Source organism: Hyperolius riggenbachi, chromosome 1 (genome assembly GCF_040937935.1).
Source record: "Hyperolius riggenbachi isolate aHypRig1 chromosome 1, aHypRig1.pri, whole genome shotgun sequence".
Taxonomy (NCBI): Eukaryota; Metazoa; Chordata; class Amphibia; order Anura; family Hyperoliidae; genus Hyperolius; species Hyperolius riggenbachi.
The window spans coordinates 629,081,432-629,225,610 of NC_090646.1; the positions used below are offsets into that span (position 1 = coordinate 629,081,432).

The 144,179-nt window shown below is 46.1% G+C and overlaps 2 protein-coding genes across 4 annotated transcripts in view; one reads left to right on the forward strand and one right to left on the reverse strand.

Moving 5' to 3' along the window:
• Positions 1-9,933: 9,933 nt before the first annotated feature.
• GPBP1 (GC-rich promoter binding protein 1) lies at positions 9,934-65,609 on the reverse strand. Its single transcript, XM_068271830.1, has 10 exons — positions 65,436-65,609; positions 57,469-57,584; positions 48,577-48,682; positions 43,014-43,210; positions 40,900-40,966; positions 35,961-36,136; positions 35,427-35,546; positions 33,544-33,713; positions 27,715-27,817; positions 9,934-10,701 (listed from the first exon to the last, which is right to left on the reverse strand). Exons 2-10 carry the CDS (start codon positions 57,529-57,531, stop codon positions 10,546-10,548), a joined length of 1,158 nt encoding a protein of 385 aa, XP_068127931.1. The 5' UTR covers positions 57,532-57,584; positions 65,436-65,609; the 3' UTR covers positions 9,934-10,545.
• Positions 65,610-110,679: 45,070 nt separating this feature from the next.
• MIER3 (MIER family member 3) overlaps positions 110,680-144,179 on the forward strand; it is a 37,170-nt gene continuing 3,670 nt past the window's right edge. Inside the window, exons 1-12 of one of the 3 annotated variants that reach the window (XM_068251230.1) lie at positions 110,680-110,743; positions 114,744-114,955; positions 129,448-129,507; positions 134,361-134,506; positions 135,061-135,195; positions 137,151-137,271; positions 137,397-137,482; positions 139,484-139,556; positions 139,694-139,860; positions 140,626-140,704; positions 141,726-141,820; positions 143,360-143,487. In XM_068251230.1, the coding sequence (XP_068107331.1) occupies positions 134,408-134,506; positions 135,061-135,195; positions 137,151-137,271; positions 137,397-137,482; positions 139,484-139,556; positions 139,694-139,860; positions 140,626-140,704; positions 141,726-141,820; positions 143,360-143,487 (983 nt within the window). In that variant the 5' untranslated portion in view covers positions 110,680-110,743; positions 114,744-114,955; positions 129,448-129,507; positions 134,361-134,407. The remainder of the gene's footprint in view (positions 110,744-114,743; positions 114,956-129,447; positions 129,508-134,360; positions 134,507-135,060; positions 135,196-137,150; positions 137,272-137,396; positions 137,483-139,483; positions 139,557-139,693; positions 139,861-140,625; positions 140,705-141,725; positions 141,821-143,359; positions 143,488-144,179) is intronic. The other 2 variants (XM_068251231.1, XM_068251228.1) reach the window with 2 other exon arrangements.

A 144,179-nucleotide genomic window follows, 5' to 3' on the forward strand; every position in this document is an offset into this window, starting at 1 on the left:
CTGATAGATTTGTAAAGTTCTGATTTGCTGGTCCTGGTCATGTGCTGAACCAGGAAGTAATCACAGCAAATCATGACCTTACAAATCCATCAGCTGATTAAACTGATCACATGATTCTCCAGGAATTATCCTAATCAGGGCCATCCCTATACCTGGGACCCGCAAGAAAATCTTTGATGGGGCCCAGAGGCGGCACTAGGGTTGGTGTCACCCAGTGCAGAAACTCATGGTGTCACCCCGTCTTACTCCATGAGCCTCCAACCTCACCAGGTAGTAATGTTGCTTGCTATAGGGGGATGTTAAGATGATCACCATGTGGCCCTGGTGGCCTCTGAACTCCGTTATTAGCTCAACGCGGAGCTCTCTCAGCCTGGGAGCTTGGTGTCACCCAGTGGCGTAGCTTAGGAGCTGTGGGCCCCGATGCAAGTTTTTCAATGGGCCCCCCAAGCACTCTATACATAGCAGTTGATACGGCGCACCAAAACCTGCCAATGGCAACTACAGTGTCAGAGGTGCAAGGAGGGGATGGAGAACAGTTTTTTAATGATTCCCACTATTCAAAGTATCTATAGAAGTGATTATTATGAGCACAGGACCAATAGAGAGCTAATACTGCATATGAGGGAGGGCCCCTCTAGCCTAAGGGCCCCAATGTGGTCGCAACCCCTATTGCTACGCCCCTGGTGTCACCCCCTCTGCTGGTGATCCCTGATGCAGTCCACACCTAGCCCCCCCCCCCCCCCCAATTTTCACTCCCCTTCCTTTGCCTCCTTTTGGTGCCCTTCATGGCCTTGGGGTCCATCTCAAAAAGGTAAAAAAAAAAAAAAAAGTGTGGCTAACATGATATTCACACCCATAACAAGTGTAGGCACAAAAATAACTGATCTGAAGTACAGACCCTTGTATCCATAGAAGGGAAGGTTCGTAGCTCTGCCCCCATGCGATTGCAGGTGCTGCTCCCCACTGGTCACTCCTCTGCTCTGACATTTTCTTGTTTGTCCTTTTTTTCGTGTGTGTAAAAATCTTCATGATTTGGCAGCAATTTGGGTGCACCGCTCATATAAAGGATTGGTTAGGAGATTTTTGTCCATTAGTGGTTCCACGTGATCATTTGCAATTGTTCATACGAAGAATCGTTCGTAAACGATCGTTCGGCAAACTGTCATATTAGTGGCCACCTTTAGACGTATAGGCAGAGCCTATTGCAAAAGACTGGAATATCACATTAAAAAAGGTTTTGTGTGTCATCTGCTTATTAACGAACATTGTCATCACATTTTGATGTATCATTGTGTGCAACACTTATTTTTAGCAATAAAAGTCGTACTTTGACTCAGTTAGTGACTCCTGACTTCCGTTTTTCTTTTACCGTCGGCCATTGGAAAGTTCTCAGCATCCCAGCAGGCTGCAGCGAGGTATACGCTGTTTAGGTTAGACGGCCCTTGTTGTCTTGCGGCTTGGCGAAATTCTCTGGAATGTGATTGTGTGACGCAGATGGATCTTCACAGTGTGACACATTTATTTCACTTATTGCTGTCTGTTATGATGATTACTCACCTATTAACTTTAAACAAACTCGTGGGACTGCAATAAAAGGACTTTTAAAGGGACAAAGTCAGACATATCCAGAATCTATATAAAAAAAAATTACAGTATTTTCTATATAATTCGTAGCATAGTTTTTCCATGGTTTCAGCATCAGTTTTAACCCTTTCCCGCTCCACTGTCGTCGTCCCCAGGTCCTGATGTTGGACTATGTCCAACAAGGAGCATTAGGGCTGCCACTAGCCACGCCTCCATCTGATCTAATCTGACACAGCCTTGGGTCCAACCGTATAAAGTGTCAGACTTAAGCCTGGTACACACCTTCAATTTTGATTGGCCAACCACTGACCGATTTTACCACCTCCATGTAGTATGAGGGTTTACCTATACAATCTGCTCATAGTATTCAATTTCTGTTGATCCTCATAAAACATGGAGGAGGTAGAATTGGTCAGTGATTGGCCAGTCATAATTGAAAGTGTGTACCAGTCCAACACTTTGACTTTCCTTGGCACCATGTAATATAAATATTAAGTGGGTGCATTTGGGCTCTTCCCTGCCTGCCAAATCTATTCCAACACAGTGTCAGGCCCTTCTGATCATAGTGTCAGACCAAGTCCAACACTTTAATTTCTCCTAAGACACAATTAAAGTGAACCTCCAGACTAAAAATCTACTCCGCAGCACTGAAAAGGCTTGGTGTTCTGTTAAAGAGAGTCTGAAGCGAGAATAGATCTCGCTTCAGACCTCATAGCTAGCAGGGGCATGCGTGCCCCTGCTAAAACGCCGCTATAGCGCGGCTTAACGGGGGTCCCTGTCCCCCCAAACCCCCTCCGAGCAGCGGGGGAGCGCTTCCTGGTTGGGGCAGGGCTAACCGCCGCAGCCCTGCCCCATGCGCGTCTGTCAGACGCGTACCTCCGCCTCTCCCCCGCCCCTCTCAGTCTTCCTTCACTGAGAGGGGCGGGGGAGAGGCGGCGATGCGCGTCTGATAGACGCGACTGGAGGCAGGGCTGCAGCCGTTAGCCCTGCCTCCAGGAAGATCAGCTCCAGCGACCTTTTTCCGACCCAGGTTTGCGGGGGGTGGGTTGGGGGTGAAGGGACCCCCGTTAAGCCGCGGGATAGCGGCGTTTTAGCAGGGGCACACGTGCCCCTGCTATATATAAGACCTGAAGCGAGATTTAGTCTCGCTTCAGTGTCTCTTTAAGTTTCACAGCATCAGAACTTTGTTTTTCTTACCCAAGCCTCATTTTTAGCTGCACAGAAGAAAACTGCCCAGGCATTTTCCCCTGAGGCTGTGCAAAGCATGATGTGATTTCTGATGTTGTAGTTCTCCTTCTGCTGTTTTGGCGCATATTTGTTTGTTTTTTAATTTTGAAATTGAGATTTGAAGCCTAGCGCACACAGCTGGGAGGGGTGATCAGGACACAGGGCGGTTGGAATGGTCAGTCTCATGCTCCCTGTCACCTCCTTTCAACCGAAAAAGATGGCTGCCCCCATGAAAAATATGGCTGTCCCCATAAAATCATAAACATTTGCCTGTTCTTACCCACAGGGTGGGTAAGAGATTTTATTACCGATCTATTTTAATTAACATCACTAATGTAACTTAATGACAGTATGTTTGTTTAGGCTGAAGTTCCCCTTTAAGTATTACATAGGGTGGAGTTAAAGCATGCGAACTGGCACTGGCCCCGCCCCCTCTGAGTGATGGGTCACCACCTCGTACTGGACAAAGCATTGGAAAGTTAATACAAATACCTGATAATACAAATGTTCTTTGAACTTTAACAGGCAATTTTACTCAACCGTATTGATAATTTTTAATGGGGAATGGTGCGAAAGTGCAAAAAGACAGTAAGGGAGCCCCCAATATCTACTTATTAAGATAGGTGTTGGTTGTTTCAGACAAAATAAAAACTGAACTATTATCCTTTTACTTAGTGCTGACATTTTACAGACCACATAGAATAACTCATAATTATCTGTCCTTTAAAGTGAACCTTAAGTCTATTAAAAAAATGAGATTTACTCACCTGGGGCTTCCCTCAGCCCCCCTGCAGCTGATCGGTGCCCTCGCAGCCCCGCTCCAATGCTCCAGGACACGCCGGCGAACACTTCCGGTTTGCCCGTCACCGGCCGACAGGCATGTGAACGCAAGTGATTCTTCGCGTTCCCAGCCATAATATCGCCCCTATGCTGCTATTGCGGCCTCCGATCAGCTGCAGGGGGCTGAGGGAAGCCCCAGGTGAGTAAATCTCATTTTTTTTAATAGACTTAAGGTTCACTTTAAAGCCATTGGGAATTGTAAAATAAAAAACAGATACTTACCTAAGGAGAGGGAAGGCTCTGGGCCCTATAGAGCCGTCCCTCTCCTCTCCCGGTGCACTTGTTACAGCGGCAACTCCTCTGATTGAATTCCCCACCGCGGGGGATCTCGGAAGTCTTCGGGAGCCAAGTCCTCCCGAAGACAGAAGGGTCGATGCAGTGCACACACACAAGTGCAAGAGAATGGGCACTTGCGCATGCGCAGTTCGGAGCAGCTACGGGGGAGCCAGCGCTGGAACGGGCACCGGGAGAGGAGAGGGAAGGCTTTATAGGACCCAGAGCCTTCCCTCTCCATATAGCTTATTTTAAAAAAAAGATCCCAATCACTTTAAAAGGTCTCACAGTCTAATGATGCTACAACATTTTACGGCCACTTTTAATGGGTAACGGAAGTGGCATGTGACATATGAGAATGCATGTGTAAAGTCCCAATCTTACTTAGAACTAGGCTACATTTGTGTTTTCTCTCACTGTTAAGGAAAAGAATCCAGGACTCTATATAACACTTTATCTGCAATGGGACTGGAGTGTAACTCACTGATAACTACTTAGAGCTTATAAAACTCCTGTAAGGCAGAAAAACACTACCCAAGTCTGAAGGAGAAAGAATGTGAGCGACATGGAAGGGGGGAGTGAGCCGCATTGGCTATAGGTGGTGACATACGTTAACATCCCCGCCCCCCCCTCCAACGCCATGGCCAGTAAGTCCTAAGCGTAATTCCGATTATGAGAAGTGGAGCTGCCCGTAGCTCATCTCTAGTCGCAGGTCCTGCTAGAGATTTCTTGGCATTTCACCTATTGTGGTCCCCACAGTTGTGAGACCCTCAATACTCCGACTATCATAATCTACACTGCAACTAGATTTCCCAGTTAAATATGTATGGAATTATATTAATCGGGTCCTTCATGTCTCATGGGATTACGAATTTGTACCTACAGAGTCAGTCTTTCCTGTTTCAACATTTTAAGTTCACAGAAGCTGCTGTCTGTGTTCTGAGCAATAATTATCTAGGAAACGTTTGAGTGCCCCCTTGTGGTGAAGAAAAATAATCTTAGAAAGTAGAACATGGTAATATGCACAAATCTTCTCTTTTCCTTTTTCTCATCTTATCAGTAAAATAACTTTTAATGCAAATAGTTAATTACTCGAACATGTGTAGTACAGGGAAGAAAGTCATGGCCTACAACAGGTGGCTAAAAAAAAAGATGACCAATAGGTGCTGTTCTTCTTTAAAGGACAACTGAAGTGAGAGCGATATGGAAGCTGACATTTATTTCCTTTTAAGCAATACCAGTTGCCTGGCTGTCCAGCTTATTCTCTGCCTCTAATAGTTTTATTTACAGACCCTGAACAATCATGCAGCAGATCAGGTGATTCTGACATTTTCAGATCTGACAAGATTAGCTGCATGCTTATTTCTGGTGTGATTCAAACCAGAGCAGTTTCTAGGATAAATTGCACCCAGGGCGAGGGTGTAAAAATTGCACCCCCCCCCCCCCCCCATTGTGACCTCGCAAATGTAATTTGCGATGTGGTATTTACACCCCCAGTATAGCTAGCCAGGCATAGGAGCCCCAGTATAGGCTAGCCAGGCATAGGTGCCCCCAGGTATAGGCTAGCCAGGCATAGGTGCCCCCAGGTATAGGCTAGCCAGGCTTAGGTGCCCCCAGGTATAGGCTAGCCAGGTATAGGTGTTCCCAGTATAGGCTAGCCAGGCATAGGTGCCCCCAGTATAGGCTAGCCAGGCATAGGTGCCCCCACAGTATAGGCTAGCCAGGCACAGTTGCCCCCAGTATAGGTAGCCAGGAATAGGTGCCTCCAGTATAGGTGATGGAGGGGGAAGCCACTGCCGCATTGGGACTCTGCCATGGGGAGGGGAGCCCTGACTTCTCCCTCCCTCTCCCCGAGGCCCCCTCCTTGCAAATTGAAAAAAATGCACCTTTATTTCCAAATAAAATATCGGCGCCATACATTGTGATAGGGACATAATTTAAATGGTGTAATAAGCGGGACAAATGGGCAAATAAAATACATGGGTTTTAATTATGGTAGCATGTATTAATTTCAAACTATAATGGACAAAAGCTGAGAAATAATGATTTTTTTTCATTTTTTTTCTTAATATTCCTGTTAAAATGGATTTAGAATAAATTCTCAGCAAAATGTATCACCCAAAGAAAGCCTACTTGGTGGCGGAAAAAACAAGATATAGACCAATTAATTGTGATAAGTAGTGATAAAGTTATTGGCAAATGAATGGGAGGTGAAAGTTGCTCAGATGCAAAAAATAAACAACCCTTCAGGCTTAAAGGAGTCATCAGGGGAAATATGCTAAAATAAGTGGTACTTACCGGGGGACTTCCTCCAGCTCCAAGCTGTAGTACTGCGCCTGTGCAGTCCGCTTCGGCACACGTGGCGGTGATTGACAGCGCCGCTTGCGCAGGCGCAGTACAGAGCGACCTAGAGGTCGCTCTGATGTCATCGCCGGGGACCGGGACGGACCTGCGGCAAACGGCTGCGGGCAGAGCTGCGACGAGGGACGTCCTGGGAGCTTGGAGCTGGAGGAAGCCCCCGGTAAGTACCACTCATTTTACTATATTTCCCCTGATGACTCTTTTAAGTGGTTAATATGCAGGACGTAGATTCTACATCCTAAAACCTTCAGCAACACGAATTAGGACGAAAAATATACGTCCTGGAACCAGAAGCAATTAATGAGAGCCATGGCACCATATTCCTCATTACAGTAATAACAGGTCCACTTTACCCAAGATATAGTTTGTGTTAAAGACTCAATAAGGAAATTATTAAAATGATCACTTGAATTTTTTTATTCTGCTTAATGAGCTACTGTCCTTTTTCAGTTCAGTGTGTTTAGCATCTCTACAAAAAATAAACTATTGTAAAAGGCGGTGGGGAAAAAAAACAAACTACAGGAAAAAGGAAAATCTTTTATAGTAGCCCAAAAAAAGAGATGTAGCAGCAGTGCCCTCTGGTGTACATTCTGATTATTTCATTCAACAAAATGAACTTGGAGTATCATACTGCAAAATGACAGAGATGAGGGTATATCAGAGCGCTATTCAGTGTATGGCAGGAATTGTGCCCGTGAAACGCGTTGCTGTTATTGTTCGCGGAGTATGTAAATAAATTGCCTTTTTGTTACTTACGACAGTATCAAGTCTGTTTCTGAGTGGTCGGTCCACCGCCACCACCTGAATATTTTAAACATTTTATCGAGTTTTATCCTTTTGGCGCCTCTGTACCTTCACTCGTCAAGAATTCCACCCTCGGTGGAAGGGTGATAAACCCCTTTTCTTCTTCTTCAGAGAGCGACATCTTAATCCTGAGTGGGTACAGGTCTAATCTCCCCACCTGCCTATACAGTGGTTACCTTGGTGGTAACCCACGTTTGTGAGTATACTTGTCAATCTTTCACCCTTGATCCAATACTGGGCTCTCGGTATCTCTGCTTTATTCAACAAATGAAGGCATGCAACACGTATATTATTAGGCCAGTTCATGTTTGGATGAAAAACTGATCCGCATAACTCGGGCTTCCAAAGATGGATGGCTCTGTACTGCGCACACGCGATTGCGTGAGAGAGGATGCTCGCGTGTGTGGAGCCCAAGTGCTTCCGAAGACTGCTGAAGACAACCCAATCCGGAAGAGAGCACTCTACGACCCATGGGTTGTACTGCTAACGGGGGAGACTGCGGGTGAACACAGGGACCGGGAGTAGAACAGAAAGGCTCTATAGGACCCAGCGCCTTCCCTCTCCTTAGGTAAGGATCTTTTTTATTTTAAAATTTCCCTTCAGACTCTCTTTAACCACTTAAAGGGAAGGTTCAGGGACTATTAAAAAAAAAAAAAAATAGAAAAATCCAAATCCACTTACCTGGGGCTTCCTCCAGCCCGTGGCAGGCAGGAGGTGCCCTCGGCGCCGCTCCGCAGGCTCCCGGTGGTCTCCGGTAGCGAGCCCGACCTGGCCAGGCCGGGCTTCTTCTGCGCTCCAAAGTGCGTGTCACTCGTGCGCCCTGACGTCATCGGATGTCCTCCGGGCTGTACTGCACAGGCTCAGAACTACTGAGCCTGCGCAGTACATCCCGGAGGACGTCCGATGACATCAGCGCGCACGAGTGACACGCACTTTGGAGCGCAGAAGAAGCCCGACTTGGCAGCCAGCCTGGTCAGGTCGGGCTCGCCACCGGGAGCCTGCGGAGCGGCGCCGAGGGCACCTCCTGCCTGCCACGGGCTGGAGGAAGCCCCAGGTCAGTGGATTTGGATTTTTTTTTTTAATACAGTCCCTGAACCTTCCCTTTAAAGGACCACAGTATTTATGCACCCCCCCCCCCCCCCCCAGACCAGGCCATTTTTTGTAAAATAGGCCACTGCAGCTTTAAGGCCAAGCTGCAGGGCTGCACAACAGCACACAAGTGATTAACCCCCATCCCCCCCCCCCCCCCCCCCCCCCACACACACACACACACACACACACACACACTTTTCTCCCCACCAACAGAGCTTCCTGTTGGTTGGGGTCTGATCACCCAGCGCGTGTATTTTTTAGTATTACATTTCTTTATGTCTTTCTTTATTTTTCTTCACTAACTCCCCTCCCTCCAGCCAATCACGGTGATCGGCTGTTATAGGCTTCAGCCACATGGCTGTTCCCAGTACTGCGCTGCTGTAGATCGCAGCGCTATACATGCTAATTAGACGATGGTTTCGCCACCTAACAGTCTCCTTCCAAGAAAGAGATGCCCGCGCAGCGTGCACGCAATCTCCTGCAAAACGAAGGCCCAGGACTTTTCGCCGATCGGCGTTAGACGGTCCTAAAGCAGCAAGAAGTTAAAAAGGCATCAGTTTTCCAACGGTGACCTTCCATTCTGTTAGCATGTGGTCAATGCGAGGGACGTGTCGATTGGGAAAAATTGCCGCAGACCCAAACTTGCAGTCCAGTTCTAACAGAGCAATGTGAATGGGTCATATAAACATGGGATCCATTCACCTCCATTAGGATCCAATGTGAACTGGGCCTTATTGTGTATTTATATAGCACAACATCTTTCGCAGTGTATATAGTTATGTCGCAGACTGCCCCTTAAAGGAGTTCACAATGTAATCCCCACCACAGTCAGCAATTGTCTTATGTTCTTGTCGTAGACTAAGGACAATTTTGGGGGGAGACCAATCAACCTTTCTGTATATTTTTGGGAAGTGGGAAGACTCCAGAGGTAAAAATAAAACTGATGAGATAAACAATTGTGTCCGCCCAACTTCTAAAATTTACCGTACGAGTATAAGCCGAACCCCCAACTTTTACCAAAAAAAAAAATGTTTGACCAGAGTATAAGCCAGGGCTGGCAAAAGCCACAACCACAGCACCACTCACAGCCATGGCCAGTCACAACCATATATTAGAAAGGCAGCATAAATTCAGCAGACTGCAATAATAAGCCAGAACATAGGCCTACAATGGAGATGGACATGCAAAGAACTCCTGTTGTATAGTTTAATCTGGCATAAAGATAAAGCAAGGAATGCAGAGCCACATAGTCATGTATCTAAAACTTGATATAGGAATGCAAGGATTCTCACCACTCAGTAGACACTGCCTCTGTATGCCTTCAAAGGCTACAACTCGAGATGAAGTTAGCCGGGACCTTCAATGGAAATTTCAAGTGTGTGGTCTCCCTCAGATGATGCACCACTGTGCATATAGTGGGGGCACTGTGGGGGTTACTCAAAGAGTAGTGACTCGAGTATAAGCCGAGACCCCCACCTTTTTCCCCAGAAGCTAAAATATCTGACCTACAGACCTTTTTATCCATCCCCTGCTCTTTCCTTATCAGTGAGTTATGCTATATTCCGACTAGTCCAAGCTTCAGAGAAACTGTCCTTTCCATACCTAAATGATTAACCCTTTCAGGCAGAAAAAGAAGAAAAGGAACACAGCCTGTTATTTGTATGCCTAGCACTGTACATACCCATGTCTATCTTCACATGTCACCCCTGGTATCCTTTCATAATCATAATTCAGAAACTGGGCAAGAAGATGTACTGTTTATATCAAAATAGGTTTATTTTGAACTTTGTATTGTTCATGTCACTTCACCAACGCCAGGCTTTCACAGAAACCCAAATAAAATCTTGACAGTGAAGCAATGAAAGGAAAACAAATCATAAACTGTGCAACAGAGCAGGGGGGAAGGAAAAACAAAACAAACAAAAAAAACCAGGTATGTTTCAAGGCCTCTAGAACAGAATATTCTTAAACATGCTACATTTTTTTGTATGAGAATGGAAGAAAAATTCTCATTAAAGTGCTTTTTTTTTTTTCATTTTGCTTTGATAACAGAAACCTTGGCAAAATACTACGGAACAGGCTTACGTTGTGAAAGGAGACAGGTCCCCTTTTGCTACACTGCCAGGAAGTGAAAGGCTGCAAAAAGGAAGAGAAAGGAATCAACGCTGAGCCAAATCAAAGTCTCCAAAAGTCCATCGCGCCCATCATCAAAATGTGCAGAGAGAGAGGCGGAGCCAGCAAAAGTGTCCAATAGAAGCACTGTGATAGGAAAGGGCAGAGCAACAGGAAATTTGACTTCTCTTTTCACAATGATCCTCACGGAAGAAAAAGGGTCCGTCACACACACGCTGGGTAGCCAGCTCCTCAGAAGTCATCGTCGGATGTGTCACTGCTACTCGTCTCTGTGTCATTGTTGTCACCTGTCTTGGAGAAGGTGCTGTATTTCCATATATCAAATTTAAATTCGTAGGAAAGGCCATTCCTCAGTAGCCCGCTCTTCCTCAGCCCATTCTTCTGCAGCTGTGAAAAGAGAAATAGAACGCTTTTCAGACAAGCAATTCCATTACGTCTTCTAAATGGCTGAGATATATGAAGGCCAACAGTAATGAGGGCTCCTTGCAAAGACAACAGTATTGCGAGACCCCATTTACAACATTCATTTCTTGAAGGATTCGTTTTCATTGAGAGTCTGAAGCCCTCCCCCCCTCCCCCCAAAAAGGACGGATACTCACCTAAGGAGAGGGAAGGCTCTGGGTCCCAATAAACCTTCCCATTCCTCTCCTGGTCCCCACGTTCCAGCGCTGGCTCCCAGTGTTCTCCGACTGATTCTTCTGATATTCTGAGGTTTCAGTTGGGGAGCCAGTGCTGGAACGCAGGGACCGTGAGAGGAACGGGAAGGCTCATTATAACCCAGAGCCTTCAGTATCTTTTTTTTTTGGGGGGGGGGGGGGGGGGGGAGCTTCAAGGGAACCTTAAGGCCCGGTTCACTCTTGCGTTTTTTTTTCCGGACCGGATCCAGAACGTATACTATACAAACAGAATGGACGAGATTGGATCCAATGATAACATATGGGTCCATACACATCCGTCCATCCCATCGGATCAGTTTCCTTCCGGATTTTACGTTACGGCGGCCGGCCCGTAAAAATGCTGCAGATCCCATTTTTCCGGAACGTTGTGCCCTGCGGAACTGATCCAGAAGGTTTTGCAGCTCAATAGGAACGAATGGAAAACGGAAGTTGACGACACACTGCCTATAAAAACGTTTCTAGCCCTCTCCCTGTATGCTTTCTATGGTACAGCGGCCATCTTTGTTTGCAGGTACAGCAGCCATCCCAGCAGGGTTTGACTGGGATTCCTCCCAGTTCGTGCTCGATTATTTGGAGAAGATGGCAGAGATCAAACCATACAGCATAGAGGACCTGATTGTCCAAGTGCAGGCTCAACCTGCCCTTTGGGATAAGGGGCACCCAGACCACAGTAACCTCTGGAAGTACAGGAAGTTGTGGGAGGAAATCACCAAAACCTACAGGTCCTTCTAAAAAAAAAAAAATTAGCATATTGTAATAAAGTTCATTATTTTCTGTAATGTACTGATAAACATTAGACTTTCATATATTTTAGATTCATTACACACAACTGAAGTAGTTCAAGCCTTCTATTGTTTTAATATTGATGATTTTGGCATACAGTTCATGAAAACCCAAAATTCCTATCTCAAAACATATTTCATCCGACCAATAAAAGAAAAGTGTTTTTAAAACAAAAAAAGTCAACCTTCAAATAATGTTCAGTTATGCACTCAATACTTGGTCGGGAATGGTTTTGCTGAAATGACTGCTTCAATGTCGCGTGGCATGGAGGCAATCAGCCTGTGGCACTGCTCAAATGTTATGGAGGTCCAGGATGCTTCGATAGCGGCCTTAAGCTCATCCAGAGTGTTGGGTCTTGCGTCTCTCAACTTTCTCTTCACAATATCCCACAGATTCTCTATGGGGTTCAGGTCAGGAGAGTTGGCAGGCCAATTGAGCACAGTAAAGTCAGTAAACCATTCACCAATGGTTTTGGCACTGAGAGCAGGTGCCAGGTCGTGCTGAAAAATGAAATCATCTCCATAAAGCTTTTCAGCAGATGGAAGCATGAAGTGGTCCAAAATCTCCTGATAGCTAGCTGCATTGACCCTGCCCTTGATAAAACACAGTGGACCAACACCAGCAGCTGACATGGCACCCCAGACCATCACTGACTGTGGGTACTTGAAACTGGACTTCAGGCATTTCCTTCTCCCCAGTCTTCCTCCAGACTCTGGCACCTTGATTTCTGAATGACATGCAAAAATTGCTTTCATCCGAAAAAAGTACTTTGGACCACTGAGCAACAGTCCAGTGCTGCTTCTCTGGTCAAGCGCTTCTGCCGCTGTTTCTGGTTTAAAAGTGGCTTGACCTGGGGAATGCGGCACCTGTATCCCATTTGCTGCACATCCCTGTACACGGTGGCTCTGGATGTTTCTACTCCAGACTCGGCCCACTGCTTCCGCAGGTCCCCCAAGGTCTGGAATCGGTCCTTCTCCACAATCTTCCTCAAGGTCCGGTCACCTCTTCTCGTTGTGAGGCGTTTTCTGCCACACTTTTTTCTTCCCACTGAGGTGCCTTGATACAGCACTCTGGAAACAGCCTATTCGTTCAGAAATTTCTTTCTGTGTCTAACCCTCTGCCTTGAGGGTGTCAATGATGGCCTTCTGGACAGCAGTCAGGTCGGCAGTCTTACCCATGATTGAGGTTTTGAGTAATGAACCAGGCTGGGAGTTTTTAAAAGCCTCAGGAATCTTTTGCAGGTGTTTAGAGTTAATTAGTTGATTCAGATGATTAGGTTAATAGCTCGTTTAGAGAACCTTTCCATGATATGCTAATTTTTTGAGATAGGAATTTGGGGTTTTCTTGAGCTGTATGCCAAAATCAATATTAAAACAATAAAAGGCTTGAACTACTTCAGCTGTGTGTAATGAATCTAAAATATATGATGTCTAATGTTTATCAGTACATTACAGAAAATAATGAACTTTATCACAATATGCTATTTTTTTTTAGACGGACCTGTATGTGGAGGGATTCGATGAACTGAATCGGAAGTGCAAAACTGCGCAAGGTATGTTTACAACAATTGATTTGGAGGGCTTGTGGTGGTGCATCTGTGTTTTGTTGTTTGTGGTTGGTTGCATATTGAATATGTCGCACGCTGGCCTTGCCCACCCACGTGTCTGGGACGCAGGCTTATAGGCCTGTGGCCCAGACATGCACGCTCTGTGTGTACCCGTGCCCTACCCACGTACAGTGCCACCTGTGTCCCACCCACGTGTGTATGTGCCGCAAGCGCAAGCCTGCGACGGCCTGCGGCCCAGACACATACGCTCTGTGTGTACCCGTGTCCCACCCACTCACGTTCAGTGGCACCTGTGTCCCACCCATATGTGTCTGTGCCACCTGCGTCCCACCCATGTGTGTCTGGGCCGAAGGCCCAAGGCCTACAGACCTGCGGCCCAGACACGCATGCTCTGTTCACACACAACCGACAGGATGTCCATTCAAAATGTAGAACCAATAATTTATTAAAAACCAATAGAAAAATATTAAAAATACAAAAAAAAAATAACAGGTCAACTAAACAAATGTATATGAACAAAAAAAGTTTTTATTGTTGTCCAGCAGAAGACATGAAATAGTCTCCCCTGTTTCGGAGGCAGTCTATTCTGGGCCTTGTAGCAAACCTCCGAAATTGGCTGAAGTGGAAGTACAGTTGGAGGTTCAGGAACGTCCACTTCCTCCTGGCGCACAAAATTGTGGAGAATGCGTGCTACCTTGACAACGTGGACAGCGTTGTCCGGTTTCAGCAGCAAAGGTGTGTGGAACATCCTCCATTTTGACGCCAGAATTCCAAATGTTCACTCCACCATTCGCCGAGCACAGCTGAGCCGAGCATTGAAATGCGTCTGCTTCTCACTGAGGCCCCTGTCCGGATATGGCCGCATCACGTGGGTAGACAAGGTAAAAGCCTCGTCTCCAACAAACACAAAGGGGGTATGGGCGGGTGTCCTCGTCCCAGGCCACAGTTTGTCACGGCGTAGCTGTAGTTGGTCTTGCTCCAGCCGCTGGTACAGGATCGTACGCTGGAAAATGCCGGAGTCATTGGCACTCCCGTATGACCCCACATCTACGTAAACAAACTTGTAGTCCACATCCGCCACAGCCATTAGCACAATGCTAAAGTACTTTTTAGAATTGAAGTAATGGCTGCCACTCCTCAATGGTTTCTGAATCCTAATGTGCCCTCCATCGATCACACCAACACAATTAGGAAACTTGCACTGGGTCCAGAATAGGTCTGTGATCTCCTCCCATTTTTTGGGTGTCCGGAACAGGCATATATATGGGCCTCAGCCTTCTCCAGAGGATACTGGAGGTCCTCACAACGATGCCTGCCACCGTGCTCTTCCCTATCCTGAATGTCACGTGTAGTGATGCATACGTTTGTCCAGTTGCGATGAACCTAGGAGAGAAATAATCAAATTAATTTTTTTTGTCTTTGCAGTTGAAAAATTCAAAACCAGATGGCGAAGTGTTCGTGACTCCTACGTAAAGGATCTGAGGATCTCAGGTAAAGAACAGCGGAGTGAAAGTGGCTCCTCAAAAAGGACACCCTACTGCTACGCGAGACTGCTGGCTTTCCTAAAATCTTCTGTGGACCCTAGAAAGTTCAACTACTTTGACCATTCACCTACATCACATGGTATATGATAACATTTTCCTTTGTATTATCTACAGGACTGAAGATAGTTTTATGGAGGATGTGGACTTGGACAGAAATGAGGTCTATCTACAGGACAGTGTGGAAGATTTTGAGGATGACATCCTTGATGACCCCATCTTGGACAAAGACTACACTCCACCAGCAAGACGAGACTCGTCTGACTCCAGGAGGTGTAGTGAGGACTTGGTATTCCCTGATACTCCAGCCTAGGGCTGCACGGTTTTTTCGGTTTTAAACCGAAACCGCGGTTCGTGTGAAGACTATCTGGTGATCGCCAGTATCCTCGGTTTTCAGAGTGCCCGCTGCCTGTACACTTGTCTTGTATGCTTGGCCCGCCTACCGCTGCGCCGATTGGCCAGAAGCAGTGAATATTTATTATTGTTAATGAGCCGTGCAGCGGGGGGCGGATCCACTCGAGTGAGTGGCACACAGCTTCACAATCGCTGGATAGCGATGGAATGACTGCAGCGGTAGGCGGAGCTATACAGAGCGTACAGCTCTGCCTACCGCTGCCGTCATTCCATCGCTATCCAGCGATTAGTGAAGCTGTGTGCCACTCGCTCGAGTGGATCCGCCCCCCGCTGCTCGGCTCATTAACAATAATAAAAATATTCACTGCTTCTAGCCAATCGGCGCAGCGGTAGGCGGGCCAAGCGTACAAGACAAGCGTACAGACAGCGGGCACTCTGAAAACTGCAGAAACTGACGATCACCAGATAGTCTTCACATGCAAAATCAAAGTGCTGACTTTATGCGACACCAATCCCACCCAGCCTACCACACCCTCACGTCCCTTCTTCCTTTTGTGGACAAAGTCCCAAGTGTCAGCATGCTTGCATGCCAGTACAGTTTATTAGAGGCCGTCAAATGTCACATGGACCCACAATTTCAGACCCAACAGCCCATGTACAGAGCACCTCCACCTGTCAAATTCCCAAAGCTACCAAGGGTATAGAGGGAGTGCTTTTGAGGAAAAAAAGGTACTTAGGAACAAGTTCAAGCACTTCCACGGTTAAAACCCCTGACACTCCTGACCTTGCAAGTTCACCAAACCTTTATCATGGAACTGGTGCAGAACCCAAATTATAAAGGAAGTGGTTAGTCTTGGCCTCCTCTTGGACATGGCGTTCAGAACCTTTGACACAGGAAACATAACATGGCTTGGCCACTTGGCCTTGTCATGTCATGTTGACATCCCTGTATCCCAGGTTTAGAAGGACATGTCCAAGGGGCTCTGTACCCACCTTGTACACTTTATGATCCAGGGACTAGTGTCCCTTCTTTGCACTACCGTAGTAGTGTTGGGCTTTGTGGCCCATTGTACCCGCACCCGAGGACAATTGTGTCCATTTGTTGTACCATTTATCTACAATTTGTTAAATGTTGTTTGATCTCTTCCATGTTGGAAGAATGTGGTTTACTTCCATGTCGGAAGTGTTGAAATTGTTTCTACTAACCTCAGAGTAATCAATAGTTGTTCTTGTGGTGTGATAGCTCTCCCTTATCCTGGTATCCTTCTTCCTGAGGTCATCCTTCACCATGTCCAGGAGGGTATCAAACCTATGACAGGAGATGGAAAGGAAGAATAGAGTTTGCTGTGGGACAAGGTGTTGTGGGGAGGGTGGGGTGTTTAGCCTATGTATACAGGGGTATAGGTGTTGTGGGTGTGTGTAGTTTAGGTATGGATGAAGGGGTTGTGGGGGTGGGATGTTTAGGTATGGATACTTACAGGGATAGGGACGTCTGGCAGTAGCTGTAGAACTTTTCTGTGTGTCGGCTAAGGTCCCGGTACAGCGTCTGGAACTGTCCCTTCCTCTGTCTTTCCATTAGTAGAGGGTGCACCCACCATCTCCTGCGAGTAGCACGCTTACGTCCCACATAGTAGTAGGTAAATATCAGGAACGATGCTATTCCAAGCCAGAAGGTGTATCAATACACTGGATCCATGGTCCACACAGCAGGCTCTGTCTCCAACGATGACGTCCACACAGCCGGCTCTCTCCAACAATGACCGCAGTGCATTTCCACACCTTCAAGACCCCAGGTATATATACAGTATCTTATCTTTTTAAAAAAACGGAAACTGATCTAAAACGTGTGCAGAACGTATGAAAAACCGGATACAAACGAAACGGAGACTGAACGGAACCGGAAGGGAGCCGGACTTCAACAGATCCGTTTCAACTGACAGTTTGGGCTGCAAACGCAAGTGTGAACCAGGCCTAACTGTGATGAAAAAAATTTTTCACTTACCCAGAGCTTCCCCAAGCAGCCGTCCTGTGCCCTCGCTGTTCCTCGACTATCCTCCGGTCCCCCGCCGCGGGTTAGCTTCATATTTGGCCGACTAAGAGTCAGCCCATGGCCATGCGCATCTTTGTATGCGTTCCTATCGTAAAGCGCGCCTGCACAGGCACAGTAACAGTTTTTACTTACGCTTACAACCCGCAGCGGGGGACCGGAGGATAGTCGAGGACCAGCGAGGGCACAGGACGGCTGCAGGGGGGCTTGGAGAAGCCCCAGGTAAATGAAACTTTTTCTTTCAAATCATAGTTAAGGTTCCCTTTCAGATTCTCAATAAAAAGCATACCATTATATTCATTATGTTCTCCTGGGCCCCTCTGTGCTGTTTCTGCCACTCCCTGCTGCAATCCTGGCTTGTAATTGCCAGTTTTAGGCAGTGTTTACAAACAAAAGACATGGCTGCTAACCAGCATGTGATAGGCTGAGAGGAGCTCAGTCTGTGACTCACACAGAGCCTGCAGGGGCGTGGAGAGGGTGTGTATAGCTTCTATCCTATCACAAGCAGAGCAGCACATTCCTGCCTGAGTGCCTGAGCCCGACAAAGCCACCAGAGGAAAGAAGGATTATATAACAGAGATAATACAGCCACTGTGCAACTAAGAAAGGCTGCAGTAAGACAGACCACATTAGAACAGGTATAGGAACTTATAGGATAGAAGAAATCAGGCTGAACATTTTGTTAGAGTCTCTTTAAATCAATAATCCTAATGAGTTAACTTTCAAACATTTACAAAAATAACATTTTTTTTATTTTGCACTGTAGTGTCTTGTTCCAAGGATCTGCTTTTTACCTTGCAAAACAGTCATCCGAATGTCTAGACCATAGGCCCCCTGAGTGTTTAAAGTAAACATGAAATGAACGGGAGAAAAGGATTTTTACCTACCTGGGGCTTCCTCTGGCCCCCTGTAGTCTGTCAGCTCCCTCTGTATCCTTCTGGGCCAATCAGTTCTGCTCCTGTAAAGTCTGCAATCCAGCTGCGTTGTGGGCCACTGCACATGCTCTTTTCCAGGCTGTACGCCTCCTCTACTATACTCCTCTCGTCGGGAGCGTTCTTCATAAGTGCAGTTAGTTTTAACAAACTGCACAAGCTCAGAACACTCCCAGCAACAGGAGCGTGACCAGCTGGGTGCGCACAGTCGGAACCATGCAGTAGTCCGCGGCTGAGCAGAGCATCGGGGAGCTGATAAGACTGCAGGTGCTGGAAGAAGCCCTAGGTAAGTAAAAAAAAAAAAAAATAAATAAAATAAAAAAAAAACCAGTTCATCTCAGGTACACTTTTTTTTTTTTTTTGAACCAATGGTCATTGGGAACCCAAGGTGAGAGGGGTATGTCTGTTACTTTAAGCCATAGACACTGAGCAAGTATGCAGATCAGATGTCTAGGATAAATCTGACAAGATTAGCTGCATGCTTGTTTCAGGTGTGTAATTTAGACCCTAGTGACCAAAAAGATCAGCAGGTCTGCCAGGAAACTGGTGTTTAAAAAGAAATAAATATGGCAGCTTCCATATGTCTCCCACCTGGGGTTTCTTTTAATACATAAACCTTTGGCTCAGCACATCCCCCGTGTTCTTTCCTAGAGAAAAGAAGAGAAGAGATCTACTGCCCTGAGGGTACATAGGAACTAGTCAAAAAAAAATCCCACTGGGGGCGTGGCTGGCGCGCTAGAGAGATGGCCGCTTTCTAGCTTCGCTCAGCGTGGCCGACTGCTATAGCTAACTGCCCCAGCTTACTGAGTACCAACCCTCACCCCTTTCTGCCCTCTACGACACCCCAAGATACCGGAGCAGCGATGGGCCGTACCTCAGAGAGATCCAGAGAGGGATCACCCCACTCTCAGCCAACCTCTTCACGGCGTCACAAAGGCCCAAGAAGCATGGCGTCCTCGGCCTCCTCCTCACATTCAGATATGACAATAGCCTCCAGACCTCACACCAGAGCCAGGAGATCGGAGTACTCCTCCTCAGACCCAGCTTTAGATTGGACCCCGAAGGACGCCCTTCTTCTGGACAAGTTCAAGACTCTCCTCCATACAGAGCTGAATGCAGTAGCCACTAAACTAGCTCAACAACTTAAAAAAGAAGTCAGAGACCTCACCTCCCATATGGCGGAATTCGAGGAGCGCTATGAAAAAACTGCAACGGTGGTCGATGCTCACGACAAGGAGCTAACGGAGGTTAAATCCGAGCTAGCTGACACCAAATTACGCCTAGAAGATTCAGAAAATCGATCCCGTCGCGGAAACCTTAGAATACGCAGGCTGCCGGAGACCATCTTGGATCTGAATTCCACCGCTACTGCAATGTTTCAGGAGCTTACTCCGAATATTCCCATCGACCGCCTAGAGTTTGACAGGATCCACCGAGCGTTGGGGCCCAAAAGACCGGATGGCTCCCCTCGGGATGTAATCATCAAATTTACGTTTTATCGTACTAAGGAAATGATCCTGCAAGCTGCGAGAGAGAAGGAACCGTTACACTTCCAAGACCGCCCGTACCAAATCTTTGCAGACCTGGCTCCTATTACCATTCAGAAGCGCAGACTAATGAAGACCTACACTACAGCACTGCGGGCCCAAAGCATCAAGTACAAGTGGGGATTCCCGTTTAAACTAATCTTTCTGCTGTCGGGAAAATCACATACCGTCTCTTCACCCGATGAGGCGCAGCAGCTGTTTGAGCGCCTTCATCTAACCCTACCATCGGATACTACCGCGCACGCTGCCGGCACTTCACCCCGGCGCCCACCGGCCTCACAGAATACTTGGCAGCGCGACTCTCCCTCCAGGAAATCGTCTCAATCTGCCCCGGCTGCTCGGAATGCTTCCCCCACATGAAGATGTGCCGTCCCCGCTTCTTTATCTACCTTGTGCGGACTTTCCTCGTTTGGGAATATCCTCCAGCTAGCATGCACTGCACTCAAGATTTCCAAGCTTTCGCATTTTAGATTGCCTGTAGGCCCACTGTTATACCCTGTTGGTGTTTTGCCCAGGCCTACGGTTCTGCTTGGATCACCTATTCCGCCTCTGCATTTCCGTACTCCGCGGACAGACTTTGCCATCTGAACACAGATCTTACGATGGATTTTTTTTTTTTTTTTTTTTTGCCATACGGTTGGGTAAGATTCAATATTCTTTTTGTACATTTCGGGCACAGTTTGTCACCGCTCCTCCCTGGGCTCTGATATGACCCCACAATGGCTGCTAGTCGGCCTTGGAATTTCTCGGAGGACGGACTCTAAGTTAACACTGTTATACTTTTCAGTTTTTATTTTTATCTTAAATGCTCTGATCTGTTTTTTCAGAACTTTATTGCTACCTGTTTTGTCTGAACGTTTTCCAGATTGTAGCGCAACTGAACACTTTTCATATAAGTGCCTAGCCTCTGTTCATTTGCTTAGCAAAATGTGTAATATCCTCACCTCCCCTCCCCCGACCCCTTCCCCACACCCACCCCTTCCCCACCGACTGTCTTTACAGTTGAGCAACCCTCCGCATCCCTCCTCCTCTCCCCCCCCCTCCCCCCCCCTCCTTCCCTAACCCACTCAACCTACGGATTTATATGATACCTCTGCCGAACTTTTCTGAGGTGTGCTATTGACAGGCAGCTATATAAGGCACTTAATTTTCAATTTATCACCTGTCATGATCCAATGTTTTTTGTCAGTTGTTATACGCTACTAAGCTAATGTTTGCAGCTAATTAACAATGTTAACATTAATGCCTGCAGCGAGTTTTCCTGTACCCCCTTCCCTTGTTCTCCTCACCCCCCCCCCCCCCCCTCCCAGTTCCCTGGGTGTCCACCTGATTGCTTCAGAGGATCACCCCCCCCCCCGTCACCTTCCTCCCAAGCCCCCCTACCTACCTCCCCCCCCCCTATTCCATCCTACCCCTCCACCCCCCCCCCCCCTTGCCTTCCCTACTACCTAAGAACTGTTGCTCATGGGATTTGATTTGTAGTTTACCTGTGATTGTCTTGTATCAAACCAGGCCTGACCATTACCAAACGACCCCCTCCATAGACACTAATCGTTATATTTATTCTTTAGCCCCTAACACACTGCGTATTAAACGGCCCTCCCCACCATGAGAAACCATGGAATGCCCAGGTTCTGCCTCCCCAGCCCTGGCAAATACCCCCCACCAGAGAGCGTTATCCCCTTACGCAACATCTATCATCTTTGCCCACAAGACCCAGCCGAATGCACCTGGTACCTTGCACACCAAATTAGACCTGCTCCTAACAATAACAATAACTCCTGACGCACCGCATTGTGGGTACAACCCCCGCTTACTATCTCAACCTGACGCAATAGATCATCCCCCCTCCTTCACCCTACCACCCTCCCCCCCCCCCCCCCTTGCACAGAGCCTAACATTACTTGGTGTCAATGGTCAGATGACGGCTATCATTCTGATTTCTTCCCCATAAAAGTTACACTATGTCCCACACTCCTATTTATAACGTAATATGAGCCTACGTTTTATCTTTAATAATACCCCCCCCCCCCCCCTTCTCATGACAAATTTGCTTCTTCATTGCTGGGGCCTTAACCTAAGATGGTCCAATACCCTTAAGCCAGCAGAGCAGTCGGCCAACACATACCCCCTAATGACCCGGCCGGAGTCACTACCTAGGTGGGACTCCTCCTTTCCCGAGGTCCTCTTGCTCTTGACCCCTGCGCGGTCAAGCTTTTCTTTCAGCCCAGTTCCCGGATTACCACGGAACTGTGTGCGTGTTTCTCTTTTACTCTCTTTCACCCTCACTCCTTCTTCTTCTTTCTCTTTGCTGCTCCTCCTCTCTTTCCAGGGTCTCCACCTTGCAGCTCTCTACACCGCATCAAGCTTTGAAATCAACCCTCCATGACTTCTCCCTTTTTTAAAATCTTTTCTCATAACGTCCAGGGATTCGGTTCCCCACATAAACGTTCTAAAGCGTTTACCTATTATAAAGCTTGCCAAGCAGATGTTGTTTGTTTACAAGAGACTAGACTAGACCAACCCACCTGCCCTAAATACCTGAATCGTCACTATCCCACAGCCTTTTTTGCCTGTGCCCGCACGAAAGTACGTGGAGTCTTAATCGCCTTTAAGAAGAACTTCCCATTCAATTACACAAAACATATAGCTGACCCCACTGGCAGATACCTTATCTTACTCGGTACAATATATGACAGAGAGGTCACTTTTGCTACATATTACGCTCCCAATGCACATCAATCCAACTTCTACTCCCACTTTCTACAAGTCCTTTCTCAGCATGGCTTAGGTCAAATCATAATCACAGGCGATACCAACGCCACACTTAACCCCAAGATAGACAGGCAAAGACCTCATAGCTCTAACTCCACTGCAGAACTTAAAGATCCACACGGAGCCAAAATTAAAGAACTCCTAGACCACTATGGCTATGTAGACATCTGGCGGGAACTCAACCCCTCTACCAAAGACTTCACCTTTTACTCCAATGCTCACGACAGCTTCAGCAGGATCGACCACATCTTCGTGCAGCAGACTTGCCTCCACCTAGTGCCAGCAGCCAAAATACATACAACTCCTTGGTCAGATCACTCCCCGGTTTCCATTTGTTGTTCCGCTACGCTTCCGATCAATCGATCATTTAAATGGCGTTTAAATGACTCTCTGCTCTCCAGAGCAGATATTACCGACCAATTGAAGGAGAAGGTCGAGGAATACTTTGCCGATAATGCGGGCTCTGTATCCTCACCTTTCACCCTATGGGAGGCTCACAAAGCTACTATACGTGGAATATTAATAGGAATCGCTAGCGGCCTTAAAAAACGCCGCAACCAAAAAATAGAGGAACTTACTGCAAAGCTGGGCCGAGCGGAACAGGAATGGAAACAAACACCGACACGTATCAATAAGATCATCAAAGACCGCATTGGCATAGAATTAGACTTACTACTAACGGATAAGGTAGAACAACAACTTAGATGGCGAAGACAATTTTATTATTACAACGCCAATAAGCCATTGTCTCTCCTAGCCAAATGTCTTAAAAATAGGCCCCCTCATTTCACTATGCTTAAAATCCGCAACTCCTCAGGACAGATCACTGCTAACCCTCGTAAGATTGTTGACTGCTTTGAGAAATTCTTGTCGGACCTATACGCTAACACCCCCAATGTTTCTGATACAGCCATCCGGGACTTTTTAGACCAAATTACACTCCCAAAACTAAGCCAAGACTCCATTACCAGTTTGAGTGCCCCTATATCGGCAGCTGAAGTTCAATCAGCTATCAAAACGTTGAAGCCCAATAAGACTCCTGGCCCGGACGGGTTCTCAGCTCTTTATTATAAAAAACTATCAGACTCACTGGCCCCAGAACTAGCGAAGTGCTACAACGAAATCCGGGAAGGCGGATCCCCCCCTAGATCCATGCTAATGGCTTACATTTCCATGGTTCCTAAGATAGAACAGGAACACCATGCAGTCCATCAATTTCGCCCTATCTCCCTTATTAACATAGATTTCAAAATATTAGGCAAAATCCTAGCGCTAAGACTGAATAAAATCCTCCCATCCCTAATCCACAGAGACCAGATTGGCTTCGTCCCAGGCAGGCAGGCCGAAGACGGCACTAGAAGGGCTATCCTCCTAACCCACTACCTTCAAACAAATAAAATCCCTGGGGTGGCCTTATCCTTAGACATATTTAAGGCCTTTGACACTCTCTCGTGGTCCTATTTGAAACTCGCCCTCCAGAAATGGGGCTTAGATGCTACCTTTTTGAACTGGATCCAAGGAATGTACGCTGGCCCTACAGCCTCGGTAAGATTTTTTGGCCACTCCTCTCAAACTTTTGATATCAATCGGGGGACCAGACAAGGCTGCCCGTTGTCCCCCTTGCTTTTTATCCTTGCCCTGGAGCCTTTTGCTTGCTATCTACGCGACAAAACGGCTATCCAAGGAATAGAATACGCAGGCCTATCCCATAAACTTCTCATGTTCGCAGATGATACTCTGCTTATGTTAACACAACCCCACACATCCATCCCAGAAGCCCTCCAAGCCTTTACTTACTTTGCCCAGGTCTCAGGCCTGCAAATAAACATAGAGAAATCTAAAGCTATGGGAATATCCCTATCCCCCACAGACCTTGACCAGCTGAGGAGCTCTTGCCCCCTTCAATGGGTTCAGTCCCTGCCCTACCTGGGTGTCACCCTTACCACCCACTATGCCTCACTTTTCTCTGCCAACTACCCCCCGCTATTAAAAACACTTTCTGCCCTGACCGATAGGTGGTCTCATTCCCCCCTATCATGGCTAGGTAGGATCAATGCGATCAAAATGTCCTACCTGCCAAAGCTTCTCTATTTCTTCCGCACTCTCCCGGTCCAAGTGCCAAGCCACTATTTAGGTATCTTCCAAAAGAAAATCATGGACTTTGTGTGGGGTCGCAAAGGTCCCAGAGTCTGCAGGGCGACTCTGTTTGCCCATAAATTAGATGGGGGCCTGGGGGTTCCTAAGCTTTCCTCTTACTACCAGGCAGCAACCATAGCCCAACTCACCCGCCTATTCCAGACACAAGATACTCCTCTCTGGGTATTCATAGAGATACCCTGGTGTGCCCCCCCACTACCCAGCACTTTACTATGGCTCCCTCCAAAAATGAGACCACCCTCATTAAGCCCCCCTCTGGCTCACGGCCTTAGAGTGTGGGACTCAGTCCGTTATTCGGCTAACCTTCAGTCTCCTTTCCTCCCTTTGCTGCCACTGATCAACAACCCTTTATTCCCTCCGGGCCTAAACGACCCAAAGGCATTTTCCTGGTGGAGCACGAACGGTCTCACCAATGTCACACACCTCCTCACGCCTAGAGGTTTTCTTTCCTGGCCTGGTTTACAGGAAAGATTTTGTGCTCCCCCCGGGGAATTCTTTCGATATTTACAATTGAGACATTGGATCACACCTCTCATTCGAGATAAAGACCCCCCTTACACTGCTACACCTTACGAAAACATTTGTATGCATAGTCCTAATACTAAAGGCCTGATCTCCAGATTATATGGCTTTTTGACACGCCCGTCTTCCCCGACAACACACCCCTACGCCTCTAGATGGGAAACAGATCTCGCTAGCCCTAAGGATAGAGAAGACTGGCTGGACATCTGGAGCAGAGTCTCCAGCTGCTCCAGCAACCTACATATAGTCGAGTCTGCCTATAAGGTAATGACACGATGGTATCTCGTCCCGACCCGTATAGCCAAAGTATTCCCCTCCGCCAATCCCTTTTGCTTTCGGGGCTGCAGGCTGCCCGGCGACATGCTTCACATTTGGTGGACTTGTCCACGGCTCAACCGCTTCTGGTGCCAAATATATAAACTACTTTCTTCCCTCTTTCATCAGCCAATCCATAGAGATCCTTGGCAAGCTTTATTACACGCAAAGATTAGCTCCTTAACCTCCACACAGAATAAATTAGCCTCTGTCGTACTCTCAGCAGCTACTATGACAATAGCCCGGAACTGGAGGAAACCTTCAGTCACCATTAACGAAGTGAAATCGAGAATAAACTCAATAATGGTAAATGAGCGCCTCATTAGCATCCTTAGGGACACCCAAACGAAATTTGAAAAAATTTGGGACCCCTGGATCCGTTTAGAGCATCCAAGTCTGGAGACAACTTCCATTACAAGACTGTAAGGTGGACCCCTGTCTCTGTCCCCTCCTCTTTTTCTCTTTCCCCCTCCTTAGCTTCTCTCTTTGCTACTTCTCTCTCCCTTTTCTTTCGGTTTCCTTTTTCTCCATCTCTTACCCACGGACGCTTATGACCACAATCCTTCCTGTCCTGCCTGTCCATTGCTGAATGGGGGGTGGCCGGGAAGGTATCCATACAATTTTGCCCTGATGGGGCTCCCTCCTCCCCTAAACCCCTGATTCCTCATCAGCAAGCCCCAGATAGCTGGACTTAGTCCTCTGTGGGCTCACAACAATTTCCAACCTGACAGTAGTATATACACTTCAAACTACTCTAATGTTTGCTATATCAACCTGCTGGTTATCCTGCCTGTCCCTTCCTATTAGATCCAGCTATAAGATAAAGATATTTGTACAAGCTCTCCCTACTTCCTTGCCTTGTTATATATATCTTGATGTACAATTTGAGTTGTTAAAAATTTAAAAATTTCAATAAAAACTTTGAAAACAAAAAAAAATCCCACTAAGCGAATTGCTGATCCCCCAGGTAGGGTTAGAACTAGACAGATAGTAACATGATACAGACATACAATCATTGCTGAATTGCCTGACCTGACTGTAAACCATCAAGTGATAAGCTGTAGACAAATGCTTGTCAACCAGATCAGGCAATAAATCGTAAGCATATAGTATTACCTTCAAGCGATGATGCTTAGGACTACACCACAGTTGTCAAACACAAGGCCCACGGGTCAAATGCAGCCCTCCTTGCCATTTTATGTGGTTCTCGAGAGTTTGAGGCCAGTTTTAAATTTGTGGAAAGTTTAGAGGCTTGAAGCTCCGCCCCCTCATTGCCCAAAAAATTGATTCATATTACCCTGTGGCGCACAGTGCACCAACAGGGTCATATGCATAGCACCACCTAACCCCCCCCCTTCAACACCCCACACCCAGTAATGTACATCACTGGGATTCCCGGCTTCCTCTTTGGAATAGAGTCCTTCCACACATATGCACCGAATAAATTGAAAACTTTACGTGTCGCCCATCGACTTCCATTCATTTCGCTGGAAGTCGAAAGGTGACGCACTGTTGATTTTGTGCTCGGTTGGCAGCAACGCGATGTGGGTAGTGTACTAGGCCATATACATTACCCTGCATGCAGAAAGGGTAATGCAATGCAAAAAAGTGCCCAAGTATAAAAAGGGGCCTCAAATGTGCATCATTGTAAGCAGTAAAGCAACGAGCACACTGCCCTCCCAACCAGATGAGCACACAGATGAGTTTCTGGTTGTAACATGGTCAGTTTGAGGTGGGGTGCAGCAAAAACCCATGGGCCCACTCAGCAAAATTACCATGGGGCCCCCTCTTGGCATCCAAACCCTTCATAGTGCGAGCATCTTGCCTTGGGCCACATTTCCTCTTGAAGATTTTCTGAGGGAGAAGCTGGCTCCCCATGTTCGCTATATAGTTATGCCACTTAGCTTAAGACTGTTCAATAAATGTTAAATCTTAATAAACAATTTGGCCCGCAATTTAGACTAAGTTTTAGATTTTGGCCCCTTATGTGATTGAGCTCGACACCCCTGGACTAGACAAATGGTAACATTGCTCTGGTATGCAAACATTGCCTGATCTGACTAGTTGGTCAATGCTTGATGGTTTAAAAAAGTCTGCGGAATAACAAACAGTTGGAGTGGCCGCTGTCCAGTCTCAAATGATCAAGGACAAATGTCTAGAAAGTCATTGTGTAGCACATTTACCTGCTCACTAATGGCCTGAAACTCCCTCATCTCATCTTCCGTCAATGGTGCATAGGTCTCATCGTCTTCACTGGCCTCCTGCCAGCCCATTTCCTTCAGCAACCTGGAAGTGATGCAGAGATTGTAGGTTTTCCTTCGTTCTGTACCATGCACCGTGTGTCTTCGTGTAAATCTAAGCTAGATACGACTTTTGTAAAGCATAGTAGAGCTGATGTGACACTCAACACTCAAAAATAATGTATGAACAATGTCTCCATTTGGGATAGCTAAAAACATCAGAAACTAAAGTTGCATAGTTATTTGGGTTGAAAAAAAGACATACGTCCATCGAGTTCAACCAGAAAAAGTATAACACCAGCCTGCTCCCTCACATATCCCTGATGATCCAGAGGAAGGCGAAAAACCCCTATAAGGCATGGTCCAATTAGCCCCAAAAGGAAAAAAATTCCTTCCCGACTCCACACCACCACCGGCATTACCTAGTAATTGTAGCCAATTGTCTCATCACAAGGAAAGCATCTAAGCCTCCTTTAAATGCAGATATAGAATTTGCCATAACTACTTCCGGTGGCAATGCATTCCACATCTTAAAGGGACTCCGAGCAGTGCAGAAACTATGGAAAGATGCATACCATTTTGAAGCTCTCTTTCTAACGATATATAAACCGCCGCCCTATGCCTTTTAGTTTTCGCTATTTTCGCAATCGAAATCGCGGCAAATTGCAATGGAGCTGCCGACTTTGGGGAAAAGTCGTCCTGTGTAATACAAGCAACTATGGAAAGACGCATACCATTTTGAAGCACTCTTTCTACTCTTTCCAAAGACACATAAAGCGCCGCCCTACGCCTTTTAGTTTTCGTTATTTTCGCAATTGAAATTGCATTTGCCGCGATTTCGATCGTGAAAATAGGGAAGACTAAAAGGCATAGGGCGGCGGTTTATATATTCTTGGAAAGAGGAGAAAGAGAGCTTCAAAATGTTATGCATCTTTCCATAGTTACTGCACTGCTCGTAGTCCCTTTAAAGGGAACCAGAGATAAACGATTCACACAAAATAAACATATCAGTTGATAGCTTGTAAAGAATAAATGCTCTACCTGATAATTTCGCCACTCTGGTGTGCCATTTTGAGTGTTTTTTAATCCATTATTGCTCCAGGAAATATACAATATGGCCGCCGGCTCATACCTGTTCTGCTTCCGGGTTATGAGTTGTTCTGGATGTGCTGTCTAGCCTCTATGAGACTATAGACAAGCAGGGCTGCTGCAGCCTTTCATCTTTCTGCTTTCAACTATTATTCTGGTATGCTGTGTGGCTGCCTGTAGGAAGTGTCTCTCATAGAAATGAAACTGCATACAGTAGATAATGACTGGCTGCATAGTGCACACAGATACACTTGTCTGTTTCAGAGCTTCTTTCTCGGCAGCAGCAGCCCCTCCCATGTCAACAGCTCTGAGTAGGAAATCTGAGCCAGGAGGGGGCAGGCTTGGGCTTGAAAAGACTCCACAGAAGAGTAACTCAGCTATAATGATTCCAGGTCAAACCTAGACTGAATCAGTCGGTGGATTCTTATCACAGTTGATAACAGATAGATTAGACTGAGAAGAATAAAACTAAAAGCAGGGTAGGCGTTTACTGTCATGTTCCCACTGATAAATGTATTAAAATATATGAGGGTGCTTCGTCTCTGGTTCTCTTTAACTACTCTTACTATAAAAAAACCTTTCCTAAATAAATGGCTAAAACATTTTTCCTCCATGCGCAGATCATGTCCTCTAGTCCTTTGTGAAGGCCTAGGGATGAAAAGCTCATCCGCCAAGCTTTTATATTGCCCTCTGATGTATTTATACATGTTAATTAGATCCCCTCTAAGGCGTCTTTGTCTAGACTAAATAAACCCAGTTTATCTAACCATTCTTGGTGAGACCTTCCATCCCTCGTATCAATTGTGTTGCTCGTCTCTGCACCTGCTCTAAAACTGTAATATCTTTCCTGTAATGTGGTGCCCAGAACTGAATTCCATATTCCAGATGTGGTCCTACTAGAGAGTTAAACAGGGGCAATATTATGTTAGCATCTCAAGTTTTTATTTCCCTTTTAATGCATCTCAAAATTGTATTAGCTTTAGCTACAGCAGCTTGGCATTGAATAAGATTATTTAACTTGTCAATGAGTACTCCTAAAGGCTCATACACACATCAGACCATAATCTTTGGAAAATGAAAGATCACAGACCAATTTTACCCCCTTTCATGTAGTATGAGAGCCATAACTACACAGTCTATTCTATGGAGCTGAACTCCCCATCAGACAGAAATATTTGCAAGATGCTGCACACAAAGATGCTGTAGACATTCAAAAGATCAGTATCTGCAAAAGATCCGTTCCTGCAAAATGCATTCATAGTCTATGAGATCTGCAGATCATTATACACACCTTGTTTAACAGACATTCATCTGCAGATCAGATCCACCAGGATTGATTTTCAGAGCTGCATATGACTGTCTGATCTGTAGATGAATGTCAGTTAAACAAGGTGTGTATGAGGATCTGCAGATCTCATAGACTATGAATGCAATTTGCAGGAACTGATCTTTGGCAGGAACAGATCTTTTGCAGATACTGATCTTTTGTGACTGTACAGCATCTGTGTGTGCAGCATCTTGCAAAGATTTTTTTCTGATGGGGAGTTCAGCTCCATAGAAAAGACTGTGTAGGTATGGCTCTCATACTACATGAAGGGTGGTAAGATTGGTCTGTGATCTTTCATTTTCCAAAGACAATAGTCTGATGTGTGTATGAGCCTTTAGGCCTTCTCCAAGTTTGATGTCCCGATCTGTATCCCATTTATTTTGTATGGTGCTAGACCATTGGTACGACCAAAATGCATGACTTTACATTTTTCAACATTGAATTTCATCTGCCATTTATGTGCCCATATAGCCAGCCATTCAAACATATGAAGTGATTTTTAATTACAAAATTAAATACTTACCTCAGTAGTAGGAAGCTCCTGGATAAACCAGAGGCTTGCTAGATCCTGCTGGAGCTCACCATTCTGGTGCTGGGCCCCTCTGAACATATTTGACAAGAGCTTGTAGAGTATGCTCTCATGGCCGGGTTCCTGTCAGTGTACGAGTGCATCTCGTAATGTGCATCTGGGAATGTGCAACGTTGATTTGTGCATGCCCAGTAGAATAAATCTGCCCATGCATGGTTCTTTCCTCCAAGCGGCTTCATTCTACTGGACACACGTAGACTGTATTCGAGGATGCCCAGTACGGAGAAGTGTGTACACTACACGGAGGGGCACACATCTACGAAAAAGATGAGGATTGTGGGCAGTAGCTGTGGGCTCCAGGAGTCGTACGTATTAGTAAGTTGTCGAGTCAAATGAGCGGCTCACCCTGCTGCCACTCAAATCCGATGGCATATAATATTATTAGCCCTCCAAGACATTGCAACTCAGATGGAGAAGTAATTTGGGCGGATCATCGAATCACCCTTGCACAGGGTGCACACTATAGCATTATAGGTATAGCAGCGCCCAGCTCAGGCAATCAGTGTCGAAACCACCTGCTTCATACTGAAGGCTCTGAGAAATCTCTGGACCATGCAGAAGCATCCAACTACTGTCTTAAAGCTAATGGGAACCCTTATTTAAATAATAAAAATAAAAAAAAAAAAGTCAGATACTCACCTAAGGAGAGGGAAGGCTCGGTCCTATTGAGCCATCCCTCTCCTCTCCCGGTGCTGCGCTGGCTCCTCCGTTTACATCCCCCGCCGAGGGGACTTCAGAAGTCTTTGGGAGCCGAGTCCTCCCGAAGACAGGCAGCGCACACGCGAGCGCGTCATAAAGGGCGCGCACATTCGCAGTGTAGAGCGGCCCGTCTTCTGGAGCACTCGGGCTCCCGAAGCATCCCTTCGGCCGGGAGACAGCGGTATTTGACCGAAACGGTAGAATACCGCTACGGGGGAGGCAGGACAACAGCGGGTACCGGGAGAGGAGAGGGAATGCTCTATGGGACCCAGAGCCTCCCTCTCCTTAGGTGAGTATCTGACTTTTTTTTTTCACTTTAAAAGGAAAACTTAAGTGTCCTAAAAAAAAATGACTTGTACTCCCCTGGGGCTCCCCTCAGCCCCCTGCAGCTGAACGGTGCCCTCGCCATGTCTCTCCGATGCAGCTGGACTCGTCGGCGGCCACTTCCGGCTTGGCCGTCACCGGCCGACAGGCTGGGAACGCGGCTAATTAGCCGCGTTCCCGGCCGCAATAGCATTAAATAAGCTAGCCGCGTTCCCAGCCTGTCGACCGGTGACGGCGAAACCGGAAGTGGCCGCCGGCGAGTCCAGCTGCATCGGAGAGACACGGCGAGGGCACTGTTCAGCTGCAGGGGGCTGAGGGGAGCCCCGGGTGAGTACAAGTCAATTTTTTTAGGACACTTAAGTATTCCTTTAAGTAAATAAACTTTTAAACTTTACTTCCTCACAGGTTTGCTTAACCACTTAATGACCACAGGACATGTATATACTGACAGTGCATTTGTGGAGAGTGCACCACCAGTTTGTTACTAAATGAGGCATATGTGATATTTTAACCGCGACAAGTTGCAGAATACATTTTGTTTTGACAAAGCTTGGGCATACGTCACATAAAAAATAGGTAAGGATAAACTCAATGAACATAAAAAAGTCATTTCAAAAATGATGATCAAACTTGGGAAAGTTTTAGGAAAACTACAAGAGACATATGTGATAACATTTTAACCATGACAAGTAGTAGAATAGAGTTTAGAGAGTTTTAGGGTTGAGGCTCATTGTCTTGTGTATTATTGTTACCTTAGGAATATATACTTATAGATAGATAGATAGATAGATAGATAGATAGATAGATAGATAGATAGATAGACAGACAGACAGACAGACGCACAGTAGCAAGGAAAAGGTATATGAACCCTTTGGAATTCTATGGATTTCTGCACAAATTGGTCATAAAATGTGATCTGATCTTCATCCAAGTCATTACTTAATACGGAGGATAGCTCTGGCTACCTAATACTGGGAGCAGTTACCTATGATTGGCAAGCAGGGCCGGCCCGCTCATGAGGCGGGGTGAAACTTTTGCCTCAGGCGGCAAATTTCCAGGGGCGGCACCCGCCCGTCCGTGGGTGCGGGGAGCCGGACCGCCGAGCTGGAGGGGTAGCTAGCAGGACGGGGGTATTGGGCCAGCGGCGGGGAGGGATGCTGCAGGAAGTGATGTCAGTGGAGCGCATGCTGGGAAGAGGTGAGTGTCTCCCCGCCCGTGCCTCTTACATATACGGCTGCGTCTATTTAGGCTGGAGGGGAGCGGAGGACGGGGGACCCAGGCGAGGGAGGGGGGGGTCCGACCCCCCTCCCCGCCGCTGGCCCAATACCCCCGTCCTGCCAGCTACCCCTCCAGCTCGGCGGCCCCCCAGAGCGCCCCCCCCCCCCCCGAGGGGGGGCGGGGGGAGGGGCGGCGGTGGCAATTTTTTTAAAAAAATTTGCCTCAGGCGGCAAAAAGTCTAGGGCCGGCCCTGTTGGCAAGTGAACTAAAGGAGAAGTGACAGCTTGGCCAGCCAGTGCAATTGTAGGTTCATGGAGTCTAGGGTGCCAGGACATCTGTGCTTATAAGCTCCTGTGATGTAAATCCAGGCCTGATACCAGTCATGCAAAACATAAGATAGTTGGTTTTCTAACACACGATACCTACATTTTAAATGTCAAACTTGTGTCTTTGAAAGCTATAAGTCATGTACCTTCAAAAGAACATTTTATTGGTTACTATGAGGGCGTGGCCACATTCGCCTTACCTGTGCTCTGCTTCTAATGAGCTGGACAGGACAGCCTCATGAGGGAAAGTCGAAGAACGCGTGATTTCACAGGAAGTGACTGGATTTATGTTCCTCTTTTCAAAGTTCAAGTTAACATCATGCCCAGGACAACTGCTTATTCCATTAGAAAAACTGGAAGAATTGCAATCCTGCAAGAACACAATCAAATCTTTAGGATTTTTGTCTTCCCTTGCCTCTTTTAAAACAAACTGGTGCAGCGGAATACTCCTTTGTTTACTACTGAAGGTAGCCATAACTGCTGAGGTTATAGGCCAACCTACAAACTGGAAAACAAAAATTGCCTCCAACGGTGCCGGTTATACCCATCAGGAAGAAGGTAGTACCGTATATACTGGCGTATAAGACGACTTTTTAACCCTGAAAAAACATCTGAAAAGTCGGGGGTCGTCTTATACGCCGAGTGTCAGAATGTCAGGTCTGGTCAGGGTGCCGTGTGTCAGGCAGAACTGTAATTACCTTATGCTGCAGTCATCCGGCAATAAGAAATATAGATCGCATTCTCCGTTTAAAAAAATAACTTGTTGTAACAGCTTCTTGCGAGCAGCCGCTCGCACGGGTAGCAGTGCAGCTTCCTGCATCACCTGACTTGTGACGTGTGCGCTCCACAATACATCCCGGCAATCTCTTCCGGCGTGAGCCTCATCAGTGGAGCGCACACGTCACCAGTCAAGGGACGCAGGAAGCTGCACTGCTACCCATGCGAGCGGCTGCTCGCAAGAAGCTGTTACAACAAGTTATTTTTTAAACTGAGAACGCGATCTATCTTTCTTATTACCGGATGACTGCAGCATAAGGTAATTACAGCTCTGCCTGATACCCGGCACCCTGACACTCCTACTATGGGGTAGTCTTATACGGCGAGGATACCCCAACCTCTACATTTTAACTGGCAAAGTTGGGGGGTCGTCTTATACGCCCAGTCGCCTAATACGCCAGCATATACGGTACATAGGTTGGACACCACACATCTTGTGGCGTAAAAGCCTATCTGTATGCCTACCTGGTCTGTGTGCCTGTGCTGAACTGTGCCAAACTGTGCATTGCCAAACGGATTGTGTGAAGATTTTTTTTTTTTTTACTGCAGTAACAAGCTCATCTCAAAATACAAACAGAAACTCCCATTTTAGATAAGAGAAGGACACTATGACCAGTAGGTAATTGAATCCCCCTCCCTTTGAATAGTTTATACAGTGATGCAAGCCTTTTATCTAGGGGACATTTGCTGTGGGAGGGACAGTAATCTGTACAATAAGCAGTAAATTAACACTGAGCTGGGTTAAAAAAAAGAGAAAACAAAAAAAAACCGGCAGAAGTGATGTCACTTTTGGCACCACAGATAAAAACACTAAGGATGGAAACCAGCAGAAATATTATTATCTTATTTCAGAACACATTTGTCTTAAATCCAACAGTGAACGCTAAAATCAATAGGATACATAAGCTATATAAATATTTACTTATTGGATGATTTATTAAAATGTTTATGGAGTGTCACACCACTTTAAAGGTGCTAGCATACAAGTGCAAACAACATAAATATCGGTCACAAATTATAGCCTTTCGGCTAAGAGATCCATCTAGTCCAGGCATGGGCAAACTCGGCCCTCCAGCTGTAACGGAACTACAAGTCCCACAATGCATTTGCCTTTATGAGTCATGACTGTGGCTGTGCAATGCATTGTGGGACTTGTAGTTCCTTAACAGCTGGAGAGGCAAGTTTGCCCATGCCTGATCTAGTCAATTTGTATCCCAAATTTGAGATTAGTTAAAGTAATTTTTTGATGAAATTAACACCTTTCAAACTAGCATAATAATGTATTTTTTTATATCACAACATTTACCTCCTGGGCTGGAGCTTGAGATGCATCTAATAAGTCCATATGAATTCTTTTATTTGGCCTAAAGGGCTCATTAGAAGAACTTTCAATCTTGTTCCCTTCCATCAGAACATTACCGAGTTCCTATAAAGCAAAAACAAACCAATGCATATAATACATACAACTTCAGGTAAAAGTGCTTCTTTTTAAATTTGTGTGTTTAATTTTGTTATGCTTTTGTTCCATTTCTCCTAAAGTCTTGCTTCTCAGTGACCATGTCGTTACAACAGGACGTGTGGAGAGTCTTCGGTAGGAAAACACAAAGAGCAACAAAAAAAAAAAAAAAAAAGTGATGCCCAAAAACTTTTCTATTGTATTTAAGGTAAGGAAAATACTTTTTGAAAAAAATCCACAAAGTATTAAATGAAAACATTCCAGTTATCCCAATTTAAATTTCATAACACCTCCCTAATGGATCACATCATATGCTTTCTCTGCCCCTAAACCGTTAGCGTGTGACCAGGGGGAGGGGGACTTGAATAAATCTGCTCATACTACCTTTTTAGGACTAGCTTCCTGTGGTGGAAGATCCTTTGAGAGGTCCGTCCCATTCTTCACTGCCGGAATGAACGCACTTGTTGCTACTGGATAACCAGACAGCGAGAAGTCATCTTTCATCCCTTTTCGAATGACGAGCATCCGAGAACTTCTAGATTTGGAATTCAAAGGGTATTCTGAGGAAAAAGTAAAATGCCATATTATATACATACCGGTAAGTGAAAATAGAATGATGTAAATTCTGCTGAAAATGGCATCCTCGCCAGCTGTACCCCGCAGAGACATCCTGCAAACAAGACATGCTGCCAGCCAAAAAGCAGGTTTGTCGACGTCAATGAAGTGATTTTATTAGAAGTGTTTAATAAAAATTTGTAAACGTCAAAGTTCTTTTATTAGGAGAGCTTTTAAGGCTGAACAAAATATGGGGGCTGCCAGGGGAGTAACTACAAATCATGGGTGGCCCAGAAAACCTTTGATGGGGCCCCTTAATGTTCACACCCCTTCCCTTACCTCCCCCTTGGTGACCCTCACAGCCTGGAGGCCCATCTTATAAAGGGTAATCAAACAAGTGTGGACATCATGATCTTCGAACCCATAACGTGCAGCCCCCAAAACACCTGACCTAGAGTATTGGAGAAAGGGAAGGCGAGTAGTTGGGCCCCTCCCACACCTCCAGCCCCCCTGCAGTCGCAAGGGCTGCTCCCCTTTAGTTACGCCCCTGGAGGCTGCCATTTTTGTTTAAAAAAAAAAAAAATATGCCAGTTGTCTGGCTGTCATGGTGATGTCTGTTTCAGTAGTTTTATGTCTCACACTAGCATACATTCAGAATTCCTCTGATTGCAATCCTGCTGCATGCCACATTTTCCCAGCGATTGCATTGAGATTCTCATTCATTGGGATAAAAATCGCAATAGCCACAAAATCGATGATCAAGTAAAAACAATAGGCGTTTGTGATTGCATTCTTGCATTGCAGAGTGTGAATGGGGCCTAAACTTTTAGAGACCCCACCCATTACATCCGGTGAGAAAACGCAGCCATGTAAAATAGGTGCAGGGAGCGGTCATAGTTACCTGTCCAGATGGCTGGATCTGCTTTCCCATTCTCTTCCTCCACCTGCGGCACTACACGGCCAACATCCTCTTGGGAGTCCCGATCACATGATATGCCGTGTGATCAGAACCCAGAGGCCGACCCACAGTGCAGAGCGGTGGTGGAAGAGAACTTTATGGACAAATTTTTTTTCAACCAAACTGACTATGTAACTATGTAAGAAATCAGGGTTTGCACTATGCACAGAGCTACGGAAGATGTTGACGCTATAAATACCAGTATATAAAAAAAAAATAATAATAATGTAAATTCTAAGTTATTGTATATCAGACCAGCCACATGGAAATAAAATACTCTTTTACTGTGACTGGTGTTACACTTTAACCCTCTGGGCGATACAATTGCATCGCCCAGGAGGGGGCGCATCACTTTTTAAAAAAAAAATTATTTTTTAAATCATGTAGCGAGCCCTGGGCTCACTACATGATAGCCGCTGCGCAGCAGCATCCCTGCACCCACTCCGATCGCCTTCGGTGATCAGAGTAAGCAGGAAATCCCGTTCAGAACGGCATTTCCTGCTGGGCTTCCCCGGTCGCCACGGCGACGGGGCGGGATGACGTCACCGACGTCATGACGTCAGAGGGAGTCACGATCCACCCCTCAGCGCTGCCTGGCCCTGATTGGCCAGGCTGCGCAAGGGGTCTGGGGGGGGACTGCGCGGCACGGCGGGTAGCGGCGGATCGGCGGCGATCGGAAGTTACACGCAGCTAGCAAAGTGCTAGCTGCGTGTAACAAAAAAAAAAAATTATGCAAATCGGCCCACCAGGGCCCGAGAAATCCTCCTGCGCGATATACCCCGAGCTCAGCTCGGAATTATCGCTCAGGAGGTTAAATGCCTGTTGGAAGAAAGCACCACGTTTGTTGACCACTTAAATACAAGCGTTCTTGATGTCATCCACTTTAAACGACAAAAAAATAAATAAAAATATTCAAGACATTCCACTTACTGCTTTATCAGCAGTCACTATGCTGGCTTTCAGTATTTCATGTCTATGAATCAATGACATGAACAATAACATGTGGGCTCAGAATGAAGCCTCTTCCCCCTCTGCACACCATTGTCAGACTTGCGCATCCATAGATACCAGCGCCTGTCACACCATAAAGGATACCTGGCAACATTTCAGCCTGTCACAGAAGCCCTTCCATTGTTGGCCGCTGCAGAGGAGTACTCATTTGGCGGTATAGAAGGAAAAAAAAACAAAACAAAACAAAAAAAAACAACAAAACAGTCTGACGTAAACATCAGCAGTGAAACAAGGGCAAGGCTTCTACTGACGTCAAAAAACCTTGGACACATTGTGCGCCACACAGAAGATGCATGCTGCAGGAGTCATCCATACAAACAAGACCACAAAACGCATTCAAGATTATTGCTTCTTTACAAGCACTGACTGAGGCAAACCTGAAGTGCAAATAAACTTGTGAGAGCAAGCCGGCATTTACATCACAGGAGCCTATAGGCACAGATGTCCTGGCACCCTTGACTTCGCCATCCATAAACCTACAAACCCCCGAACCACTCCGTAAGTGTGCTGGCTGGCCCAGCTTTCACTTCTTCCCTTGCCTGTCATAGCTAGCCACAGGTGTCTCTTAGTATTAGGTAACCAGAGGTACCCTCAATATTTAGTAGCTAGATGTGCCGCCAAGTATTAGGCAGCAAGAGGTACCCTCAGTTTTAAGTAGCTAGTGGTACCCCTGACTGAAGGGAGATCTCATCAGCGGAATGCCAAGAGCTGGGTGAGTAACCTCATTAACGCTCTGCTTGGGACTCTGCATAGGGAAGGAAGGGAGGAGGCACCAGGGGAGGGGAGTGAGGTGCCTTTCCGTCATCAGGCGCCTGTAGACATGTGACTACAGTGCCTTATGGTAAATCTGGCTCTGTGTGAGAAAAATAACGGTATCTGAAGGACTTATCCAGGAGTCCCATATACTGATTTTAGGTTTAAGGGTTGAAAATCTTAGTTTGAGGTCTGAGCCATGTTTTGCATCCTAACTGCATTCCTACTGTACATTTAGCTCCCACACAAAGAAATGGCGACTTATTGAACTTTTTAGCACTATCCTATCATGTGTGTTTTCAAAGCCCCCCCTCTCTAAAAGGAAAATAAAAAAAATGTTATGGTTTCTAATTATTTTTCAGGAGAGTAAAGCTGCAGTCCAACTTCAACTGCACAAATAAAGCACTGGTTCACTAACCCTTCACAGCTTCCGGACCAGCCTAATTGAAATCTGCGTCATTTGGGGCCAGTTTTCCTTGAATGTAGATTTCAATTCGTGCGTCGCACGGACCAGCCGCTACCACCAACTGTGACGCTGCAGGCCACCCGTTCTGCCATCGCTATGACAGCAGAGCTCAGTGAGCCGGTCAGGAGCCGATTTTTTAGCACTCATCAGCCAGGAAGCGGAGGATGGGACATACCTGGCCATTTCCAACATGACAAAAATCCAAAACAGAAGGCCAAGTCGACTGGTCATTGGCAACAGCAACAGAATCTGAAGGTTCTGGACTGGCCATCTCAGTCGCCTGACCTCAGTATCTAAGCCACTCTGGGGAGACCTCAAATGTGCTACTCATGCAAGATAGCCCAAGAATGTATGGGGACTAGAGGCTTTTTTTTCCAGGAAAAATGGGACGCTTTACTGTTTGAGAAGATAAAGAGGATCATTCACAACTACCACGAAATACTTCAACCTGTCATTGATGTTAAAGGGAATGTCCAAGCAAAATAAAAAAAAATGAGTTTCACTGACCTGGGGCTTCTACTAGCCCCATGCAGCCATCCTGTGCCCTCGTAGTCACTCACTGCTGCTCCAGTCCCCCGCTGGCAGCTTGCCGACCTCGGAGGTCGGCGGGACGCATTGCGTACATTTTTACGCATTCCCGCTAGTGCAGGAACATTAACACATACATTTTTACGCATTACTGGTTCAATGCGTAAAAATTTAAGCATTGAACCAAAAATGTATGTGTTAATGTTCCTGCACTAGCGGGAATGCATAAAAATGTACGCAATGCGGCCCGCCGACCCCCGAGGTCGGCATGCTGCCAGCGGGGGACTGGAGCAGCAGTGACTACGAGGGCACAGGATGGCTGCATGGGGCTGGTAGAAGTCCCAGGTAAGTGAAACTCATTTTTTTATTTTGCTTGAACCTTCCCTTTAAAGAAGGAATGTCAGCCACAGAATCAAATTCCATTTACCCTCTGCTCTGTTTATTATGCAGCCTGCAGCCTCACCCTGCATTGCAAGCACTCCAATGTATTCAGAAAGGTTTCTGCTATAATAAATCATATTGCTGTCAGCCTGGCTCTATGTGGTACAGTGCCGCCGAGAAGGAAGCTTGTCATCACCCCTCCCACATTGCTGCTCCTCACTGATTGGCCGAGGGAGTTAAAGAGAAAACGATTCCTGGCATTTTCCATCCTATTTACTGTATACAATCCCCTGAAATGAAAATGTGGACAATACAATACATCTGTTATATAAGTAGAAAAGGTTGTTATCTACTTATATATTTAGTTGTTCCTTTTCCTGGGATAGTAGGGCTGGCCCTGCTACTTTAAAGGGGGCCAATACACAGTATCAAGAACTGGGGTATGTAAACTTTTAATTAGGGGTATCGGGTAGTGATTATGATCTAAAAAGAGTTAACAGTAGTTGGACAATAAATGGCTTTGGCCAAACACTAAACATGAGTGAAAGGAAAGTTTTTGTGTTACTGATATTCAATGAAAAATGGTTAAGAAATCATAAATTCTACCAGGGTATGTAAACTTATGATCACAACTGAACACTTGCTTATTTGTATGTATGAGCAAGACTCACCCCAGACTCCCGCAGAGAGAGACTTATTTTGGTTCTCTTCTTTGTCATGTTCAGGATTCAGAGAAGGCTGTAAAAGGTATAACAACACAAAGGTGGCCATTAAATACACTGCACACATCAAAGCAATATTATATACATAGCGCAAAAACAAAGAAAGCCATTTTACAAATGAGAACTCCCAGCCTTTTGCACGGAATAGCAGTTTGAAATCTCAATACAATACAAGCAAACACTGCAGATAGAGGGACATGAAATAAAAATTCCAGTTGCTGCCAGTGATCCTGCACAGCTTCACTATGGCAGCCAAGCACGGGTGCCAAGTAGGGATGAGGATTTAAAAACCACATTCGGAACAAAACTTGAATTAGAACTTTTGTGGACCCCAGCAGGTGGGTTAACTTACACTTGTTGCTTGAAAGGTGCTCAGAACTATTTGGCTTTAGAAAATTGGCCTGAGGAAGAGTGCTTGCACCCACGAAACACATAGCCTGTCCAAATGAAAACTACTTTTAGTGCTGAGACATAAGTTAATACAAAACTGAAGGTGCCCGAAATTCGTGGTTTACTCTCAGCACTTGTAGGTCCCCATTATGTGCGTGACATGGGGAAGAGGGGCAGTGTTAGCTGCTCCATTTATCCCCATGCACCCAGCCTGCTCTCACCCAGCTGTTGAACACACCCAGTTTGTCCTATTTGAGGCACTTTTAATATAGTATATAGAATAAAATGTCTGCAAAACATTTGGAGCTCTGCATTGCCGCATTTGTTTCTTTTGTTTGGAGATTTACATTAGTTTTGCCTTAATACTAAGCTTCCCTTTGCATCATACTGTGGCTGACACTGCTTCTCTCTTCACCTTTGACAGGCTGGCTCAGTGGTACACATAGAAGCAGAGTCCATCTCGGGCCACACTACGAGGCTCCTCCCATCCACGGATGACAATATCTTAGCAGTCTTTGGAAAGGCAGAACACTGCCATGGCAAACTTTCAGAAAGGGGGTGTCAACCAACGAAACCTGGAATTTATGGCACAAGTGGTCACTTTTTAGGCATTGTTTTCCTGCTACTCTGATATAACGTCTGCTGTATGTGCTAAAAGCGTGGGTTTTATTTTAAAGCCCTAATGGTTGTTTTATACAAGTTGTTTTATAGCATAAAGTAAGGAAGAAAATGACACCAGGATTGGCTTCAGTTAGAGCATACATGTCAAACTCCGGCCCACGGGCCAAATCTGGCCCTCAGAGTCATTCAATTTAGCCCTCAAGTGGTTTCCCCACTTTGCATTATGTTTGGCCCATTCTAGACCTCCAAGGAAGCTACAGTGGAGGTGAAGCCCTAGAACACCAGAGAAGCCATATGGGGAGGTAGGGGGGAAAAGCACTAAACACCAGGGAACTGTATAGAGGAGGGTGGGGACCTCTAGACACCAGGGAACTGTATTTGGGCTGGAGGGGCCCATTAGACACCAGGAAACTTTATAAGGGAGGAAGGTGGCCAGTAGACATTGAGGTTGGCCTGCGACTAGGCCCCAGTGTACAATTTCGGTCCACTTTGTATTTGTGTTTGACACCCGAGTTAGAAGAAATCATGATGGTAAATGGCAGGAACATAATTCTCTTTATTTACTTTATAAAATCTGCATAAATCGAAACATATACAGTACGATACAACTGTTATGTAAGCAGAATAAGTAGTTATCTTCTTATATATGTGGGTTTTTTTCCCTGGGATATTATGGCTGATCCTGCTGCTTTAAAGAGACTCAGAGGAGTCTTCCTGTTTTTTTTTTTTTAAACTTACCCAGGGCTTCCTCCAGCCCCATAAGTATGCCTGTGTCCCTCGACATCCTCCTACGATGTCCTGTTCAGCCGCGGTAAGCGACTCAGTGACGTCAGTGGCAGACCTTCTGCGCCCCAGCTGGCGCCACTCAGTCACTGAGCCGCGTACCGGGAGTTGGCGGCGGCTGAACGGACGATCGCAGGACGATGGTGAGGGACACATACATGCTTATGGGACTGGAGGTAGACCCCGGGTAAGTAAAAAAAGGCAGGAAGACTCATCTCCGAGTCTCTTCAAGAACAGTTGTGTGAAGATGAAATCCATCCTATACTCACGAACTCTTCAGCTTCAAACTGCTTGCGTCTTCCACGCTCATCTCTTCGTGTTTTGTTCTCTAAAGATCTGCCTTCGTGGTGCCCATGGCTTCTACCCCCGTGGAATGTGCTACTTCGAGAACGAGACCCTGTACCGTTCTCAGATCCATTCCTACCCTGTGAGGGCCAGCCAGTCTTCTCTTTTCTTCCAGAATTACCTTCACAAAAAACAGGAGGCCAGTTATTGCTTGGCAGGAGGACAATTCAGTCATCGTTATAATACTCTGCAGCCGACTCCAGACCTCACACCACTCCGGGAGGCCTCACAGTGCCAGAAACTGGTCACCTATAAATTATAGGACAACTGAAGTGAGAAGAATATGGAGGCTGCCATATTTATTTCCTTTAACAATACCAGCTGCCTGGCAGCCCTGCTGGTCTATTTAGCAGCAGTTGTGTCTGAACAACACCAGAAACAAGCATGCAGCTAATCTTGTCAGATCTGACAATATCAGAAAAACCTGACCTCCTGCATGCTTGTTAAGGGTTTATGGCTTAAAGTATTATGCTAGGTACACATGAAGCATTTTTTCGGTTGATTTTCTATTCAACTGATTTGATTCGTTTATCTTTTCTTATCAATTTCCATTCACGTCTATAAGAAATAGCCCAGAAAAACGATCGGAATTAAATATCGGACAGGACGGAAATTATCTATCAAACCATCTATCGAACACAAAATTGTATGGTGTGTTCCTAGCATTAGAGGCAGAAGATCAGCAGGACAGCCAGGCAACTGGTATTGCTTCAAAACAAACAAATTTGGCAGTCTCCATATCCCTCTCACTTCAGTTGTCCTTTAAGTATCAATCGTAAAAGCAAAAGCTAAAAGCAAACCTGAAGTGAAACAAATTGTTGAGAAACACAACTGCCTATTGTCCTAATATTAAATAGGACAGTCCTGAAATCCCATAGTGTTATTTTGGTTTAAACTGTTCCCTCAAGTAAATAATAATGTTTCCAGTCCTTTTTTTGGCCATGCAGGAATTTATGACCTGTAAGTATTTATCAGTGAAGGTAAATTCTTACTACAGTCAGGCTGCAGAGAAATTGACATTCGGAGCCCTGATTCTTAGCCATTAAAGTGAACCAGAGATGAAGCACTCATGTATTTTACTATATCTATCTCTCTCTCTCTCTCCCTCCCTCCCTCTATCTATCTCTCTCTATATCTCTCTATCGCTCTATATATATATATATATATATATATCTATATCTATCAGTGGGAACATTGGAGAAAACACCTACCCTGCTCTGTTTCATCCTTCACTGCTCTGTTCAGTCTGCTTGTTATCAGCCCTGATAAAATCCCTGACTGAGCATTCAGTCTGGCTTTGCTCAGGAATCATAGCTCAGTCTGTCTTCTCTGATGTCTTTTCAAGCCCAAGCCTGCCCCCTTCTGCTTTCCTATTCTGTATACTCACAGCATCACAGAGAGCTGTGATGAGATGGGAGGAGCTGCTGGTACTGAGGAAGGAGCTATGCCTGTATCTGCTAATGTAAGGGCATATTGAAAACAAAAAATAAAAACATTGTAATAATCTATATTGGTTAGTCATAAGGGTTTTTTTTTAGAAATGGGGATTTCATTTTGCAAACAGCCCACAAAATAATATGCTTCTTTGAGGAACTGTGTTTTGCTTTGAGTTTTAGTAAAGCAAAAAAAAAAAAAAAAAAAAAAAAAAAGTGGTGAAAATACCAGGTATAGCATTTAAAAATACCAGAAAATACCAGGTATAGCATTTAAAAATAGCCAGAAAATACCAGGTGGCGCAACAAACGCGATGAAACCCCCGGCGCTGTTCCCGCAGTGTATAGATGTGCATGTCTGTGTGCATTTATACATTACCTGTCCTGAGTCACGGTGCCCATCCGTCTTCTGAAACCACATCTCTTCCATATGTGTATACAGCTAGTGGAAGAGTGGCGTATTCAGAAGACGGACGGGCAATGCAACACAGGACAGGTAATGTATGGGGTGGGCCATTTATGTGGATACACCTTAATAAAATGGGAATAGTTGGTGATATTAAGTTCCTGTTTGTGGCACATTAGCATATGTGGGGGGGGGGGGGGACTTTTCAAGATGAATGGGGACCATGGTGGCCACTTTGAAGTCGGCCATTTCGAATCCAACTTTTGTTTTCTCAATAGAAAGAGGGTCATGTGACATCAAACTTATTGGGAATTTCACAAAAAAACAATGGTGTGCTTGGTTTTAACATAACTTTATTCTTTCATGAGTTATTTACAAGTTTCTGACCACTTATAAAATATGTGCAATGTGCTGCCCGTTGTGTTGGACTGTCAATGCAACCCTCTTCTCACACTCTTCACACACTGATAGCACCACCGCAGGAGAAATGTTAGCACAGGCTTCCATTATCTGTAGTTTCAGGTTCTGCACATCTCGTATCTTCACAGCATAGACCACTGCCTTCAGATAACCCCAAAGATAAAAGTCTAAGGGGGTCAGATCATGAACAAACAAGAACAAAGTAGTTTCCTTTATATATAAATTAATACATGATCACTACATTTTCATCATTAGAAAAGGATCTTTATTTACCAACAATTCATATAATACAGTGTATCGATCCAATCAATTGTCCGTAACACCTGCATTTTGCATCATAAATAATATATTGGTATAATGATTGTTGGTGTGGCGCTGGACCAAGAACACACTGCTCCCTGTTCAGTATTATATTACTATTCTTCCATAAAAATGCATTAGCATGGAAAATTATGTGCAAAACATTCCTAAAGTGCTAGTGCATATATAGTGTGAAAAGGTCCAAGTACAAGGGCTCTAAAGTGCGTAAATCAACCTAAACTTTCAAAAAAACACTACAAATATGGGTATACAGTAATTCTAACAAGAATTCACCCGTACAAATAAAATACGGATCAATAGACCTCAAGGTGGAATATAGAAGAAAAGCCCGCTGTGAAAAAAAGAGTCTATAATAAGATCCATCCAAAGGCAATTGTCATGGTGAATAACCGTGAATATACAGAGTAATAAAGAGAGCAGTATAGATCAGGAGAGCTGCGAGGAGCTTACCGCAGTATACGTCTGTACGAGGACCCGGGCGGCCAAACAATCCTACTAGTTGCGCCGAAGCTACATCAGGGATGTAGCTTCGGCGCAACTGGTAGGATTGTCTTTTTTCACAGCGGGCTAGTCTTCTTTATTTCACTTTGACATCTACTGATCCGTATTTTATTTGCACGGGTGAATTCTTCTTAGCAATACTGTATACCCATATTTGTAGTGATTTCTGAAAGTTTAGGTTGATTTACGCACTTTAGGGCCCTTGTACTTGGACCTTTTTACACTATATACTTCGTTCTTGTTTGTTCATGATTTAGTGTTTGGGTCGATGACCCCAGTTCCCTATTTATTGTTTATCCTACAATATAGGTTAGCTTCCAGTGGACATGACTGGTTGTATTTTAGGCTGATGTTTGAGTTTAAAATAAGGGGTTCAGATCGGGAGACCTTGGGGGCCATTCAACTGGCCCACGATGACCAATCCACTTTCCAGGAAACTGTTCATCTAAGAATGCTCGGACCTGACACCCATAATGTGGTGGTGCACCATCTTGCTGGAAAAACTCAGGGAACGTGCCAGCTTCAGTGCATAAAGAGGGAAACACATCATCATGTAGCAGTTTTGCATATCCAGTGGCCTTGAGGTTTCCATTGATGAAGAATGGCCTCACTATCTTTGTACCCCATATACCACACCGTCATCTGAAGGCAATGGTCTATGCTGTGAAGATAAGAGATGTGCAGCACCTGAAACTATGGATACTGGAAGGCTGTGCTAACATTTCTCCTGCGGTGTTGCTATCAGTGTGTGAAGAGTGGGAGAAGAGGGTTGCATTGACAATCCAACACAATGGGTAGCACACTGAACGCATGTTATAAGTGGTCAGAAACGTGTAAATAACTCATGAAAGAATACAGTTGTGTTAAAACCAAGCACACCATTGTTTTTCCTGTAAAATTCCCAATAAGACCCTCTTCCTATTGAAAAAACAAAAGTTGGATTCAAAATTGCTGACTTCAAAATGGCCGCCATGGTCACCACCCATCTTGAAAAGTTTACCCCCCCCTCACATATACTATTGTGCCACAAACAGGAAGTTAATATCACCAACCATTCCCATTTTATTAAGGTGTATCCATATAAATGGCCCACCCTGTACATATACACACAGACATGCACATTTATACATTAGGGCAGGGGTCGGCAACCCACGGCTCCGGAGCCGCATGCGGCTCTTTTCCACCTTCGCCGCGGCTCCTAGGCGGCTCCGGTGTCAGTGGCTGACTGGCTACGGCGCGCGTGACGCGTGAGCTGTCGCTGGCCGGCAGCCTATCAGAGAGGCCGCTGGACCAGTGCAGTGCAGGGCTTCGGGCGGCCGTTTTCCCGTAGCCCTGCAGTGTAATGCAGGCAGGCAGGACGTGACGTAGGAGGAGGATCGTGGGAGTTGCGCATCACAAGGTCGGGACAGGAGGACATCGTGACAGGAGGTCTTCTGACTAGGTGAGTAAATTTTTTTTTTCAGATCTGCTAATGAGCTGTGCATACGGGGGTCATATCTGCTAATGAGCTGTGCATATGGGGGTCATATCTGCTAACGAGCTGTGCATATGGGGGTCATATCTGCTGAAGGATTTGTGCATACGGGGGTCATATCTGCTAACGATTTGTGCATATAGTTTTGCGGCTCCCAGTTTTTTCTCTCTTTTCGGAAACGGGTCCAAGTGGCTCCTTATGTCTTAAAGGTTGCAGACCCCTGCATTAGGGGAACAGCTGTAAGGTGGCAGATACGGCGCACAAGGCCGATTCAGGATCGATTTCAGCACAAAATGTATTACGAATCGGCCTGCGGTGTATCAGCAGCCCACCGATCTCTCTCTAATCAGATTCGATCAAAGAAAGAGCTGTCTCTTGGTCGAATCTGCCCATCATTGCCTGCCTTTAAAGATTTCTACCCAATGTTCCAAAACAATCGATTCCTTACTGAAAAGAATCGATTCAGAAGGAATCTATTCCTTCTATACACTGCACATCAATTTCCAATATTTTCCATCAGCGAATCGATTGAAAATCGATCGAACTGCAGAGTTGCACTGTTCCGTGCAGTGCAAAGCTATATAGGCCATCCATCTGCCAGCGCTCTTGTCCTATCCGCGATGGTTTTAAAATTTCCATCCTGTCCGATCAATAATTTTGATCACTTTGTCAAAATCGATCAAAAACTGATCTCTAATTTTCTGAAATCTATTCCCAGCAAATGAATCGAATCTGCAAGATATCAAATGGGAAATCGATGAGTGTGTGGCCACCTTAAATTGTCTACAAATTAAAAAAAAAAAAAAAATTCCTGTGGCCTCTTGTACAATTCACTAATCTGTCACCCACCCCTGATTAATCTGTGACCCGTCAGATTATTTCCCTGTGTCTGTTTTGCTGGACCGGCAGACAAATCAGAACGACAGATATACCTCCGTTTGAACGTCCAAGAGCAGCGTCAAACGCGTCAGAAGAATTGTGACGTCTTCGGATCACGCTGTAGCGGCTTTCTGAAGGCTTGTCACTGTTCAAAGAGGTCTGCAGCAGGAAACAAGTATTTCTAAGCAGAGTTACACACAGAGAGATGCAAAAAAAAAAAAAAAAAAAACAACCTCAAATGTCAGTCCTGTAATGATCAGTGCAAGAAGAAAGTTTTGGTTCACTGAAACTTAGTAGACTTATACTAAAGGGTGCGCACTTAGATACTGCAAAACAAGTGTCTATCTTTCTCATGCAAGACAGTCCTACACGACAGATAGTGTGAAGTTCTTCCTAAATGACCTCCGGGTTGCAGTGACCAATTCTTGCGGTAAATCACCTCCATCACACCCCACGCAGTGGGAACTCACCGCATACAAATGACCCTCTATTAGATGGGTCTCCAGCGCCTATGCGGTCATCTGGCCGCCCCCTGCCATTCAAGGATTCTCCTCCACAAAGAGCGCTGCAATACACCTCAAGAAAACATAACCAGAGCTCCCATAGCGTAAAATCACTTTAATTTTAAACAAATGCACACTTACAAACGTGTCCGTTGTTCAAGGCACAGAGTTTTCTGTGCCTTAAACACCGTTCCCCTCCCCATACCCCTAACCCGGAATGGCTGGCTCTCATACTCTCTCCACCAATGGAACTCCTTCCGGCCAGGTGTCTCCTTGGCTACGCTGTTTTTTCATCGTGCAGCGCTAGTCCCGCTACGTCATCCTGACGAGACTCGAGTGTCGCGTAAACACTCGAATCTGGACCTGTTGCCATCTAGTGTTTATTTCTCTAACTGCATCACTCGATGCGTACATTCCTCTTTTAATGCGGCCTTCTGGCCGCATTATCTGGTGATGTCTCCATCTATGCCCCCTAGTGGCTGCTCCTCCTACATCTTCTATTGAGAATTTGGCCTAATAACTAGGCTTTTTCCCTTTACACAGCTCTTTCCAACATTTCCTTTCTCACACTGTGCAAAAATGTCATACTACAAAAGTGATAAAATAAAATAAAATATGATAATAATAGTGACCCCCCCCCCCCCCCCCTTCCTCCGATATTCATTAGCCCCATTCTAACTTTAAGTGACAGTATTGTGTGTTTTCAGAATTGGCTTCTACTCACTTTTAGGTTTCTCAGTCATTACGGTACTTAAAAAGCAAATTAAATCAATATCGGTGTTTAACCTTTTCGGTTTCAGTGTATCCAACATATAGATCCATCTGGTCTCTCTTTGATGGATGGATGGACCTACAGTATATGTTGGATACACGGAAACCGAAAGGGTTAACCACCGATATTGATTTAATTTGCTGTTTTAGTAATGACTGAGAAACCTAAAAGTGAGTAGAAGCCAATTCTGAAAACCCACAATACTGTCACTTAAAGTTAGAATGGAGCTAATATTGGAGGAAAGGGGGGGGGGGGGGGGTCACTATTATTATTATCTCTATATATATTTCTTGCACTTGTTAATTAAAAGTGGCTCTTTGGAAAAGGGCGACACTCACTTTTGTAGTTTAAAATTTTTGCACAGTGTGAGAAAGGAAATGTTGGAAAGATAAGTTTGGCACAAGCGGGTTTTTCGAATTGAGCAAAAAAAAAAAAAAAAAAAAAAAAGATAATTTTGAGCAAAAATAGTATGGAATACCTTTAGGGAAAAACAAATGTGAAAAATGTTGTATGTATTAATTTGTTGTTATGAAAATGAATGATATGCATCATAATGCTGTTAGGGCAAAATCCCACTGGCCCCCAGAGAAGCAGACTGTGCAAAGGGAAAAAGCCTAGTTATTAGGCCAAATTCTCAATAGAAGATGTAGGAGGAGCAGCCACTAGGGGGCATAGATGGAGACATCACCAGATAATGCGGCCAGAAGGCCGCATTAAAATAGGAATGTAAGCATTGAGTGATGCAGTTAGAGAAATAAAAACACTAGATGGCAACAGGTCCAGATTCGAGTGTTTACGCGACACTCGAGTCTCGTCAGGATGACGTAGCGGAACTAGTGCTGCACGCTGAAAAAAACAGCGTAACCAAGGAGACGCCTGGCCAGAAGGAGTTCCGGGTAGGCGCTCCTCCATTGGTGGAGAGAGTATGAGAGCCAGCCATTCCGGGTTAGGGGTATGGGGAGGGGAACGAGAAGGGGGGGGGGGGGGCGACTTATTAGGTATAAAAGGTAGCTTTCACACTGCCGCGCATGCTTCTGATGAGTCGCTACAGGCGACGAAACCGGTAAAGCGCACGCGGCCAGCAGACGTGGAGACAACACAGGGGGGAAGACGTGAGGAGTCAGAGGGAGGCCAAACTAACCAGCGCAGCCAAGCCGACCGGGCGGCCCACGATTGGGGTGGAGCCCACAAAAACTCTGTGCCTTAAACACCGGACACGTTTGTAAGTGTGCATTTCTTTTAAAATTAAAGTGATTTTACAATTTTACGCTATGGGAGCTCTGGTTATGTTTTCTTGAGGTGTATTGATACTGCAGCAGAGTGATCTTTGTGGAGGAGAATTCTTGAATGGCAGGAGGCGGCCAGATGACCGCATAGGCGCTGGAGACCCATCTAATAGAGGGTCATTTGTATGCGGTGAGTTCCCACTGCGTGGGGTGTGGTGGAGGCGATTTACCGCAAGAATTGGTCACTGCAACCCGGAGGTCATTTAGGAAGAACTTCACACTATCTGCCGTGTAGGACGAGATGAGAACGAGATACACTTGTTTTGCAGTATCTAAGTGCGCAGCTATTGGTTGAACATTGAGATTTATGTGTATGTAGAGCAGCGCACCACCAGTGAAACCCCGTATTTTATTATCAGCGCAGTTTTTCAAGCAATTGTATACGAAAGGGTATTTACACTGTGCCCTGTTAACCATATAAAATTACTTGCAACAATGATTTTACTCCATTTTAAAATACTGACATTGCAGTATAAATGTTGTAAGTTATTTTGTATTTGCATTGATAGTAAACTTGCTGCGGTAAAATAATCTGCATGTAACAGGTCTACTTCCTTCTCTCTTGCAAACTATTTCTCTACACGGTTTTGTTTTGTGTGTTTATTTGTGTTGGTTTTGTTTGTTTTTTGCGGACATTAACCGCTTCTGGACCATGGTAATTGAAATCTACTCCCTCTTTGGGACCTGCTGTCCCTGCCAGGGTGTAGATTTCAATTACCGTGTCGCACCCTCCCGCTGATCTCACCACTCTCCAGTTGCCGCAGCCCACTTGCTCTGCTGTCGGCATAACAGCAGAGCTCCATGAGCCGGTCAGGAGCTGATTTCATTGGCTCCTGACCCTGTGTCACGGTGATTAGGTCCGTGTGGCGTGACACCGTTAAGCCATGTTTTTTTTTTTTATCAGAAAGTCCCAGAGACTTGGTACCTAAAGGACTTAAGTCTAAATAAAAATTGAGTTAACTTACCCGGGGCTTCTTGCAGCCTCCTCCCTGAAGTCGTCCTGTGCCCACGATGTCAGTCTGAGTCCCTATAGCCAGCAGCAGTGACTCCTGCAAATCTGGGGAGGTCGCCACCAGGGGCGCTCTGCGCATGCACACGGCTGCAGGAGCACGGCGAAGAGGCGCATGGCTGGCCAGCTTTGCAGGGGTCGACGCTGATGTCGTGGGCACAGGACGACTCCAGAGGGCTGAAACAAGCCCCAGATAAGTAAAAAACTCATTTTTTAATTAGACTTAAGATTTCCTTTAAGTGGTTAAAAGCATTTCAGCACACACCAAGTAGGAATGCATAGCTGTACGTGCATCCACGTACTACACCTCCCAGCATGCATTGCAGCGCATGCAAGACACTCCCGGGAACTACAAAATTTGGCAGATGCTGCCGGTCTGTGGAGAAGACAGCGCATCCCTTACGGGCCACAGGCCAAAAGAGCAACATCCCGTAGGTAAGTAGTGAGGTTCACGCCAGTGGCACACACTTATGAACCTCCCATATGGGGATGTTAAATTTAAAAAATGCTGGTGCTGAGGTCTCTTTAAAAGACACCTGAACAGAGGTATATGGAGGCTTTTACTTCCTTTTAAACAATGAGGCCCAGTGCACACCAAAAACCTCTAGCACAGTGTTTCTCTACTTTTTCGAGCCAAGTACCCCTATCGCAATTCAGTTTGAGCCAAGTACCCCCTACCAAGTGCCGCGCACGTGTGTGGTGTGTGTGGTGTGTGTGTGGTGTGTGTGGTGTGTGTGTGTGTACACCCCCCAGGTATTGGTGCCCCCAGTATAGATAGCGAGGTATAGGTGCCTGCTCCAGTATAGGTGCCCTCAGTATAGCTAGGTATAGGTGGCCCCAATATAGCTAGTTATAGGTGCCCCCAGTATAGCCAGGTATAGGTGTCCTCAGTATAGCTAGGCATGGGTGCCCCCAGTATAGCCAGGCATGGGTGCCCCAGTACATCTAGGTATGGGTGCCCCCAGTATAGCCAGCCATGGGTGCCCCCAGTATAGCTAGGTATGGGTGCCTCCAGTATAGCCAGGCATGTGTGCCTCCAGTATAGCTAGGTATAGGTGCCCCCAGTATAGATAGGTATAAGTGCCCCCCAGGATAGGTGGCCCCAGTATAGCTAGGAATAGGTGCCCTCAGTATAGTAAGGTATAGGTGCCCTCAGTATAGCAAGGTATAGGTGGCCCCAGTATAGCTAGGTATAGGTTCCCCCAGGTATAGGTGCCTTCAGTATAGCTAAGTATAGGTGGCCCAAGTATAGCTAGGTATAGGTGCCCCCAGTTCAGCTAGGTATGGGTGCCCCTAGTATAGCCAGGCATGGGTGCCTCCAGTATAGATATGTATAGGTGCCCCCAAGTACAGCTAGGTGTGGGTGCCCCCCAGTATAGCCAGGCATGGGTGCCCCAAGTATAGCCAGGAGGGGGACGCAGCGCATGAGGGGAGCGATGCCCACACATAGCGGCGGGGAGGGGGGTCCACTCCCTCCCTCACCTGGGCTCCCCCATCAGCGCTTTCCCCCCTCCGACACATTACAGCGGCATGGTGAAAGGAACACAAACTTCTGCGTTCCACGCTGGAGGTCCGATCTTCTTTGAGCCTGACGCAACTTCCTGATAAACAGGAAGCAGCGTCATCGCTAACAGAGAAGAATCTCCGGCGTGGAACGCGGAAGTAGGTCCACGTTCCTTTTACCATGCCGCCGGTGTTAATGTGTCGGAGGGGGAAAGCGCTGACGGGGGAGCCCAGGTGAAGGAGGGGGGGATGGGACCCCCTCCCCGCCGCTATGTGTGGGCATGCTCCCCCGTTTTGCACTGAGTCCCCCTCCTGGCTGCGTACCCCCGGCTGGGGTCTTGCGTACCCCCTGGGGTCCGCGAACCACGTGTTGAGAAACACTGCTCTAGCAGATCCGCAAAACGTTAGCGGGTTTTTGAAGCAGATTTTTAGAGCGATTCTAGGCATGTTAAGGCTCCCTGCACACTGCAAGTCCGTTTTTCGATTCTGATTCCGTTTCAGATTTTCAATTCCGATTTTCCCTGAATACATTCAACAGAAAAACGGATCAAAAAATGCAGCATGCAGTAAAGATTAAAAATCGGAATCGGATGTAAAAAACGATTAAAAAGCGGAATCGAAATCGCATGCAGTGTGCAGGGAGCCTTCAGAGAGGTTTTCTAAACATGCCTAGCGGTTTTTGTGTAGCAGATTACAAATATTGTTACAGTAAAGCTGTTACTGAACAGCTACTGTAACAAAAACGCCTGGAAAACCTCTCTGATCTGGCGTTTTTCAGAGCGGTTTTCCACTTTTCCTATACTTCAACACTGAGGCAGAAACGCCTCAGAGATCTAAAAAAAATGCTGCAGCCCCCGAGTTTGCGTTTGTGGAAGAAAAAAAAAAAACGCTCTAGTGTGCACCAGCCCATTGCAAAACATTACCCAGGCGGCTTTCAAACCGCTAGCATTTTCAAAAATGCTCACGAACCGCTCTGGTGTGCACCAGCCCTACCAGTTGCCTGGCAGTTCTGCTGACGTTTAGGCGCAGTAGTGTCTAAATCACTCACCTGAAACATGCAGGCGCTGTCACTCCTAATGTAAAAGGAGTCCTCCTGTGTCCCGTACACTATACGTTACCAGTCGGCGTCCCCTGCAGGCTCCGTCTCTGTACTGCCTCACATACACAGGCCTCACGTGGTTACCAGCGTATATGTGGGCCCGCGTGCCGTCACACACATGCCCACGTTGCACCAGCGACCACGTAGGGCTCGTGTATGGGTGCAGTGCGGAGATGGAGCCGGCAGGGGACATCGACAGGTAATATACTGCACATGGCACACTTCACATTAAGGGGCACAGTGAGGCAGTGGATGCAGTGTCACAAGGCCGATTCCCGAGATTCCATGCTGAAATCGATCAGGGAGCAGCCTGTGGTGTATGGGCAGCCGACAGATCTCTCTCTGATGAGAGAGAGAGAGAGAGAGAGAGAGAGAGAGAGAGAGAGAGAGAGAGAGACACTGATCGAATCTGCTGTTAAATTGATAACGTAAACGCTAACAGATTGATCCCGATCTGTCCCGGCGGGAAATTTCTCTAGATCGCCGGCAGGTCGGGAGCGTGTTGATAGCGGCGTTCAATTGCCTGACAAAGCAATACATTAACTTTCCGCCAGCGCAAATCTCCGCTGTCCCTTCTCTGGACGGCCATCTTCTCTTCACTTCCTGTCCCGTACTGTCAGGGGAAGTTCAAACAGTAGAGCGCCCTCTACTGTTTGAACTTCCGCTGGTCACAGGACGTGACAGGAAGTAAAGAGATGATGCCCAGCGCGGACAGAGGGAACAGCGGGGACTCGTGCCGGCGGAGAAGTAATGTATTGCTGGGAGCAGTAGGCAGCGGCAACTCCACAGATTGAGAATAGATTTCATGCTGAAATCAATTAAAAATCTGTGTGCATTGTATGGGCAGCCAATAGATCCCTCTGTGATCAGATTAGACCAGAGACGGATCTATCTGTTGGTCGATCTGGTGGCAATCGACCAGTGTATGGCTGCCTTTAGTTGATCTGCCCATATATCGTCTGATTTATGGGCACCTTTATAAGGTAAACGTTAAACATTCCCTTTAGGCTGGTTTCACAGTGGGACGTTAAAGTCCCACGTTACAGCAGCCAGTAACGCAGCCTAACTCACAGCACTGTAAAATCAATGTGCTGTTCACAGTGCCCACGTTGCGTTACATAGTAACGCAGCACGTTTAAACAAAGTACTGAATGCTGTACGTTATACTGGGCTAAGGAGCGTTAGACTGTTTGCACATGCTCAGTAATGATGGAGGAGGAGGTTTCCCCTCCTCCTCAGCGGCCAGCCACATGGCTAATTAATATTCACTGCACTGTGGTGACTCATGGTGGGACTGTAGTGTTGTCCGGATCATGAACGAATCGTTAATTTGATCCAGGTCTTTTTTGTGAGTCTAATCATCCGGATCATCACAATGAAAGATTCGGTTCACAGTGGATGTCTGTCTGGAAGAAACAGGAACATACAGAATGTACAGTGCAGGGAAAGTCGTGTCCTGCTAGTCATTTCACCCCCAGTCTGCTCCCCTAGTAAAATGATTCAAATGATTTGGTTCAAAGATACGGATTTCTTCAATGATCCAATTCAAATGATCCGAATCCTTAAAAAGATCTGGACTTCCTATCACTAACCTGGAGCTGCTGCTTTGAGAGCTGCATAACGCAGCTCAATCTGACGTTAGGGGCACGTTATGCGACCATAACGTCCCCTAAAACGCAACGTCTTGGTGGGAAAGTAGCCTTAAAGAGAACCAGAGATGAAGCACCCTCATGTATTTTATTACATTTATCAGTGGGAACATGACAGTAAACACCTACCCTGCTTTTAGTTTCATTGTTATCTGCTTAATTAGTCTATTAGCAACTGTGATAAGAATGCACCGACTATTCAGTCGAGGTTTGACCTGGAATCATTATAGCTGAGTCACTCTTCTGTGTAGTCTTTTCAAGCCCAAGCCTTCCCCTCTCCTGGCTTAGATTTCCTGCTTTGCATACTGAGAGCTGTGATGACATGGGAGAGGCTGCTGCTCCTGAGAGAGAAGCTCTGTGGCTGTAATATGATCCCTGTGTGCTCTGTGTGCACTAGATACTGATAATAACGGCAGTTTCATTCCTATGAGAGACACTTCCTACAGGCAGATATCATACCAAAATGAAAGCACATAGATGAAAGGCTGCATTTAGCCTAGATAGCAGCATAGTCTCATATAGCCTAGACCAGTGTTTCTCAACATTTTATTGGTATGTACCCCTTTTAAAACCCTGTACTACCCAAGTACCCCCTAGTAAGTACCCCTTAACAAATATATATTAAATCGTAGTACATGATAATTGGTTTTAAACAATTTCCAAGCATTTACTATTGCTTTTAATTAGTTCAAACACTAGTTTGGTGTTGTTTAAATAAGACTTATTTTCTAAAACTCCAAAATTTGTTATTCTTGGTTAAGTGCATCAAGCCTGAGTACCCCCTGGAACCATGAAAAGTACCCCCTGGGGTACGCGTACCACACGTTGAGAACCTAGGGCCTAGACAGCACATCCAGAACAACTCATATAACCCGGAAGAAGAAGGGATATGAGCCGGCGGCCATATTTGATTTTTCCTGGAGCAATAATGGATAAAAAACACCCAAAAAGGCACACCAGAGCGGCAAAATTATCAGGTAGAGCATTTATTCTTTACAAGCTATCAACTGATATGTTTATTTTGTGTGAAACGTTCATCTCTGGTTCCCTTTAAGCAAAAGCTGGTGCACTCGACTAAATTACATGCAACATACCAGAGAATGTGAACACAAAAAGGTGGTTACCTTTGTGGAGGGCGGTGGTGTGGGGAAATTAAGCCAGGCTGGAGCAAAGTCATGCTGCGCCATTTAGGTCAAGTCACTTGGCAAAGGCGAAACAGGGTTTTAACACCTCATTGCCCCTATTAAAAAAAAAAAAAAAATCATAAAAAGTCAAATAAACAGCATCTTTACTCAAAGGACTTCTGAGGTGAAAATAAACCGATGAGATTCACAATTGTATCTATCCTCCTCCTCCAAATGACTTTTTTTTTTTTTTTTTTTAGATATCCCACAGTTTAATTTTATATTTGACACATGCATTGAAGTATGCCAGAGTTCAAATCTATGAACTATTGACCGTTTTTTTCTCTTTCCTGCACTCAGAAGCCATTTACTAGCAGGAAACTGTTTTATGGCTGCAATTCCCTATCAGTGAGGGTTATACTACAGTTTGACTCAGTCCCGACCCAGACAAACGGTCTCTTGCATACCTGATGTTTAACTCGTTCAGGCAGAGAAAGAGAAAAAATAAAAAAATAAAAAAGGAACACAGCATAGTCATTTGTGTGCTAGGCACTGTACATACACGTCTATTTCATTATGTCACTTCGGTTTTCCTTTAAAGAGTACCCGAAGTGACAGAACAATACAAATGTGTTGGTGTAGTCCTAATCCTGCTTAAAACTAGCCTGTGTTCCTTTTCACTCACTCTAGGGGTTAATAATCCAAGGAATCTGAATAACAGTTCTTCAGCAGTGAAACTTCAGCGCAACTTTAAGTGATATCCAATTAGGAGGTCATAAAACTCATGACTGGCAGAGAAACACTTAAAGTGAACCAGAGACGAAGCACCCTCATGTATTTTACCATATATATCAGTGGGAACATAATGCTGGGAATACACGAGTCGCCCGGCGGCTCAATTAGTCGAGCTCGACTCCCACCGCGTCCCCGCGGGCGCCTGGATCAATTCCCGCTTGTCCCCGCGGGCGCCCGGATCGATTCCAGCTTGTCCCCGGCGGGGTATCAGACCTGCCGGAAATGATCAATCGAGCCATTAGCGGCTCGACTGATAAGAACAATCCATCCGTGTATGCCCAGCATTAGAGAAAACATCTACCCTGCTCTTGGTTTCATTATTTACTGTTCAGATTGCTTCTTACCACCCCCGATAAAATCCCCGACTGAGCATTCAGTCTGGCTTTGCTCAGGAATCTTTATAGCCGAGTCTGTCTTCTGTGCTGTGTTTTCAAGCCCAATCCTGCCCCCTGCTGGCTATGCTCAGGAATCATTATAGCTGAGTCATTATAGCAATGCCAGACTGAATGCTCAGTCAGGGATTTTATCTCGGCTGATAAGAAGCAATCTTAACAGTAAATAATGAAACAGAGAGCAGGGTAGGTGTTTTCTCTAATGTTCCCACTGATATATATGGTAAAATACATGAGGGTGCTTTGTCTCTGGTTAACTTTAAAGGATACCCGAGGTGACATGATGAGATAAGACATGTGTATGTACAGTGCAAAGCACACAAATAACTAGGCGGTGTTCCTTTTTTCTTTCTCTGCCTGAAAAAGTTAAACATCCGGTATGCGAGTGACAGTTTCTGCCCAGGACGGGACTGGGTCAGATTATAGCATAACCCTCATTGATAATTATAGCCATAAAACACTTTCCTGTCAGTAAATGGCTTCTTAGAGCAGGAAAAAGATAAAAAAGGTCAATAATTCATAGATTTGAGCTCTGATATACTTCAATAAAAGTGTTATTAAGCAGAGAAAATGAAACAGTACAATTTTAAAAACTAGATTTAAATATAAAATAAAACTGGGACACAAAAAAAAAAAAAAAAAAAAAAAAAAAAAAAAGAGAATGAAAGGAGAATGAGGATAGATACAATTGTTTTTCTCGTCAGTTTATTTTCACCTCGGATGTCCTTTAAGTGTAAGGAACAGATTCAGTTCAGCAGTTCAAGATTTGTCTGTATGGGAAATGCATAAGCATTACCAGAACCAGGGCTGTGGAGTCGGTACAAAAATCTTCCGACTCCAACTCCGGGTACCCAAAATGACTCAGACTCCTCGACTCCGACTCCTTAGTCTAATACTTTACAGGGCTGTGGATTTTGTACAAAAATCATCCGACTCCTCAGTTTATGAAATCAACGACTGACGCCAACTCAGACTCCGGGTGCCCAAAATTGCCCCGACTTCGACTCCACAGCCCTGACAAGAACTGCCATAATGTACCTGAGCCAAAACTTGAAATAACAATATGGGATTCCAGGAAGGTCCTATTTAGGAGTAGGTCAATAGAGCAGTCGAAAGGATCAATCAGGCATGCGGGAAAAACTGCAGTCAAATCGCAAGAACCCAATGGTGTGCGGCGGTAACGGCCTTTGAATTCCCGATGACCAACCCCTCCCACACACACACGTATGTGTACTTCTGTTATCTCAACTCTGCCAACTGTAATACCAATATCAACTAGAAAGTTTGGAAAGGAGAAAAGCTGTACTGAGCCCTCCCCTACAGTGTGAAGGAAAATCTTAACGGTTTACTGGAAGACTGACTGAAATATCCCATCCGTAAAACATATCTGGGGCACAAATAGGAAAAGAATACAAAAGCCCTGGCAAATGGTAGAATTCTGCACACGCATGTCATGCAGCCTGCCATATGCACTGCTAAAACTCCAACCACAGAACAAATACAAAAACCGTGACACAAACGATGGATAAAAATGACCTTCCTCGGCAAAGCGTCTCAAAGAGCGCAATGACCGCACTGTGACGGGCACACCCATGCACTGTGCAGCATGGCGTTCTAACGTCACACTACTGCATGTATTGCTATGCGCAACGCAGCCTTGTCCCTTTCAGTGCAGTTGAGTGGAGTCAACACACACAATGAGCAGCCTAGGTGCAATGCTTTTCTGTAACACGCCCCCTGTGCTGCAGAACAATGTGGCAGTGTGTCCAGGCTCTCTGTGTGTAGTAAGAACACTTTGGTTTGTCTATACTAGTTGGGTACTGTTATATGTGGTGAATATAAATTGAGGAGGTAAACTGAATCTACAATATTAATCCTTTTTTTCCCCTCAATAGATTTTTATTGAAAATTTTAACAAACTTACAGTAATAACTGATCATATAAGAACAGTATCAAAATAGCAATAACAGGTATTAGAACATTACAGGAGGAGAAGATGACACTCACCTCCTTTAGAATACGGAGAGTGTAGACATATTCCAACAAATAGTAACGTTTGGAAAAATAGCATGTAATCATACCTTTAACAAGGGAAAGTAAATCATTGACATATCTAGTCTCTAGAAAAATATAAACGCTGAAACTAAAACATTGTCTGGGGATACTAAAGATAGCCATACACTGGTCGATTTGCCATTAGATCGACCAACTGACAGATCCCTATTTGATCGAATCTGATCAGAGAGGGATCGTATGGCTGCCTTTAATGCAAACAGATTGTGAATCGATTTCAGCCTGAAACCGATTACAATCTGCTGAGCTGCTCCTGCCGCCTGTCCCCCCCCCCCCCCCCCCCCCCCCGTATACATTACCTGAAGCTGGCTCCCGGGCGTCTTCTCCGCGCTGCACCGCATCCGAGCATCCCGCACCGCATCCCAGCGTACACTGTGTCACTCCGTGACCAGGAAGTTCAGATAGAGCGCCCTCTAGTTTAACTTCCTGGTCACTGGAGTGACACAGGAAGTTAATGTACGCTGGGATGGAAGCAGGAACAGAGCGGTGCAGCACGGAGAAGATGCCCGGGAGCCAGCACAAGTAATGTATAACTGTATCGGATCGGCCGCCGCTAGCGACGCGCTCCCTACCCGCGGGCGATCGACGGTAATTTCCCGCACGGCGCGATCGATGGACCGATCCGATTTCGGGAGGAAAATCGGATCGGCGGGTACGTTTAGCGCGAACGATTGGCAGCAGATTCGATCCCAGTGATCGAATCTGCTGTCGAAACGGCGCCAAATCGGGCCAGTGTATGGCCAGCTTAAGGAGAATTATCAACTGGAAAATAAACTACTCTAAAGCTGGGCATACACTGGCCCGATTTGCCGCCGTTTCGACAGCAGATTCGATCACTGGGATCGAATCTGCTGCCAATCGTTCGCGCTAAATGCACCCGCCGATCCGATTTTCTCCCGAAATCGGATCGGTCCGTCGATCGCGCCGCGCAGGAAATTACCGTCGATCGCCCGCGGGTAGGGAGCACGTCGCTAGCGGCGGCCGATCCGATACAGTTATACATTACCTGTGCTGGCTCCCAGGCATTTTCTCCGTGCTGCACCGCTCTGTTCCTGCTTCCATCCCAGCGTACATTAACGTCCTGCGTCACTCCAGTGACCAGGAAGTTCAACTAGAGGGCGCTCTATCTGAACTTCCTGGTCACAGAGTGACACAGTGTACGCTGGGATGCGGTGCGGGATGCTCGGATGCGGTGCAGCGCGGAGAAGAGGACCCGGAGCCAGCTTCAGGTAATGTATACGGGGGGTTTACAGGCAGCAGGAGCAGCTCAACAGATTGTGATCGGTTTCAGGCTGAAATCACAATCTGTTTGCAGATTCGATCAGATAGGGATCTGTCAGTTGCTCGATCTAATGACAAATCGACCAGTGTATGGCTACCTTAACCACCCTGGCGTTCTGATTAAATCGCCAGGGTGGCTGCGGGAGGGTTTTTTTTAAATAAAAAAAAAACTATTTCATGCAGCCAACTGAAAGTTGGCTGCATGAAAGCCCACTAGAGGGCGCTCCGGAGGCGATCTTCCGATCGCCTCCGGCGCCCAGAATAAACAAGGAAGGCCGCAATGAGCGGCCTTCCTTGTTTTGCTTATATCGTCGCCATAGCGACGAGCGGAGTGACGTCAGCCGACGTCCTGACGTCAGCCGCCTCCGATCCAGCCCTTAGCGCTGGCCGGAACTTTTTGTTCCGGCTGCGCAGGGCTCAGGCGGCTAGGGGGGCCCTCTTTCGCCGCTGCTCGCGGCGAATCGCCGCAGAGCGGCGGCGATCAGGCAGCACACGCGGCTGGCAAAGTGCCGGCTGCGTGTGCTGCACTTTATTTGATAAAAATCGGCCCAGCAGGGCCTGAGCGGCAGCCTCCGGCGGTGATGGACGAGCTGAGCTCGTCCAGACCGCTCAGGAGGTTAAGCCCTTGTCCTAGCCTAGTTTATTGGTACATACACACGGGTTACAAATGTTGCCGCAACCACGTGGCACACGCGTGTTGCAGCGACAGGTCCCCCGTGTGTACAACGAACACGCCACAAACCGTCGCTAGTAGAAGCTGTCACCAGGCGATTGGCGCGGCCAATCGCATGCAACAGCTGTCGCCGCAACTGTCGCTAGTCCGCCACGCGTACCGCGTGTGTATGCGGACTAGCGACAGCAACCCATAGCCGGAGCTTCCGGCAGGGGGGGGGAACCTACGGCGACAGCTTCCGCCGCATCTCTGTCCCTCTGTGCGCCGTGTGTACGGCTGCTGCACAGAGGGACCTGGCGATGAGCTGTCGCGCACACGTGCCCGGTGTGCCAGCGACCAGCTACAACGGTCCCCCATGTGTACTTCGCTTAAGGCTGACTTGGGGAAGGTAGTGACTGAGGCCTGCCAGCCAGAGGGTAGGGAGGGAGAAGGGGGTTATACAACTTGAGCTCTATTTAGCCATAATACCAAAAGTTTAACGATCAATAGTCAATAAAGGGGTCAGATAGTCCCAAGAACAATTGAGAGAGTATGGGTAAGGTTAGTCACTCAGTGTATTTTTTGAGTGAAATGAGGACCAATCTATGGAGAAGAGATCTATTAAGTTCCCTGGATTTAGTCTAATATATAAAAGGTGTTCCATTCCTAAGGTGAAATAAATATAAGATTTTAGTTGGGAAAAGGAAGGTACAGATGTGTGCAGTTCACACACACAGCAATTGATCCTGAACGATCCCATTATCTATCATTTCCAGAAATGGTTGTTCCACTTGGTGTATTTTTCATAGATGTGATAACTAGTAGAGATATGATCACAAATTGGATCCTATAGTGGTGTGGCTAGATTAAATACAATATTTTCTTTCAATCTGAATGATTTTATTGAAATTACAATCATTGGCTTAAAATTATACTATCAAAGCGGCTCAGATCCAAGTTGCATGCTACTTGTGCACAACTTTAGAATTCTGCTACACACCATGCAATTTTTCACTTCGGATCAAAATAATGATCAGTTTGGAGAAAAATATAAAAAAAATACATCCTACTGATTTCCAGCAACCGATCCCAAGCTTAAAACCGCTCTCTTTCTCTATCAGGAGCAGATCAGACATGCTCTAAAATATAGATCTGCATGCTGCCTAACATTCCAAGTATATATCTTTTTGATTAGTATGAATTTTGAAAAATGCTGGGAAATCTAATCAGAATAATATATAAAAAAAAAAAAATCCTGCACGATAGCCCTCTTACATATCCAATTAAGGTTTCATCTATATATCTAAGTGGCATCAGCGCCACTAAATTGATGCTTCAATAATACTGTAATAACCTGTTTACTCACTCAAATAGGTGCAGGGCCCGTTTCCACTATCGCGAATCCGCATGCGTTGCCCGCATGCAGATTCGCACAGCCAATACAAGTGGATGGGCCTGTCTCCACTTGTCAGTTTTGCTGTGAGTTTTTCTGTGCAGGATTTTTCTGCATGGCACAGCCCTCAGAATTCGCCTGCGTGTGGAATGCAGGCGAATCGCACGCAATGTATTTAATAGGGAAATCTCATGAGGGTACTTATCCGTTAGCCGGGTGCATCCGGCAGGTGGCGACAAAACTCCACCAGAGTTACAGCTTTCCCTACTATCCATGTCGGCCTGGAGGGGGAATAGTAATTAGCGCCACCTGCCGGATGCGCCCGGCTAACGTTTAAGTACCCTCATGAGTTTTCCCCATGGGTTTTTTGCCGCGAATTTGCATGCGATTTCGCATAGGTACCCATGTTAATTCACACAGGCAGTGACATGGTTAAAATCGCATCACCCTAACCTATGCGGAATCGCATGCAAAATTGCACCCGCATGCAATTTGCCTGCGGTGATTCGCCGGCGATTCCGCAACGCAATAGTGGAAACGGGCCCTTAGAAGTGAAAAAAAAAAAAAAAACCGCACGGTGTGCACAAGGCCAGCTTTACTGATCAACTTAGTGTCAAATGAATGAAAGTTTGCACACTTGACACGTCCAGAAAGACAAAAGTGGTGATAAGCTATGAATTTTTTTACAGAGCAGCAGAAGAGATAAAACTTTTTGCAGAGCTGTATATTGTAGGGAAACATATGAAACACTAAAAAAATCAAGTCTGCTGTTTGTGAGACATGCTGGCCCTTATTCAATTTACTTTTTCTTCTAGGTGATGTGTTCAAACCTTTACAATAAAATGCATTTCAAGCCACCAGCAAGCAAGAAAATACTCAGAATCATTTTGACAGTACTATTTCAGCCACTTTTTCATTTGCAGAGTGCTGTAAAGTTGTTTTAAATAGAAGATGAAAAATTATCTCCTAGGAGAAAACTTAGGAGAAAAAAGTGATTTGAATAAAACCCATATAGAGTGGGGCAGCAAGCTGTAATCACTCATTGCTCCAACTGGGGAGGTTACACACTACCATAGTCTGTAATGTGAACAGACAATCCCTGGGCAGAGGAGTTCACACTCCTGTGCGTTCAGGAACTGTAAGGTTTCAAGAGGTAAACTATATGAGGATAATCCCACAGGCGGCCACTAAAACGTCTAAATCAAGGGGCTTTCACAGCTTAAAGGTCCTATACTTGCTTCGTAACTCCACGGCGAAGGACCCAATTTCTAGCTGACTAACCTATGCCTGTCTGCTTCACTCGCAAGCGCAATTGCACTACTGCAGGGCCGAAGAGTTTGGGCGTGAAGCCGAACCTCCCCCGCCCCTCGGGTCAGTTCACCTGCTTGTTTGGCCGCCCGATCACGCGCTGCGACCGAAGCCGTATAGCTTGGAGCCGTCGGGCGGCGCCATCCGGGCGCGAAGAGGTTAAAAAGCGTGCGGAGGCAGTCAATGGGGGGCTCCCGTGCCTTCCCACGGCATGACGTCATGTATTTCCGCGAAGCAGACGTCACGGCGTCGGGATGATAGGTGTAACGTGACAGGGGCGGAGAGCAGGTGAGGGGCGGGGCTGTTAGCGGATTTTAGTGAAGCGTCACCGTTTATTCTCAATTTCTCATCACTGATGGGCGGTGGTCACTAGCGGAGTCAAATTCTGTTTTGGAACGTTATTTTTGTGCAATCGAATAAGAGGAAGATCAGTCATTCTTGTTAGAATCACACTGTGTACCTATATAGAGTTGGCCACACACCGTTTAAGTTGTTATATTTTTAATTCGAAAAGTAAAATAAATGTGTATGACTGATTGTAACATTTGAAAAATCGAATCAATGTATGACACCTGGGCTCAATATTTCCCCAATTCTGAAAAAAGATGGTAAACTGGAAAAAAAATCAAGAAAGTGACATTCTACTCTATTTTTTCATAAATATAATATCCTCTATAACTCTATAAAAAACCCCTGTGTCCCTGTCAGAGCAGGGACAAGGTCCTCCAGCACCAAAGGCTGAGACACCAAAGTGCGCCCCTCCATCCCTCCCACCCCAGCCGTCACTCACTGATTGCTATTAGACTAAGAGGCGCCACAGGGCCCACAACCTCCCCAACACCATAATATCTAGTTATCTGGCTTGCAGTCACTGCTATGTATCCCCTTTTCTTATTTCTTTCTGCTTCATACACAATTAGGAATGACAACTGAATAAATTGTGCGCCCCCTCCTACACTGCGCCCTGGGGCTGGAGCCTCTCCAGCCTATGCCTCGGCCCGGCCCTGGTCCGTGTCACGCTGTCCAGGGGTCTAGTCCTGGGAAAAGAAGTGAGTGGACTCACCCGGAGAATTCCTGCGCCGCGCCAAAAATGGGCGTGGTCAAGCACCCCGTGGGCGTGGTCATGGGTGGGGCCAAATATACATGACCTTAGCAGTGATGTAAAAGGTCTGCCGAGGAAGTTTGAGCTCTGCCGTAGTGTATCCCCCAAAAATAGATGTAATCTGACAGCATTTCACCAAAAAGACACATAATCTGGTAGAAGTTCCTCCAAAATACAGATAATATGGAAGTACTTCCCCCAAAACAGACAATGTGGCAGCAGCAGTTCTACCAACATACACATAATTTGGAAGCAGTTCCCCAAAATACGCAAAACCTGGCAGCGGATCACCCAAAATACACGTAACACCCAAAGGACATATAATCTGGCAGTAGTGGTCCCCCAAACATACACAATCTGGCAGCAGTTCCCCAAAATACACGTAATCTGGCAGCAGCCGTTCCCCTTACATACACATAATTTGGCAGCTGTTCCCCAAAATACATAACAGCGGTTCCACAAACATGCAGATAATCTGACAGCAGTTCCCCCAAAATAGGTACCCCCAGGTAGCCAGGTCTATAGGTGTCCCCAGTATAAGTAGCCATGAGTATAGTAGTCCCCAGTATATGTAGCCAGAGGTATAGTTGCCTAGTATATGTAGCCAGGGGTATATGTGCCCAGTATATGTAGCCAGTGGGATATGTCCCCAGTATATGTAGTCAGGGGTATATGTGCCCAGTATATATAGCCAGGGGTATATGTGCCCAGTATTTGTCACCAGGGGTATATATGCCCAGTATATGTTGCCAGGGGTATATATGCCCAGTATATGTTGCCAGGGGTATATATGCCCAGTATATGTTGCCAGGGGTATATATGCCCAGTATATGTAGGCAGGGGTATATATGCCCAGTATATGTAGGCAGGGGTATATGTGCCCAGTATATGTAGTCAGGGGTATATGTCCCCAGTATATGTAGGCAGGGGTATATGTCCCCAGTATATGTAGGCAGGGGTATATGTCCCCAGTATATGTAGGCAGGGGTATATGTCCCCAGTATATGTAGGCAGGTGTATATGTCCCCAGTATATGTAGGTAGGGGTATATGTCCCCAGTATATGTAGGCAGGTGTATATGTCCCCAGTATATGTAGGCAGGGGTATATGTCCCCAGTATATGTAGGCAGGGTTATATGTCCCCAGTATATGTAGGCAGGGGTATATGTCCCCAGTATATGTAGGCAGGGGTATATGTCCCCAGTATATGTAGGCAGGGGTATATGTGCCCAGGTAGCCAGGTGTGCCCCCACCCGGAGGGGGCAGAGCAGAGAAGGCGAGCTATGGGGACAGCGGGGATGGGCGGACATCTCCCCCCCCCCCCCCCCCATCCCTCACCTTTGTGCTCACCTTCCTGCTTCTCTCCCCTCCAGCGTTAAGTGTCGGGCCGGCGGCGAAAGTGGGCGGAGACTTACCTCCTTCCAGACGCAAGGGACGCTCCGCTCTGTGTGCGGCTAGTCTGGTCTTCTAGCCGCACACAGAGCGGAGCGTCCCTTGCGTCTGGAACGCGGAAAGTCTCCGCCCACTTTCGCCGCCGGCCCGACACAACGCTGGAGGGGAGAGAGGCAGGAAGGGGAGCACAAAGGTGAGGGATGGGGGGGGGAGATGTCCGCCCATCCCCACTGTCCCCATAGCTTGCCTTCCCTGCTCTGCCCCCCTCCACACAAGCCAGGGTGAACGGCGTTCACCCTGAAGAAAAAGTGGGTGAACGCCGTTCACCCGCGTCCACGCAGGACTCGACCCCTGACGCTGTCCCTATGTAGCTGGGTCCGTGGTTTTTGCTACTGTGCATGTGTAGCACGGACCCGGACTGCAGTTGGGACTGGAGGACGGAGCCAGTGAGCCGGGTGTGCGTGCGGGCTCACTGGATATACGGTATATATCAAGGTAATTTTGGGTACCTGGAGCCGAGGAGTTCTATGATTTTTGTACCGACTCCACAGCCTTGGCTAGATCTGTGTGATTTGTATCATTGTGTTGTCAATGAGGAGATTTTTCATACTCAATCCTAAACTATAAAAATGTTCCACATTACTTTCCGAAAATAACTAAACAGAGTCATCAGTATGGACAGCAGTGCCACCTCCTCCCTTCTGCTGTGCAAGTCAAATTAAACACTGCTACCCTCCTGCCTCCCCCCTCCTCACTCACTGTCAGACTCCTCACACAGCACAACTAGCTATTTTCCCCAATGATGACCTCTTCATCCCGTTCACTCTCTTTTCACTTCTCCTGCTCTGACTGCATGCTGTTAGTGAAAATACAGTACAAACATGCCGCCCCTGTAATCTCTGCGCCTGATGCAAGTGTGCTGTTAGTGAAGATACAGTACAAACATGCCGCCCCTGTAATCTTTGCGCCTGATGCAAGTGTTTCACCTTGCTTCATAAGAGAACCGGCCCTTATTCATGAGAGAACCGACCATTATTAGTTAACAAAACGCTATTATGTATTTCCATTGGTTTGTAAGCCAGGGACTTAAAAAGACTCTGAAGTGAATTTTTTTAAAAAACAAAGAAAAAACAGATACTCACCTAAGGAGAGGGAAGGCTGTGGGTTCTAATGAGCCTTCCTGTTCCTCCTACAGTCCCCGCATTCCTTCCGCTGGCTCCCCTGTTAGAAATCTCCTTCCGATGGGTCAGAGACTGCTCTCTGCCGCTGCCCGAGGCTTTTGGAAGTCTTCGGGGGCCCGAGTGCTCCCAAAGACAGCCCGCTCCGTACTGCGCTTGTTCGAGCACGTTGTCTTGCACACTCGCGCATGGGCAGTACGGAGCCACCAGCACTCAGGCTCCCAAAGACTTCAGAAGCCTCCCTCGGCAGGAGATTTGAACGTGGAAGCCAGCGCTGGAACGTGGGGACCTAAAAAGGCTTATTAGGACCGTTTTTTTTTTTTTTTCACTTCAGATTTTCTTTAAGGCTACACATTTTAGCACACAAATCTCTTTAGTGGCAGGTGAAGTGGGCACCAGGCAGGACACCAGTAGGCTGTCGGGTCTGTGTTCGGCAAAGTGGCAAAGGCACGATACACCATCCAGGTGGCTGGATACACCCTCCATGCAGGAGCATGGAGTAGCACCGAAACTGGATGAGAGTGGAGCTTCCACAAACAGAGGTGGTGCGGATGGTCATATAGGCAAAGATCGGCAACAGAGCAGGCAATCGGACAAAGCAGGGGCGTAGCAATAGGGGGTGCAGAGGTAGAGACCGCATCGGGGACCAGAGGGTCCGGAGAGCCCTCCCTCAACCACAGTATTAGCTCTCTATTGGTCCTGTGCTCATAATAATCACTTCTATAGATACTTTGAATAGTGGTAATCATTAACAAACTGTTCCCCGTCCCCTTCTTGCACCTCTGACACTGTAGTTGCCATTGGCAGGTTTTGGTGCGCCATATCAATTGTTATGTATAGAGTGCTTGGGGGGGCTCCATTGTAAAACTTGCATCGGGGCCCACAGCTCCTTAGCTACGCCACTGGGACAAAGCAAAGGTCGGCAGCAAATTTGGTCCTCGGACAACCCAGGGCCGGTATCAGATTGGGACAAGGCAGAGGTCAGCAACAAATCAGGTACCCAGGACAGGCCAGGCTCAGCATTCAGACAGAATAACAGGGCAGATACAGATCACATCACGGGAACACACACTAGCTGCGATACTACGGCAAGTTGCTAGTGATGTTCTTCAGGTTCATTTGCCTTTTGGTGTGAATGCGTATGCTCACACATGCTTTTGCGCAGACGCTGGCGCTTATGCACAAGACCTGCGCTTGTGCGCTCTAGTTCTTCATTCTTTAGAGTTCATATATAATCACTGGACACATGGCAGCTGAGTGAACTTTAACTATAGTGTAGAATTAATTACACTAATTATGAACAATTCACATAGTCCATGGAAGACCCCATAATACAATTTTATATTGTGATGTTTTGGTTTTTAAAGTGAACACAACCCGAAGCTCGGGTTCAAAACAAGATATTACCCCGCAGAGAGGGAAGCCTCAGGATCCTATTGAGGCTTCCCTCCCCTGTTAGCAGCCCCCACTCCGTTGCAGAGTGTGGCCCACCTCCACATCGGGGCCACGCAGCTTCCCTTCCTTATTCATTGTCACGCTGTAGCCTCGTGAGCCCGTCCACTCATGTGCAGTAGCACGGGGCCTCTGCCTTATTGCACATGCACGGGTGGGTTCAGTCGGCTATTGCGCGGCCATGAATAAGGAAGAGGAGCTGCGTGGCCCCAATCTGATTAGCGACAATGCATTAGGCAGTGCTCAGCGACGGTGGACATTAGAAGAGGGAAACCTCAATAGGATCCTGAGGCTTCCTTCTACGGTACACTTTCATATTTATGAGCTCGGTTTTTCCATAAACCCTGTTTTTTGGAGGTGGACACGCCTATAACCTAACTGCATTTTTATCTATTTGATATATGGTATTTTTTTAAGATGATTCATAAAGATGATGTTTTAAATTTTCCTGGACTGCTTCTAGTGGTTCTTAATGGGGCTGGCACACACCCAATACAGTAGTCCATTTTTTCATCCCAAATTCTTTCATTTATATATATTGCTTTAAAGGATACGTCCGAGGAATTAAAAAAAATGAGATCTACTTACCTGGCAGCCGATGTGTCCCTTGCCACAGCTTCGGGGTCTCAGGATCCCTCCATTGGACATGCAGACCTCGCAAGGTTGGGATCTTCTGCTCCTGTGCAAAACACACCAGACCAGTGTTCTCCCCAGGCTCTTTTAGCTGGGTGCTCCACCCGGCTAGTTTTGGTGACCACCCGGCTGTCATCAGTTCACTTCTTCCTCTGCTGTAAGCATAGTTGCTCACTGAAGCACCGGCCCTGCATTCTCTCCTTTCGCCCCACCCGACTACTTTTTCATGCCACCCGGCTACTATTTCATGCCACCCGGCTGGAAAAAAATTCTGGGGAGAACACTGCAGACCATGTGAGCATTATTGCGAGTGTCGCGGCCGCGTGCTCGCGCAGCAGCAGAAGATCCCGACCTTGCGAGGTCGGCATGTCCAACGGAGGGGATCCCAGGCCACCGGAGCTGCGGCATGGGACAGATCGGCTGCCAGGGGCTGGAGGAAGCCCCAGGTAAGTAGATCTCGTTTTTTTTAATTCCTCGGACGTATCCTTTAAGAAAAGCTGTAGCCAGGGGCGTCGCTAGCCCTATTTTGGGGGGGCCGTGCCCCCAATCTGTCCTGGGGTGCCACAGATCTCCCGGGCCGCGGCTGCCCCCCGGCTGTCCCCACTGCCACACAGCAGCGTCAGACCTCGATCAGCGCCGGGCGACCAGATAGAGCGGGCGCTAGGACCTAGCGGACACCGCTGATATGCGGAAGTGACATCACTTCCGCATATTTGTGCCCGGCGCCCGCTCTATCTGGTCGGGTCGCCCGCTGATCCTGAGGTCTGACGCGGACGGTGCTCCAACACTTTATATCACGTCGGAACACCCGGCAAGGTAGGTGGGGTAGGGAGCGCGCCTGGCACTCACTACCTAAACTGGGGTCCCTGCTGTCACTTACTCACTACCTAACGGGGTCCCTGCTGTCACTCACTAACTAACAGGGGTCCCTGCTGTCACTCACTACCTAATGGGGGTCCCTGCTGTCACTCACTACCTAACTGGGGGTCCCTGCTGTCACTCAGTAACTAATGGGGGTCCCTGCTGTCACTCAGTAACTAATGGGGGTCCCTGCTGTCACTCACTAACTAATGGGGGTCCCTGCTGTCACTCACTACCTAATGGGGGTCCCTGCTGTCACTCACTACCTAACTGGGGGTCCCTGCTGTCACTCACTAACTGGGGGTCCCTGCTGTCACTCACTAACTGGGGGTCCCTGCTGTCACTCACTACCTAATGGGGGTCCCTGCTGTCACTCACCACCTAACGGGGGTCCCTGCTTTCACTCAGTAACTAATGGGGGTCCCTGCTGTCACTCAGTAACTAATGGGTGTCCCTGCTGTCACTCACTAACTAATGGGGGTCCATGCTGTCACTCACTAACTAATGGGGGTCCCTGCTGTCATTCACTACCTAATGGGGGTCCCTGCTGTCACTCACTAACTAATGGGGGTCCCTGCTGTCACTCACTAACTAATGGGGGTCCCTGCTGTCACTCAGTAACTAATGGGGGTCCCTGCTGTCACTCACTAACTAATGGGGGTCCCTGCTGTCACTCACTAACTAATGGGGGTCCCTGCTGTCACTCAGTAACTAATGGGGGTCCCTGCTGTCACTCACTAACTAATAGGGGTCCCTGCTGTCACTCACTACCTAATGGGGGTCCCTGCTGTCACTCACTAACTAATGGGGGTCCCTGCTGTCACTCACTAACTGGGGGTCCCTGCTTTCACTCACTATCTAACTGGGGGTCCCTGCTGTCACTCACTACCTAACTGGGGGTCTCTGCTGTCACTCACTACCTAATGGGGGTCCCTGCTGTCACTCACTACCTAACGGGGGTCCCTGTCACTCACTACCTAACGGGGGCCCCTGCTTTCACTCACTACCTAACTGGGGGTCCCTGCTGTCACTCACTACCTAATGGGGGTCCCTGCTGTCACTCACTAACTATCGGGGGTCCCTGTCACTCACTCATTAACTAACGGGGGTCCCTGCTGTCACTCACTAACTAACGGGGGTCCCTGGTGTCACTTACTGACTAACAGGGGGTCCCTGTTGTCACTCACTAACTAACGGGGGTCCCTGCTGTCACTCACTAACTAACGGGGGTCCCTGCTGTCACTCACTACCTAACGGGGGTCCCTGCTGTCACTCACTACCTAACTGGGGGTCCCTGCTGTCACTCACTACCTAACTGGGGGTCCCTGCTGTCACTCACTATCTAACTGGGGGTCCCTGCTTTCACTCACTATCTAACTGGGGGTCCCTGCTGTCACTCACTATCTAACTTGGGGGTGCCTGTCACTACATACACTGGGGGGCTCCTGTCACTAAATGAGCTGGGGGGCTCCTGTCCCTACCTGAACTGGGGGGCTCCTGTCACTACCTAAACTGGGGTACTCCTGGCGCTACCTTAACTAGGGGGCACCTGTCGCTACCTAAACTGGGGTACTCCTGGCGCTACCTTAACTAGGGGGCACCTGTCGCTACCTAAACTATCCAGGCCAGCCAGCCCAGCATCACCACCAGCCAACCAGCCCTGAATCACTGTCAAAAAGGCCACAGCATCACCACCAGTCAGGCCAGCATTTACTTCAACCAGCCAAGCACAGCCCAGCATCACCGCCAGCCAACCTAGCCACAACATCGGCCACAGCATCACCGCCAGCCAGGCCACAGCATCACTGCCAGGCCTTTAAGCTCACACATCATCCCCAATCCAGCCAAAAACAGTATTGCCAGGTACAGCAGCCAGTAGAGGAGAATTCAGAAGCCAGGTGAGAGGTGTCTACCATATTAAGGGGGCATTCTGCCTATTTATGTGAAATGCTGTCTATTTATGTGCCTCATGACTGCTGAATTTGTCTTGTTGGGGACCTCATGATTTGTTGGGGGCCTCATGATTGCTGAATTTGTCTTGTTGGGGGCCTCATGATTGCTGAATTTGTCTTGTTGGGGGCCTCACGCTTGCTGACTTTGTCATGTTGGGGGTCACATGATTGCTAACTGCGAGACTATGGGAAAAGCTGAATCATCATCATATGAGATAATAGCATTAAACCTACTTTTTTTTTAGCTTTTTAAAACAGAAAATAAAATTGTGAGGTTCTAAAAAAAATGAATATATTTTTTCAGCAGTAGGATGGATGAAATTGTTTATCTTCACAGTTTTTCAACTTGGATTTTCCATAATGTTCATGTATGTGTTAAAACGTTTGTATAGTATTTAGTTTAAATTGCTGTTGCCACTTTGCGATAGATAAGTGACTTGTGGGTTGCAGTTTGGGCTCCAAAAAGTTCGCCACCGCTGTCCTAATCTAATGTACGATTGGCCCCACCCACGGCCACTCACTGCATGACCACGCCCATTTTTGCCATATACCCCCCACCTAGTGCCCCCAGGTGCCACCGATCTCCAAGGACCCTAGGAATGCCCCTGGCTGTAGCTGTTCTCTGTATACTAGGTTGTTGTTTTAGGCTTTACATTCCCTGTATTATATCCTTGTTTGACCTTTTTGGTACTAGGAGGGAGTTGGAAATACCTAGGAGAAAAGTCACCAGGGTTGTCATAGAAGACGTAATTAGGATTGGCGTAAGCCTCACAGTAAACTGGAAATACAGGTTTCCTCCTTCTTCACAGCATCAAATAGTCCAGAAAACCATTTACAAAACTATAAAACGCTCTTGGGATAGAGTTAATTTCTCTATTGTCAAGATGTTAGGTATGAAACACACCAGTGACATCACAAAACCACAATCCCTGGTATGTTTAGTGCATTCAGAGACCAATGAGCTAGATTATCCCTGCCAGGAGACAGCTAATGAGTTGGGAAGATAAGAAAAGGGGCAAAAAGTTATCACAGTTGATGCCAAAATTACTAACACCCCCACCAACACCAACACCCCCCGCGCAGCTTACCCTGCTCCTGCATCAACTGCTTGAGGACCATAGGCTTACACCTCCTTAGTGACCAGTCTATTTTTTTACAGTCTGCTAGCGCCGATTGCTGCTGGTAGACTGATGACGGAGCAGAGCGATCCCCTGCAAAACACCGCCCCACGACTTAACGCCTTTTGGCGTTAGGTGGTCCTAGGGCTATCACCTTCCCGACGCTATCGGCGTTAGGCGGGAGGGAGGGAGTTAATTACTATTCACCATGGATAGTGGGAAAAATATGTAATTTATCTTCCAGCTATTGCTATTATGGTGCATTTTGTAATATTAAAGCAGACCTGAAGAGATTAAAAAAAGAGTTTCACTTACCTGGGGCTTCTGCCAGCCGTCCTGTGCTCACGCCGTCCTGGAACGATCCTCCAGTCCCCCACCGCAGCTAACTTTTGTTCACGTCGATTTCTAAGTTGATGTCCACATCCTCGCACGCGCTCCCGTGGCCAGGAGGATCCTGTGCAGGCGCAGTACGAGAAAATTTATACTGCGTCTGCGCAGTAAGCTTCTGGCAGCGGGAGCGTGAACGAAGACGCGCAGGCGCAGTGGACAGCGACTGCCAGGAGCAAAAGGGAGCCGCGGCAGGGGTACGGAGGATCGTTTGGTAACTTCATGGGCACAGGTCGGCTGCAGGGGGCTGGCAGAAGCCCCAGGTAAGTGAAACTCTGTTTTGTTTTGTTTTTTAATCTCTTCAGGTCTGTCACTCGCCCCCTAGTGGCCGGAACACTCAACGCCTTCCAATCTATTTCACCACACTTACTATCCAACCTCGTGAATGCAATCAGTGCACTGAAACTATTAGAATTTGGCAGCAGACAGGCTAGGAGGGAGCGTGTGAGCTACAGTAATACAAAACTACACAATATTTCAGGTATCTGCCACCACTCCCATTTACCATCTCACTATGGTACAATTATAGAAACAATGATAACCCAGATAAAATAAAAAAGGGAAAACAAAAGGGAAATGAATACTTAAAGTTGGAAGAAATATGTCCTTTGTGGAAACTCCACGCAAAATGGGTAAAGTCCTTTTTTTTAGAATAAAAATTCAAACAAGATGTCCGCCAGCTTAAAGAACAAGCGACACCCATGCTAACCTAGAAATAAAAAACGTATATAAGTAGATAAATACTAGTTCTACTTACATAACAGATGTATTGCACTGCCCATGTTATGATTCCTGTGAATTTTATAAAGGAAAAGCAGAGAATCCTATTCTAGGCAGTTTCCATCTTTGTTACCTTTGACCTCCTGACATCATTTCCTCCCTCTTTTTTTCTCTCCTCTTGATAATTGTGTATTCGTTACCCACCCTCCTCCCAGAGTCTTCAGACACTCCCAATGAAATCTATACTAGGAAGTGCACAGGTTTATGTCATTAGAAGGAGGGGGAACTAAAGGGAAGAGGAGGAATATATTATAGATAAAAAGACCACCAGCATGCAACTGTTTGGCAATGGCAATTTAACCATTTCCGCCGCCCGGACGTGAAGCTCACGTCCGGGCGGCAGCTCTGCAGCGCTCCCGCGCTTGGGCGCGATCGCGGGCGCGCCCCCGCGTCCCCTTTGTGTTCCCCGGTAGCCCTGGGATCAGTGAAAGGGAACATGGTTCCCGATCACCGATCCCTTTCCCCCGCAGAAAAACCGAAGCGCTCACCTGTGAGGCATCAGTTCTTCTGCTCGGACAGATTTCCGCATCCCCCTTGTACTTCTGCTTAGAGAGAAGTACAAGGAGGGTAAACAAAAATGAAGGTTGCCATCTTGTGGCCAAATAGTAAAACTACAGCTACACATTTTTTACATTACAGTTTACACATATAACAATATTAAAAATGACCTGTTTATGTCCCACACCAAAATATTAACCAAATAAAAATTTTAATGAAAAAAAAAATAAATATAATAATAAAAAAAAGACATAAATAGTTACCTAAGGGTCTGAACTTTTTAAATATGCATTTGAAGGGGCTATACTACAAACATTTTTTAAATTATAAGCTTGTAAATAGTGATGGACGCAAAACGGAAACAATGCACCTTTATTTCCACATAAAATATTGGCGCCATACATTGTGATAGGGACAAAATTTAAATGGTATAATAACCGAGACATACGGGCAAATAAAATACATAGGTTTTAATTATGGTAGCGTGGATTATTTTAAAGCTATAATGGCCGAAACTGAGAAATAATGATTTTTTTACATTTTTTTCTTATTAACCCTGTTAAAATGCATATACGGTAAAGTGGCTCTTAGCAAAATGTACCACCCACAAAAAGCCTAATTAGTGGCGGAAAAAACAAGAATTAGATCAATAAATTGTGATAAGTAGTAATAAAGTTATTAGCGAATGAATGGGAGGTGAAAATTGCTCCGATGCATAAGGTGAAAAATCCCAGCGGGCTGAAACGGTTAAGGGCCAGTGCTCCTAAGGTATGTGATAACTCCAAACCATATCAGCAAGAAAAAAATTGAAAGTTTTGAATGCAGGATTAGCATCTTTATCACGTAATACACTCAGACCAGTTGCTGTTGAAATTTGATGTTTATGGTGACAATCCCACTTTAATTCCTCATGCTAGCTGCTTGCAATCCTTATACGATGTTAAAATGGAGGACTGGACTCAGATTTCAGTCCTTGGCTTATGAATGATCCAGCTTTTAGGGTGGGATCTCAGAGTCAGCCCCTATATTTTGGGTGGGAAGCTTAAGTCCCAAAAATATGACATTTTCCATATTTCAACCCATGTTTTCTACACACAAATAATAAGAACAAATTCATAAACATAAAAAAATATAAATCAAATTAATACTATGCATGGCTATTGTAAGATGTTTTGGTACTTAGAAGCTGAATAACGTGGTTGCTGGGTATGTCAGCGGCATATATTTGGTATTAGAATACTCAGCGGATCCTAACCAACAAAATTATATAATTTCCATACCTATCATATATACGGTATCTTTTACACAGGTAAAAATCATACAATACATTTATTTTATATCTGTTCCCAGCGGAGTCGGGCTGTCTCTCCCCTGCTGATTAAAGAAACCTCTATAGCAGCGATGGCGAACCTTTGGCACGCGTGCCAGACCCGGCATTCATAGCCGAATCTGCTGGCACGCCATCGCTGCTGCGCCGTCCCATTGCATGAACTGGCCAGTTCATAGCCCGCAGCCCCGCTCCAGCCTGCATAGTCTTCCGGCAGGCGGAGCAGGGCTACGGGAAGATGGCGTCCGAAGCCCTGTACTGGAGACTATTTGTGTCTCCAGTACAGGGCTTCGGGCGCCATCTTCCCGTAGCCCTGCTATTGCATTCAGTGTGGGAGATATGCAGGAGCAAAATCTCCGGGGGAGCTGCGCGCCAGAGGCTGGCTGGGAGAGGAGTCTTCTGTCAGGTGAGTAAATTCCTTTTTTGCAGGTGAAATGTTGCCCACTGCGTTATTTTCTGCTGAAATGTTGCCCACTGTGTTATTTTCTGCTGAAATGCTGCCCACTGCGTTACTTTCTGCTGAAATGTTGCCCACTGCGTTACTTTCTGCAGAAATGTTGCCCACTGTGTTACTTTCTGCTGACATGTTGCCCACTGCGTTATTTTCTGCTGAAATGTTGCCAACATTGCGTTATTTTCAAACACCCTAGCCCCCCCCCCCCTCCCTGCCCCGTCCAAGGTTGAACCCAGAAAAATCTGGTCACTGTAGGTTTGAGGGTATCTGTCATCTTTTATGTTCTGAAGAGGGGAGGGGGGGGTCATTTTGTTCATTTTGGCGTGTTGGCACTTTACGAGAGACAAGAGACTTTTGAGTTGAAGTTTGGGCACTCGGTCAAAAGGTTTGCCACCACTGCTCTATAGCAATACAAGCCAAATGCTACTTCTCAGATGATAGTCACACCTAACTAAGAAGTAGGACTTCTTTTGTAGTTATTTATTAAACACAAACATTGGCCTCCCTGGAGAACAAATGTAATCACATGAATATGGTCTTTTACCTGCTAGACCCCAGGATTGCCTCCCCCTGCCCCCAGATATGCAATCAAAATTGGAAACAGTCAGAAAACCGATTGATTGCGTTTCTTCCAGAATCAATTGCATTTCCTCACGGTTTATCTATGACAAGGTCCGCTTTAAATACATTTTTAGGCTTGCTTTATATCAAATATAGTTAAAATGGGATGGTCAAAAATATTAGCCCCATGTGAATGTTTGCTGTCAAGGCACACCTACAGTAATTAACCAATCAGCTTTGAAATCACACCTGCAGTCAATTGGCTTCTCAAGAACATTAAATCAGCATAAAAACACTCCAAGGAACAGGGAATCTGAACACATGAGAGGGGCTACTGTTAAGCTGGCTATACACTAGGCCGATTCCCCGCCGATCGACAGCAGATTCGATCACTGGGATCGAATCTGCTGTCACATCGTTCACGCTACACGCTAAATTTCGATCTATTTCATCCCGAAATAGATCGATCCCGTGGATCGTTCCATGCGGGAAATTAACGTCGATCGCCCGCAGGTAGGGAGTGCGTCGCTAGCGGCGTTCGAGTGCCTGACGACCGACGCAATACAGCTGCAATACTTTACCTGCTCCGCCGGCGCGACTCCCCAGGTCTCCGCTGTCTTCTCTGCTCTGGTCTGGTCTCCGGGTCCGGCATGCTTCACGTCGTCCTGTCCCGGCAGGAAGATTAAACAGTAGAGGCCGCTCTACTGTTTAAACTTTCCCCAGACAGGAAGAAGTGAAGCATGCCGGACCCGGAGACCAGACCAGAGCGGAGAAGAAGACAGCAGAGACCTGGGGAGTCGTGCCGGCGGAGCAGGTAATGTATGCGGGGGGGGGGGGGGGGGGAGAGCGGCAGCAGCACCACCACCACAGATTGTGAACGGTTTTATGCTGAAATCGATTCACAACCTGTTTGCAGTAAAGGCAGCCATACGATCCCTCTCTGATCAGATTCGATCAGAGAGGGATCTATCTGTTGGTCGAATCTGATGGCAAATCGACCAGTGTATGGCTACCTTAACTCGCCCTGCTAAAGACAACGGAAATCAGTCAGCAGTTCAGAAAGAAGATAGTAGGGGCTCATGATAATGGGGATGGCTACGCTGCCAGTTCCAAGCGATTCACAGTGTCTAGAACTGCTGTACGTTGCATCATTGCCAAGTACAATACAGTAATACTAGTATGACTCATCAGAGGCTTGTGATCAGGGATCAGGGGATTGTGATCAGGGATCAGGGGCTTGTGATCAGGGATCAGGGCTTGTATTCAGGAATTGGGGGCTTGTGATCAGGGATCAGGGGCTTGTGATCAGGGGCTTGTATTCAGGGATTGGGGCTTGTGATTAAGGATCAGGGGCTTGTGATCAGGTATCAGGGGCTTGAAATCGGGGGCTTGTGATCAAGGATCAGGGGCTTATATTCAGGCATTAGGGGCTTGTGATCAGGGATCAGGGGCTTGTATTCAGGGATCAGGGGCTTGTGGTCAGGGGCTTGTGATCAGGCATCAGGGGCTTGTGATCAGGGATCAGGGGCTTGTATTCAGGGATCAGGGGCTTGTGATCAGGGGCTTGTGGTCAGGGGCTTGTGATCAGGGATCAGGGGCTTGTATTCAGAGATCAGGAGCTTGTGATCAGAGATCAGGGGCTTCTATTCAGGGATCAGAGGCTTGTATTCAGGGATCAGGGGCTTGTGATCAGGGATCAGGGGCTTGTATTCAGAGATCAGGGGCTTGTGATCATGGATCAGGGGCTTGAATTCAGCGGTCAGGGGCTTGTGATCAGGGGCCTGGGATCAGGGGCTTGTGATCAGGTATCAGGGGCTTGTATTCAAGGATCATGGGCTTTGGATCAGGGGCTTGTGATCAGGGATCAGGGGCTTGTATTCGGGGATTGGAGCTTGTGATCAGGGGCTTTTATTCAGGGATCAGGGGCTTGGCATCAGGGATCAGGGGCTTGTGATCAGGGATCACAGGCTTGTATTCAGGGATCAGGGGCTTGTGATCAGGGATCAGGGGCTTGTGATCAGGGGCTTGTATTCAGGGATCAGGGGCTTGTATTCAGAGATCAGGGGGTTGGGATCAGGGGCTTGTGATCAGGTATCAGATCAGGGGCTTGAATTCAGGGATGATGGGCTTGTATTCAGAGATCAGGAGCTTGTGATCAGAGATCAGGGGCATGTATTCAGGGATCGGGGCTTGTATTCAGGGATCAGGGATAAGGGGCTTGTGATCAGGGATCAGGGGCTTGTGTTCAGGGATCAGGGGCTTGTGTTCAGGGATCAGGGGCTTGTATTCAGAGATCAGGGGCTTGTGATCAGGAATCAGGGGCTTGTGATCAGTGATCAGGGGCTTGTATTCAAGGATCAGGGGCTTGTGATCAGGGATCGGGGGCTTGTATTTAGAGATCAGAGGCTTGTGATCATGGATCAGGGGCTTGAATTCAGGAGTCAGGGGCTTGTAAACAGGGATCAGGGGCTTGTGATCAGGTATCAGGGACTTGTATTCAGGGATTGGAGCTTGTGATCAGGGGATTTTATTCAGGGATCAGGGGCTTGTGATCAGGGGCTTGTGATCAGGGATCAGGGGCTTGTGATCAGGGATCAGGGGCTTGTATTCAGGGATCAGGGGCTTGGGATCAGAGGCTTGTATTCAGGCATCAGGGGCTTATGATCAGGTATCAGATCAGGAGCTTGAATTCAGGGATGAGGGGCTTGTATTCAGGGATAAGGGGCTTGTGATCAGGGGTCAGGGGCTTGTGATCAGGGATCAGGGGCTTGTATTCAGAGATCAGGGGCTTGTGATCAGGAATCAGGGGCTTGTGATCAGTGATCAGGGGCTTGTATTCAAGGATCAGGGGCTTGTGATCAGGGATCAGGGGCTTGTGATCAGGGATCACGACTTGTGATCAGGGGCTTGTATTTAGGGATCAGGGGCTTGTGACCAGGGATCAGGGGCTTGTGATCAGGTATCAGGGGCTTGTATTCAAGGATCATGGGCTTTGGATCAGGAGCTTGTGATCAGGGATCAGGGGCTTGTATTCAGGGATCGGGGCTTGTGATTAGGGGCTTTTATTCAGGGATCAGGGGCTTGGGATATGGGGCTTGTGATCAGGGATCAGGGGCTTGTATTCAGGGATCAGGGGCTTGTGATCAAGGATCAGGGGATGGTATTCAGGCATCAGGGGCTTGTGATCAGGTATCAGATCAGGGGCTTGTGATCAGGGGCTTGCGATCAGGGGCTTGTATTCAGAGATCAGGAGCTTGTGATCAGAGATCAGGGGCTTGTATTCAGGGATCAAGGGCTTGTATTCAGAGATCAGGGGCTTGGGATCAGGGGCTTGTATTCAGGGATCAGGGGCTTGTATTCAGGGATCAGGGGCTTATATTCAGGGATCAGGGACTTGGGATCAGGGGCTTGTGATCAGGAATCATGACTTGTGATCAGGGGCTTGTATTCAGGGATCAGGGGCTTGTGATGAGGGGCTTGTGTCCAGGATTCAGGGGCTTGTGATCAGGGATCATGACTTGTGATCAGGGGCTTGTATTCAGGGATCAGGGGCTTGTGATCAGGGATCATGACTTGTGATCAGGGGCTTGTATTCAAGGATCATGGGCTTTGGATCAGGGGCTTTTATTCAGGGATCAGGGGCTTGGGATCAGGGGCTTGTGATCAGGCAACAGGGGCTTGTATTCAGGGATCAGGGGCTTGTGATCAGGGGCTTGTATTCAGGGATCAGGGGCTTTGGATCAGGGGCTTGTGATCAGGGATCAGGGGCTTGTATTCAGGGTTTGGGGCTTGTGATCAGGGGCTTTTATTCAGGGATCAGGGGCTTGTGATCAGGGATCAGGGGCTTGTGATCAGGGATCAGGGGCTTTTATTCAGGGATCAGGGGCTTGTGATCAGGGATCAGGGGCTTGTATTCAGGGATCAGGGGCTTGTGACCAGGGATCAGGGGCTTGTATTCAGGGATCAGGGGCTTGTGACCAGGGATCAGGGGCTCGTATTCAGGGATCAGGGGCTTTGGATCAGGCGCTTGCATTTGGGGATGAGGGGCTTGTGATCAGGAATCAGGGGCTTGTATTCACAGATCAGGGACTTGGGATCAGGAGCTTGTGATCAGGCAAGCCCCAGATGAGTCACGCTAGTGACAAAACTAGTTTGGCGGGGTTACAGATGAGGAAGTGATCTGCCGCAGGATGGCACGGGATGTGGGAGTCTCCCGGGGATATGAGGTGGCAGCATGGGGTAGAGCCCGTAAAAACTCTATGCCATGCAAACCTTGTGAGCATGTAAGTGCGCACTTTTAATATTTAATAAACATTCAAATGGTTTTACGCTATGGAGGGATGTGTGCTTATGTTTTGAGATGCATACTTTATGAATATTCCACATCACAAGTAAATATAGAGGAATTGTGATAAACTGGGGATTGCCTAATAATATCCCAAAGGTGCTTGTGACTCATTTGGCAGAGGGACATTGCAAAAGGGTTAGTGCCCCATCTTAAGAGTGTGGTAGAGGAGCTCCTCTTTACTGAGGTACCCTGCCCCATCATGTTTTCCTGTTGAAAGCTTGAAGTTGCATTAAACTGTAAAATTTAAAATATGTGCAAACATAGACAAATAAGAAGTATGTTTTTGTCCGGAGTAAAATGGACCATCAGGGCCGGGCCGAGGCATAGGCTGGAGAGGCTCCAGCCTCAGGGCGCAGTGTAGGAGGGGCGCAGAATTCATTCAGCTGTCATTCCTAATTGTGTTGGAAGCAGAAAGAAATAAGAAAAGGGAATACATGGCAGTGACTGCAAGCCAGATAACTAGATATTAAGGTGTTGGGGAGGTTGTGGGACCTGTGGCGCCTCTTAGTCTAATAGCATTCAATGTGTGACGGCTGGGGAGGCAGGGATGGAGGGGCGCACCTTGGTGTCTCAGCCTTGGGTGCTGGAGGACCTTGTCCCGCCTCTGTGGACCATAAATTACTTTTCTCCTATGTTGCTGTCACTTACAGTAGGTAGTAGAAATCTGACAGAAGTGACAGGCTTTAGACTAGTCCATCTCTTCATAGGGGATTCTCAGCAAGGCTTTTATTCTTTATAAAGATATTTACTAAAAAAGATTTAAAGAGACTCCGAGCTCAAGGTAAAAAGGAAAATAGTACTCACCCGGGTCTTTCTGCAGCCCAGTGCTGGTCGGGAGGTCCCACGGCGACCGGCGTGACAGTACGGCGCATGCGCAATTAAAGCGCACATGCGCCATACTGCCACGCTGGCCACCATAATGACGCGAGGCGGCCGGCGTAGTGACGTCAGCCGCGTCATACGTGGAAGAAGGAGCCCGACACTCGGCCCAGTGTCGCCGGGCTGCCACCGGGCAGCCATTCCGGAGCGGGGCCTAGGAGAGGAGCCAGGACGCTGTCGTGGGACCTCCCGACCAGCACAGGGCTGCAGAAGGCACCGGGTGAGTACTATTTTCCTTTTTAACTTGAGCTGGGAGTCCCTTTAAACAATGATGTTGGTCAGCTTCCCTGCTCGCTACACAGTTTTTTGGCAGTTGGACAGAGCAACTGCCATTCACTATGTGCTTTTGAAAATAAATAAATTCCTGAGAATCACCTATGAAGAGATGGACTAGTCCAAAACCTGCCGCTTCTGTCAGATTTCTACTACCTGCTGTAAGTGACAGCAACATAGGAGAAAAGTAATTTATGGCTCAGTTTACTCTGTAAAAAAACGTACTTCTTATTTATATATGTTTGCACATATTTTAAATGTACAATTTTTCGCCATAGTGCCCCTTTAACCATTTCTGCCGCCCGGACGTGAAGCTCACGTGCGCGATCGCGCCCCCGTGCCCCCGTGGTGTCCCCTGGTAGCCCTGGGATCAGTGAACGGGAACATGGTTACCGATCACCAATCTGTGTCCCCAGCAGAAAAACCGAAGTGCTCTTACAAGAGGCTTCAGTCTTTCTGCACGTAAAAATTTCCGCATCCCCCTTGTGCTTCCGCTTAGCGAGAAGCACAAGGAGGGGAAAGAAACTCAAGGTGGCCGTCTTGTGGCCAAATAGTAAAACTACATCTACATATTTTTTACATTACAATTTACACATGTAATAACATTAAAAATTAACTGTTTATTTCTCACACCAAAATATTACCCAAATAAAATTTTTAATGGCAAAAAAAAGACATAAATAGTTACCTAAGGGACTGAACTTTTTAAATATGCATTTGAAGGGGGTATACTACGAACATTTTTTAAATTATAAGCTTGTAAATAGTGATGGACGCAAAACGGAAAAAATATACCTTTATTTCCAAATAAAATATTGGTGCCATACATTGTGATAGGGACAAAATTTAAATGGTGTCATAACCGAGACAAACGGGCAAATAAAATACATAGGTTTTAATTATGGTAGCGTGGATTATTTTAAAGCTATAATGTACGAAAACTGAGAAATAATGCATTTTTTCCATTTTTTTCTTATTAATCCTGTTAAAATGCATTTATAAAAAAAAATAATCCTTAGCAAAATGTACCACCCAAATAAAGCCTAATTAGTGGCGGAAAAAACAAGATATAGATCAATAAATTGTGATAAGTAGTGATAAAGTTATTAGCGAATGAATGGTAGGTGAAAATTGCTCTGATGCATAAGGTGAAAAATCCCAGCGGGCTGAAATGGTTAAAGGACTTCCGAGGCCAAATCGAAAAAAGGTGAAATACCTACATCGCATATGAAGGCATGGAGGACGCCGTCCATGCCCTCCGTGCCATTCCGCCGGGTCCCCGCCGCTCAATAGCCCCCCGGGCCGGCTCCCGACCCCACGGCCCGGGTCGGGCTCTCCTGCCTCCACAAACATGGCCGCATGAGCTGGCCGATTTGGCCTCAGAAGTCCTTTAAAGGACTTCCGAGGTGAGAATGGTAAAAAAAAGTTAAATACCTGGCTGCAAGTTCTATCCTCAGAGGACGCCATCCACGCCCTCTGTTTCATTCCGCCGTGATTTCTTTCTTATGTTCAGCCTGAGGTTGGGACCCAACCCGATCCCTCAGGTTGTCTGCTTTAGCTCCATTAAAGATGGCCACCAAGTCTTGTGCAGTTCTCATAGCTGAGAGTGCGACTGCGCAGCTCTGAGTACTCCTTCAGCCCCGTCATGGCTCCCGTCAATCTCATGGACGTAAAGTAATGACTGACAGTTGAGATAACAAGCTTCAGAAGACAGAGCTCTCTGCGACTTTGAAAGTCATGGAGCTCAATGGCTCTTTTGCATACATAACAACTGGAGTTTCTTAACTCTTCCTGCACTGTACACAATATTAGACTTACGTCTCTGCTCCTAAAGTTTTATTTCTTAGCTGTACTACACGTACAAATCATTATATCATATTATTTTTTCCGCTTCAGTGTCTCTTTAAAGTTTATTGTGCTGCTGTGTATCTTTTAGAGCAGAGAGTTCTGAGTTCAGGTCCACTTTAAAGAGAGACTGTAACCATAGATTGATCTTCCTCCCAAATTAGTAGCTGACACCCCCTTTCCCACGAGAAAACTTTACCTTTACTCGAATAGATCATCAGGGAGGTCTGTATTGCTGATATTATGGGGAAACCCCTCCCACCGTGTGATGTCAGGACCTAGGTCCTGACAGTTTCCTGTCTGTGAACCTTGTTGCATTGTGGTAAATAACGTCTGTTTCCAACTGCCAAGCAACCAGTATCTCCCTCCCTATGTATATCTATAAAAAAAACAACAGTTTAGCCTATCGCATTGTTATGGTGAATGGTTGTAGATAATGGCAGTTGCTGCTGTTTTTTTTCATGTCTGCCAGTAGTAAAGATGATGACCCGTAGGCTCATTGTGGATCAAACAATATGAACAAATTACGAATTGGCGCATATCAATTATTTATTGATCTCTCTTCTATTTTCACTTTGCAATGTACTGATTTTTTTTTTTTTTTACCCTTTTCGCTAATGTTCCTCTTTAACTGCATGCTGGAATTTGTGATTAACCATGCCATCCTGATATCCAAAATGCTTGTGCCTCATCATGGCCTCTGCTCTACCCCCTTCCTCACTCGATTGCCTAAAGTTCCTCTTTAATTAGCATGTTTGCAGTTGCACCAGTGAGAGTTGTTGCTAGTTTCCTGGCCAAGGCCTCACTTGAGGAGTATCAGTGAAAGGGCTTCATAATCACTAGTTGATGAAATGGAATTATGAGATAAAATGGTTCATTCAATAGAGGTTTCACAGCTCTCTTTACTCTTTCTAGTGACAGCAATCTGCTAGCGGATGTTAATCCCAAGTGCAGTATGTACTGTTAAGAGGATTTCATCTTCTGAGCAAGGACTTCTTGTCCTCCTGTGCTTACGGCTGTCCATATGCCGCATGCTGTAATCCTGCGTATGAGGTGGATAGCCAATTCCCTTTCTCAATGGACGGAAATAAGACTTGCATTCAGAGCCGGTGAAAATTATTTCAGGTTATCAATGAAGTGTTTCTATTGTACCCAAGACTCACTCTCCTCGGTAGCAGGAAAAAAGGGTGTCAGCCGAGGGTGGATGAAAAGGGCGCCGCCATAGACTTTAATGCAATTATCGTTAATACGGCAAAAAAAAATCCGAAAAAAGGGCCCTGATAAATATCGTTAACATTAGAACATTAAAGTTTTTTAAGTATGTTATCATTTTAGAAGCTTGCAACGTTATAGTTTTTTATCATATTTTGTTTGTATGTACAGATTTTACGCTATCAACGATATTATCATTTCTATGTGGAAAAGGGTGTTTCTACAGAGGAAGTGGTTAGGGTTAGGCACCACCAGGGGGAGTGGTTAGGGTTAGGCACCACCCGGGCGGCGGTTAGTTTTATGCAACACGGGGGGGGGGGGTTAGGGTTAGGCACCACCCGGGCGGCGGTTAGTTTTATGCAACACTGGGGGGGGGGGGTTTAGGGTTAGGCACCACCCGGGCGGCGGTTAGTTTTATGCAACACCGGGGAGGGTTAGGGTTAGGCACCACCCGGGCAGCGGTTAGTTTTATGCAACACCAGGGGGGGGGGGGTAGGGTTAGGCACCATCAGGGGGGTGGTTAGGGTTAGGCACCACCAGGGGAGGGCTCTGTGTGAGTGTAGAGTTGGGTTAAGCTGTATTGTTGAATTACATAACAATTTTTAACGTTACTATCTTTTCGTTATTATTTCCTGTCTGTTTTTACAACGGTATTTATCGTTAACCAAGTTTAACAACGATGTTTATTATCAGATTTCGTTATCCACCGGTGCCATTTCGTTATCCAGACGGGCCCTTTTTTCACGGCGCCCTTTTTTCATGCACGCCTCTCCTCTATACACACACATACCACAATGGTACATTAAAGGCAGCCATACATCAGGCAACTTGGCGGCCTGATTATTATAATCAAATCAAATGACATTCAGTGCCGCCAAGAACAATGCAACCAATTTCGGTCACGTGTATCGATCAGACATGCTGCAAGATGTAGGGCCGACATGCTCAATCGGGTGCAGGGTGGTAATGGTGTGCAATATCGGGACAAGCGATGAAACCACCAGCGCTGTCCCCCTACTGTAAAATGCACCATATCTCTCTCTGATCAGATTCAATCAGAGAGAGATCTCTTTTGGTCAATCTGCCCATATATTGTCTGATGACCTTAACCACCACACATAATAAAGATCTTTACATTATTGAAACTTGGGAATACAGTATGTGCACCTTTACCAAATAAAAAACTGTCATCAGATTTTTTTAGTTTACAGAACAAACTGGCGTTTACTCATATTAAAGGACACTTGAAGTGGCTGTCCTGATGATCTTCTGTCTCTACTATTTTCAGCCATAAACAAGCATGCAGATCCGATATCTCTGACTGAAGTCTGACTAGATTAGCGCCATGATTGTTTCAGGTGGGTAATTCAATCACTACTGCAGCAAAAGAGAACAGCCGGAATGCCAGGCAATTGGTATTGGTTTGGTGTGCCTTTTTCCATGAATGACCATGGAGGTTCTAAAAGCAAGTTGAGACAAGTCTCTCCACCATGTTGTCCACAAAATAACTTGAGCCAGGATAAAAAGACATCTGACAACTAATATGCGCTGACATTGTGACATGCACTGCAATACTTGAAATCTCCCAAAAGACGGAGAATTAAAGAAGCAAAAATTATCAAGTCAAAAATGAAGGCACTGTCCAACAGGACCACACTCTAGCCTACAGTGCATTGTCTGTAGAGTTGTGTACCCGATAGGAGGCCACGAATGAAAAAAAGATACATTCCTGGGGCTTCCTCCCGCCCCCTCCGGCCTGATCGCTCCTACGCCATCCTCTTCTGACTGCCCTTTTGCCCGCTACTGGCTCCAGAAAATCCATCAGTCAGGGCCAGTCAGCGCATGCGCAGTCCGGCCAGGTGTACTCCCCTGTCTCACTACCACTGCCAAGAGCATTTTGCACCTGTGCAGTAGTACTGCGTAAGCACAGAGCGCTCCTGGCAACGTGTATGTGGCGGAAGTGCATGCACAGCTGGGCCGAGCATGTGCAGTTGGCCCCGGACCGGAGAACTTTCCAGAGCCAATTGTGGAAGAACATAGAGGAAGAAGAGGACGCTGTGGGAGCGATCAGGCCAGAGGGGGCTGGAGGAAGGTATGTACATTTTATTCATGTAGCCCCATCTCAGGGTCACTTGAAGATGATTGCTCTAACATTATCTCTGGCATCCTTGGGTGTTGTGGCTGACCTAATAGAGATGGACTAGCCTTGGAGAACTCATGGAGAAGCACATGATCAGTTTGATCAGCTGATAGATTTGTAAGCCTCTGATTTGCTGGTCATGATCATGTGTTAAACCAGGAAGTCATCTCAGCAAATCAGAGGCTTACAAATCTATCAGCTGATCAAACTGATCATGTGCTTCTCCATGAGTTCTCCAAGGCTGGGCCATCTCTATTCCCAGCCAAGATTTAAAGGGAACCCGAGATCAGAGCCATATGGAGGCCAACATATTTATTCCCTTTTAAACGATGCACATTGCTTATCATCTGTCTCTAATACTTTTAGCCAGAGACCCTGAACAAGTACAGTCCTGGCCAAAAGTTTTGAGACTATCAAAAATATTGGAAATGAGAAAAGTTGGTGCTTATAATAGCAATTTGCATATACTCCAGAATGTTATGAAGGACGTTCAGATGAATTGCATAGTCTTTCTTTGCCATGGAAATTAAGTGAATCCCAAAAAAACCTTTCCACTGAATTTCATTGCTGTCATTAAAGGACCTGATGAGATCATTTCAGTAATCATCTTGTTAACTCAGGTGAGAATGTTGACGAGCACAAGGCTGGAGATCATTATGTCAGGCTGATTGGGTTAGAATGGCAGACTTGACATGTTAAAAGGAGGGTGATGCTTGAAATCATTGATATTCCATTGTTAACCATGGTGACCAGCAAAGAAATGTGTGCAGCCATCATTGCGTTGCATAAAAATGGTTTCAGGCAAGGATATTGTGGCTACTAAGATTGCACCTAAATCAACACCAAGAACTTCAAGGAAAGAGGTTCAACTCTTGTTAAGAAGGCTTCAGGCCGTCCAAAAAAGTCCAGCAAGCACCAGGATCGTCTCCTAAAGAGGATTCAGCTGCGGAATCGGAGTGCAACCAGTGCAGAGGTTGCTCAGGAATGGCAGCAGGCAGGTGTGAGCACATCTGCATGCACAGTGAGGCGAAGACTTTTGGAAGATGGCCTGGTGTCAAAAAGGGCAGCAAAGAAGCCACTACTCTCCCAAAAAAAACATCAGGGACAGATTGATCTTCTGCAGAAAGTATGCTGAATGGACTGCTGAGGACTGGGGCAAAGTCATATTCTCAGAGGAAGCCCCTTTCTGATTGTTTGGGGCATCTGGAAAAAGGCTTGTCAGGAGAAGAAAAGGTGAGTGCTACCATCAGTCCTGTGTCATGCCAACAGTAAAGCATCCTGAGACCATTCATGTGTGGGATTGCTTCTCATTCAAGGGAGTGGGCTCACTCACAATTTTGCCCCAAAACACAGCCATGAATAAAGCATGATACCAAAACACCCTCCAACAGCAACTTCTTCCAATAATCCAAAAACAGTTTGGTGAAGAACAATGCATTTTCCAGCACGATGGAGCACCGTGTCATAAGGCAAAAGTGATAACTGAGTGGCTCAGGAACCAAAACGTTGAAATTTTGGGTCCATGGCCTGGAAACTCCCCAGATCTTAATCCCATTGAGAACTTGTGGTCATTCCTCAAGAGGCGGGTGGACAAACAAAAACCAACAAATTCTGAGAAACTCAAAGAAGTTATTATGAAAGAATGGGTTGCTATCAGTCAGGATTTGGCCCAGAAGTTGATTTACATGCCCGCTATTCGGAGGGGCACAGCAAGACCGCCGTGGGACACAGGAGGATGGGGGAAGCCTTGATCGGATTTGGAGACTTCCCAGGGCCGGATTACCGACCAGGCAACAAAAGCAGTCGCTTGGGGCCCCATTCAGAGTCAAAGGGGCCCCATCAGCACATAAACCAGCCCTTGCCATCCTGTCAGCGGTGGCTGGATGGTATAATGGTTAAAGGGACTCTGAGCAGTGCAGTAACTATGGAAAGATGCATATCATTTTAAAGCTCTCTTTCTCCTCTTTCCAATGATATATAAACGGCCACCCTATGCCTTTAAGTTTTCGCTATATTCGCGATCGAAATCGCGGCCTCAGGACGACTTTTCTCCAAAGTCGGCAGCTCGACTCAGCACAATGCAATGAAATATAAGGAACCCAGGGGGATATAATTACAAACATCATGCTGGTAGGTGTGAGGATGTAATTCATTAGTTGTGGGTATGCTTAAAGGCATACCCACAGGCACTGCTCGGAGTCCCTTTAAGGGCTCTGCCTCTGACACAGGAGGCCAGGGTTCGAATCTCGGCTCTGCCTGTTCAGTAAGCCAGCACCTATTCAGTAGGAGACCTTAGGCAAGTCTCTCTAACACTGCTACTGCCTATAGGGTGCGTCCTACTGGCTCCAGCTCTGGCGCTTTGAGTCCGCCAGGAGAAAAGCGCGATATAAATGTTATTAGTCTTGTCTTATCAAATAATGGCCAGGCTCTCCTCCTAGGTCCCCCTCCTGATACTGTGCGCTCTGCCGCTGCCCACTCCGCCCTCCCTTCCCACAGAGAACCACAGCTGCAGCAAGAATGATAGAAGCAGATGGCAAACGCTCACTATCCTATCCATGATCCAAGCGATAGAGATCCCGTCCTCTGAAACCCATCTGTCTCTTCTACAGTGCAGCCACGCGCTCTGAACTTCCTGATTCTCAGATCAGACAGGAAGTAGGAAGTAGTAATAGTAGTAGTAACAAAGCAGCAGCACTCTAGAGGAGACAGATGGGCTCCGGATGACGGGACCTCTACTGCTTGGATCGCAATAGGTGAATGTGAGTCATCTGGTGCTGTCATTCTCCCCCGTTGCGGCTGCCTTCTCTGCTGGACTATCGTATTCACTGGGATGGAGGCTGCATGGTGGCTGTCTAGTTTGGGAGGAAATCGGTTGTTCGGTGGTGGGGGTGGTTATGTAATTCTGTCTGGGGAATGGCTTCTGGTTTGGCAGTGTCCAGAGCTTTCTGCTATTGCCAGGCTGGAGATGCAGGGGGAAAGTGCTGCTGCTGTGATATCTGGCGCCCTCTTCACAGGGGTGCCCCAGCCCCTGAGTGCAAATGTCCCAGCCATTCATCTCTCACTCTGCATTTTGCCACTGCTATTCCCTGCATTGTGCACCCACAGAGGAAAGCGGGCTGTTGCCCATAGCAACCAGTAGCTCGGCTGCCCCCGTGTGAGCGGCATGTTGCTGTGCAGCTGCATCTTCTGATTCTATTACGACATGATGGGGGGCCCAAATCAGTTACTTTGCTTAGGGCCCCATTTAGCCTTAATCCGGCTCTGAGACTTCCCCCTACCGAGGTGAGTACCCTCCAGGGGAACATTTTGTAGTTACAGAGTTTCTTTAAAGAGAAACTCCAACCTAGAATTGAACTTTATCCCAATCAGTAGCTGATACCCCCTTTTACATGAAAAATATAATGCATTTCACAAACAGACCATCAGGGGGCGCTGTATGACTGATTTTGTGCTGAAACCCCTCCCACAAGAAGCTCTGAGTACAGCGGTACTCTGGGCAAACTGCCACGATGTAGCAATGTTCACAGACAGGAATTAGCTGTTTACAGCTGTCTCTAACAGCCAAAACAGCTAGGAGAAGCTACATAACCTGCCCACAGTAAAAATGTCACCATGTGATAAATGTCAGAATGTAAATCGGGGAGAGGAAAGATTTTACAATGAGCAAACACTGACTAAATCATTTATACATAATTATGGTAAAAAATGAAGCACTTTTTTTACTACATTATTTTCACTGGAGTTCCTCTTTAAGTTCTCCTGCAAAATGTCTTGATAAACTTTGGAACTAATTTTTCCTTCAATGATAGTAATTCGTTCAGGCCCTGATGCAGCAAAGCAGTCCCAAACCATGATGCCCCCACCACTACACTACACTGTTGGGATGAGGTTTTGATGTTGGTGTGCTGTGCCTCTTTTTCTCCACACATAGGGGTTGATTCACTATAACAAATAGCATGACTTATCAGAGTTAACATACCTTATCAGAGTTAACATGCTTTATCAGAGTTGGTGTGCCTTATCAGAGTAGCATAGCGAGCGCTACGAACGTATGCCTGCTAATTGGTAATGACGAGAGCCCCTGCGGGTCCAATAACTTTAAAGGACATTATCCCTGCACTTTGATTAGTCCAATAGGCTGCCTGTCACTTGACAGGCAGCCTATTGGACCAGGCTTATAAATCTCTTTTTAAGATTTGATGAGGGCTAACATCCTCCAGGTCCCTAGACTCTCTCCATGCCCTAGGCAACTGCCTAGTTTTGCCTTGTGGATGATCCGGCTCTGCACAATGCTCGCATTGCTTGTAAAATGGACATTATGCTGTTTGCTGTGTGCCAAACACAAATTACAATGCATGTGTAAATGCTGGTGACATCATGAATCAACCCCAATGAGACATAGAAAATTGCAGGGTTTTTTTTACACTAAAGCCCCATCTACATCACTCAATTCCAGGCGCGATCGATCGAATTCGATTGGATCGAAGTCGATCAGATCGATTAAATCCGACATGTCTGATTGGGACTCGATCGATCGTGGGATCGATTTTGGATAGTTTTCAATGCAAATCGACCACACGATCGATAGAATCCCGATCAGACATGTCGGATTTAATCGATCTAATCGACTTCGATCCAATCGAATTCGATCGATTGCGCCTGGAATTGAATGGTGTAGAGGGGGCTTAAGACTAAGCTGTACAGTATACTATTGCCAGGTCCATTTCTAGGGGCTGGGCGGGACATTGCCCAGGTTACAGCAGTGGAGTGGGGGAGAGGGGGGGGCATATGCAAAGTGTACAGCGGGACTCACCTCTCCGGGATCCACATGCAGCGCATCTTCTTCTTCCTATTTTCTAAGTGTCCCGCCTCACTGGTTACAGCATGCCTGTGATGATGTCAGGTAAGTTCCCTCTGCACTCTCTCACCACCGGCTGTGGCGAGGGTGGAAGCTCTCTGGCTTCCTACATGGGGGACTTTTGGGCTCCCTACACGGGGGGCTCCCTGACTACCTACATGGGGGGCTCTCTGGCTACCTACAGAGGGGCTCAACTGGTTACTCACACTGGATGTATACACCCTTGCCTTGGGCGCTCTGTGGCCTAGGAACTTCCCTGACTTTTTGCCATAGTTTCTAACAGCTTTATTGAAAGGTTATATTACCTGCAAGCTTAAAGGGGAACTGAAGAGAGAGGTATATGGAGGCTGCCATGTTTATTTCCTTTTAAGCAATACCAGTTGCCTGGCAGCCCTGCTGATCCTCTGCCTCTAATACTATTAGCCATAGCCCCTGAACAAGCATGCAGCAGATCAGGTGTTTCAGACTTCAAAGTCAGATCTGACAAGACTAGCTGCATGCTTGTTTCTGGTGTTATTCAGATACTACTGCAGAGAAATAGACCATCAGGGCAGCCAGGCAACTGGTATTGATTAAAAGGAAATAAATATGGTAGCCTCCGTATACCTCTTACTTCAGTTCCCCTTTAAGTTGAAAGAAAATATTTAATGGCAATCAGTAAGAAAATGGCTGGTACAGCGATGATGTAATTTTTTTGTACTTAACCTCCTTGCCGGTCTAATTCTCGCCGGCAAGGAGGCATCGCAGAACTTGAATTTTTTTTTTCTCCAATCATGTAGCGAGCCCAGGGCTTGCTACATGATAGCCGCTGAGCGGCGGCATCCCCCCACCCACTCCGATCGCCTTCGGCGATCAGAGTATGCAGGAAATCCCGTTGAGAACGGGATTTCCTGCAGGGCTTCCCCGGTCTCCATGGCGACCGGGCGGGATGACGTCACCGAAATCATGGACGTCGGGACGTCACAGGGAATCCCGATCCACCCCTCAGCGCTGCCTGGCACTGATTGGCCAGGCTGCGCAGGGGTCTGGGGCGGGGGGGGGGCGGCTCGGCGCGGCAGGTAGCAGCGGATCGGCGACGAGCGGCGGCGATCGAATGTTATAAGCAGCTAGCAGAGTGCTAGCTGCATGTAACAACAAAAAAATATGCAAATCGGCCCAGCGGGGCTTGAGAAATCCTCCTGCGCAGGTTACCCCGAGCTGAGCTCGGGATAACCGGCAAGGAGGTTAAATGGTGTAATCCTTCAAATTCTTTGTTAAAGGCAGTGGCATAGCAATAGGGGTTGCAGATATAGCAACTGCATCGGGGCCCTTGGGCCAGAGGGGCACCCTTGGGGCCCTTCCTCAACCAAAGTATTAGCTGTTTATTGGTCCTGTGGTGGTAATAATCACTTCTATAGATACTTTGAATAGTGGTACTCATTAACAAACTGTTCCCCATCCCTTCTTGTACCTCTGACGCTGTGGATGACGTTGGCAGGTTTTGTTGCACCGTATCAAGTGTTATGAATAGAGTGCTTGGGTGGGCCCAATGTAAAACTCGCACCGGGGCCCATAGCTCCATAGCTACGCCACTGGTTAAAGGACAACTGAAGTGAAAGGTATATGGAGGCTGCCATATTTATTTCCTTTTAAGCAATACCAGTTTCCTGGCTATCTGATCCTCTGCCCCTAATATTTTTATGCTGGGAATACACGATGCGTTTCTCCGCTCCATCGTTTTTGCTGCGCGATTCTGCAGTCGATTCTCTTATTTTCCGCTCGGTTTTCTTATCTTTTTCCATTCGCTTCTATCAGAAATTGAGTGTCAAAACGATCGAACGGGAGATCAGACATGTCGCAAATTATCTATCGAACCATCTATCTGCTGAAAAAAACGCATTGTGTATTCCCAGCATAAGCCGTAGACCCTGAACAAGCATGCAGCAGATCAGGTGTTTCTGACATTATTGATTAGCCACATGCTTGTTTCTGGTGTTATTCAAACACTACTACAGCCAAATAGATCAGCAGGGCTTACCAGCAATTGGTATTGTTTAAAAGGAAATACATATGGCAGCCTCCATATTCTTCTCACTTCAGTTGTCCTTTAAATGCTCCATATTGCCAAAAGAGTTTGTTTTTTCTCTGGGACCACTAAAAGCAGCTGAGGTTCATTTGAGGACATACCGTAAGCTGTTGTTGAATTCATGCTGTTGCCCTGACAACAAGATTTAACACGGCACATCCAAAAAAGGCAAATATCCACTGGACCCATGTGGGCGAATGGATGCCAGCCAGTCATTCACAATACCCATGCTACATGCCCAGAGCCACTTGTGGTCATCTGCAGCTCTAAGTCCTCCTCCAGCTCCGACCTCATTATGGCAGTCTCGCATGCTTTATGTACGCAAGACTGCCGGTAATGAGGTCAGAGCTGGAGGAGGACTTAGAGCTGCGCAGCCGCGGCCGGACCTGGCGGCCATCTTCAGTGGGGCAGCTGAGGATGACCTGAGGGATCGGGTCGGGACCCCCACGAGCCCGGGAATTGCTTTACAAGCGCGGCGGAATGGAAGGGGGGATGCGGATGGCGTCCCCTAAGGATCATAAAACTGAATAGGTATTTAACTTTTTACCATCTTCACCTCGTAAGTCCTTTAAAATGAAATAAATATGGAAGTCTCCACATCCCTCTAGCTTCAGTTGTTTAACCATTTAATGGCAATGTATCGTATTAAAACGTCATGCTTTTGCCTGTTAATGGCAACATGCCGTTTTAAAACGTCGTGCGTTCCCGCCGCCGCTCCGCACATTTGCGCGCCGCTACCGCCGCCATTACCGTCGGGATCCCGTGCTGAGTGATTGGGGAAGAGGACCATAGATTGGGTAGAGGTCCTCTACCCAATCGCACTGCCTGGAGTGAATGGACGCGACTGCAAACAGCGGCCGCGTCCAGTGGCGTAGCTAAGGAGCTGTGGGCCCCGATGCAAGTTTTACATTGGGGCCCCCCAAGCACTCTATACATAACAATTGATATGGCACACCAAAACCTGCCAATGGCAACTACAGTGTCAGAGGTGCAAGAAGGGGATGGGGAACAGTCTGTTAATGATTATCACTATTCAAAGTATCTATAGAAGTGATTATTATGAGCACAGGTCCAATAGAGAGCTAATACTGTAGTTGAGGGAGGGCCCTTTGGGGCCCCTCTGGCCCAAGGGCCCTGATGCGGTCGCAACCTCTGCAACCCCTATTGCTACGCCCCTGGCCGCGTCCATTCCTAAAAACAGAAAGCTGTTACAGTTTAATAAAGTGTAAAAAAAGAGTGATCACTTCCTATACGGGAGAGTGTTCACTAGCGCCATCTTGTGGCCAAAAAGTATATTACACATACATATACAAGTACATACACACTATTCATAAAATTAATAAAATTACACTTCCAACCCTCCCCCCCCCCCCAAAAAAAAAAACACTTGTAAATAAAAATCAGCTTAAAATAAATAAATAGTTGCCTTAGGGACTCAGCTTTTTTTAATCTATATTTTATGGGGCAAAATTAATTTTAATGTATTATATAGGGGCTTGTAATTATGGCCAGAACAAAAAAAATAACACCTATATTTCAAAATAATATATTGTCGCCATACATTGTGATAGGGACATAATTTAAACGGTTTAATAATCGGGACAACTGGGCAAATAAAATGTGTTTGTTTTAACCACACGAGAATGTTTAATTTTAAAACTATATTGGCTGAAAACTGAGAAATAATTATTTTTTTTCATTTTTTCGTTTTTTTCCCCATTACAACACATTTAGAATAAAAAAAAAATCTTAGCAAAATGTACAACCCACAGAAAGCCTAATTGGTGGTGAAAAAAACGAGGTATAGATAATTTTCTTGTGATAAGTCGTAATAAAGTTATTAGGGAATAAAAGGGAGGAGCACTGACAAGTGAAAATTGCTCTGATCCGTTAGAGTAAAAACCCTTGGGGGTGAACTGGTTAAGTGACCTGGCGTAACACCCCCACCTACCAAAAATTAAGTGGACTGGTAACACCTCCCCCCCCCCCCATACCATTATTATTGATATATATATATATATATAGCACCAGCATCTTCTGTGGCACTGGATATACTCTGTGTCTGCCCAGTTACCATAAGTGGGTGGCCTGGCAACAACTTCACAGGTAAGTTAAACTCTTTTTTTTTTTTTACTTAAAGGGAAACTTAAGACATCTGCAAAAAAGAGTTCAACTTACCTAAGGCTTCAACCAGCCCCCTGCAGCCATCCTGTGCCTGCGCCGGTCCTTAACGATCCTCCGTTCACTCGCCGCTGCTTAGTTTAGTTTTCGCCCACTCTGAGTCAGTGGGCCACTGCGCCTGCGCAGCTCTGGCAATGCATATTCGCAAGAGCGTCCTGTGCAGGCACAGTGGCATGCCGATTCAAAGTCGGCGAAAGCTAAACTAAGCCGCAGTGGGAGGATTGTTGAGGACCGGCGCGGGCACAGGATGGCTGCAGGGACCCAGGTAAGTGAATCTCATTTTTTGCAGATGACTTAAGTTCCTCTTTAATGCTGGGCATACACGGCTCGACGCCGGTTTATCAATCGAGCTGCTGATGGCTCGATTGATAATATCCAACGTGTCCGATCACCGCGGGGATCGTTTCCGCGCTCGATACCCACGGGCAGACAATATCGGCGAATCGAGCAGAAGATAAGACGCACCAGCGGGGACGAGCGGGAATCGATCCGGGCGCAAGCGTGGACGAGCGGGGACGCGGCAGGAGTCTGGCGGCTAATCGGCCGCTGGATCGACCCCTGTATGCCCAGCATAAGTCTCCATTTAAGTCAGGCTTTGTACTGGTCTTAGGATAACTCACGGAGAAGCATGTGATCAGTTTGATCAGCTGATAGATTTGTAAAGGTTAATAATACAATTTAGATTGTACTACCTTACCACCGTCATACAGTGGTGTGAAAAACTATTTGCCCCCTTCCTGATTTCTTATTCTTTTGCATGTTTGTCACACTTAAATGTTTCTGCTCGTCAAAAAACGTTAACTATTAGTCAAAGATAACATAATTGAACACAAAATGCAGTTTTAAATGATGGTTTTTATTATTTAGTGAGAAAAAAAAACTCCAAATCTACATGGCCCTGTGTGAAAAAGTGATTGCCCCCCTTGTTAAAAAATAACTTAACTGTGGTTTATCACACCTGAGTTCAATTTCTGTAGTCACCCCCAGGCCTGATTACTGCCACACCTGTTTCAATCAAGAAATCACTTAAATAGGAGCTATCTGACACAGAGAAGTAGACCAAAAGCACCTCAAAAGCTAGACATCATGCCAAGATCCAAAGAAATTCAGGAACAAATGAGAACAAAGTACTGTAATTGAGATCTATCAGTCTGGTAAAGGTTATAAAGCCATTTCTAAAGCTTTGGGACTCCATCGAACCACAGTGAGAGCCATTATCCACACATGGCAAAAACATGGAACAGTGATGAACCTTCCCAGGAGTGGCTGGCCGACCAAAATTACCCCAAGAGCACAGAGAAAACTCATCCGAGAGGCCACAAAAGACCCCAGGACAACATCTAAAGAACTGCAGGCCTCACTTGCCTCAATTAAGGTCATTGTTCATGACTCCACCATAAGAAAGAGACTGGGCAAAAACGGTCTGCATGGTATATATCCAAGGCGCAAACAACTTTTAAGCAAAAAGAACATTAAGGCTCGTCTCAATTTTGCTAAAAAAACATCTCAATGATTGGCAAGACTTTTGGGAAAATACCTTGTGGACCGACGAGACAAAAGTTGAACTTTTTGGAAGGTGCGTGTCCCGTTACATCTGGCGTAGAAGTAACACAGCATTTCAGCAAATGAACATCATACCAACAGTAAAATATGGTGGTGGTAGTGTGATGGTCTGGGGTTGTTTTGCTGCTTCAGGACCTGGAAGGCTTGCTGTGATAGATGGAACCATGAATTCTACTGTCTACCAAAAAATCCTGAAGGAGAATGTCCGGCCATCTGTTTGTCAACTCAAGCTGAAGCGATCTTGAGTGCTGCAGCAGGACAATAACCCAAAACACACCAGCAAATCCACCTCTGAATGGCTGAATAAAAACAAAATGAAGACTTTGGAGTGACCTAGTCAAAGTCCTGACCTGAATCCTATTGAGATGTTGTGGCATGACCTTAAAAAGGCGGTTGATGCTAGAAAACCCTCAAATAAAGCTGAATTACAACAATTCTGCAAAGATGAGTGGGCCAAAATTCCTCCAGAGCGCTGTAAAAGACTCATTGCAAGTTATCGCAAACGCTTGATTGCAGTTATTGCTGCTAAGGGTGGCCCAACCAGTTATTAGGTTCAGGGGACAATTTCTTTTTCACACAGGGCCATGTAGGTTTTGAGTTATTTTTCTCACTAAATAATAAAAAACATAATTTAAAACTTCATTTTGTGTTCAATTATGTTGTCTTTGACTAATAGTTAATGGTTTTTGATGAGCAGAAACATTTAAGTGTGACAAACATGCAAAAGAATAAGAAATCAGGAAAGGGGCAAATAGTTTTTCACACCACTGTATGTCATATGAAGGTCTACCTAAAGCATCAAAGTATATAAAAAAATGTATCTTTTGTGGGCTCTATTAGAGTAAGCAGAGAAGTATGGTGACTGAGTAGATCAGAAAGAAAATGATAGACAAACTTTTTGAAGGCAACAGCCATCCCTAAGCAGCCTGGTGTTCCAGGGACAGCAGTTGTAAATATTATTAGAATTGTAGTCAGTCTTTGTCATGGACACCGCTACCTGCTGGTGGCAGTATTTGTGTGAGCTACCATGGACTTTCGCTGCCTACCAACAGATGGCCCCCTCTAGTCTTTGGACAGTTGTTCCAATACGTTTGTCTAGAGGCCTGCATCGGGTCGGGTTACCTGAAATGTGGGTCGGGTTCAGGTACCCATTTTGATTTTAATCAGGCTGCAGGTGGGGTGCGGGTACCAGATTCACCAGAAAGAGGGTTGTGGGTAGCAGGGCTGCGGGCCTGAAAAATTAGACCCGCACAGGGCATTAGGTCGGGCACCAGCGGGTACCCGGGGGTTACCCGAAATGTGGGTCAGGTTCGGGTACCATTTGTGATTTAATCGGGGTTGGGGTTGGATGCGGGTAGAGGATCTGCAGGTCCAGTGCGGGTTCCAGATTCACCAGAAAGCGTGTTGCGGGTTGGGTGCGGGTAACGGGGCTGCAGGTGCAGGTCAGGTGAAAAATTAGACTCGCGCAGGCCTCTACGTTAGTCCTCCTGCTCATGCTATTGATCATCTGACAGGATTGTTCTGCCCATTTAAAGGACAACTATAACGAGAGGGATATGGAGGCTGCCATATTTATTTCCTTTTAAGCAACACCAATTGCCTGACTGTCCTGCTGATCCTCTGCCTTTAATACTTTAAGCCATAGACCCTGAACAAGCATATGCAGATCAGGTGTTTTTGACATTATTGTCAGATCTGACAAGATTAGCCACATGCTTGTTTCTGGTGTTCAACCACTACTGCAGCCAAATAGATCAGCAGGTCTGCCAGGCACTTGGTATTGTTTAAAAGGAAATACATATAGCAGCCTCCATAAGCTTCTCACTTCAGTTGACCTTTAAAGGACACATCCAAGCTGATTTATAAAAAAAGATTGACTTACCCGGGGCTTCCTCCAGCCCCTAGCAGCCAATATGTCCCTCACCGCAGCTCTGGCCTGTTGTCTCCTCCAGTGCAAATGCCAATGCGCATCTACTGCGCCTGCACGACAGCTGCTCTCGGTTGCGCTGACATAGTCTGGAGTGTTCTGTGCAGGCACAGAACTACTGTGCCTGCGCAGTACACTGTAGACTATGTCAGAGTGACCCAGAGGGGCTCTTGCGCAGGCGCAGTAGGGAGGGAACCCCGGGCCACCGGCTGGAAGCAGAGCGAGGGCACAGGACGGCTGCCCGAGGCTGGAAGAAGCCCCGGGTAGGTAAATCTTTAATTTTTTTTTTTTTAATTAGCTTGGATCTTCCCTTTAAGGCCTCTAGTTGCTCCTGACTAATGCCAGAGATGTCTGCTCCTAGGCTCTAAGCTACTGAGTGGCTGGACAACCCTTGTTCCTGATAATTGGATCTGATCTGTTTTGCCTTCTATTACTGGTCCTTATTTTCTGCCTTTGACCTTGCCTCTGTCTACCGATTTTGTACTGTGAACCTACAGTACATTTGGGCGCCCGCGGCACCCGATAAATAATGGGTGCTACTTGCTATTTATCGGGTACTGTGGCCACCCAAATTTCCCCTCAATACCTATATTTTAATGGGCGCAGACCCATGACAGGTAGAGATGTAGCGAACGGTTCGCCGTTTGGGGGTTTGCGTTCGCCTGGACCAAGCGAACTTTTGCGGAAGTTCGATTCGCCCCATAATGTACTATGAGGGTCAACTTTGACCCTCTGCATCACAGTCCGCAGGCACATTGTATTCATTCAGGCTACACTAAGCCCTGGAGCCCCCCTTATATAAGGCAGGTTTGCCGGCCATTACACCCACTCGTGTGCCTTCTAGACAGACTAGGGACAGCTGCTGTAGACTTGTTCTCCTAGGGAAAGATTAGTTAGGCTCTTGGCTTGCTCCTGGCTGATTGTTATTGCTAAAATAGCACCCCTCAACAGCTCTTTTGAGAGCTCTAATGTTTTCCTGATGTGGTTTTTTTTGGTGTGTGTTGCTCACTGAATTATACAGCCCTATCTGTTGCAGCTGGACCTTGGTAATTGTTATTACTGTGCCAGCCAGGCCCTTCCTAACTATCTATACTGGGACACCTACCTATGCCTACCTAACTACTGGGGCACCTACTTACCTATACGGGGACACCTACCTACCTATACTAGGGGACCTATCTATGCCTACCTACCTATACTGGGTCTCCTACCTATGCCTAGCTAACTACTGGGTCTCCTACATATGTCTAGCTAACTACTGAGGCACCTACCTATGCCTACCTACCTATACTGGGACTTCTACCTATGCCTACCTACCTATACTGGGACTCCTACCTATGCCTAGCTAACTACTGCGACACCTACCTATGCCTAGCTAACTGCTGGGACACCTACCTATGCCTACCTACCTATACTGGGTCTCCTACCTATGCCTAGCTAACTACTGGGACACCTACCTATGCCTACCTACCTATACTGGGTCTCCTACCTATGCCTAGCTAACTACTGGGACACCTACCTATGCCTACCTACCTATACTGGGTCTCCTACCTCTGCCTAGCTAACTACTGGGGCAACTACCTATGCCTACCTAGCTATACTGGGACTCCTACCTATGCCTACCTACCTATACTGGGACTCCTACCTATGCCTACCTACATACAAGAAGATAATAAGGTTGTTGCTTCATTGTGGACAGACCAAATTTGATCAGCTGGACAGTCACTGTTTTTCTATCATTGAGCTACCACAGCCCGGCGACCATATGGGCTTGAAAACCGCCACGGCCTACACTCTTGCCATGGTGCGCACCAGTCCAGCATGGCCATCACTACACAAACAGCTGTTTGCGGTGCGTTACACAGTGAGTTTGGTGCGTCAGTGTGAAGCAGAACTCTAATTACATTCCCTGATTGATGTATACACATGCAAGATGTTTTTAAGCACTTTAGGCCTGCAATTTAGCATTCAATGTCATTTCTGCCCTTAAAATGCTGCTTTGCGTCACATCCAGATTTTTCCCCGGGACTTTGGGCATGTATCCCACTCCGCCATGCCCCCCTCCAGGTGTTAGACCCCTTGAAACATCTTTTCCATCACTTTTGTGGCCAGCATAATTTTTTCTATTTTTCAAAGTTCGCATCCCCATTGAAGTCTATTGCGGTTCGCGAACTTTTCGGCGAACCGAACCTTCCGCGAACCGAAAATCGGAGGTTTGCGACATCTCTAATGACAGGTGCGCTGCACCTAAATTTAACAGCCAGCGCCAGCATTGTCATTATAGCAGGTAAATTATATTGGCGGCATGCCTGCACCCAAATTTCATCGGGGTTTAATTGCCGAGACCAGCTTGCTAGTGATGGTCATGGCCAATGGAGAGGCCACCACATTGGACGTATTTGAGTCTGGCCACGCCTTGTGGATGATCCAGCTCTGGATCCCTGGAAGATTCTATCAAATGACTGAATCTGGTGGAAAAACCAATATGTGTACGGAAGGTCTATGGTCCTGGTTCCATTAGGCTAGGTGCACACATAACATAACATGAAAAGCTACGTTTTATGTCATGTTTCATGTTATGTTGTGTGCGTTTTTTGTGTGCGTTTTTGGTACATTAGCGTTTTTTACTGCAGATGCGGTTTTCAAGCATTTTGCGTGCAATTTAATAAGTTTGAGGTTCGCATATACAAAACGCATATTGGTTTGTATACGTTTTTCTTTTGCATTTTATGCAAATCACTAGGAAGACAACAGGAAGCAGAAATACATCTTAAAACAATTATTTCCCAAAAAACGAATAGAAAAACACATGGAAAACGCATACCATTGCGATTCCAATGACTTTCCTTATGTGCATTTTTGCTGCGCTTTTGAAGATTATGCAACAAAACCTGCGTTTTTAATATGTGTTTTTTCCAGCGGCCCATAGACTTTCATTAATGGGAAAAACGCCGCGTTTACCGCAACGCTAGCATTTCTGTTAAATGTGCACCCAGCCTAAGGCTTTGTTCACATTGGCAAACGCGGACGGCCATGCGGTCGGACGCACGAATGCACGCCATCCGCATTTGTATGCATAGCGTGGCTGTACCCATTCACTGAAAGTGAATAGGACAGCCACGCATTTTTGGAAAAAATGCGTGCAACATGCGTTCCCGGACCGCATGCAGTGTGAACATCAGACAGTGCAGTCTATGCACTGTCTGATGCCGTGCGTGTCGGCCTCCTGCTCGCATTCCCGAAACGCGGACGGGAACGCGTGCAGTGTGAACGGGGCCTTAGTGCCGGACAGGGGCGCCTCTAGCCATTTTGTCACTCCAGGCGAGAAAACCTGTGGCGCCCCTCCACCCCTATGGTGCCCCCCCAGGAAATAATCGTAATGCAGCAGCGTTTCACCAGAAAATAATCGTAATGCGGCAGCGTTTCACCAGAAAATACATGTAAATGCGGCAGCGTTTCATCAGAAAATACATGTAATGTGGGCAGAGTTTCACCAGAAAATACACATAGGCAGAGCTCCTCTCCCTCCCCCCCTTCCCATTAGTTCCCCCTTATAGCCCTGATACCTACCTGCACCTATAAGAAAAAGAACATTTACTCATCTGCATAAGACTCCCTTCTGCGCAGCAGCTCCCCCGATGATCTTCGTGCATCAACTCCAGCTGCAAAACTCCCGCGCTGACAGGCAAAGCAAGACTATGGGAAAATTGCACCCCAAAGCCCTGCACTGGAAACACAAATAGTCTTTAGTGCAGGGCGTCAGATGCCATTTTCCTGTAGCCCTGCTCTGCCTGCTGGAACCCACAGACTCCACTGCAGAAGTGAGCTTACGGGCTGCGGCGTCTATTGCATGCTGCAAGCCAGTTTACTACCTGGGGACACAACATCTCCCCCCCCCCCCCAGCGCACAGCACTCGTGCCTGCCTGGTTGGCTTGGTGGACCAGACATGAGGCACAGGAGGTAGTACACAGAGGGGCAGCAGGAGGTACAGGGGGACAGAAAAAGGCATGGGGGCCAGAAGGAGGCACAAAAGCGAACAGAAGGAGGCACACAGGGGGACTGAAGGAGGCACACTGGACAGAAGGAGGCACAAAGTGAGGCAGGAGGTGGCACAATGGGGACAGATTGAGGGACAAAAGGAGGCATAGAAGGAAAGAAGGAGGCACAGGGGGACAAAAGAATGCACAATGGGGGACAGAAAAAAGCACAAAGGGGAGGGAAGAAGGAAACACAGGGAGACAGTAGGAGGCACAAAGGGGGATAGAAGTATGCACAAAGGGGGACAGGAGGCACAAAAGGGGGACAGAAGACCGCAGAGGGGGAAGTAAGGAGGCACAGGGAGACAGGAGGGAGAGGGGGACAGAAAGAGCCACAGGGAGACAGAAGGCACAAAGGGCCACAGAAGGAGGCACAGGGGGACATAGGAAGGCACATGGGGACAGAGGTGGCACATGGGGACAGAGGTGGCACATGGAGACGGAAGGAGGCACAAAGGGAGTCAGAAGGAGGCACAGGGGGACAGAAGGAGGCACAGTGGGACTGAAGGAGGAACGAGGGCAGAGGTAGCACAAGGGCACAAATAAAGGCAAAGGGGACATAAGGAGGCACAGGGGGACAGAAGGAGGCACAAAGGGGCACAGGAGGAGGCAGAGGTGGCAAAGAGGTACTGAAGGAGGCGCATGGAGACAGAAGGGGGCACAAAGAGAGATAGAAGGACAAACAGGGGGTCAGACATGGCACATGGGACTGAAGGAAGCCCAAGGAGACAGAAGGAGGCACAAAAGGGACAGAAGGAGGCACAAAGGTGGAAAGAAGGATGCACAAGGCACAGAGGTGGCAGCTGCCTGCAACTTACGCTAAGTGGGTGCAGCAGAAGCAAGTAACAGAACACCCATGGGGTGGGGCTTAGTCCAGGGGTGGAGCTTAATTTAGGGTCGGGGCTTAATCCAGCAAAATGGCACCCCCCAGGGCCAATGGCACTCCAGGCAATCGCCTGTACTGCCTATGCTTAGAGGCTCCCCTGGTGCTGGAGTCTGTCTCTGAGACGAATGCTGACACCTGTGCTGATGACAGTACGTATCCGAATCCCACTAGCTGTGCTGTGCTGTGTACGGCTATAGGGATTTGGATGTGGTATGTGAAAAAATGCAGCCGTCAAATTCAGAAGCAGCTTATTATTTTCAATAGGCTTCGATTCCCCATCCGAATTTGCATGTGGGAAACGCTGCGAATCCCCTTAAGTGCCTAAATGGAAACGACCTCTATAGCTACATAAAAATGATTTTCATCAACCGAAATGGTTGTTCATGATTGTTTTGATTGCTTTAGAGCACCTGTCTTGATAAATGCTTTCTGTGGGTATGATGTGCCCTTTTTTATAGCACAACTAAAAAAACAATCGCTTTGGATTTTATGGAAAGAGGATAGAAGTTTTTTTTGCACTTGATTGGTTGAAGTGCGTAACTCCCAACTTTTTGAGATCAGAAAGAGAGACACCTAAGCCACACCCCTGCCACACCTTTAACCACACCCCTGCCACAAACCTAGTCACGCAAGCTATAAAGATTTCATGAGAAAAATACGTTGGTTTATAATTCAAACCACACCGATCCTTTCTATTCTGGTTCATTTTCCTTTATATTAACATTTGAAAATAAGAAATATATAAATTTAAAGGATTAAAATAAAGTTTAGAGTCCATTAAACACCCTTTTTTGTAGGAAAAAAATACATATATTTACATAGATCTATACCTGAGTCCTGAAAGAGAGACAATTGAGGAAGAAAGAGAGACAGACGGACTGGATTCCCAAAGAGGGACTGTTCTTCCAAAAGAGGGACAGTTGGGAGCTATGGAAGTGGGCAAAAAAATCATCAATCTTCACTCTGTTGAGGTCCGAAATACAGGATCTCATGGAAAAAGTTAAATATACAACGTGGTATTGTGCTCAACAGCTGGAAGGCTTCCTGGGAAATAGTAATCTGAACTACATTCTAGGGTGGGTTCTGCGCTAGTACTGATAAGTGAGCGACATGTTCTTATAGATGTAACCAGGGCTGTGGAGTCGGAGTCGAGGAGTCGGAGCGATTTTGGGTACCTGGAGTTGGAGGTTTCATAAACTGAGGAGTCGGAGTCGGATGATTTTTGTACCGACTCCACAGCCTTGGATATAACAGATATTTGCACAGGTAAATGTTGATTTATTACATTATTGTGGCCACCGCCCACTGGGACAGGTGAGTAATTACTGCTGCTGCTACACATGCAGGGGTCTGGAGAGCAGTGTGAGGAGAGCAGCATTTAGCAGAGTCATCGTCACGGAGGCCCCTGCAGAGGTCAGAGCTCTGGGACAAATGACCCCTTTGCCTCTATGGCAGCGCCAGCCCTGACAGCAGAGCTGGGACAAGGTCCTCCAGCACCCAAGGCTGAGACACAAAGTACGCCCCTCCATCCCTCCCACCCCAGCCGTCACACACTGATTGCTATTAGACTAAGAGGCACCCCAGGGCCCCCAACACCTTAATCTATAGTTATTTGGCTTACAGTCACTGCCATATATCCCCTTTTCTTATCTCTCTCTCAGCTTCAAACACAGTAGGGGAATGATAGCTGAGTGAGTTGTGCACCCCTACACTGCGCCCTGAGGCTGGAGCCTCTCTTGCCTCTACTTCGGCCTGGCTGTGCCTGACAGTACAGTACTGATCAGTTGGGAGCAAACAGTGTGTCTCTCCATCCATGGTTCAAAAACTGCTGAGTATAACAAGCTCTGTAGATTCATTTGGTTAACAAAACTGCAAAAAGTATAATATACACATATAGGCCTGGAACCCACTGAAATCAGCAAACGCGAAATGCAACCGCTAGCGTTTTGTCTAAGCGGTTTGCAAGCGGATTCATGCGCGTTTTTGGGCGCTTTTTATCCTGATTGGTCCTGTGAATTATTTTTAATTTTGTTACAGTGTGCTGAACCGCAAAACGCTAGCAAAACCGCTCAGTTTAGGTGTTGCTGAGCGTTTCAATACTTTACATTGAAGCGCTAATGCTCCCTAAATGCTGCATGTCGCAAACGCTCCTGTGGAAGTTGCCCCATCCATTAACATTAGCCCAGCGTTTTGGCAAAGTGCTAGCGTATCGCAGCGCTGCCAAAACGCTGCCAAAAGCGCTCCTGTGGGCTCCAGCCCATAAGGATTGGCCCCCGCCAGTGATCAGGAATCGGTCCCTCAGGACAGTTTCTGCCAAGGCTGTACAGACACGTCGCTAGCCTAGAGTCTAGCACATGTCTGCCTCTATGGAGGGACAAATGACATGATGGCTCTTTAGAAGTTGTCAGGGAGGGGGTGGGATCCCATGTACAAGCCACATTTTCGCCTCAATGCTGTCTTCAGCCTCTGAATTTAATGTAGCATGCTTATGAAGCAACTCAGTTTGGCAGGTTCTTATCTTTCTGTGGGCTGGTGCACACCGAGCGGCTTTTTGGGCGTTTTCAGATCCGCTTGCGGCTGCGGATCTGCTTGGTCAATGTATCTCAATGGGGTGGTGCACACCAGAGCGGCAGGCGTTTTGCAGAAACGAAAAATGCCTGGGTGAGGCATTTTTTGGATTTCGGATGCGTTTCTGCCTCAATGTTAAGTATAGGAAAAACGCAAACCGCTCTGAAAAACGCCTGTTCAGAGCGGTTTTGCAGGCGTTTTTGTTACAGAAGCTGTTCAGTAACAGCTTTACTGTAACAATATATGAAATCTACTATACTGAAAACCGCAGCAGCAATCCGAAAAACGCTAGCAAAACGCCTCATAAAAATAAAAAAAAGCGTTTAAAAATCTGCTAGCATTTTGCGGATCTGCTAGCGGGTTTTGGTGTGCACCAGCCCTAAGTCTGATACATAGTTTATATTTGTTATGTATGGTTTGTTTTTATTTTGTTTTCCTTATTCTTCATTGTACAATGCTAAATTATATATTTTTGCTTTTTAAATAAAAAGAGCATTTAAAAAATAGAGAGTGGGGAACATAAATACATGAGAGGTACAAAACTCTCCAACAGTAGAATGATGCTCATCTATACTTAAACTCAGCACGTTAGAATGATGCTGTGGCTACATCTACATGTAACACATGTTGCAGCCTTCAGAGTAGTCAGTGGCTATACAATAACATCACCAATAAAATGTCATAAAATACAAATAAACAGATTCCCTTCCCAGCCTAGAGCAGGGCTTTGCTATGGTGGCCAGCTCGCTCCTCCCACTCCTGGTCCTCTCTGCCTTGGGCCCCTCCCCCTCCTCCAGGCCGCCGGACACCTCTGGCTCGGCGCTCTGTGATTGGCTGGATCCCTCCATCCGGGTACTTTGCGCAGTTGCAGCTCGTTCGCCTAGAGGTACCAATATGGCGGAGGTAAGGAGTATAACCGGGCCGGAGCGGGGGGAGGGACGGAATAAACGGGAATCCCGGGCTCCACGGCCACCGAAACCGGCCCAGCCCCCCCGCATCGGACGCCTCAGAGCCCCATCCAGCCATAGAGGGGCTGCCGGGCCACACAGGCCGCCCAGGAGCCGGGAAATATCGGCTAGGCCGCGGCTGGGAGCGGGCAGTCCGGGGCGGGGGAGGGACCAGGGGGGGCCGGGTCGGGCATTCCGTCGCTGGATGTGGATGGAGGTCGGTATGTGGCCTCAGCCGCCATGTCAACCCCATGGCCGGGCAGATTTATGGGATGGACAGGCAGCCCCGGTTGTGCCCAGCTAGGGATAGAAGCTTCCCGCAGGTCAGCTCATCACAGCTCGCTGCTGATCCAGGCACGGATCCTGGCTGCTGGGGGCGCCACTGCTGCCCCTGCTTCCTGCAGATCCGTGGATGTGATGCCCCCTGAGAGCTGGTCACTTCCAGATCCCTCTTGCTGATACATGGAGACTGCCACTGTTGTCCCTAGCAACCAGTCTGCTGAGAGGCTGATGCATGGCAGCTGCCACTGTTGTCCCTAGCAACTAGTCTGCTGAGGGGCTGATGCATGGCAACTGCCACTGTTGTCCCTAGCAACTAGTCTGCTGAGAGGCTGATGCATGGCAGCTGCCACTGTTGTCCCTAGCAACTAGTCTGCTGAGGGGCTGATGCATGGCAACTGTTGTACCTAGCAACCAGTCTGCTTACATCACTCAGTGAAAATGTTGCAAGTGCCTGAGTGCTTCTTAAAAGTTTAATCTCCAACTTTAGTTTTCTTTGCACCTGTCTTGATAAATGGTTGTGGTTCTGATATGCCCTTCTTCTTTACAGCTCAACTTAAAAATATTTTAGCTTTTCTTTGCATGGAAAGAGGTTTATGTCATTTTGTATTTGTTTTTTTGTTTGGTTTTTTTTTGTATTCTTTTTTGCACCTGATTGGTTAAAGCAGGCAGAAATGATCAACTTTGAGGCCCAGCTTCAGGCTTGAATGTTTCCCTACTCTGTGTATCAGTTTATTTTGTTTTTATCGAAGTATGTGATGCTTTTGTAGTCAATGTAACTTTTTGGGACCCACACCAGGCACTTCCTGCGCAACAGATATTCAGTAGTGATTCCAGTTGAGCGGTTAGAAGGGTGTTTATAGATCATTATACCAAATCTAGGGACTCCCTCCCCAAAAAAGCATTTTCTTTCCATGGTTTCTCCCTCTAGTTCCTTCTCTCAAAATTAAGAGAGCTTCTGAGTCCAAAGTGATGCAGTGGCCTCACTTCACATGACATCACTTGAGTCTGCTTTCCTTGCCCACTTGTCTCTCACCCCTCCCATTGGTGCTGAGGCTGGACCTATCGAGGACTTCAGTCTGAGAGCACTCTTTTTTTTTTTTTTTTTTTTTTTTTGTGTATTATCATCAATATATTAATCAATATATTACCAAGGGCATCCCCTAATATTCTGTGTTTTTAACTTCTTTAATCACTGATCTAGTAGATTGTGTTAAGATATTTGTAATACTGACAGTGCATTATACTTGTGCTTAAATATTATGGAGATAGTTAATATACATGCTCCTATACTGTAACGTCGTATTACTGCTATTTCTCATCTTTCAGTTGGACCCCCATCTTTTCATGTGTATGTATACTGCTATGTATTTGCTAGTATAAGACTGAAACGTACATTGTGTACTATCTGCGTATTGTTTTTCTTGTCTCTTTTGGAGATGTGATCTGTATTAAAATTATTCAAATGTTGTTTACAAATGGCATATCTGGGAAACTTTGAAGCTTTTTTTAATATATTGAGACTATATTTAGAGCGTTTTTAATATGTTTATAAAATGATTGGTTCTAGATCGACCGTAAAACCCCCTGTATACTTACCATAAACTTTGTATTAATGTTAAAATACAGTAATTAAAAAAAAAAAAAAATTAAAACAGAGGACAGATTTAACTTAAAGGAATCCAGATACTGTTGCAGCTAAACATTTGATACTTGCCGGGGGCTTCCTCCAGCCCTATAAGCAAGTGTGAGTTCCTCGCTGTCCTCCTGCGGTCTGCTGTTCAGCTGCAATCAGCCCTGGGAACTGTCTGTCGTGTCAGTCAGGGTCCTTTGCGAATGCACGGGAGGCCTGCACATGCGCAGAAGACCCCGACTGACACATCTTTGGTACACTTTAATGTAACCAAGGTTTATTAATGTGTGAAAAGTAGATTTATGCATCCTGCAAAGCCAGGTTTTTTTTTCTGGTTTCTTGAGACTTCTGGTAACTTGAGTTCTGGCTAACAGGGTTGTACTGTACAAGCTCCTAAAGTAAAAGCACATTTTACAAGTCTTCAGTCCTGTTCTCATCCAGCTTGTTAGTGACAGCAGCCTATGTTGTTGAAGTGGTGATGATGCATAGAAAACATCCTTGTCACCCCACTAAGGGGGGAACAGACAAACTATATAAGCACTTTTCTGAGGGCTTGTTTCCACTATCGCGAATCACGCATGCGGATTCGCACATGTAATGCAAGTGGATGGGCCTGTTTCCACTGTAGCGTTGTTGAGGTGCGTTTTTTTTTTTTTTTTTTTTCTTTCAGTGGTGCAAAAACGGACAAAAGAGCCGCAGAATTCACCTGCGAGTGGAATGCATGCGAATCACATGCAATGTATTTAATAGGGAAATCGCATGCATTTTCCCCATGCGTTTTTTGCCGCGAATTCGCATAGGTACCAATGTAAATTCACACATGTAGTGACATGGTTAAAATTGCATATACCCTCACCTATGCGAATTTGCGGCAAAAAACGCATGGGGAATCGCATCCGCATGTGATTTCATCAGCGGTGGAATCCAGGCGATTCCACACCGCAATAGTGGAAACGAGCCCTGAGTGCTTTTTGGCCTCCACAGCTTCCTCAGAACTATTTAAAAAAACGCTCGCATTGACTTGCATTAAAATCTCTGTAAAACCGCTCTCGCAAAGCTTTGGTGGCCAAAAAGCGTTTAGAAAAGCACTTATAGTGTGTCTGAGCCCTAAAGGTTACTTTAAAGCGAAACTGAAATGTTTTAAAGAGGATCTGTAACATCAAAAGATCCCCTGGGGGGTACTCACCTCGGGTGGGGGAAGCCTCCGGATCCTAATGAGGCTTCCCACGCTGTCCTCTGTCCCACGGGGTCTCGCTGCAGCCCTCCGTACAAGATGACGTCATTATTTACCTTCCCGGCTCCTGCGCAGGCGCTCTGGCGGCTCCGAACTACACGGAAATACCCGATCGCCGTCGGGTCTGCTCTACTGCGCAGGCGCAAGTTGCCTGCGCAGTAGAGCGGACCCGACTGAGATCGGGTATTTCCATGTAGTTTGGAGCGGAAAGCAGCCACAGCGCCCCCCGCTGGAGCCTGCAAAGGTAAATATTGAACTGACAGTCGGCTCTGTCGCCGGCTGTTCGGAGGGCTGCAGCGAGACCCCCGTGGGACAGAGGATGGCGTGGGAAGCCTCATTAGGATCCGGAGGCTTCCCCCACCCAAGGTGAGTACCCCCCAGGGGATCTTTTTGACGTTACAGAGTCTCTTTAAATAAAAAAAAAAATTCACATACAATCGTTCAGAGACGGCGCGGGACAGGGAGGCTGCGGGGGGCTGGTAGAGGCCCCAGGTAAGTGAAGGGTGTTTTTTATTCTTGACCGTATAAAACATAAGCAAAACTTAGAATTTTGGCTGCTATTCCATTTTAACTCACTGTCAAAGAAGGCATACAACCTTTTTCAGGTTTCTGTATGTCTTAGAGTCCCTTCTGTAGGGGGTTTGGAGTTTCTATCTATTTTCCAACAATTTGATCTACAACTAAACCGTGTGAAAGTTCTGGCCTCATGAAGTTCTAAATATTTTTTTTTTACCCCTAAGATGTTGTATTGATTTTAACAATGTTCTTGTATCTTTTTTTTCCCCTTCTTTTTGTCTTCTCCCTATACAGGCCTCCTTTGGCAGTTCGAGCCCAGGTTTGTCTTACCATCTAAACAACGCAACTTTCTGAGAGGTTAGACTGAGCCAGGGAAGAGGACACTTTAGAGCCCTGTCAGCTGACTTTGCTTTTCACTTTATGATGTGGATGAGGAAGTAGAAGTTTTACTGATAAGTCATCAGCTTGCTTTAATTGGAAATGTAAAATGAGCTTTTATTCTACCTGTGAGTGATCTTCATTTTATAATCTATTGCTACTGCATTTGTATGTTGTGTAAGCTGTTTATAATGTTACATGTATTTGCTAGACACTAGGGATGGTTAATAAGATGCAAATCATTCAGTTAATGCATTCTGCATGTTTTTGATGCTTGAAAAGGGGACCGATCTCATTCTGCCATGGTGGAGTTTGATTAGTGCAATTTCAAGCTACTCAGATTTGCATCATTTCAGAATTATTTGCATCTCATTGACATCCTACTAGACCTATTCTGTAGCTGATGAGTATTGGATGGTACTAATATAATCTAATAAGCACTTGAACCTAGGATGATTACAAAGCATCCGTATAAAACCATATGTAGATTATGTTCAGTTTGTACGCTTAGTAGGTCAATAAACATTTTAACATATAAATAGAACAGATAATGTGAATTATAAAGCATAAAAATCCAAGCTTTTAAAATTTTAATTTTTTTAAATTTATTTTTTTTTCCTCGCTGTAAAATTTCGGGAGTACTTCAGGTGAAAAAACAGAGTTGGCAATGCAAGGCTCGCTATTACTGCTGCCATGATCGGTGGGGAGTTGGGTTAATCACTCGTCTGCTCGCCCGTAATTTTAATGACAAACTCCGCCTCTCTTTGATAAAGCTGCCGTGGTCCCTTCCGCCCCCCCCCCCAGCCTTGGTTTTACTCAACCAAGGCTGTGACAAAGCCCACCTGTGTCCTCAGGCCTGCCCCTAGCGCATCAATGGTGGGATGGACCCCAGCAATGCAGGTGGGTGTGGCCACAGAGCTTCAGTAAACTTCAGAAAAATGGCCAAGACTGTCTTTTAGATGGGGAGGAGTTTGTCATTAATTGCGGGTGAGTGACTGCTGCCTGGTAGTATTAGAGATTGTAGTGTAGTGTTAGAGACCTCGCATTGCATGCCCTCTGTTTTTCGCAGGGAGTACTCTTTTAAAGTATGAGGTCTATGGGCTGATATTCATGGTAATTGTTTGCAGTGTTTTTATTTTTTTTTTTATATAACCAGTCCCTGATGCCAGTTAAAAAAAACAAAACAAAAAAACCCTGTTAGTCACTCTTTCCTGCATATACCATCTGCTATCTTACAGTCTCTACCTCAGTGCTTAGGCCAGGTCAACCTTACAATAAAATCTATTTTTTTTTTTAACTTTTTATTTAGGGACCTGACAATGCTCAATGTAAACATTTTTTATAAAAACTGACAACAGGAATTAGTGTTATAGGCAGCCTTGTCTGTTTGCTTTTTCTGACCATAAACTCCAGGGCTGTGAAGTCAATGCAAAAATCATCCAACTCCATAGTTACATAGTTACTTTGGTTGAAAAAAGACATACGTCCATCGAGTTCAACCAGTACAAAGTACAACTCCAGCCTGCTCCCTCACATATCCCTGTTGATCCAGAGGAAGGCGAAAAAACCCTTACAAGGTAAAAATTCCTTCCCGACTCCAGATGGCAATCAGATAAAATCCCTGGATCAACATCATTGGCATTACCTAGTAATTGTAGCCATGGATGTCATTCAACGCAAGGAAAGCATCTAAGCCCCCTTTAAATGCAGGTATAGAGTTTGCCATAACGACTTCCTGTGGCAATGCATTCCACATCTTAATCACTCTTACTGTAAAGAACCCTTTCCTAAATAAATGGCTAAAACGTTTTTCCTCCATGCGCAGATCATGTCCTCTAGTCCTTTGAGAAGGCCTAGGGACAAAAAGCTCATCCGCCAAGCTATTATATTGCCCTCTGATGTATTTATACATGTTAATTAGATCTCCTCTAAGGCGTCTTTTCTCTAGACTAAATAAACCCAGTTTATCTAACCTTTCTTGGTAAGTGAGACCTTCCATCCCACGTATCAATTTTGTTGCTCGTCTCTGCACCTGCTCTAAAACTGCAATATCTTTTTTGTAATGTGGTGCCCAGAACTGAATTCCATATTCCAGATGTGGCCTTACTAGAGAGTTAAACAGGGGCAATATTATGCTAGCATCTCGAGTTTTTATTTCCCTTTTAATGCATCCCAAAATTTTGTTAGCTTTAGCTGCAGCGGCTTGGCATTGAGTACGATTATTTAACTTGTTGTCGATGCGTACTCCTAAGTCCTTCTCCAAGTTTGATGTCCCCAACTGTATCCCATTTATTTTGTATGGTGTTAGACCATTGGTACGACCAAAATGCATGACTTTACATTTGTCAACATTGAATTTCATCTGCCATGTATGTGCCCATATAGCCATCCTATCCAGATCCTGTTGCAATATAACACTATCTTCCTTAGAGTTGATGATTCTGCACAATTTTGTATCATCTGCAAAAATAGCAACATTGCTCACTACTGTATCCACTAGGTCATTAATAAATAAATTGAAGAGCACTGGACCCAGTACAGACCCCTGTGGGACCCCACTGCTAACAGTCTCCCATTTTGAGTATGATCCATTGACCACAACTCTTTGTTTTCTGTCCATTAGCCAGTTCCCTATCCAAGCACACAGACTCTTCCCCAGTCCTTGCATCCTCATCTTTTGCACCAGACTTTTGTGGGGAACAGTGTCGAAGGCCTTAGCAAAGTCTAAGTATATCACATCTACAGCATTCCCAATATCCATATTAGCATTCACTACCTCATAAAAGCTGAGCATGTTAGTCAAACAGGACCTGTCTTTAGTAAACCCATGTTGATGCTGAGAAATAAGATTATTTTCTACTATGAAGTCATGTATAGTATCTCTTAGTAACCCCTCAAATAGTTTGCATACAACTGATGTTAAGCTTACAGGTCTATAATTTCCTGGATCTGATTTTTTTGCCCTTCTTAAATAATGGGAAAACGTGGGCTGTACGCCAATCCACTGGGACTCTGCCAGTTGCAAGAGAGTCACAAAAGATAAGATAAAGGGGTTTATCTATAACTGAACTTAATTCCCTTAGGACCCGAGGATGCATGCCATCCGGGCCAGGTGCCTTGTCTATTTTTAATTTATTTAGTCTTGCCTTTACTTCTTCCTGCGTTAAGTATTTAATATTACAGTTAGAAGATTGAGACTCTTCCGCCTCTGTAATTTGCAACAGTGCTGTTTCCTTTGTAAAGACAGAAGCAAAGAAAGCATTTAATAACTCTGCCTTACCTTGGTCATCCACCATTGAGTTTCCACCTTCATCCTTTAGGAGTCCTATACAGTCAACCTTTCTTTTTTTAGAGTTGATGTACTTGTAAAACTTTTTTGGGTTAGATTTGATATCCCTAGCGATTTGATTTTCAGCTTCGATCTTTGCTAGCCTAATTTCTTTTTTACAATTTTTATTGCACTCCTTGTAATTGCTGAGTGCAGCCTCGGACCCCTCCTGTTTTAGGACCTTATAGGCATTCTTTTTCCTCTTCATTTTATCTCTAACCTTTCTATTCATCCATAGAGGCCTTTTTTTATTCCTAGACATTTTGTTTCCATATGGGATATACATACTACAATATTGATTGAGAATACGTTTAAAAGCTTGCCATTTCCCTTCAGTGTCCTCCCCTTGTAGTACATTATCCCAGTTCACCAAACTTAGTGCCTGCCTAATTTGATTGAACTTTGCTTTTCTAAAATTCATAGTTTTAGTGGTCCCGCTGCCCCGTGGCCTATCAGTCACCAGATCAAACGTTATCATGTTGTGATCACTATTTCCCAAATGTTCTTGAACCTGCACATTTGATACATTATCTGGTCTATTCGAAATGATCAGATCCAGTAACGCATTCCCCCTAGTTGGTTCCGTTACCATTTGAGTCAAGTAATTGTCCTGTAGTGCTGCCAGAAATCTGCTGCTTTTACCAGAATGGGTAGCCTCAATACCCCAGTCAATGTCTGGAAAGTTGAAGTCGCCCATAACTATGACCTCATTTTTACTTGCCGCTTTTTCAATTTGCTGTAGTAATTGCAGTTCTGCAGCTTCATTAATATGAGGTGGTCTGTAGCATACCCCAATAAGCAATTGGCAACTTTTATTTCCACCATGAATATTTACCCAAACGGACTCCACATCTTCGCAATCTTCCTCCATCTCATCGTTGAGGACAGCTGTAAAAGAATTCTTAACAAAGAGACAAACCCCTCCACCTTTTTTCCCTGTTCTATCCCTCCTGAACACATTGTATCCTTTTAAATTGGCTATCCAGTCATGACTCCGACTCCTCAGTTTATGAAACCTCCGACTCCAGGTACCCAATATTACTCAGACTCCTCAACTCCAACTCCACAGCCCTGATAAACTAGAGTATGCTTTAAAACATAATTGTATCTACAAACCTAAGCAGTTATCCTGGAGTCCTCTGGAATTTACCCTTATGCAAAATACTGCTACTTACCCCATTCTCCCTCTATGCAGAAATGAATAGTGCTGGCCATTGTCGTTGCGATCCCAGCCTCTCGGCACAATTGGCAACATTGTAACCGATCTAGGGCAGTATTGAGAAGGCTGATTTGGTGGGTGGTGGTGGGGAATTTGTTACCGTTGTGACAGTTATATGGAACTAGCTTTAAGGGGCTTTCTTCGGGGGCAGTAAGAGAACGACTTAAAGGGATACTGGAAGGGGGACGGGGAAAATGAGTTGAACTTACCAGGGGCTTCTAACGGTCCCCCGCAGACATTCTGTGCCCACACAGTCACTCACCGATGCTCTGGCCCCGCCTCCAATTCACTTCTGGAATTTCAGACTTTAAAGTCTGAAAACCACTGCGCCTGCATTGCCATGTCCTCACTCCCGCTGATGTCACCAGGAGTGTACTGCGCAGACACAGGCCATACTGGGCCTGCGCTTTGCGCTCTTGGTGACATCAGCGGGATTGAGGACACGGCAACGCAGGCACAGTGGTTTTCAGACTTTAAAGTCTGAAATTCCAGAAGTGAACCGGAGGCAGGGCCAGAGCATCGGTGAGTTGCTGTGCGGGCACAGGATGTCTGCAGGGGACCGTTAGAAGGCCCTGGTAAGTTCAACTCATTTTCCCCCGACTCCCCTACAGTATCCCTTTAAGTTTGTAAATACAGTTCTCCTTAATGCAGGAAGGACTTGCAGTCTTGTTATGTATTTTGGCACCAAGATCCCCTGTGCATCTTTATCTTGTCAGCACATAGTGCAAGTATGTAAACAAATACCATGTAGTTGTATCTACAGTCCTTTTTTTTTTTTTTTTTCTACAGTATGCAGCTTAAAATTTCTCAGCCCAGCTCAAATTTGCAGCACGCAATTGTAGGACTCAGTGCTGTCCATCTTCTTCCTTGAATGCTGTCATATTTAATTTAAAGTGGATCCAAGGTGAACTTTCACTCATTGCATAATTGTGTTCCTTTTCTATTGTTTATAGGGCATTCCTCAAGCCAAATACGTTTTTCCTTTAATACTCTATTTCCCTATAAACTAAATAAACCACGCCCACAGATTTTCAGAGAGCCTTGGCAGTAGCATGGGAGCTCAGTTTGGGCAGAAGGAGGAGGTGTTACTAGCCATTGATTTCAGAGGCAGAGGGGAGGAGGGGGTATTAGGTTTTTTTGCTCAAGATACAGATAAGCCTGCCTCTGTGTGATGTTTACAAACATGGCTGCTGTCATTGTATCACAGAAAGAAATAATCATATTCTATTAAAGCTGTTTGCAGCTAGATTTGCTGTGTAAACTATCTAAACTTTAGATAAGATATATAGACAATTTACTTGTTATAAATAGTTTTTCATCTTGGATCTGCTTTAATAAATGCCATACCTGTCCATGTCCTAAAAACAATGTGTTTACAAGGTATTGTTACATCTGGAGTAATTAGCAGTGTGGTCTAGTTATTTTTGTGGAGCGTTAATGGCAACCTAAGCTGATAGGCATATGGGGGCTGCTGTATTCATTTCCTTTTTAAACAATACCAGTTGCCTGGCAGGCCTGCTGATCTTTCTGGCATCAGTATGGTCTTAATCATACACAAGAAAAGCATGTGGCCAATCCGGCCAGACTTCAGTCAAGACTACCTGATCTACATGTTTGTTCTGGGCCATGGCAAGTACAAGAGGCAGAGGATCAGCAGGACAGCCGTTGTTTAAAAAGAAATGTCATCCTCCATATACCTCTCCTTTCAAGTTCCCTTTAACCCTTTCGGGACCGAACATCTCTTGCGCCTCAAGGACCAGTGAAGTATGTGTGTGTTGACAACCGAGTGAGCGGCTTGCAGTGGTGCCGGAGCAGCATGAGTGCCTGGCAGTGAGTGATTGAAATCTACACCCTGGCAGGGATAACAGAACCTGAACAGGGCATAGATTTGAATCACTTTGGTCCGGAAAGTGTTAAAGTGCTTTGGGTTACCCTGAGCTGCTTGGTTACTCTGTTGTCCAGAAAGTGTTAAAGGGATCTTTGTAGTGCGTTAAGGTAAAGTAAAAATAGTCCCGCTGTTCTTACAATCGGAGCCATTGGGTACCTGATCCTTGTTAGGTCGGTTATTTGCTCCTGACACAAGCTCATATAATCTGGAGTAAAGCTATGTGCCTTACAATTCTCCCCCAATGGCAGATTACGTGCCTGAGTTTTGGTTGGTTCAGAAGATGTGGAATGCTTGTGGTCAAATGAAAGTTTTGGTTATCAAATGTTTGTGTTCCCCGGGCTTTAGCGTCTTAAAGGGAACCTTAAATGAACGGGGGGTAAAGAGTTTCACTTACCTGGGGCTATTACCAGCCCCCTGCAGCAGTCCTGTGCCCTCGGCGCCGCTCTGGAATCCTCTGGTCCCCCGCTGTCACTTAGTTTCGTTTTTGACGACTCACCAGTCGCCGGCCGCCATGCGTATTATTGGATGCATTCACCAATGCAATTAGCGCTATTGCGGACCGCAACGCGGACAAAAATACGCGTTGCCGCATATCTACGCGTGCGGAATCTGCGCGTGCGGTCCGCAATAGTGCTAATTGCGTTGGTGAATGCGTCCAATAATACGCATGGCGGCCGGCGACTGGTGAGTCGTCAAAAACGAAACTAAGTGACAGCGGGGGATCAGAAGATTCCAGAGTGGCTCTGAGGGCACAGGACTGCTGCAGGGGGCTGGTAATAGCCCCAGGTAAGTAAAACTCTTTACCCCCTGTTCAGTTAAAGGGGAACTGAAGTAAGAGGTATACGGAGGCTGCCATATTTATTTCCTTTTAATCAATACCAGTTGCCTGGCAGCCCTGCTGGTCTATTTCTCTGCAGTAGTATCTGAATAAAACCAGAAACAAGCATGCAGCTAGTCTTGTCAGATCTGACTTTGAAGTCTGAAACACCTGATCTGCTGCATGCTTGTTCAGGGGCTATGGCTAATAGTATTAGAGGCAGAGGATCAGCAGGGCTGCCAGGCAACTGGTATTGCCTAAAAGGAAATAAACATGGCAGCCTCCATATACCTCTCTCTTCAGTTCCCCTTTAAGGTTCCCTTTAAGGAGGTGGTTTTGGTAGGATAGGATGGAGTTAACTCTGCGTGGTACCAAATGGAAGTCCTCCTTTATCTGTCTTGCTGTGACTTGATGTGCTCGAAATTTGAGGTTTACCCACAAAAGTACAGTTCTGCATATGCATTTCCTGCTAGATGTACTTTATAAGACCCAACAGCTGGGCCACCTATAGGCAATTGCTGCATAGCATCTGCTGTGAATAGCATTTGTTGTAGGAGAGCTTGGAGTGACCACCTATGGCAGGCATGGGCAAACTTGGCCCTCCAGCTGTTAAGGAACTACAAGTCCCACAATGCATTGCAGGAGTCTTACAGCCACAGGCATGACTCATAAAGGCAAATGCATTGTGGGACTTATACTTCCGTATCAGCTGGAGGGCCAAGTTTGCCCATGCCTGACCTATGGCTATAATTTTGCTTTTGTGAAGATCTTTCAGCAAATGATATGGTTTCTCTCTAATAGTAGTTCAATGTAATAAGGTACCTTAAGCAGAATTGACTTCCCCCTAAATAATGGCCTCTATGCCTCTAGCAAGCTGCAGTAATGTCCTGTATTCAGGTCTTCCTTGAGCATTTTTTTATTTTTTTTATTTTTTTGGGGGGGTTACTGGAGTTTTACTGGATTGGCACATAACTTCGTGTAGGCTTCAGGGAAAGCTAAAATGAACATTTGACTGTATTTGTCATATTTGTGCAGAAGTGTCTGTATCGCTGAAACTCTGCAGTCATCTTTCCAGCTTACCGGAGTTCCCTAGCTTTGCCTAGCCATTTAAAACCATGAAGACCTAAAGCTAAGCTTAAAGAGAACCAGAGAGGAATAGTTAAGTTATTTATACATACCTGGGGCTTCCCGCAGCTGCAGAAACCCTAATTGCTCCCACGCTGCAGTCCTCAGCTTCCTCCGTTCGCCGGTGCGGGTCCCGTCACTTCAGCCCGATTGGCCAGTCGATCGTAGCTGAAGTGCGCTCCTTGCGTACCTCTCCAGCGGCTGCTGGAGAGATACGCAAACAGCGCACTTCACTGGCGTAGGCTGGCCACGCCCCCTGGAAGGACGGGACCCGCACCGGCGAACGGAGGAAGCTGAGGACCTCGGCGTGGGAGCGATTAGGGATTCTGCAGCTGCGGGAAGCCCCAGGTATGTATAAATAACTTTTAATTATTCCTCTCTGGTTTCCTTTAAAGTGGGTCCGAGATGAACTTTTACTCATTGCATAATTGTGTTCCTTTCCTATTGTTTAATATTTAATATTGTTCCTATTGATTAATTCCCTATAAACTAAACAAGCCACGCCCACAGGTTTTCAGAGAGCCAAGGTACTTTCAGACAGTAGCAAGGGCTCATGGGAGCTCAGTCTGGGCAGGAGGAGGGGGAGTTATTACTAGCCAGAGATTTCAGAGGGAGAGAGGAGGAGGGGGGATTAGGTTTTTGCTCAAGATGCAGATAAGCCTGCCTCTATGTAATGTTTACAAACAACATGGCTGCTGTCATTGTATCACAGGAAGAAAAAATCATATTCTATTAAAACTGTTTGCAGCTAGACATGCTGTGTAAACTATCTAAACTTTAGACAAGTTACTTGTTCTAGTTAGTTTTTCATCTCCGATCCGCTTTAATGGCCATTTTAAATCCTATTACACGTCACAAACCTGTGCACTGGAGCAGTTTCCTGTCAAGGTGATCAGTGGTAGATAGATTAAAGTAATCAGAGACTTCAACGTTAAGGTAGCCATACATCCAGCAATTCTGATTTGACAAAGCGATGAACTTTATTGGGGAATCAACTTCAGTATGGTTGATTGAAAGTGTATGAACTAGTGACCCACACACTACAAGAGATCACCTAGAACAAGAGATAAGGACGAGAGATATCCTTTGCGATTCACCTTCGCTAATTGATCTGACTGTGTCTCCATGCTCTGAATGCAAAAATCGATTTAGAGTCGAGTGGATGATGCGTAAGCAGTAGCAGATTCCTGTGCGATCAACTGATATCTTGCATCCTGCTCGATCAACTAAATTGGTCAATTCGATTTGTGTCAGAAAATTGTATCGTGTGTACCTAGCATAGGTTTTTCTTTTCCAACTAGGATCTTTGAAACTGATTATTTTGACATTCTGATTCCCCTGAAGGAATCACGATTATGTTTTTATATTATGTTTGTAATAGGTGTGTTAGGGTGCGTACAGACATCAGACTATAGTCGTTGGAAACGATTGTTATCGACAACATTGCCCGACGATCGTTCGTAAAAAGTGTAAGAACGATCATTAAAACGAACGACCAACAAGATGTCGTTCAATTCTGCCAGATCTTTTCCAACGACCGTCGTTCAAAAAGTGATGCCTGTACAACGATCGATCGTGGATCGTTCATTTTCAAAGCTTTGCACACGCTCAAATAGTTATTTTTGACATTTGTGTTTGAAATCAGTTTATACATCATGTTGCGCACGCAACGCTCGTTCCAAGATCGTTCGTACACGAACGATGTTCAAAGTAGCCTTTCTTCAAGTGATCATCGGCCGATACCTCCTTTTTAACGTCATTCAGAACGAACGATTGTTATCGTATGTTTGTACATACCCTTAGTCAAATCAAACTATTTCATTAATGCTGAGTCTTTTGAAATATATACAGCGTGGTTATGGCAGTGCTTAAAGGGATACTAAAGTCAAAAATAAAAAAAAATATTTACTCACCTGGGGCATCCCTCAGCCCCCTGAAGCTGTATGGTGGCCTCGCTCCGATCCTCCTGTCCCCACCGGCGGCTACTTCCGGGTTCGGCAACAGCCGCTATATCACCCTCTATGCTGCTATAGCGTATATGTTATATGCTATAGCAGCATAGAGGGTGATAAAGAGGCTGGGAACGCGGAGAATCACTCGCGTTCCCAGCCTGTCGCCGAACCCGGAAGTAGCCGCCGGTGGCATAGAAACGCCAACGAAACCACAACCGCATGCGGTCTTATTATAATTTTTTTTTTTTTTTTTTTTTGCCGCGATTTGCCCGATTTTTCACAGCATTTGTTTACTGCTTACATCAGATGCAGTTTTTCTCAACCGTAAAAATTTGACAGAAATAAATAGCACCAGTCCCACTTGGCAAAATGGTAAAACTGCAGCATCATTTTTTTTATTTAAAGAAATAAAAAAAAATCTAAAATCTAAGATTTTATTATTTTCACTTTAAATAGCCACAGTTCTTAAATTTAAAAATGTCTAATTTACTTTTTAATTTTTAAATAGTTTTAAAATGGATGATAAAATAATACCTAATTTTAAATGTATAATTTTGTAATAATGGTAGTATTCTTGGTAGCAAAACTGCACACTACCTAAACTTGTAGGACTGGGGGGGGATCTGCGAGGGGAGGGAGTGCAGAGCAGAATGGGCACCGGTATGTAATTTACCATCTAACATGCCTGTGTGTCCCAATTGTTCTGCCGACTCCGCCACAGGTACACTTTTTTTTTTAAAGGACCTCTGTTGCGAAAATCTTAAAATTTTAAAATGCATGTAAACCTATACTAATAAGTACGTTTCTTTCAGAGTAAAATGAGCCATAAATGACTTTTCTCCTATGTTGCTGTCACTTACAGTAAGTAGTAGAAATCTGACATTACCGACAGCTTTTGGACTAGCCCATCTTCTCATGGGGGTTCTCAGGGTTTTCTTTATTTTTAAAAGCACTTAGTGAATGGCAGTTGCTCCGTTCAACTGCCAAGTGTGCAGCAAGCATAGAGGCTGGCCAGCATCTTTGTATAAATCTTTTTCAGGGAGTGTCTTTATAAAGTATAAATGCCCTGCTGAGAATCCCCTATGAAGAGATGGACTAACCCAAAACCTGTCAGTTCTGTCTGATTTCTACTACCTACTATAAGTGACAGCAACAGCGGAGAGAATTAATTTATGGCTCATTTTTACTCTGGAAGATACTGTATGTACTTGTATGTGTTTTACATTTTAAGACTTTCGTGACAGTTCCTCTTTAAAGGATACCACAACTGACATGTGGCATAATGAGATAGACATGGGTATGTACAGTGCCTAGCACACAAATAACTATGCTGTGTTCCTTTTTTTTCTTTCTCTGCCTGAAAGAGGTAAATATCAGGTATGTAAGTGGCTGACTCAGTCCTGACTCAGACAGGAAGTGACTACAGTGTGACCCTCACTGATAAGAATTTCCCCCTTTTTTATCTCTTTCTTGCTCTCAGAAGCCATTTTCTTCTAGGAAAGTGTTTTATAGTTGGAATTTCTTATCAGTGAAGGTCACACTGTAGTCACTTCCTGTCTGAGTCAGGACTGAGTCAGCCACTTACATACCTGATATTTACCTCTTTCAGGCAGAGAAAGAAAAAAAGGAACACAGCATAGTTATTTGTGTGCTAGGCACTGTACATACACATGTCTATCTCATTATGCCACATGTCAGTTGTGGTATCCTTTAAGGAAAAGTTTTCGAAGTGGGTGCTGCATGCGACTGATGTTCAATTACTCAGTCTGGTGACATTAAAATATTTATATGAATAATCATTTTTTAATATAAACTTAGATTGCTTGATCTAGTATTAAATATATTTCACACTTTTCTGTGAAGTGCTTTTTTTATGCCACATTCAGCAAATTCAGTATGAAAAAAACAGGTGTAACCTTTAAGTTTTTTTGATATAGATAGCAATGCCAAATATAAATAAGATACAAATTGTGTTCCCTGAAAATGTATCTGTCAACTTGTCATATTGTCTAAAAGTTGAAATGGTCTTTTGTCACATTTCTCAGCTGATGTGCAAAGTGGTGGTGGAAAAATGTATCATATATTTGATTGAAAAGCCAAATTGGGGCCTTTCTGCTCAACATGTAGCATTCAGACAGTAAAAATATTTTATTAACCAGCCAGGGTTCACTGCCCACTTAAAGGGGGAGCACCATCTTCACCTGTCAAAGGGTATAGATGCTGGATTCTGCTTGGTTTCTCTGTCTCCCACTTTTTTTTTTTGGGGGGGGGGGGGGGGGGGGGGGGAGTAGAGCATTTATTAAAATATTTGTATAACATCCTTGCTCCAGTTTTCATCTAACTGCCCCACAACTGGTTGCTGCCAGTGCATGATTATTCATACAAGTTGTCCATATACTTCATGGAGAGTAAGACTGAGAACAGCTTAAAGGAAATCTGGGATGAGAAGTATATGGAGGCTGCCATATTTATTTCCTTTTAAACAATACCAGTTGCCTGGCAGCCCTGCTGATCTATTTGGCTGCAGTAGTGTCTGAATTACACTTGAAACAAGCATGCAGCTAATCTTATCAGATCTGACAATGTTAGAAACACTTGATCTGCTGCATGCTTATTCAGGGTCTATGGCTAAACATATTAGAGGCAGGGGATCAGCAGGGCTGCCTGGCAACTGGTATAGCTTAAAAAGAAATATTGTAGGCTCCATATCCCTCTCACTTCAGGTTCCTTTTTAAAGATGACCTGACACAACTTTTGGCAAAGGAAACTGAGGATATGGCAAAAAAACAAACCCAGAAGTAATTTTCTGTGAACACCGCTTGTCATAGAGATTAGCAGTTCTATTAATATTGCTGCCCCAGATTGCTACTTTAACCTATCTGCGACCACCTAACGCAAGATGGCGGCCGCAGAGTGGCTGTGTTGTTCCTTGATCACGCTGTATGGCGTGATCTCTCGAGGAGCAACATTACGTAGGAGCTTGCGCAAGCTCCTATCTGTGTAAAATAAAAAATAAACGTCAGCAGCAATCAGCCTGCCAGCAGCTGATTAGTGCTGGCAGGCTGTGTTTTATGTTTTAGTGTTATAAATATTTATATAGCACTGACATCTTGCGCAACGCTGTACAGAGTATATTGCTTTGTCACTAACTGTCCCTCTGATGGGCTCACATTCTAATCTCTGCCATAGCCTTTATATGTATCATAGTGCAAGCCCAATTTAGAGGGGGTAAAAATATTGCTAATTTGGAATTAAAAAAAAAAAATGCAGCAGTCACAACACCAAAAGGGAGCTCTATTTTGGAGAAGAAAAGTAGGTAAAATTCACTTAGGTGGTAAGTTGTATGGCCGAGCAATAAACTGTTAAGCCTCATCTACACGGGTAGATGAGGCTCCGATCCGGCGGCTCGATTAGCCGCCGGATCGCCTCTTTTGCGTCCCCGCACGTGCCCCGAATTCGATTCCCCGCTCGCCGGCGCCGCTTATCTTCTGCTTGATTCCCTGCCATTGTCCCCTCGTGGGGAGCGAGCAGGGAATCGGCGGTGGGGAGATCCGTCCTGTCAGATCTTATCAATCGAGCCGCATCAGCGGCTCGATTGATAAGGAACATCGCCGCCGCATCTACGCGTGTAGATGCGGCTTTAAAGTTGTGAAGTGCTGAATTTTAAAAATGGTCTGGTCACTAGGAGAGATGTAAACCTCTGGTCCTCAAGAGGTTAAATTGGACAATTAGGGAATGGGTCTGTTAGGAAAAAAAATAAATAAATCCCCCCCCCCCCCCCCCCACCTTGGGGGTACCATAATCCCGAGCTATGCTCGGGCTAGCCACCAGCAGCTCAATGCAGAGTATTGTGCGCAGCGGACATTTTTTACTCACCGTAAGGGGTATCCAGGTGTCGGTCGCCGTTCTCCTTCCTGCGAGGCTCTGAATCACTCTGGTGAGATCGCCGTCAGTGATCTCACCAGAGAGTTGCAACGCCACCTGGAGGACGGAGGTAAAATTGCAGCGCTGGAGCTCTCCATGGTCCCCTCCTTTTCCGTTGCTTCAGCAGCCAATATTTCTGGAACTGCTCATGGTTTTGACATGCAGATGTTTGGTAGTGATCCTATCTCCAGTTTCCGTTGTCAGTCTTTATTACGTAAAATGCGGCCAAGCAAATGAGTTGCACTTAGGGAGTGTGTGCATGGAAAGCAAATGTGAATAACACAGCCAGTGTAATTATAGTAAAACTTGGGAACTTCATATGAGTGTCGAAAATACTGTTTTTTATTTCAATTTTTCTCTGAAATAGATTACTACTGAAGCATTTCACAATGAATTATTCAATCAGAATGACAAAGAGAAAGTGAAGGTAATTTTATTGAACAACAGTTATATTTTTTTTTTTTTTTTATTTATTTTCAACAAGCGCTTAAGCGAGACTGGTGCTTTAAGAGGTTGAAGGGAGTATTTTCTGCAAACTTCATTGGTTTCTATGGTAATTGTCACATTTTAGCCTCCTGATTTTTGTCTGTCATCTTGGATCTGTGCTGACACAAATCTGGGGATCCATGTGTCCCCTTCCCCCCCCCCCCCCCCCCCTTGTTTTATTTGATATATCCTTACCTGTGTTTTCACTCTTGCTGGTAATAATATGCAGAACAGAATCGTCAGATCAATATTTGTTCAATGGTTCTATTAAAAAATACATTAGATTTCCCCTTTTTGTTTTTATAATCAGTCTGGTTTAGTGAAAACGCCTAACAGTGTATGCTTAGCTTTCCACAGCTTCAATGCAGAGGCTTATATTCTGCATAAATTACCGGTATCTGGGTAATAAAGGATACCTGTCCAGAATAAAAGTGTAGAGGATAGTGAATGTTCCATTGTCAAATTATAATTCACAAAGTGGCTCCTCTGTGCTGTTACAAGACCTCTTTAGCCCGTTAGCAGCTACAAAGAAAGCACGGCTTTTGACCTCAATCGGCAGACTTGGTTGTGCTGTAAATTCTTGGAATGCTTTGTTTCCTCTCTAGCAGAAAATATAGAAACTGAAAGCAGAAGTCCTCTGTTGTCTCACGCTGCCCCCTAGTGGCAAGTGGCCATAAATACACATTACAGCAGTACTAATTAGTAGCAAGGAAATGTAAAATATAAAACATGCTGAAATTGGATTGGAGCACTTGCAAGCCTCTAAATAAGTTGGCTGCTAAAGGGTTAAAGAATACTGTAAGGGGCAGAGGGGTTTGAAGGCTGCCATATTTATTTCCTTTTTAAACAATTATAATTTTCAGTGTGTTTGTTTTTGTTTTTTTGTGGGGGGGAGCAGTGGAGGTTGGCTTCAATTGTGCTTGAATCACACATCTGAAACAAGTGTTAGGCCCAGTGCACACCGAGCGGTTTTTGGAGCGATCCGCCGGCCGCATCCGCCTCTAAAAACGCTTGTCTAATGTATTGCAATGGGATGGTGCACACCGGCGGTTTGCGGTTTTTGCCAAGCCGCAAACGTGCCTCCTGCTGCGCGTTTGCGGTTTTCGGAAGCGTTTCGTCCTCAATGTAAAGTATAGGAAAAACGCAAACCGCTCTGAAAAACGCTAGTTCAGAGCGGTTTGCCAGGCATTTTTGTTACAGTAGCTGTTCAGTAACAGCTTTTACTGTAACAATGTGTAATCTGCTACACAAAAACGCACGCAAAACCGCTAGGTATGTTTAGAAAACCTCTCTAAACATACCTAGAATCGCTCTGAAATCAGCTCCCAAAACCGCTAGCGTATTGCGGATCTGCTAGCGGTTTTGGTGTGCACTGGGCCTTAGACTGTTGTGGAAAGACTTTGGTTACAGCACCTGATCTTCATACTCGTGCTATGTCATTAGCTTAAAGCGGACCCAAACCAAACATTTTTTTTTTTTTTTTTTTTTTTTTTTTTAAATCAAAATAGTTGCACCACTCTGACACATACAAAGATAAACACTCCTTCAAGCCTATGAGCATTTCAGTGCATGCTTTTCACCCTTCTCTTTGCATAACTGGGGTATACAGGTGGCAGGCATTAGCAATTCCTCCTTTGCCGGATACCTCCTACTCCACCAGTCTGCCGGATTCTGTCCCGGCAATATGAAATGAAGGGTTCCTCCAATAAATGTAAAATATTTTATATTTGTCATCATGCAGCTGAAAAAAGGCTGCTATTTATTATTCTAAGTTAGAAAATAGATTTTATTTCTGAAATCTTGTATTTTTAATTAGGGTCCACTTTAAGAATTCAAATAAAAAATAAAATAAAAAGTAAATATGGCAGCTACTATATTCCTCTCAAATACTGGGTCAATGATGAAAATATTTGCTTTGTCAAGTCTCTCTCTCCTTCTCATATGATATATGGGCCTGACTGTAGATCTGTCAGGCAGACACCAAGTACAGTATTGCATCAGTGGAAGATTGTCACGGGCTTGGTGTGTGCTGGGGATGGAGGGGAAGACTGGATACAGTTTCATGTTTTGTATGCATTTGTATTGTACACATTTGTGTGCAGTTTGAAACGGGGCCTGCCAGAATCAACCTCAAGTGTTTTTGTTCAACCTTCTTCCAAGCTACAGAAAGTTAACATGAAATCTTGTAAGCTGGAATTATTTCCCATTCATTGACCACCACTAGTGTAGTGCGCTGGCCTGAAGTTATTGCACACTGTGCATCATGGCTAATAGGGATAGTCCGTGATACACAAACCGTTCAGAGTTGATGCAGGATTATGCAAATTTAAAAATTGAACTCCACCCTAGTAGGATTTGATTGGTCCATTTTCATGCTGCGTATATTTGCATTCAGAGTTGGTTTAATGCTATAGCTCAGAATTCTTTGCACCTTATACCATCCCTAATGGCTAGGAAGACTTGCGTTTTTGCCCAGTCTTGAGGGGTTGTGTGGGTACAACGTCTTTGGGTCTGCTCCAACGTCCTTGGGTCAACCTCAACATTTTTCTCTATACATTTACTTTACATGTTTATGAAACTTTGTTTTTCTGACAGAATATTGCAGTGTATTATATAGAATCCTTTATCTTGTGACTCTGGATCCAAAAGTCTTTTTGCATGAGAAATGGTCCTAACCACCTGAACCTTATTTTTTATAATAGCAGTTGTTTTCTGGAACCTTGGAGGTGGTCTGTATGTCCATTACCAACAGTGCGAAGCACCCTTCAGACTGTTACACGTATTTAATTTTGATTGGAAATTTTTCAAAGCTCCTTGTAGTATGAATATTATGAACACATTGTGTAGGCAAGCTCTCAAAGACTTTCTACTATCTGATTTAATATATCATGAACCCTGGCCCCCTTTTTCTTTTATTAAGCTCTCAAAGACTGTTAGCCCTCATGCTACATCAAGGTGGTAAAATTGGCCAATCAAATATGTATTTGTGTCTCAGGCTTGGGCTGTGGTTTGACAGCCTGGCATGCGTGAATAATTGTTGTTCAAATACTGACATGCCTGACAGATTCATCAGTAAAATGCAATAGAGTAAAATGCATAACCTGCAGTTATTTCTTAAAGTGTACCAGACGAAGCACCCTCATGTATTTTACCATATATATCAGTGGGAACATAGAGAAAACACCTACCATGCTTTCTATTTCATTCTTGCCTGCTTCTAATCAGCCCTGATAAAATCCCCGACTGAGCATTCAGTCTGGCTTTGCTCAGGAATCATCATAGCTGAGTCTGTATTCTCTGATGTTTTTTGAAGCCCAAGCCTGCCCCCTTCTGGCTCTGCTATGACTCCGCTATAATGATTCCTGAGCAAAGCCAGACTGAAGGCTCAGTCTGGGATTTTATCAGGGCTGATAAGAAGCAGACTAAGCAGTGAAGAATGAAGCAGAGAGCAGGGTAGGTGTTTTCTCTAATGTTCCCACTGATATATATGGTAAAATACATGAAGGTGCTTCATCTCTGGTTCACTTTAAGCCTGTTGTCTGCCCCCTGCTTGTGTGCTGTAACTTGTAAATTAGGTCCTGTAGAACCACTAACTATTTCTAGCTATCCATCGTTTTTTTAACTGGCAAATACCAGCAACTTTCTTTGAAAATGTTTGTGCTTTTATATTCATAATGTAAAATAGTTAACGTCTTAAAATGAGGCTTTGATAAAGAAGTGCAGAGTATCGTATAAAGATCCTGGCATACCCCTGCCATTGTTACATTGAGAAATTGCTCCTCACTAGGACCTCCTTAGTGTTTGCTGACGTGCTGGTGATATTTGCACAGATTCAACTTGTATTGGTGAATCTGTAATGTTAAAGGGACACTTAAGTCAAACAAAAAAAATGAGTTTTACTCACCTAGGGCTTCCAATAGCCCCCTGCAGCTGTCCGGTGCCCTCGCCGTCTCCCTCCGATCCTCCTGGCCCCACCGGCAGCCACTTCCTGTTTCGGTGACAAGAGCTGACAGGCTGGGGACGCGAGTGATTCTTTGCGTTCCCAGACACATTAGCACCCTCTATGCTGCTATATGGTATATGATATATGCTATAGCAGCATAGATGGCGCTATTGTGGCCAGGAATGCGAAGAATCACTCGCGTCCCCAGCCTGTCAGCTCCTGTCACCAAAACAGGAAGTGGCTGCCGGCAGGGCCAGGAGGATCGGAGGTAGATGGCGAGGGCACCGGACAGCTGCAGCGGGCTATTGGAAGCCCCAGGTGAGTAAAACTCATTTTTTTTTTTGTTTGACTTAAGTGTCCCTTTAAGACAAGACACAGAACATTTATATTGTGCTTCTCTCCAGATGGACTCAAAGCGCCAGAGCTGCAGCCACTAGGACGCGCTGTATAGGCAGTAGCCGTGTAAGGGAATCTTGCCCAAGGTCTCCTCACTGAATAGGTGCTGGCTTACTGAACAGAAAGAGCTGAGATTCAAGCTCACGTCTTCTGATTTAGAGACAGAGCCCTTAACTAGTGTTTAAATCTGTCGTCTCCTCAAGTCACCCCCTGTATTTAGCAGGAAGTGGTAGTAACCTCCCTTTTATCAGAATTACAAATCATTTATAAAGCTGGAATTTTGTACATAAACCACACCATAAAAAAACTCCTTGTTCCCTGGATACTTGTATTTTTAACCTTTTTTATTTTTTTTCATTACTTGCACATTTTTTTATTTACTTTTTGTGTGTGTTCTTACTGACAGTTTGCATGTTTTATGTCAGTAAGTAATCTATTTCTCATCTATCTTGTAGTTGGCTCTCTGTCATCAGAAGATCATGACTTTGATCCTACAGCTGAAATGTTGGTACATGATTATGATGATGAGAGAACTCTTGAAGAGGAAGAAATGAAGGAAGATGGTAAAGACTTCAGCTCCGAAATTGAAGATTTAGAAAAGGTAAATACCTGCCTCCATATCCCTCTCAGGTGTACTTTAAATAGGTCCCTTTTTTTTATTTATTTTATTTTTGAGAATTTTTTTCCCCGTTAAATGGACCTGAACTTAAGCACAGGACACAAGGAAAACAGGAAGAAATGCACCCTATGTGTTTTTTAGACAGGAGAGCCTGTCCAATTCCCCTTCATCGTCAAGTAATTACAAGTATAATTTGATTTTTCAGCTGTGTCGGCACAGAAATGTGGCATTCCTCTGCAGAAATAGCTAATACGTAAACACAGGATGTTAACCCTATGTCTACTTCCATAAAAGAAGGAAGTAGATACACTACCGATTTATTGCAGGCGTTCCGTAAGCTGTAACAAAATGTTTTCCTTTTTTAAAGGTTATTATACTGTTGATTATGTTTTAGAACAGAGAGGAGGTTCTGAGATCAGGTCCACTTTAATAGCTTGGCAATGTCCTGGGCCTGGTTTCCAGGCTCTTTGGAGAAGTCTTATGAGTTATGTTGGGTTTGACACATGTATTCTCATTGTAAAATGCTATTTCCACAGGAAGGAAACATGCCTTTGGAAGACATACTGGCCATTTATGTCTACCAACCTGGGGAGCCAGTCCTGGCGGGATCCAGTGTGGGTAGTTCTCCCAGTGAGCTGGCTGATGAGTTGCCAGACATGACGCTAGACAAAGTGAGTACCGAATGTGTCCATGCTGTGCTATTCAATCCTGAAAGGGAACCTGAGATGGGGCCCCCGCCATAAAATATACATACCTGGGGCTTCCTCCAGCCCTCTCCGGCCTGATCGCTGCCACGGCATCCTCCTCTGGTTCTCAGTTTCCCCGCAATTGGCCCCGGAAAGCTCTCTAGTTCGCAGACAGCTGCACAGGCCCGGCCGTGCACGTGCTTCCGCCGCAGGCTCAAAGTTTCCGGAGACGGGAGCGCACCTGGCCAGACTGCGCTTGTGCCAAGTGGCCTGACTAAGATTTTTCAGGGCTAGTTGCGGGTGAAGCATAAGACGCTGTGGGAGCAATCAGTCCAGAAGGGGCTGGAGGAAGCCACAGGTACTGTATATTCTGGCGTATAAGAGGACTGGGCGTATAAGAAGCCCCCCCCCCCCCAACTTTTCCAGTTAAAATATAGAGTTTGGGTAATACTTGCCATATAAGACTACCCCCCTCTTCCAACGCACACCAAATCAAAATTAAAAAACATCTCATACTGGTGCGGTGTATGAACAGATACTGTTGCTGTACTGTATGTGGTACCCAGTATATAACAGTATATAGGCGATTGACTGCTTGGATTGGTCCACTCTCTAAGGGCCGGTTCACACGGACGCTTGGCGGCGTCTACCGTCAAGCGTTCGGGACCCATCGGCTAAACTCTCCCATTCAAGTGAATAGGAGCGTTTAGCATTGCGCGGTTACCGTCGATTACCGTCGATTGCATAACCGCGGCGTTCTGATCCCGATTTAACGCATCGTTTCGGCCGTCCCTAGAAGCCGCATGCAACGTCCAGGGACGGCTAGCCGGCGCGGCTATATGTCCCCCTGCGGGGACGAGAAACGCCGATCGCGACGATCTCTGTACCGCCGCCACCGAACGGGACGTCGCAGGACGACGCGACTTCCTGGCCACCCCAACGCCGCCTGCCGTCCGTGTGAACCGGCCCTAAGTTGATTGATCAGCTCTTCCTGTCTCCCTGTTTATCAGAGCGGTATGGAAGAATAGATTGCGCTGTGCTCATAAAACACGCCTCTTTCACCCTTCTGGCCCGCCCTTGTATCCTATTTACCTCCTTCTCTGCCTCTCAGATCTCACACATGGGCGCCTGCACCGCTTCACTACAGTCCTCAGCAGGGAGATCTGAGAGTCAGTAACAGGATAGGGCGTATCGCCCGGCATCAATGATACCCGGCGTATAAGATGACACCTGACTTTTCAGATGATGTCTTATACGCCTGAATATACAGTATGCATATATAATGGCAGGGGTCTCCTCTCTGGTACACTTAGAGGACCCAAGGCTAACCTTGGATCTACAGGTAAATACTTGCCTCAAGATCCTCCAGAGGCTTCCTCAGCTGTCTTCTAATCCTCTGTCGCTGCCTGAGAGCCTCCTGCACATCATGACTATGCTCCTCTTCATGCACGAGCATGGCTGCACTGCACCTGAGCAATCATGGCCACGCCCGTACAGTAACCGTTTTTACTGCACAGGTGTGGCTTGGCTCTCAGACGCAGTGTGGCCACACTCTAGCTTGTCTGATTCCTTGTGAGAGGCTTGCACTCTGCAACCAAGCATGACTTAGGAAGCTTCTAGAACAGGCATGGGCAAACTTGGCCCTCCAGCTGTTGAGGAACTACAAATCCCACAATGCATTTGCCTTTGAGTCATGACTGTGGCTGTCAGAATCCTGCAATGCATTGTGGGACTTGTAGTTCCTCAACAGCTGGAGGGCCAAGTTTGCCCATGCCTGTTCTAGAAGGTCCAGAGGCTCCTTCGGGAAGTATTTAACTTTTGACCTGAGGTTCTCCTCGAGAATACTTTAATGTTTATTAAGGAGCATACCAAAGATTAGCCAAAAGCATAGCAGCAGTTCTGGAAAGATTCTCATTGGATAAACACTCCTGTTTCCTCAGGAGGAAATCGCAAAGGACCTCTTGTCAGGTGATGATGAAGAAACGCAGTCCTCAGCTGATGATTTGACTCCATCTGTTACGTCACACGAAGCCACAGACTTTTTCCCACGACCGTTGAGATGTAAGGGTCTATCACAAATGCTTTCTTTCCATTTTGCTCTATTCTCATTTTTAAAAAAACTTTCACTTGTCAGACAATTGAAAAGCCACTCTTATGCCTAATCTTTCTTCTAACCCCTCATGTAGCAAATACCGCAAACGATGGTGATAGAGAGTTTGATGACAACTATGTGGAGACGGAAGGTGGAAACGCGTCTGAAGAATTTAGAAAGGTAAGTGCGTGCTTTCTGATGCTTGCGGAAGTGAAGGGAGGCTGTGTGTATTTGGGCTTCTGCTTCATCTGTGCTTGTATCACATTCTCTTGCTGTGTGTGAACCATCTTGCTGGTGTGAACCATTTCGCATCCAGACCTTGTTTTCCCCTAATGGACTAGAGCAGGTTTGACATTTTAGCTATGTCCCTATTTAATCAGCTATAACTTTATCCCTACTCGCAACACCTAAGTGTTTTTTATGTATATATTGTTTTTTTTTTTTTTCCAAGACAATCTAGATTTTCATTGTAGGGTATTTTGTCACAATCCTATCCAGTCCAGAATCAGATTCAAGATACTGTGTCTGGCCTACAAATCTGTCCACAAAACCTGTCCAACCTACATTTCCGCTCTTACTCTTATGTACACACGGAGCCGCTCACTCTGCTCCTACAATGAACTTCGCCTGACGCCATGCCACCAGTATTATGTCCCCCAGCATAGATGGTCAGATGTGTTCTTAGTATAGCCAGATGTGTCCCCTGTATTTGCTGCCCCGCCCCAGTATAGATACACATGCGCCCCTAGGATTAGTGCCCCTTGTTATAGCCAGATGTGTCCCCAGAATCGGCGTTCCCCATCATAGCCAGATATGTTGCCAGTATTGGGTTCTCCCCTCCAGAAACACCAAGATGTGCCCCCATTATTAGATTCCTCCCCACCCCCAGTGCAGCAGATGTCCTCTCACTCCCTAGTATGGATAGCCAGATGTGACCCCCCCCCCCCCCCAACCACACAGCCTCCTTCTTGCCCAGATGCCTGGGAAAAAAAAAAAAAGAAAAAAAAAAACAGATGCTTCAAGGAGCCTGTCTCACCTCTCCTGGTTGCAGTAACCATCCTGCAGCCGGAGCCTCTGTGCATAGCTCTGCATTCAGCCCTGTAATGCCGAATACCCTGGTCCCAACATGACAGCCGGCGATCTCACCAGCAGGAAGCAGAGCCTCGGAGGAGAGGAAGAATGACGGCCGACGTCTGGATCCCTGGGAGTTATGTAGGAACGCCCGCTGTGCGCATTGCTCTGCATGCAGCCTCCAGCGGCTACCCCGAGCACAGGTCGGGATTACTGCTCTAAGCTGCGGTTTTCTGCCCTGACCCAGCTCAGGAATACTGACAAGGAGGTTAAAGTGTACCAGAGAAGATAAAAAATGTTTTATACATACCTGGGGCTTCCTCCAGCCTCATGCGCACAGATCCTTGCCACGCCCCCGCCCTCAGCCTTCTGTATTGCCGAATCACTGAGTCCCGAGGTGGCCCCAGGTATGTATAAAACGTTTTATTTATTTTTTTAAATTGTCTCTGGTTTCCTTTAAAGAGAACCCGAGGTGGGATTTAATTATGGGGCACAGGGGCTGGTTATGCACACTAACACCAGCCTCTGTTGCCCCATCGTGTGCCTCAAAGACCCCCCTGCTCGCCGATATACCCCCGCAGTGCTGGCGCCAGCACAATGTTTTCCTAAGCGATGTCTGTCAGCGGCGCTCCCCGCCTCCTCCGTATCGCCGCTACCCGCCTGTGTCCCTTCCCTCCCGCTGATTGGAGGGAAGGGACGCGGGCGGGTAGCGGCGATGCGGGGGAGCGGCGCTGACAGACAGCGCTAGGGTAAACATTGTGCTGGCGACACGCTGCGTGTCGCCAGCACTGCGGGGGTATAGCGGCGAGCAGGGGGGTCTTTGAGGCACACGATGGGGCAACAGAGGCTGGTGTTAGTGTGCACAACCAGCCTCTGTGCCCCACTAACGTAACGAAATGCCACCTCGGGTTCTCTTTAAAGCCCGTCTAGGCCACTTTTTTAGTGTAAAGGAGGAAAAAAAAAACATTTGGGCCCAGTGAATCCTAGTTACACCCCTGCTAGGGGGATATTTTTAACAACATTGTAGAGTTCTTTAATGAGACCAGACATGTTCCTTTTTGTTGTCAAAGCTTGTAAAACGTGACTGAAATCTTTTCTGTGCCTTTCTAGGATATAATGATCGGTTCCCAATTTCAGGCAGAAATCCCCCCTTTCCTAGGACACTACACGGCAGAATTATCGAGTGAGTATATGGACCTCCCATTTTCTGTAAAGCAGACGTAGTGCCATTGGCTGAGATTAGAATGTGTGGGGAGTACCTGGGATGAGCGCAGCCATTTCCAGACACTGACGTTCCTCCTATCTCTCCATGCTTTGCAGGCTGTGAACCCCAGGATCAGTTAGTGTGGAGTCCGTATGTTGTTCCCGAGAGTAAAGTGGAGGCTTATCTTATGGAAACCATGAAGATCGAAGAAGAAGATGAAGAACAAGAACAGAGGATATTGAAGAAAGTAGCAGATCGGGTTGTAATAAGGGATGATGAACAGGTAACTTGAGGATGTTGTTGTAGCATTCCAATCTGCTTAAAAGGAACCTGAGGTGAGAGACATGGAGGCTGCCATATTTACTGCCTATTAAACAATACCGGTTGCCTGGCTGTTCTGATGATCTTTCTGGTCAGTAGTCTGAATCGCACACCAACAAGCATGCGGCTAATCTTTTCGGATATGTGTCAGAAACCTCTTATCTGCATGCTTGTTCCAGGTCTATGGCTAAAAGTATTAGAAACAGCGGATCATCAGAACAGCCAGTAAATGTACATTGTTTTAAAAGGAAATAAATATGGCAGCCTATATATGTCACTTACCTTGGGAGATAGATCTATAGTTTAACTCTTTCAGGCAGAGAAAGAAAAAAAGGAACACCGCATAGTTATTTGTGTGCTAGGCACTGCACATACACGTCTATCATGTCCCTTTCATTTCGGGTATCCTTTTAATCAAAACTGACGTGGATTTCAAATTAATAAACAGATGCTGTCCTCTCACTTCTGAAGAGGAAAGGCTCTGGGCCCCATAGAGCCTTCCCGTTTCTCTCATGCTCACCACATTCCAGCGATGTCACCCCCTATTCCAATCAGCCGCTACGGGAGGCTCATGTATGCGCAGTACGGAGCATCCCTCACCATGGCTAATCTAGTTTCGCTAAAAAAACCCACAAACAAAAAAAGAAAACCCTGTGTGACAAATGATTGGTTATTAGATGTGTTTGGATAATTCTGAAGACTTCACTGTGGCTTTTACCTTCCTCAGGCTCTGCATGAACTCTTCAGGTGTCAGTACAACTTCACGGAGGCAATGCAGCAGTTCTGCAGCAGAAGGATGTTACATGGTAAGAGATTGCTGAACGGATTGGCCAAGGCCTACAGCTTTCATGCGCCATTAGCACCTTATGCAGTTGTTTTACCTTTCTAATCCTCTTTGTTTCACCATAAAATATATTTTTCTTTTATCAATACTTCTGCAGTGCCGTGTATTCTGAAACTTCTTACAAAAGGATAGTGGCTTCCATTCTACTGTCCCTCAAGCAGTTTCATGTTCATTTGAGTTGTGTCTTCTGAGTCCGGAAATCCTCCCCCGTATAGTTCGGGGTTCAGTATAGGTTGCCAGTTGCCCGCCCTCCTTTGCTCCTTTGCAGACTGTGCAGTGGAGTCCATGGATCACTCACCTCCCATGGCATCCATCCATCCATATGGTGCACGTCTTCCTTCTGTCCTCCGGGGAGGAGGGGGGGGGCTCTATTACTAGTTTAAGATCACCCATTGTTGTCATGTGGCAGATGGCAATCTCGGCATAGTGATGGGGCCCCGGGGAGGACATGGAGAAGATGGGCTGCTGGATCCCAGAGATGTGAGATCCTTAGAGCTCCACTGCAGACTCTGCACCCAGCCCTCCTCGCTGTCTCCACGAGTATTGCTCGGAGACACCGTTAATTGCAATGTAAAGTAACTGCGGGCTACACTATCACCAAGGGGGTGAATGTTGCCATCCTTTTGATTTAAAAAAAATAAAATAAAAAAAATAATTAGTGGGCAATTTATTCTCTGCGTGTGTTTTTGTTCAGGTGTTTGTAGTGTGGAACAGTGCTTCATGTAGTGCTACACAAACTGATCATAATATAGGCAAGCAGCAACCACCCACCAGATGACACGGGCGGGTTTTGGATCTGGGCATTTGGTAACGGCCTACCCCATTTGCGTTTTGCGGACATTGTGCAGTTGATCAGTATGTGGTGGGTAGCTGAACCACGCCTATCTGAATGAACCAATCGAGTAAAGGCGAAAGCAAATTCCCAGCTGTATTAGCCACATGTTTTTCTGATCTAGACCCCTCCTCCATTTCTATGCTTTCAGAGGAGACCAGGCCTTGGACTGAAGAAGAATGTAGAAACTTTGAACATGCACTTCTAGTACTAGGGAAGGATTTTCATCGAATACAAAAAACGAAGGTAATTCATATTTTTGTGGTTTATACATGGATTTTTGTTGGCTGTGCAACTGAATTTAATATGGAGATTGTCAAACGTGTTAGAAAAATCTGATTTATCCTGTGAGTGCAGAATACAATGGGTGAGCCAACTGTGAGCAATACTAAAGGAAAACTTAAGGGAAAGTAACAGAAAAGGTCTGTTTTTTTTTTTTATCTATCCCCTGCTCTCAGAAGCTCAATTCTCTGCCAGGAAATTATTTTATAGCTGTAATTCCCTATCAGTTAGGGACACTATAGTCCGACCGGGTCCCGGCTGGAGAAAAAAAAAACGTAATTTGCGTAGTTGAATATTAACACTTTCGGGCAGAGAAAGATAAAGCCATCACAACATATTTAGGTGTGTTCTTGGCACTGTACATATAAGTCTATCTCAACATGTCACTGTCCCTTTAAAGAAGATCTGTAACGGAAAAATGTCCCCGGGGGTACTCACCTCGGGTGGGGGAAGCCTCCGGATCCTTTTGAGGCTTCCCCCGTCGTCCTCAGTCCCACGGTGGCGGCGAAAATCCTCCCGGAGTGGCAGCGATGTAAATATTTACCTCCGTGACTGCAGCGCAGGCGCAGTATCCGCTTTTCCCACGGAGATAGGCGGAAATAGCCAATCTCCGTTGGCCCGGTCTAAGTCGCCTGTGCAGTAGAGCGGACCCGACGGAGATCGGCTATTTCCGCATATCTCCGTCAGAAGAGCCGAAACAGCGCCCCCGCTGGAGCCTGGAATGGTAAATATTACAGGCTGTCGGATTTGTCGCGCCAGCTTTGAAGGGCTGCAGCGAGACCCCCGTGGGACAGATGAGGATGGGGGAAGCCTCATTCAGATCTTGAGGCTTCCCCTCCCAAGGTGAGTACCCCCCCCAGGGGACGCCGACTGGCGTGTACGCGGCGGCAGCCCCGGGACCACTCCACGCTGATTGGCGTGAATGGCTGTGGGCAGGGATTGCAGGAGATTGCACACGCATTTCTGCATGGATGACTGAGCTCCGCCTTCAGTCTCCCAGCGGCGATCGCCGCTCGGAGACTGTTAGACGGCGAAACTGCCGTCTATTGACACAGTACAGCGCTGTGATCTAAGGCAGCGCAGTACCGGGGACAGCCGTGTGACACAGGAGCGACTTGCTGTGCTAGGCTGGGGGGGGGGGGGGGGGGGAATTCATAAAAATATAAGTACATTTATTAAAAGAAAAATTTACAAAAAAAATTGTGGGAGCGATCACACCCCACCAACAGAGAGCTCTTTTGATGGGTAGAAAAGGGGGGGGGGGGTGATCACTTGTGTGCTGAGTTGTGCGGTCCTGCTGCAAGGCCTTAGAGCTGCAGTGGCCCATTTAGTAAAAATGGCCTGGTTAACACAGCTGTCCTCAAGTGGTAAATCATTGGTCATCTGAATTACATAAATTAAATCTCTACTAGCCTCTCGAGTAGTATGATATAAGATGCCTGTATATATGTGTCTGTTGTATAGAGATTTCTTTACACATCAGTCTGTCCTGGTTTTATACAGGTGAGAACCCGCACAGTGGCTGAATGTGTAGCTTTTTATTATATCTGGAAGAAATCAGAGAGATACGATGAATTTGCCCAGCAAACAAGATTTGGGAAGAAGAGATATCACCATCACCCTGGAGTAACGTGAGTTGCATAAAGTTTCTTGAATATAAGGTCTAGTCTAGATGTGTATAATGTGAGTTCCCTTTAGCTTGACGGTTTAAAGTCAAGGTAGCGTTGGGTGGAGCCTTATTCTGCCCATACACTAGTACAATGTTCCCCAACCCTGTCCTCAGGGCCCACCAACAGTGCATATTTTGTGGAAATCCACAGAGGTGGTTAACCTCCTTGGCGGTCTGATTCTTTCCAGATTTTAGGGTCTAAAAGCGGTGCAATTTTTTTCACTCTTTCAGACCCTAAAACCTGAAAAAAATCATTCTGGCAGGGAGATCTGCAGCAAAATAAAAAAAAAATGTACCTTCCTAGGCTCCTGTGCTGCAGTTTTCTCTTTGCCCACAAGATGGCGCTAATATACATATAAACGAACTTCTCTATATTTCTCTAATATAGAGAAGTTCGTTTTCAATATTAGCTCCACCCCCGATGACGTCACCGCTCTGCTGCCACCACCACGGCTGCGCTGCTCCAACTGGCTGCCGGGTCCCCGGAAGAATAGCGGGGACATGGGGGATCCAGGCGGCCAGGGAAAGACCCCACACTGCCGGGGAGAGAGGCTGGAGTCCCGCTGCGCAGCGAGATCGCGCGCGGGACTCCACAACTTCAAGTAAACCTCTGCAATGCATACCCCGACCTGAGCTCGGGATCACTGCTAATAG

What these genes read in the sequence shown, in the direction of transcription:
- GPBP1 (XM_068271830.1), bottom strand. Translation starts at nt 57,531, where the DNA reads ATGGCGCAGCATGACTTTGCTCCAGCCTGGCTTAATTTCCCCACACCA. An exon ending in AGTTTGAAGCTGAAGAGTTC is followed by an intron (nt 40,967 to 43,013) that starts GTGAGTATAGGA and finishes TACCTTTTACAG; the next exon opens with CCTTCTCTGAATCCTGAACA. An exon ending in TCATTAGAAGCAGAGCACAG is followed by an intron (nt 27,818 to 33,543) that starts GTAAGGCGAATG and finishes CATCACTTCCAG; the next exon opens with GTTGCTGAAGGAAATGGGCT.